Consider the following 141,333-nt stretch of genomic DNA (forward strand, 5'->3'; position numbering starts at 1 on the left):
CCCATTGGGAATAACCCTGGAGCTTCGTACGGAGACCACAGTGCTGCAGAGAGGGTGCTTCCAGATCCAGAGGCTCAGCTGCGGCGACAGAAGAGGCCCGTCCAGGGCAGTGCAGAGGCGAGTGCCCTGCTCCCCGAGACCTGCGGTCGCATGTGCATTCAGGCGGTTTTCTCAGATCCCCGGGGAGCAGGAGGCTTGGCCCTGGGGGAGCCCTGGGGCCCTGGCCTGCTTCCCTCCTCCTCCACGCAGTCTTAGCACTCTTGAGGACACTGCATCCCCGGGGCAGGTTTGAGCAGGTAGTGGGTGGAGCCGTGTCCCCAAATACGTCCACTTCCTCAGCCCCGAACTTGTGACCGTGACCTTATTGGCAAATGGGGTCTTTGCAGATGTAATCTAGTTAAGACGAGGTCATCCTGGAGTGGGTGGGCCCTGGATCCGATGACTGGTGTCTTTACCAGGAGAGAGCGATGTGGAGACACTCAGGTGCCCAGGGAGAAGCCTGTGTGAAGACACAGGCAGAGATTAGAGTGAGGTAGCCACAAGCCAAAGAAAGCAGAGGATTGCTGGCAGCCCCCAGAAGCTGGCAGAGGGACGGAGGGATTCTTCCCTAGAGTCTTCAGAGAGAGAGCACAGACCTGACGACACCTGGATCTTGGACTTCTGGCCTCTTGAACTGTGAGAAAATAAATTCCTGTTGTTTTAAGCCACCAAGATTGTGATACTTTGTGACAGCAGCCCCAGGACAAGAATACATGCTGGACCACTTAGTGCCGAAGAAGGAGGCTCTGGGTCCAAACTGAGTCACATCCCCACCCTGCCAGGGATGAGCTGTGTGACCTTGAGTGAGTTACTTAACCTCTCTGTGCCTTGGTCTCCCCCTAGGTTGTTGAAGGGTTGAGTTAGCGAGTCTCTAGTGTTAGACAGTGGACAGGTGCCCAGCATGATGTAAACCTCTAAGAGTATGAGTTACTTGTTTCAGAATTTGTTTCCTGTTCAGCTCACTGCTAGTACTGGCTCTCAGGGCATAGCCTTGTTCTGTGCCATTTTACGTGTACTCATTCTATACACCACAGACCGGGTGGCTTAAACAAGAGAACTTTGTGCTTTCACAGTTCTGGGGGCCACAAGTCCCAAATCAAGGAGCTGGCAGGGCCATGCTTCCTCTGCGGATTCTACGGGAGGGTCCTTCCCGCCTCTCCCAGCTTCTGTGGGTGCCGCACTCCACGGCCCTCCTTGGCTTGTAGACACAGCACTCCAATCTCTGCCCCGTGGTCACACGGCCTCCCTGTGTGTCCTCTGTGTCTTCATGTCTCTCTCCTTACGACCCCAGTCATTAGATAGAGACCAGCTCATCCACAATGACCACATTTTAACTTGATGACATCTGCAAAGACCCTGTTTCCAAAGAAGGTCACAGTCACGGATATTGGGGTCACAGTTACCAATAACGCTGATATTGGACTTCAGCATATCTTTTGGGGGGACACGATTCACCCCACCACACTGCCTTTTGTGAAAACTTCTAAAAATGGTGGGGACACTATTTTCACTCCAGACACTTGAAACAGCAGATTTTTAAAAATGGATTTCACAAACGAGCATTGGGCAACCACTGAAGTATGTGTTAGAGCAGGTGCTGGCTGCTCCTATGTGAGGTTTCATCAATAGTTGGGGAGAGTGCAGGAATTAACCCACCTGTGTGTGCACAGAAACTTCTTATAGTTTGACTTTATGGGATTTACTCATTCATTTGTTCATTCAATGAATATTTATTGCATTCCTTTGCATTCTAGTGTCTATGAAAGGTAAAACGGGATATGAGGCCCTGGTCCTCACCACCATCATCTCCTGGGAATTGCTGGTCAGCTTCAAGCAGTGGGGAGCCCTTTCTCCTGTGTCTCACTGCACAGTTCCTCTAAATCTGGTCCAGCTTTTTCCGGCTTCAACTTGTCCTGAGCTTCTTTCTCCTCTAAACGTCCCATTTTCCATTCCGAATCTAGCTGGTTTCCCACAACCTTCTCCCTGTACCCAGGAGGGAGACACACGTGATCTGAGCTTCTGTTTGTGTCTTGCTTGCAGCTCGATCTGGCGGAGCCTCCGTGCCTATGAATCCCTGCCGTGGGTGGACAGGACAGCCACTTTCAGCATTGTTCTTCAGACGTACTCACCACTGTGATTATACAAGCTACACATGCGCACGGTGACCCAGGTATTGGTGGAATTCAGAATCTTCGTGAAGGGAAACTTATAAGTTTTGCACAGCAAAGGAAACGATAAACAAAATGAAACGACAACCTACAGACTGGGAGAAAATATTTGCAAACGATGCGACCATCAAGGGCTTAATTTCCAAAATATACAAACAGCTCATACAACTCAATAATTAAAAAAAAAAAAAAAACCCAATCGAAAAATGGGCAGAAGACCTAAATAGACATTTCTCCAAAGGAGTCATACAGATGGCCAAGAGGCACATGAAAAGCTGCTCAGCATCACTAATTGTTAGAGAAATGCAAATCAAAACCACAATGAGGTATCACCTCACACCGGTCAGAAAGGCCATCATCAAAAAGTCTACAAGTAATAAATGCCAGAGAGGGCGTGGAGAAAAGGGAACCCTTGTGTACCATTGGTGGGAATGTAAATTGGTGTAGTCACTGTGGAAAACAGTACGGAGGTTCCTTAAAAAACTAAAAATAGAGTTACCATATGATCCAGCAATCCCACTCCTGGGCATATATCCACAGAAAACTCTAATTTGAAAAGATACATGCACCCCAGTGTTCATAGCAGCTCTATTTACAGTAGCCAAGACATGGAAGTAACCTAAATGTCCATTGACAGATGAATGGATAAAGAAGATGTGGTATATATATATATGTGTGTGTGTGTGTGTATATATATATATATACACACACACACACAATGATTTCATAAAAAAGAATGAAATAATGCCATAAAAAAGAATGAAATAATGCCATTTGCAGCAACATGGATGGACATAGAGATTGTCATACAAGTAAGTCAGAGAGAGACAAGTATCATATGATACCACTTATACATGGAATCTAAAATATGACACAAATGAACTTACCTATGAAACAGAAGCAGACAGACATAGAAAACAAAGTTATGGTTGCCAAAGGGGAAGGGTAGGAGGAGGGATAAATTAGGAGTTTGGGATTAGCAGACATAAACTACTACATAAAAAACAGATAAACACCAAGGACCTACTGTATAGCACAGGGAAATACATTCAATATCCTGAAAAAAAGAAAAAAAAAATCTTTGTGAAGGGAAGAATAGCCAACGTCATGTGAATAATGAAGTGTCAGCCATTTAAAAATCTCAAACAAGTGCCGTTTTACAAGAAAAATAATAAATGTAGTGTATTAGGGTTCTCCACAGAAGCATAACCAATCATCAGTAGGGTAACAGTGTGTGTGTGTGTGTCTGTGTATCTATATATCTATTGTATATTGAGAGAGAGGGAAATTTTTTTTTTTTTAATATTGACTTTTTTTAAAAAAAATTATTTTATTTATTTATTTATTTATTTATGGCTGTGTTGGGTCTTCGTTTCTGTGCGAGGGCTTTCTCCAGTTGCGGCAAGCGGGGGCCACTCTTCATCGCGGTGCGTGGGCTTCTCGCTATCGCGGCCTCTCTCGTTGCGGAGCACAGGCTCCAGACGCGCAGGCTCAGTAATTGTGGCTCACGGGCCCGGTTGCTCCGCGGCACGTGGGATCTTCCCAGACCAGGGCTCGAACCCGTGTCCCCTGCATTGGCAGGCAGATTCTCAACCACTGCACCACCAGGGAAGCCCTAGAGGGAAATATTTATTTTAAGGAATTATTTTACACAATTATGGGGGCTGGTAAATCCAAAATCTGTAGTTTGGGCGGGCAGACTGGGGACTCAGGGAAGAGTTGCAGTTTGAGCCCAAAGTCCGTTTTTGGCAGAATTCCTTCTTTGGGGGACATTGGTCTGTTTTGTCTTCAGCTGATTGGATGAGACCACCCCCTCCAATACATAGGGCAACCTGTTTTAGTCAAAGTCTACCGATTCTATATTAATCTCACCCAAAAAATTACCTTCACAGAAACATCTAAAATCATGTTTGACCAAAATCTGGGTACTACAGTCTAGCCAAGTTGACACATAAAATTAACCATCACATATGACTAATCTAGTTTTTAATTTAGTTTTATTTTTGAAAATGAGTTAAGTTTTTGTAAACTTCCCAGTTAAAATGAACAATGCGAGAATGAGAATAGAGAAGCCTCACCATTGAAGAGAATGACACGTGGGTTTCTCAGACCTTGGACGCGACGTCTGTGCAGGACGGATGCGCGGCCGTAACCGTGCATCATCAACAGACACTCCGGCTTCATTCCCACCTATGTACAAATGATCAGGCATATACGCCACACACGCCCTCTTCACTTACCTTTGCGTTTTCCGTTATTGCTTTTTTCCCTGATGAGGATGAAAATACAATGGAATGAATGATAGTTAGTGATAACATGGCAATTCATAAGCATCGCAATGGCCTAGAGTACCACAAGTGTCAATGGCAGGCCGGTGCACTGGACACATGTGTCACAAGCTGGCTGGATGCCTGACGGATGTGAATCAGGAAGTGCTGGGGGCTGCTGAATCATTCCTGGGCGCGGGAGCCATCCTGGGACTTGTAGAAGGTTGAGCAGTATCCCTGGCCCCGCACCCATGAGATGTCAGTAGCAACCCTCTTAGTTTTGACAACCGAAAGCATCTCCAGAAGTTGCCCAATGTCCTCCGGCTGGAGGGGACCCCAGAGCATCAGGCGTGGGCAGCAGGAGCCAGGCTGTGTAGGGGGTGGGAGCAGCCTGGGGGGTGGGTCACTGCAGGCTGAAGCTAAGAGGCCGCACAGACTGTGCACAGAGAGGACAATGACCTTGGTCGGGGGTAAGAGCCCAGGAGCTGCAGGGCTTGACGCTTTCATGCTGGGATCCTGTAAGCGGTTCCAGAGGTCTGGGGCAGTCCATTCTGGGTCCCGCCACGCCCTTCCCGTCTAGAGCCTTAAGGTGGCCTTGCTACAGGGCTCCTGTGGCCTTCACTGCCGGAAGAACTTGGTTCAGACCAGCTGAAATCGGCCACCCCTGAGGGCCCAGCACCAGGCAAGCTTCAGGTTCAGGGGATTCTAAATGCAACAGCTGCATGGTCCACACTTTCTTTCCCACTCAGGAGAGCATGTGAACACAGGATTGGAGAGGCACCTACAGTGTCCACGAGAGGACTTCGTGTGCTCACAAATGATCCACGTGCCCAGGTACTGCTGGGATCTTTACCCCGAGGAGCCTTCCCAGATTGGCTGCATGTGTCCTACAGAACCTCAGGGATGCTCAGGGCGTCCTAAAGGTGACATGAAGGAAAATGATTAGAACTGACAGGTTGAGATGCCTCCCACCCCGCCACTCATTAGCAGCCGGAATAAGAAAATGCAGCTTCCATTTCTAAAAATGGACTGAGCAGACTCCAGACAAGAGATACAGACCCCAAATGAACACGTGAAAAGATGCTCAACATCATTAGTCATTAGGGAAACGAACATTAACATCATAATGAGATACCTTACACACCTATTGGAATGGCTAACATTTTAAATGCTGACAATATCAGGTGTCAGCAAGGATGTGGAGACACTGGGACTCACACGCAGCGGGTGGGAACGTGAAATGTTACAGCCCCTTTGGAAGACAGTTTGGCAGTTTCTTCTGCAGTTAAACATATGCTTTCCTCAGTGAGCCCTCAGTGTCACGTCCAGGGGTTTACCCACGAGAGGAGAAAACATCTAGCAGCTTTATTACCCAAACTGGAAACAACCCACATGGCCATCAGCTGGCACTTGGATAAAGAAGTAGTGGCACATCCATACAATGGAACACTCCTCAGCAGTAAGCAGTTACCAAGACAGGAACGTGACGACCTCAGAAGCATTATGCTACATGAAAGAAGCCAGACACTAAAAGCTACGTACTGTATGCTTCTATTTATGTGACATTCTGGAAAAGGCAAAAATATAGGAACGTAAATCAGGAGTGCTGAGGGGGGGAGGTGATTGACAGGGAAGGGACAGGAGGGAACTTTCTGGGGTGATGGGAAAGCTCTATATCTTGACGGATAAGAGCTGTACACCTGAAAATGATGAACGCTTTTATTGAGATATAAATGATATATAACATCGTATTAGTTTCAGGTGTACAACATAATGATTTGATATAGGTATATATCACTAAATGAGTAAATTTTATCATATGTACATTTTACCTCGATAAATCCATCTTAAAGAGAAAAACATAAAGAATGCAAAACAAGCTCTCCTTCAAAAAGTGTGAAGACTCAAGTTCACAGGGTCCTGAAGTCTTTTGAAATCGTGCCGTTGAGGGGGGGCAGGTTTTGCCACCCCAAAATATGCCACTTTCTCGTGATTATTTTGGGCTAAATGCAATCAAACCCCCAGCAGATTCAGGAAAATTTCTATACCTCACCCTCTGCCTACTTACACTGCAGAGGGGGAATATACCAGGAAGAGAGCTCTCACCAGGGATGCCTTTTTACCTGAGAAACTTACCTGCATAATAGGGCAAACTTTGTTTTCCAAACATCTCCTCTGCCTTCCTGTGAAGGGCCCTCCTCCCCTTGGTGTCCCCAGACCCCACCCCTTTCCTTAGCTCAAGATGTTATACAAGTTTCAGTTACCTGGCTGCCTTTTGAGTCTTCATATCTTTCTGGGGCTCCCATGCGTAAGTTATTTTCTTTCTTTGTTTCTCCTGTGAATCTCTCTTATATGGATTTAATGATCAGACCAGCCAAAGAACCTAAAAGGGCAGAAGGGAAAACTTTCTTGCCCTGTACTATACTCCCCTGAGAAGCCTAGAGGAAGACAGAGTTTCAGAACAATCCCTCCTAAATCTTTTCGTTTCTGGGTTTTAGGTTTGGGGCATGAGCCCCCTGATCTGTTATAAACATAAGACATAGGAAGGTTTTCTGGGACTGTGCTGGCGTCCGTCACGCAAGGATAATTCCTCCGACTCTTTGCTGAACCTTCAGTACAGACACTTAATTTTTCCATAAACAAGGATGTTAGGAAAGGATATTTTTGGCAAGCATTGCTTCAGGAGACTTGTCCTCTTTGGATATTTCTATACACAGAAATGTGAGTGGTGAGATCACTCGTTTTGGCGAATATTTTTGAACCGAAGAGTCAAAACCATTGCTATGATGTTTATATACCTTGAAGGAAAACATTAGCTGGAAAACTGCATCTGTTGGGAGCCCATGTTCCCCTGAGAATGGGGAAAGCGAGATGGTGGTGATTGTGCTGGGTGGGGCTCTGCCTTCCTCCGCCCAGCCTTTGTCCCCTCGCTACTGTCTGCCCCAGGCTGGCCGCACACGGGAAGAGCTGCCCATCCCTTGGTTCCCCGGCATGGCTTACGAGCGGGCCGAGCAGCGGGCCCTGAAGGTGAGCCTGGGAGCCTCAGGCCTGTCCTCAGGTTGTGGGCCTGCCCCCCTGTACTGGCCCAGACCCCGCTCCTGCCACCTTTGGGATTTTTCCTTGGGAGGTGCAGCCGGGCTGTCCTCCTGGGTCAGGTCAGGAGATGCTGTCCTGGGGCTGGTCGTCCCCCTCTCTCTGAGGGCTTGAGCAAGTCGAGTCCGGGCAGAAGTGGCAGGTCTCAGCCCGGCCTCCAGACCTCAGCTGTGGCCTCTGGACCAGCTTTCTCCAGACGCCTGCACGTGGGGACCCGAGCCAGTGGCGCCTTTCCTGGATGCGGATGCAGTGATATGCGGCATCTGGCCATCGTTCCTTGCACACAGCTTCCGCCCACGTGGTCGTTCCTCGGTTCCTGTCCACACGGCCCCTCCACAGCCCACGGCCTCGCCCCGAAGGCCCCACGCTGGGGGAGGCCTGAGATGGAGGGTTTGCAGGGGAGACCTGGGCCTCTGAGAAGCTGATCTGCTGCTGCAGGCCCTTGAGAGCACACGGTCCTGGGCTACGCTCCACCTCGGGGTTGCATGAAGGTGGGCTCTCCAGGTTGTCAACCGGGTGTCCTACGGGTTCAGCCACTGCTACTTTTTAAAAAAATTTTAAAGACATTTGGGGAATTCCCTGGCGATCCAGCGGTTAGGACTCCGCGCTTTCATTGATGGGGGCTCGGGTTCAATCCCTGGTCAGGGAACTAAGGTCCCATGAGCCACGTGGCATGGCCAAAAATAAATAAATAAATTAAAAATAAATAAATAACTAAGAGATTTTTCTGGAATGGTTTTAAGCTCACAGCGATATTGAGAGATTCCCCATATACCCCCTTTCGCCACACAGGCCCAGCCTCCTCCATTACTGCCACCCTCCACCAGATGGTACATTTGTCACCACTGCTGAGCCTGTATTGCCACATCATTATCACCCGAAGTCCATGGTTTACGTTAGGGGCCCCTCAGTGTTGCGCGTTCCCTGGGTGAGGACACGTGTGTGATGACATGTATCCGCCCTAACAGTACCGTACTGAGTACCTTCACCACCCTGCAAATCTCTGTCCTCCACCTGTTCGTCCCTCTCTCCTCCCCAGCCCCTGGCAACTTCTGATCTTCTTACTGGCTCCAGAGTTTTGCCTTTTTCTTCCTTTTTAAAAGAGCACCTCAGATGGAAATCACTTGAAATTTACAGAAAATTGCAAGTATAGGAAGAATACGAAGAATGTCCATCTACCTTTGACCCCGTTTGCTTGAGCCTTTGCTCTCCCCCTTTACATACATACATAGACATGGAGCCAAATCGTGTGAGAGTAAGTTACATGCATCACGAGCCTTACTCCAGAATAATCAGAATATGCCCTCACGTAAACACCGGGTCAGATTCTCGGTGAGAGATCGCTGGGAAGCTCTTATCCCACTGGAAGATATGCCCTCTCCTTCTCCATTCTGCCTTTCTTCCGGAAACCTTGTCCTACCCCCACCTACCTTTCCTGGGGTCTGCTCGAGTTCCCTGTTCTGTGCCTCTGACGTCTTACTATCAGATGGCCCATCCTCAGCCTGTAGCCCTGCAGAACTGCCCTGTACAGTTGTGCAGTCTGTGTACTGCGTAAAGGCTCCAGGTGAAGGGGGCCACCTTCACTCTGCTCATGGGCTGGATGCCCATGGAGTTGCATCTGCCCTGAGCAGTGGCTTTTTAAAATCCACACAAAGGCATCATATAGGCCAGGAGAGGTAGGTAAACAGAAGTGTTCTAGAAGGTGGGAGTGATCCACAGTGTCCAATGCTGCTTGCAGAGTCAAGAAAGAGGACAACTGGAAAACAGTATGGAGGTTTCTCAAAAAAACTGAAAATAGAACTATCATATGACCCAGCAATTCCACTCCTGGGTATATATCCGAAAACAAACAAACAAACAAACCCAAAACACTAATTTGAAAAATACATGCACCTTGACGTTCATAGCATTATTTATAAGTGCCAAGATATGGAAGCAACCTAAATGTCCATTGACAGATGAGTGGATAAAGAAGATGGAATACTACTCAGCCATAAAAAAGGATGAAAATTTGCCATTTGCAGCAACATGGATAGACTTGGAGGGCATTATGGTAAGTGAAATAAGTCAGACAGAGAAAGACAAATACTTTATGTTATCACTTACATGTGGAATCTACAAATTCAACAAACTGGTGAATATAACAAAAAAGAAGCAGACTTACAGATGTAGAGAACAAACACGTGGTTACCAGTGGGGAGGAGGGGGAGGAGCAATATAGGGGGTGGGGAGTGGGAGGGACAAATTTGGAGTGTAAGACAGGCTCAAGGATGTAGTGTACAACATGGGGAATAGAGCCAATGTTTTGTAGTAACTCTAAGTGGAAAGTAACCTTTAAAAATTGTATATAAAATTTTTTTAATTAAAGAAAAAAGAAAGAGGCCGAGCGAAGATTGAGCTCTGCATTGAGCGACAGTGCCGTCACTGGTGACCTTGAGATTTGCTTGGGGGGGAGTGGTAGAGGTGACAGCCTGATTACAGGTGGTCCAAGAATGCAAGGCAAGGAATTAGGACAGCAAGAGTGTGTGTGTGTGTGTGTGTGTGTGTGTGTGTTGAGTGGGGCTGGGGAACAGAGAAAGCAGCATGGTGTCCAGACAGCATGTGAAGGTCAAGGGTTCTGTGGTTTTACATATGGGAAAGAGTCTAATTGCTGGGTGATTATTTTTAAATGAAACAATACACGAGAAAGCACTTAGGACCGTGCTTGGCACGTAGAAAGGTTCAATCAGTGTGAGCTGGGATTGCTGTAACCGCACTGGCAGAAAGGTTTGCGGCTTCCTCGTTGTATCGGGGAACTCGGAGCCCTGAGCATTCCTCCTTCAACACCCATCTCTGCTCCCTAACAGCGGGATGGACATCTCCCCCTCGCCCACAGCCATGGACATGGCTTTTAGCCTTGAAGAGAGAAATCTTTGTCCTTCCACGGCTGGGCTGGGACTAGGGAAGGCCAAAGTCCCAGAACCAGAGGCAGGTGAGTGTCTGACAGGCAGGCTGAGATGCCGAATGGGGGAGTGATGTCTAGTCCTGATTTAGGGACAGAACAGAGTCTCCTGGCAAGACTAGGAGAAGAGGCCATCCCCCATTGACTCGTGTGGGTTTCGGTCAAGAGTCCAAGTATTTTGAGAAAGTGCCCCCACAATCCTAGCTCATCAACTTCCTCCCCGCCTCCACCCCACCCTCGTCTCATCAGTTCCTGGGTGTACGGGGCGACCATAAACTCCAAACCCTCCCCGCCTCCACCCCACCCTCGTCTCATCAGTTCCTGGGTGTACGGGGCGACCATAAACTCCAAACACAAGGTGACATCATCTCATACTCATCGAGGTTGAAGATGTCCCTAATGACATTCTCCATCCTCCACATGCTTCCAGACGTGATGAACGCCCTGGGTACCAGGGTGCGCAATGCACGACTACGGGCATTAATTTTGTCTCTTTTTTTCACCGTGAAACATCTTTTACCATTTTAACTGTGCAGGCTTAAAAAATTTCTTTTTCATATAATAATTGTCTGAGCTCAGAAGAGCCAAGAGTGTTACTCATTGTCACCAGAACCCAGATGGTATTTTTATTCTGTGCTCAAATTGGCTTCTGCGTTTCTTTCCAGGCCCTGTAAGCGCCTTAAAATTTCCATTTATCGGGTCAAGCTGTTCTTTAATCAACCAGAAAGTGCAGGACACACGTATGACTTTGTCTCTTTCTAACTGAGACAAAGGAAGATTTTTTAAAAAGCATATATCAATGTATATCTATTTTAAGAAGAGGAAAGAAATGAGTTTGCTTCGAATACAGGCATCCCTGGGTATCCCCAGGGGATTCGTTCCAGGACTTTCCTTTGATACCCAAATCCGAGGATGCTCAAGTCCCCTACAGTCGGCCCTCGGAATCCGTGGGTTCCGCATCTGCAGAGGCAGAGGGCCAGCTGTGCTTCCATCATAGCTCACACTTAATAAAGAGTGGTTTGCAGGTGGCTGAGGAAGACGGAAGGTAAGCTGAGTCTGGCTGAACCTATGTAGAGCGCGTGTCTCGGCCTTCCCTGTGGGCAGGGCAGGGACAGGGTCCTGGGGAACATGGCAGCTTTGGACTCCTGGATTAGAAAGGCACAGTTGCACCCACGAGGATGGTTCGCAAATCAGTTCCTCTTGGTTCCCAAGAAAAAGTCGTAGGACTCCGGAGATGGACAGGGGCCTGGGGGTCTCTAGGTCCACCTGCTCACCTTTTAGGTGGGAGTCAAGCAGTCCAGCCCGGGGGCAGCATCAGAACCAGAACTCATACCTCTGACTCTAGGGCTCTCTAGGGCTCAAGGGTAGGAAAGGCTGCAGAGAGCCACTGCCTGTCTCCAGCCTGCTGGGAAAAGTCCTCTTCCATCCCGCGATGAAACATCAGTGTCAGGTTAAAGCTGGGCCTCTCATGGGAAGGTGAACTTGATGGAGGAGGCCACGGTGCTGGGGGTCCAGGACTGGGCCGACCTGGTCCTGCACTTGGCTTTCCCCTTCCCAGCTCTGGTTGTCTTTGCAGACACTGGTGGTGGTGCCACCTGGCCCCAAAGTCGTGGAGTGTGGGACGTTCTCCCTTACCCTGCAATCCGGCTGCCAACCATTTCCTTCCCAGCATTCGCAATGCATAGAACAGTAGCGTGATTCTGTTGCCCACCTTCGATTTCAGGTCTCCTGGGCCTGCACAGGTGAGCTGTGTTCCTATCCCTGTAAACTTGGAGTCCACCTAGGGGACTGGCTTTGCATTAAAAGCAAACAAGCAAACAAACAAACAAACAAACAGTCAAGATTCAGTCAAAGTGCAGCAGACCCAGGGCTCTGGCTGATCTGAGAGGCTTAAGAGGCCTCAAGAAACTGAAGATTAGTACTTATTTCAGGATAAATGGTCCAAAATGAGAGCTCCTGCACTTACCTAGGAAAATGACAGAGTCCCTAAAATTAGTCCATTTGTTTTTCCAGGAACGCCAAAAGCCTGGTTGTGCAACACAATCACCTTTTGAGGCATTGAAGCTCTGCTCATTAGAGCTTCCAGGAACCAAGCATCTGAAAGAGATATTAATGTCTCTCTGCTCTGGTGAAACACAGATGAGTAGGAGAAATAGTCTGAGGAAATACTGAAGTGTAGTTGCACTAAATTATTAGCAGTGTCTTAAATAGAGAATGGTGACTGGAGTCCTGGTTTGAGGGGTGTTATGGGCTGAATTGCGTCCCCTGAAAATTCATATGTTGAAAGTCTTTACCCCCAGTATCTCAGAATGTGACCTTATTGGAAATAAGGTATTTAAAGAGGTGATCAAGTTGAAATGAGGTCATCAGGGTGGGCCCTAATCCAATCTGACTGGTGTCCTTATAAGAAGAGGAGATAAGGACACAGACACGTACAGAGAGGGGTGACTGTGTGAGGACATGGGGAGATGATGAGCATCTACAAGCCGAGGAGAGAAGCCTCAGAGGAACCAACCCTGCTGGTACCTTGATCTGGGATTTCCAACCTCCAGAAGCACGAGAGAATAAACTCCTCCTGTTGAAGTCGTCCAGTCTGCAGTATTTTGCTGCGGCCACAGCTGACGGATGGGGTGGGGAGGACAGTCAGAAACAGTGTCTGACTTCAGTTAACACTCCCACCAATGCTGCAAGCTCCAAGCCCAGGGTCACCTGCACAAAGTAATTGCTGATAAACACATGGTCACTACTGATTAGTCGACAGCTGGGGCCATGGATGCAGAAACTCCATCAATGCAAAAAAAAAAAAAAAAAAAAAAAAAAGATAGGTTAAATCTTGCCACGCCTCACTCCATCTGCTCTAGCTTTTATCAACCTCCTTATACACCTAGGAAAACTATGCCAGCATCATCTGCAACTTTGATCCTCTTCACATGTTTACTATGGATGTAAAGGAGAGACCGGCAGCGACCATCACCTTTACATCTTTTCAACAGGGTAATAAGCATCTGTGAGAGATTGCTGGTACCCACCCCCACGTCTACCCTCCCTCCCCTTCCTTCTAAGTAATTTTATTTGAGGTGGCAATGTGCTTAGCTAAAGGACTGCCTTTTCCAGCCTCTTGGCCCTCATGTGATATTCTGCCAAAGAGATGTCCATAGAAATGTGGGAATTCTGGTAAGTCTCCTCCAAAGAGAATAGGCACTTCTCTCGCAACCCCCTGCTTCTTTCTTTCCACTCCCTGGAATGTGGATGCCACGGCTGGAGGCCCAGCAGCCATTTTGTTCCATGAGTTGACTCTGGCAAGGGAAGCCACGTGTGGCAGGACAGAAAAATAGAAGCAGCACAGGGGTCTGTTGACTTCATGAAGCTGCCGTATCTGCCCTGGAATGTTTGCTTTCAGACTTCTTTTACGGAAGAGTATTAAACCTTTGCACATTTAAGACACTGTTGTCAGGTCTTTGCTATATTCAACTGAACTGAATCCTAACATTTTCCATGGACCAAGATCAAATGAAGACTCCTGGGTACAAAGACATTAAAAAAGTACATGAGCATACATTTGGTGACTAGAAATTCCACCTTCTTTTCTGCTGCCCCGTGGGGCCTGAGAATCGTTGAGTTAAACGGGGCTGCTAGACTCAGGAAAATGGGGTGTCCTCCTGGTTCTCACATTTACCACTTTTTTTTCGGTCCACAATGGAAATGGAAGCCCCAGGAAACTGGTGCATCAGCAACTCTGAAGCCCCACTCGCCTCCCAGAGGAAGCCCTTTGGAACCTGGGCAGATGCGCCATGAAGCAGGGAGTACGCAGAGCTGCTGCTGGTGAAGCCGTGAAGAGCTTTTCCCTTTCCTTTGTTTTCTTTTCTTGGCTTTCACTCGATCTGAATCCATGTTAGCATTTCCATGTGTTTTCTCTGTAAAATGAGTGACTTTGAAAGTCGGTTGGAGCTTTGCAATTTGGAAAAATAAGTTGGGGGAAGGAAGGGTGAGACCTGGGTCAGACTAGTCCTGGGAGTGGCCCAGCTCCAGGGCCCTCAGTGCCCACTGCCTGTCCCCCAGGCAGGTGAAAGCTGGGGTGGTAGTTGGGGGTGTGGAAGAGACCCCAAAGGCATCCCAGAAGGTCAGCACAGGGGGCCAAGTTCCCTGTGGCCAAGGTGCAGGGGCTCACCCCGGGCAACAACGGGACTCTGGCCCAGCTATGAGTAGAGTGGCTACTAGGCCACAAATAAGGGCAGGGCCAGAGCCCAGTGGGCACTCAGTAACTGCTGCTGATTGATGGAAGGTATCTGTGGTTGAACTGGATGACTAATTTCAAAATAGCAACCAGACCAGGCGCAGCTGGGCTTTTCATAGTCGAAGATGCTCTCCTTCCCCGTGTCTAAGGGGTTAGATTTCTTCCAGATGCTGTGAGGGCCTCGAGGCTGACTTAATCCAGAGGCTGCTCTCATCTAGCCACGCCCCAGGGGCAAGGATTTAAAAGGCGAGGGCCTAGGAGGTAGTCCTTGGCCTCAGGCTTTCTTCCCAGGGTCCCTGCCCAGTTGAGGCTCAGCCCTGGGGGGCTGGCTCCATCTCCGGCTGTCCCATCCACCCCATAATAAGTTAGCTCCCACAGCATGTCCAAGCTGATCCAGGCGAGATGTTCTCTGGCTGTCTGGGGTTCCCAGGACTGGCCTAACCTGATAGGCAGGTGCTGTGCCTTCATGGGAGTGGCTCACCTTGAACCTGCCCCTCCAGGAGGGTGGCTTGAGGGGAACCACCCTCACCCAGCCCCATCCTTGCTCCTGGCTGCTGACCCTCCCTGCTTGGCCTTTGGCTTGAAGCTTATTTTAAAACGTAGAGTCCCACGAATGACCAGATGGCACGGTTTGCAGACTTTAAACATTTTTACAATTGTGCATAGCTGGTGACTGGCCTGCTGGGCCGCCTTTAGAAGGAGGATGGAACCTCCCTTGCCCCAGCAGCAGTGTCCAGCCTCATCTCGGCAGTGATCAGACTCGCCCGGGGAGCTTTCCGAAAGCCTGATGCTAGGCTGCACCCCAGACCCATCTTCACTGCGGGCTGCGGACCCGGCTGGGTGGTGGTACAGGGCACAGCCCGGGGCAGGTGGGCATTGGGGCAGCTTCCCTGCTGTCAGCTCACCAAGCCCTCCCCTCCAGGGCCCCGTCTGTGGACCGGGGTCTGCAGCCAGGAGATCTGGGCTGATCTGGGTCCTGCGTGCAAGCTTGGGCAAGTCCTGGTCCTCACCTCCACCTGGGGATGTCAGGAGTCCCCCTCTGCAGGTTTACTGTGAAGACCAAGTGTGAGATCAGCTGGGTGGCCATCTGGAGTGCAGCATAGATGCCGCTTCTGGGTGGAAAGCAGACGGCCCTGGAGAGTGAAGGTCCCAGCCCGCCTCCTACTCCTCCCCTGGTCTCAGTGTTTTCATAGATTCTCCAGGCTCCTTGCAGCACTTAATTTTTTCTTCTAAGGATTCTCCGTATTTTCTCTCTCCGGGTCACTGTTCATTTCACGTTAATTTCCCCACCTGCCACTCACCCACTGGAGATGCTGTAGCAGGTGTCTTCAGCTTTCTCCTTCCTCGGCCTTTTTTCCCCATGGGCATTTCACATTTCCTGAACTTTCAGGGCCTTCCCCCTAGTCTATCCTCCTGTTTAGGTGAAGTCGTTGGTTCTTTTCAATTACCCCTGTTTTTTCCACTCTTTCCTTCCAGGGTGTTCTATGGTCACCAGAACCTCTCTTCCCCCAATTCCAAACCTCTGGCTACTTTGACTTTGGTGTTCTCCCCGCACGGCTCTCTCTGTGGGGCTGAAACACCTTCTGCGTAGCCGTGCCCTGGTTGGGTCAGTTCAGTGAATGGTCCTCAGGACCCACTGCCCACTGTCCCTTCCTTTCTTCATAACCTGAGGGAACCTTTCAGGGCCCAGACAGACAAGCCAACACCACACGTGTGTGTGCATGTGTGTGCACGTGCATGCATGAATGCATGGGGGTGTGTCGGTAATTTGCACACAGTGAGCTGCTTCTCCCCTTTCGTCTGCCAGTGTTTTATTCCCAGTGGGCCAAGTATGGCACAGCTTTCGGTAAGATTCCCACCAATTTCCCAGCGAGAACGGAGGAAGTAATACGTCGATTTTGGTGGGATTCGATCCAGGTGAAGAAAGCACAGTAAGCGGTTTACATTACTCTGAAGGGAGAGGTTTTGCTCCAAGAATATTATAATGATAGTGTTTGGGTGTGGACAGCAACATACGTCATGATGTTTTGATCAAGGTTATGAAAACCGATTCTTGATTTATAGTTGCTAGCGCTCATGAATAGCCAAAGTCCGGGGCACGAGGCGACCGGAGCCTAACGATTGTGGTTTAGGTGAGACGGCCATGGCCCTGTGGAGGTCACCGTCCTCTCCCGAGCTTCCTGTGGGCCGCTGGGCTGGAGGTGGCAGCGAGTGGGCCGAATGGTCTCACCCCAGGGGCCCCAGGGTTCACGGTTAGGCCCCCCAGGAAGAGGGGACCTGCTGAAAATCCTTACACAGGGTTTGACCCAATGTACAGACCATCAGCGGCAGGAAGTGGGGTCTGCACATGCTCAGGCCATACAGCAAGCAAGGCAGTGCTGGCCATAAATTCCAAGAGACGATTGGAAGCCTTGGGGTGCTTCACAGGGAACTGGGGGGGGTCCTCATGGCTCCTGCCTAGGGAGACAGAGAAGGGGCCCCAAAGGCACCAGCCTAGAGCTGGTGGGACAAAGGTGCCCTTGCTGCTGCAAACAAACACAATTCTTCCGTGAGCAAGTAGAAATCAACAAGCGGGGGCTGCAGCGTCCTTCACAACAGCCAGAGGTGGAAACAACCCACGTGCCCATCAACAGACGACTCGGGAAACAAGGGTGCTCTATCCATACAGTGGAGTATTATTCAGCCATAAAAAAGGACAAAGAACCAATACCTGCAACAGCATGGCTGAAACTTGAAAACATTCTGTTATGTAAAAAAAGCCAGGCACAAGAGGCCACATTTTGTATTATCCTGTTTATATGAAATGTCCAGAATAGGTAAATCCACAGGCACAGAAATTAGATGAGTGGTTGCCTAGGGCTGGAGGGGGAGTGGGGCAGCTGGGAGGATTGGGGAGGCGACAGCTAATGGGTTTCTTCTTAGGGTGATGAACAGTATTCTAAAAAGGATTGTGGTGATGATTGCACAACCCTGTGCATATACTAAAAATGATTGAATTTTACACTCTAAACGGGTGAATTCTATGACATATGAATTATATCGCAATCAAGCTGTTACAAGAGAAAGGAAAAAAAGACACAAAAGTGGGTCAGCAGCTGTGGACTGTCCAGGTGTCACCAAGGCTGACCTGGAGCCCTCCTGCTTCTTGGATTTGCCACCACGGCCCTGTTCTATTTTAGAAAACAGTACGTTGACCTCACCTGTTAAATTCTCGTGCTGTCATCTGGTCTCCAGAGAGTCAGCCACGACGCCCGATTACAGCAGCTCTTCCTAGTGGAAGTGGTGGGAAAAGAGGCCCGACTCACCGGGAGCAGATCAAAGGTCTGTGAGCAGAGCTGCTGCCAGGGACTTGGGTATTGCACAACCGAATGAATAAATGAGTGACAGGCGTATAAGCAGATGCAACATTTCGGCATCAAGGTTGGTCAGGAACGCGAATCTACATGCCAACAAGTTTCGTCTTGAGCTGACATGAAGCTTTGTCACATCGCTGCAATTCTTGGCATGGGTCTCATTCTTTCCATCTGGAGCCACGTGGTCTGGATCTCAGAGGATGGAAACGGGCGTGATAGCTCGACAAGCTGGTGGGATTCTATTCTATTCTATTCTATTCTATTCTATTCTATTCTATTCTAAAGTCCTCCTCAAATGAGATACTACTCCTTTCACAGCGACATTTGGAGAGATGATGGCCAGTGGGATGAGATGACCTTGAACAGTGTGTCTCCAGAGTCCTGCCCCTATCCAAGGTGGAAAACCCAGGCTGCCTGCTGGCTAACCCATAGAGCCGTTTCTCAGTTCTGCACGGCTCCCTCCTACCCTCCCCTTCCTTCGCTTGGGTCTGGGCTTCCCCCTCCTGGAGGCTCTGAGCTGGCTGTGACGACTCGTTTTCCCTTGGGTTCGCCCGCCACGCCTCCTCTCATTCTCCAATATGGGAGCTGGGTGCAAGCTTCCTGCTGCTTTCTCTCTCTCCTGCTCTCTTGAGGACAAGGACGCAGAGGCCCGCGTCCCAATCCTCAGAACCCATGAATATATTTCCTTACATGGCAAAGGGGACTTGGCATGTGTGATTCAGTTAAGAATCTTCAGAGGGGAAGAGTATTCTGGATCATCCAGGTGGGTCCTACGTGTGATCACAAGGGCCTTAACAAGGGACAGCGGGAGGCAGGGGGGTCAGAGAAGACGTGACCGAGCAGAGATCAGGGAGGAGAGAACATGCTGTGCCGCTGGCACAGATGGAAGGAGGGGTCAAGCCAAAGACGCACGTGGACCCCAGGAGCTGGAAAAGGCAAGGACATGAAGTTTCTCCTCCAGTTCTGGAAGGAATGCAGCCCCACCAATACCTTGGTTTTAAACTTCTGACCTCCAGATCTTGAAGGTCATACATTTGTGCCGTTCTAAACACCGTTTGTGGTCGTTGTTCTAGCAGCCACAGGAAGCTGACACACGAGGTTTACTACTGGCCGAGGCAAGGAAACAGGCAAGCTGAACGAGAAAGGGAGTTGTCAGAGATCCTAAAAGTTACTGGTTGTGGTGGACGCAGACCTTCCCCAGTAGGAATGGTCCCAGGTCCGTTTCTCCACGGCTTCTTCTCTGACTCTCCTGTTAAAGCTCATCCAGGAGTTTCCCAATTCTTGCAGGGGAGTCACTCTTGCCCAACCCTGGCCAGATTGGAGCTTGGGCCAGGGGACCCAAACTTGACCCCTGTCCAGCTTGGATTGGGGTGGCCACACCATCTCTTCAGAGGGGATTCTCAGACTTGCCCTCACCTGTCCTGAGCATGACGCTCTGGGCCCCATCCTGAGACACTGGGTTCCCCCACGCCTTCCTGGGACATCACGGCTCTAGTCTCTGGGGACTCGCCTGGCCCTCTGGAATTTGTTACCTGTGTTTCTGGCTGGGAGTGTGCTCATTGACTGGTTAAGGAGGCCATTTCCTCAGCTAAGGCTCAGCTTTGCCATCTCTGTCCCAAGCTGATGTCTTGGCAAAGCCTCCCTCCCTGGCCCGTGGGTGACAGAGTGGAAGCCAAGCTTTCGGGTCCAGCTGCCTCAGAGCTCCCTCTAGCCCGTGCATCCCCCCAGCGGACTCCTGTCCCTGCTTGCTTCAGAGCTGACAATCTTAGTTCTTGTTTCCACCTGATGGAGGCTCTGAGTTCTCAGCTGATTTGAACACCCCAGTCTCATGAGCACTGGACACAGCCTCTGCTCTCCCTGGCTCAGAGGACTAGCCACATCTACCTTCTCAAATCCAGTTGGACACTCTTGTACCATTCGCCAGATATCGCTTTGACTACCTCCTAGACACCAGGGCTGGGGAGTCTGCCGTTATTCTGGCCTCCAGGGAGTTTACAGTCTTGGGGAGAAGACAGATGATTACCAAATGTGAAATGCTACATTTTTTTTTTTTTTTGGTCATGCCACTCAGCTTGCGGGATCTTAGTTCCCCGACCAGGGATGGAACACCGGCCCTCGGCAGTGAAAGCTGGAGTCCTAACCACTGGACTGCCAGGAATTCCCTGAAATTCTACAAATCTTGAATTCCGTTGTGATAAGGGGTATGATGAGAAAGTCCAGCTTGTTATAACTGGAGCTCCTCTGACCTCAGAGCCAGACAAAGCATCTGTAAGTGACATTTAGGCCAAGGGTTGAAACTTGTGAGGCAGCGAAGGGCAGTGTGTGTGTGGGTGTGTGAGGGGGGCAGGTGGTGGATTCCAAACATGTTTGAAAGGAACAACAGTCCTTTACTCACTCGCTTCTTCACTTGGGGACTTACTCTGGAGCACCTGGACCCCAGGCTGGAGGACAGAGGGTTTGGTGCCAGGAGCAGCCGTGTGCGGAGTGGACCACAGGGCAGTGGGCGTTGGAAGTGGCTACTCACATCCGGAGTGGAGGGAAGGTAGTAGTTTGGGTCAGACTGACGACAGGGGGAGCAGAGCCGGATGAGAAGAGGATTCAGGAAGTCAATTTTCCCTGGACCAGAGGCTGATGGGGAGTGGGGGATGAGGGCGGGGGGAGGGTCACGGTGACCCCGTCTCCGGCCTGAACAACCGGTGGGGTGTGGGATCCTTTAAGGAGGAAGCAGGTGCAGAGCAGAGACGAGCTGTGGGGCTTGGACCGGGGCTCCGCCGTGGACCCAGGTGCAGCCAGCAGAGCTGGGATGAGGGTGGGAAGAGGGGGATGCGGTGGACGGACGGCAGGAGGAAACGCCCAGATTCTTCAAGCTCCCACACAAACGAGAGTGCTACAGTTTGCAGAGGACACAACCAAGTACTGTCCCTCCAGCTGGAAGCTGTCGGCACCCCAGCCACTTTGCAGTGTCCCCTCCCCCAGAAAGGCCCAGCTGCCCCGTGGGAACAGCATCCATGACGTTCTCTGGCCTCAGGCCTGAGTCTGTCCTGCTCGTGGGACGGGGTGAAGGACGGGGAGGCGAGGTCCGGGAGTGGCCCCCAAGCAACAGGGATGGAAACTGGAGAAAAGCCTCGGCTCTCGCTTCCCTCACTGGGACAGTTCTGCCTGGTCACCCCGCGCAGCCCCAGAGGGACCAGCTCTCTCATTCAGGTCCCCGACCTCCCTCACCCGCTGTGCTTCCTACCACCACCCAAACCAACTATTTGCACGCACATCCTCATCTTGGGGTTTGTTATGAGGGAAGTGAAATTCAGGAACTAATGAAAGTTCTTACGTACTATGGTCAATTATGTTCATTTACTTGGAAAATTGATAAGGGTGTGTTATGTCCATTTAATTGAGAAACAAATAAGGGCACAATTATGTTTTAGAAAGAGAAAATATTATTCTAGGAGTAGTGCTCTGTGATACATTTCATTCCGTTGTAACGAGTCCAATTTATTCATCGTGATCTTTGGATAATAACAAAACATCTGGAGCTAGGTTTTTCTGACATTTAGAAACTTGCTTCTAAATTAATTTGTCCTACAAAATCGATGCATAGCTGCCAACTGCCATCCTACTCTGATTAAGCATGAGGGGAAGGAGGGGTTCAGCCCAGCAGGGTGTATTTGGGGCGAGGTGACCTTCCTAACCAGTCTGGAATCACACCAGGGAGGAACCATCGGGTCCGCTGGGCCTGAACCGGAAGTCAGCTCTGATCTTCCCGCCGCGAACACAGCTCTTCCCTCAATTACACCCAGCTGGTCTCTCCTGCACGGTGAGATCTGAAGCAGATAAAAACACGGCGGGAGCTTCGAATGTCAGGTGGCAGGTGCCGGCAAGCATCCTGTACTCTTGAACCCGCGGCTGGGAATCCATATGTGACGGGCCTCAGAGATTCTTTAATTGACAGCAGCGGTGAAGCAAGAAGGTAGATGCTTTGCTGTGACCCAAACCAGAGCCAAGGATGGGCAGAGACTCTAGTGCCAGTCAATCTTCCTTCTAACACTCCCGGCTGTAAGGCAATTGCAGCCAAAAGCAGAATGAAGTGTAGCAGCTGGATGTGCCCTAGTTCAATATATTTCTGCTGCTGTAGTTGTTCACTGGTGCAGCCTCGCCCAGCCGGCCCTGGCAGTGGCAGGTGGGTCCCTGCCAGCCCCTCACAGCCATCTGTGTTGCCTGAGGATGAGGCAGGAGCTCCCCCCACGAGGAGTCCCAGGTGGGCTGCGTGGGGTGGCAGTAGGGCCAGGGGACGACAGGCTCTAAAAAGCGATGTAATATTTCAGAGCATCTGTTTACCCTTTTGTTAGGGACGTACTCTCTTGATCCTGACAAGGACTTCGGGGCCAGGCATTAGTCTCATCCTCATTTTACCCACGAGGAAGCAGAGACTCAGAATAGTTAGCTGTAGCCAACCGGGTGGTAAACAATGAAGCTGGGCCCCGTCAGACCTTTGAGCCTTAAGGCCTGGCTCAGGCTCTTTTTGTGACAATGGCTCTTCTTGGGACAGTTGTGCGTGCACGGGAGGGTAGGTGCCCTGGCCGGCCCCGTAGTTCCACCCATGAGCTCTTGTCCTGTCCCTAAGAGCGAAGGGCATCAATTGTCAGATGGCTGACAAAGGCCACGTGTAGCTTTGGGACCCCACTGCCATTTGGTTAAAAGCTCAGACATATAAGACCCATTTAACTCATTCCTCTAGGCAGGTACTCCGGCCCATCGTTCGTATCCTGTTCCCCTGCCCTCCCCACCCAGCCTGCCTCAGCTTGGGGGGTGGTTCTTCTGGGCATCTGATTCCAGCCTCGGCTCACCTCAGATACCCCCTGTGCTGTGGCTTTGATCCCCAGAATAGGCTTTTCCAAGATCTGACAGTCCCTTGCATTGGAGGTGTCCATGAAGAAGGTGGACCTCCCAAATTCCATCATCACACGGATTCTGGGTACCTGCTGTGGTCTGAATGTTTGTGTCCCCGCCCCCCAAATTCATGTGTCAACATCTTAATGCCTGATGTGATGGTGTTAGGAGGTGGGGCCTTTGCGAGTTGATTAGGTCATGAGGGTGGAGCCCTCATGAATGGGATTGGTGCCCTTATAAAAGGGACCCTGGAGAGCTCCCTGCTCCTTCTACCATGTGAGGCCCCAGTAAGAAGCCAGCATCTACGAACCAGGAAGAGAGCCCTCACCAGACACCGAGTCTGCTGGTGCCTTGATCTTGGACTTTCAGCCTCCAGAACTGTGAGAAGTGAACGTCTGTTTTTTATTAGCTGCCCGGCCTCCGGTGTTTTGTTTTAGTAGCCTGAGCTGACTAAGACGGTACCTATTTATATTTGCAACCTGGGTCTCTTCTTGGTGGGAAGAAGAGGAAAGAAGCTGATTACACAAGTTGACGATCTATTGCATAAAATGGTGCTATTTTCTTATTTCCCTCTTTCTGACTCTATGGGGCTCCTCTTGGTTACGAGGCCTGGCATTTATGTAAACACATCTGAGCCCAGCCTTTCTCTGGCTCAGCCGCTGGCGTTCATTGCCCTCGTGAGCCATCGTCCCCGGCCCCGGCCCCACCTGGCGCCTCTGGTTCTGCTCAGTTCTGGTCTCTGTCTCGTCAGCCAGTGACCACGGGGCAGGAGGGCGCAGACCCCTCTCCTTTCCACATAGGGCAGTCTCCAGGCTTCCCTGGGCCCTCTGAGGTCTTGGCCGTGCCTGTTTCATGGCTTGTGGGTGCACAGGCCCCCCGGGGGGCTGGGTGGGCAGGGGCAGTGGGAGGGGGCTGTGGACGGAGGGAAGGAAATGTCCCGGAGGCAGAAATTCAGCCTTGACCCCTCAGTCCTCTAGGCCCTGGGACTGGCCAATCAGTCACATGCCAATGCACTTAGACCCTGTAGCTAAATCTCATGAGGGAGGTTAACACCTAAATGGTGTGTGTCTGCGTGTGTGTGTGAGTGTGTGGCATTGCTATGAATTTTCCCACCTTAAGACTTTCAAGATCCATGGATCCCAAGTGTCCTTGTTTTCACCACCCTTCCCCTCCCCAAACCTCGCCCGCCCCCCACTCCTACCTTGGTAAATTCCCCTTCCCTGCCCGTTTGTTTCAGGACAACCAAGCCCCCGTGGTCCCTGGAGTCCACTGACAAGTGCCGGTGTCTGTCAGGGTGCAGGATGAACCTTGGGTGCCTCGTAGGAGCACAGACCCGAACGGGTGGAAGGACGGAGAATTCAAATCTGCTTTGCTGGTGCTGAAAATGGGATTCAAATACAGACAATTCCTTTTATTACTGGAATCCCTGGCAGAGATGGTAGCACAAGTAAAATAACGATTTGTTTGAATGCAGACTTTCCCCCCGTGGTTCTGCATTTCTCCACGTGACCTGTGCTAAGATAGCCCCTATCTCTCCTGGAACACCCCCAAGGGAGGCACGCATGGGGGAGGTTGTCTGCTCAATGTGTGGCCATGGACACGCAGGGCTGAGTAAGCAGGTGGGCGACAGTCACCTCCAGCAGCTGTGAGTGAATGGATACAGGAACCATTGGTTTCCATGAGGATCAGAAGCTTTCCACAAGGGGGGGAGGGAAGATGATAATGGATAAAGAAGCCGAAAAACATCAAGTAGAATTGGAAGTGTTTGCTGTCTATGTAGAACTTGATTGTATTTAGGTAATGTTGCCCATCCCTGCCCTAGCTTCCCAGAGGGTTCAGAGGCGGCTCTGTTATCTCGGTCGCCAGACCTGTCAGGTGACTTTAGTAGGTGAACGGACTGTTTTATTCCTAAACGACCACGACGGTCTCCACGTCCACCTTTGCCTAAACGGCGCAGAGGCCGGCCTCCCAGCAGGGCTGGGAGCCGTAGGAGTTTCCTGCTGGCCTCCCTGAACCAAGGCTGGCCTCTGCTCAGCATTCGCCCCATCTGCCCTCCAGAGATGGGACGTGTGACTCAGGGAGAAACCTCTGCTTCCTCGATCCAGCCTCATTTTAGGACAAAGATCATCATCTGTGACTCGTCCTCTCTCTGTGCCCCAAAGTGCAACAGAAAAAGTCAGGCCATTTCAGCAGACTCTGGTGCAGGACAGGGCCAGGGGATCATGGCTTTTGAAATTTGTGTTTAAAACAATAAGGCAGGATTTAGAAACCGGTAACTGACTATTCCATGTTTCCTTGAAGCAGGGTGGAATCTTTGATGGCAGTATTTATTCAAAACCTGTCTCAGTGGGAAAAAAAAGTCTGGTTTAGGCTGTGCTGGGGGGAAGTGGGGGGAGGAATTTCGGGAAACCAAAATTGGGTTTCAGCGTCTCTAGTCCAAACATCTGGGGAGCCATTGGTTTCCACGTCTGTTGGGGAACCTGATGACCTCATTGTGCTGAATCCAGCGTGACCTTGCAGCAGGATGGGCTGTGCACTGGGAGAGAAATGCTCGCCCTTTCTTATCTATAAGGGAAGGTACCCACTGTGCATGTCAGAAGTTAGGAGGTGTAAGTAAAGCAATAGCAAGCTGTAAATTCTAGACCTTCAGAATTTTATTGCGGCCGAAAGGAATTTAAGATTCTGAGGTCATCACCTCGGCACTTTATTTTCTGAGTAATGTGCCCTGTCTTGGAGACGAAGTCGCCTTGCTCCAGCGTTAGGTCATCACCACCGTGCCCAGAGGGACTCCAGGTGTGAGCTCACTGGCTTGCTGCTGCGGATTTATGTGGCCCAGCTGCGGGCCACTGAGTGGAGGACCCTCCATCCCCGATGCTTTACTGCTCTTATTGATTCCAGCCGATACTCTCTGGCACATGAGACCCTGGGCTGTGAGGAGGTGAGGCCCAGGGGACGGAGCTGTACAAGCACACAGGGCGGTAGTGGCTGCTCCCGGCCTGTGGGAGCTCAGGAAAACCTCCCGATCGTTTTCTTCCCTCCACGGTAACAAGGGGGCTGGGGTCAGGTTGCTCTGGCAACCTGCTTGAGGGCATCCCACTGACCTCGTCTGTAACTGCCCGTTAGCTGCTTGTCCGATGCCAGGGACAGGTCAGTGGGAAGCCGTGGGAGTTCGTGCCGGAACCTCGGTGTTCACACCTGCAGCTGAGTTCATTGCTCCTGGGCAGACGCCCTTGATTGAAACTCCGTCACTTTTTTTTCTTTCCTTTTTTCCCCATAGCAAGCATCCTCTAAACCAGTTGCTTCTCAAATATTCACGCACACACGAGTCACCTGGAGGGCTTCTAAAACTGCAGATTCTGATGTAGCTGTTCTGGGTCAGCCTGGGTCAGCGTGACTAACAAGCCCCTTGTGATGCCACTGCCACTGGTCGGGGGACCACGCTTTGAGTAGCCCAGCCCAAAATGTCCTTGGACCTCAGGAAACTTCTAGACCTGCTCCTGATATGGTTGCCTCTATAGCATATCGGGTGCTGGGAGCCCACGGGTACTTTTCCACGATCCTGACAGGTCTGACAAGTCAGCATATACACACAACCCCCTTGGCCCGGCTCAAGACGTGAACGTGGGTGGACAGAGACTTCCTATTGGCGAGAAGAGAGGGAAAGATGGACTTACCCATCAGCTAGGAGGGCACGGATGGGAGACCCTGAGGTCAGGAGAAGAGAAAGCCTTGGGGGGCCTGAGACTCAGAAGGCAGAGGAGCTCTTGCACGGAGGGCGGCGGACAGCAGGGTCCATCTCGAAAAGGAAGAGGATGGACTGCGTAGGGCAGCCGAGTGGGGCCTGACGCCTGCAAAGAGACCTGGGGGGCCCTGTGAGTGGGCGGCCAGGGACTCACCTGTTGGCACACCAAGTGCAGCCTGGTGATGGATTCAGGCTGAACTCAAGGCTGGGCCCTCGGGAACCAGGCAGAGACGAGCCTGCTTCCTCAGAGCCCCGAGGACCCTCATTTGGAACTATCACCATGGGACCCAGGGCCTGGGACAGGCTGGTGGCACGCGGCAGGTTCTCAGTCAACGCATCTTGAACGAATGGAGTGGAAACGCGGCAGGACTGTGAAAAGAGCGGGTCCCATCAGCTCAGGAAGCTGGCTCAGACCACCTGGGGGGGCAAGCGGGTGGCTCATGACTCGTTTTCCTCCTGCTGGCGCTCTGTCCCCAAGCAGGGTCACCGTAGGACTGGCCGGGAGAAGATGTGCACTCAGGGTCTGCATCTCCGGAGGAGAAATCAGGGGCTTGATGCAGCCCCTGGGGGTTCTCAGCTGTGGGATCCCGGGGACCTGCCACGGCTTTGGGGGCTCGGACTGTACTGGGCTCTGAACAAGGCAGCGGCCCAGCTGGGCATCCCTCTCCGCATACTTGGGTCAGAGCTGCCACTTGGATGGTCCAGGATACTGTCCCTTCCGGAGCCTTTGTTGACTTGGGGGCTGGGTGTCCCCATCACAGAGGGGGGTGGTCTGCTCTGGTGGAAGTGCATGGGGCTGGGAGCAAGGCCAGTTCCTCCCCCTGGAGGAGGAACTCGTGTTGGGCCCCCGTCCCTTCGACCCTCCCTCCACTCTCTAGGTGCGTGGCCTGCACATCCCCGCTCATCATGGTCACCGAGGTCCCTGCAAAGCCCAGCTGACAGCAGTCCATGAAGCCTCATTCTAGGCTTTTGACTGTAAGTGCCCTTTGAACCCCCTCACGCCCGCGAAGGCCGGGCAGCTGCCTTGGCTTGGAGGAGTCCTGAGGACAGATGGCTCAGACAGGCCCTGCCTGGCGAGGACCGCCTTTCTGCTTTCCCAGGTCAACCCTAAGAGATCAAGGCAGTGCGTTGCCATCATAATGACTTATAAACTTCTCATTGTGATATATTATTTCAGCCTTGGAAAAAAGTTGCAAGAATAGGACAAGACATTCCTGTACTTTCAACTGATTCACCAGTTGGTAGAATTCTGCTCCATTCTCTCTAGTTTAATCTCTATGTATATATCTTTTCTTGTATATATATAGTATAATCTCTCTATATCTTTTCATATGTATTGTATAATGTCCGTCTATGCCTAGATATCTTTTCTTAGATATTTATAGTATAATCTGTCTCTATATATTTCCTTTTATATATACTGATACATACAGAATAGTCTGTTTATGTATATACTTTTCATATATATATAGTATAGCTTGTCTATCTTTTTATATATATATGCATATATGTGTATTGATATATATATTATAACCTCTGTGCTACAGTCTGAATGTTTTTTGTCCTCCCAAAATTCATCTGTTGAAATTCAATCACTAACGTGATAGTATTAGGAGGTGGGGCCTGTGGGAGGTGATGAGGTCATGAGGATGGAGCCCTCATGGATGGGATCAGTGCCCTCATAAAAGAGGCCCCACAGAGCTTCCTCGCCCTCCACCATGTGAGGACACAGTGAGAGGATGGCCCTTTACATACCAGAAAGTAGTTCCTCATCAGACACTGAATCTGCCGGTGTCTTGATCTGGACTTCCCAGCTTCCAGAACTGTGAGAAACAAATCTCTATGGTTTATAAGCCACGCACCCAGTCTATGATATTCTTCTGTAGCAACCTGAATGGACTAAGACACTCTGTCTATACATATATCTTTTCATACTTTTCATATATGTTATAATCTCTATGTATATGTCTTTTCATATATACATATAATATCTCTGTCTCTTATCTATGTTTTCATATGTGGGTGTGTGTAATACACCCTCTTACATCACCACAGTACATTTATTAAAATCAGGAGACTTAACAACACTACACCCTGGTCTCTAATCCATCATCCATATTCAAATATAATGCCCTTTTTATGTTAAAAAAAAATGTAGATCTGGTGAATAGCATGAATATCTGATACCGTTCAGTTACCACTGCTACCAGCAGTACATTAGAGCAAATTAAAATGATGGTGGATTGTTCCCGTGAGCAGGATGACGTGAAGTGGAACAGCTTTGTTGTGACCTCTTCCCGGGGAGGGGTCAAAGCTGCTGGTTGCTTGGCCCATTGTCATCGTCCTCACAAGTTCCTTCCCCAGGACGAATAAGGGAGGCTCTCTTTGCCTGTTTCTATTCCACTGAAAAGGTCTAGAGGGCTTGAAAAACTTTCAAATAACTACTTGTCCAGAGATGACCTCCTTTGGGGAACAGAGGGATACTTTTTGGGGGGGAGAAGTTGCCACTGATGATGAGTAAAAATAAAGAAGTCCGGCAAATGAGCTAAACTTTTTTGTAGTTTATGAAATACAAAATTACAAAACAGACATAGAGTCACAGATGTAGAAAACAAACTTATGGTTACCAAGGGGGAAGGGGGGAGGGATAAATTGGGAGATTGGGATTGACATACATACACTACTATATATAAAGTAGATAACTAATAAGGACTTACTGTATAGCACAGGGAACTCTACTCAATACTCTGCAATGACCTGTATGGGAAAAGAATCTAAAAAAGAGTGGATATATGTATATGTATAAGTGATTCACTTTGCTGTACAGCAGAAACTAACACAACATTGTAAATCAACTGTACTCCAATAAAAATTAATTTAAAAAATAAAATATATTTGCCCTGTGTGACTACTTTTTTTGGGGTCCAGAACCCTCTCCAGAATTGCACACTATATTTAGTTGTCATGATCATAATGATATTGAGGGAAAGTATTATTTTCTCTTTCTTTAGTGAAGTATAAAACTAGAGCCAGTGGCATAAACATTGCTTTTATTTAAAGACTTGGAATCCACAAACTCTTTCCATCAATTGGCAAACAAAATCCAAAAGACATCGACATGGGCAAACCTCACGTGACAGACATCGGGGAGCAGGGGTTACCAGAGCCTGGTTTCAGGTTTCAGTTTATGAAGCACCACCGTCCTGACCCCGACCTGTCCTGAGTCTGTTATTTAGACGGCAGTGTCTGTTTCTCTGCTCTTGAATCTGGTTTTAGTCACTGCTCTTGTGTTAAAAGGCAGATTTCTGACCACGCTGTTTGATCATGAATTTGATTACAAATTTTCCCCTAGCAGTGAAGGAATGAAAGTCTCCTAGCTAAATTAAAGCCGTGAGTCACCAGGTTTCGACTGGATCAGCCCGTCTTCCCATAACTGAATAATAATTCTTTGTCCAGAGTGATGTCGGTCACCCCAACCTCAAAGCCCTTTTGTGGGGTGGCATTATCTCCGAGGGCCTGTGTGGTGCACATAAAGGACAAGGGTGGCGATGGTGGCTGCACTCTTCAGGCCCCGAGCCAGGGCGGGATCTAGACCAGAGCCTCTGACCAACCTCGTGCTGGGACCTCCTGCATCCCAGCCTCCAGCAGGTGAGACTGTGAAGGACCATCCACAACATGAAGATATGTTTTTAGCCTGCCTTTTATCTAAAAAAAAAAAAATCTTTTTAACGTTTATTAAATGTTTTCCCTAACAGCAAAATGTCCAGGATGCTTTATGGGTGAAGAGAAGATACTCAGAAGGAAACTAAACCTGGCTTGGGTCACACGTTGGATTTTCATGTGGGGCGTTGAGGTGGTCTCATCTTCCCAAATGTGTTTTGATGGTCGTAATAAAACAAACATTTCTACGACACCTGTCCTCCTTTGCAGGTGAGGAGGATGGAGCTCACAGTGTGCAGGAAGTTCGTCCAAGCTGACCCAGCCTGTGAGGGGCAGAGCCAGGCTGTTTCAGAGGCTAAAATTTTCAGAGGTCACCAGTTCAGAGGTCGATGCCTCAGAGGTTATTACCTTTGAGGTCACCACTTTTGAGGTTCCTAGCTCAGAGGTCACCAGCTCAGAGATCAACATCCCAGAGGTCACCAGCTCGGAGGTGACCACTGTACGACCTGGTTCCGGAGTCTGCGGGCATGCTGCATCAGCCAGGAGCCAGTCTCCCGGCAGGTGCTCTCGGGCAGCGGGGAGCAGGGCACAGCCTTCTGCACCGGGTCAGCACCGCCTCCACCCGGATCTTCCAGGCGTGTCCTACTTGGGTCCCTTTGATGACGAACAGCTGACAGGTTCCAGAACAACACTCCCTTCCGCCTACTTTTCTGTCAAAAGCACCCGATTCCCTGTTGAAGCAGGAAAGGGGGGTGGAATCAGTTGATCTGAGTTGGAATCCTCATTTTCTGTCTGGAAACGAGTACATGAACACGTTTCCTCTCCACGAGGTCCTGCACACAAAAGCAGCAATATCGTTGCCAGGATCTTAAGAACACGATCAAATACACAGAAGAGACCTGGCCAGGCTTTTGCAAGCTCTGTCTATGCACCTTGTCAGGGATCGGGGACAAGGGCTTCCTGGGAGCCGGCTTTTTTATCCTAAACATTTTATTATGAAAATTTTCAGGCATACAGAAAAGTTGGAACAAACTGTGATGGTGAACACCCTCAATTCTACAGTTAACATTGGCTACACTCACCTTCTCACATCTCTACCATCTATTCACCCCCAAGCCTGTGCTGTCTTGTTTTTGACACAAAGTGATTTGCAGACGTCCAGACCTTTCACCCTAAATACTTCACTATGGGTAACGTTAGAGTCCAACATTTGTTTACTGCTTTTTTGTTTTGTTTTGTTAAAGTATTTTACTTATTTTTTAAGTATCTATATTTGTTTTTTTTAAATTTTTTGGAGTAGAGTTGATTTACAATGTTGTGTTAGTTTCAGGTGTACAGCAAAGTGAATCAGTTATACATATACATATAGCCACTCTTTTCTTTTTGAGATTCTTTTCCCATAGAGGTCATTACAGAGTACTGAGTAGAGTTCCCTGTGCTATACAGTGGGTTCTTATTAGTTATCTATTTTATATATAGTAGTGTGTATTTTTTTTGAAATAAAATTTAGATAAATTGATATGTACAAACGTTACATGTACATCCACTGAATTTTGATGAAGGTATAAACCTCCATCAAGGTACAGAACGTCATCAAGGTATAGAACATTACCAGAACTCCAGAAAGTTCCCTAACACTCCTTCCCAAGTGGTCCCCATGCTCACCCTTCAGAAGCAACCACTGTTCTGACATTTTCCACCAGAGCTTTGTTTAGCCTGGTCTAGAGCTTCACATAAATGGAATCACACGGTGTGTGCTCAGTTGTTTCTGGCCCCTTCCATTCAGCATCAGGTTTGTTTGTGATGCTTCCATGTTGTTTGCGATACTTCAAAAGTTCACTTCTGGGGACTTCCCTGGCAGTCCAGTGGTTAAGACTTCGCCTTCCAACACAGGGGTTGCAGGTTGAATCCCTGGTCAAGGAGCTAAGATCCCACGTGCCTCACGGCCAAAAAAACAAAACATAATACAGAAGCAATATTGTAACAAATTCAATAAAGACTTTAAAAATGGTCCACATCAAAAAAAAATTTTTTTTTAAATTTCATTTCTTTTTATTACTGAGTAGTGTCCCGTTATACAAATACACTATCCATCTTCTTGTTTATGGACCTTTGGGTTGGCTATTTTGGCTATTATGAATTCAGCTGCTAGGAACATGCAAGAACACATCTCTGTGTGGATATCTTGGTTTTTCATGTATCTCAGGTAAATGTCTAGTGTGAAATTGCTGGGTCTAGGGTAAGGGTGTTTAGTTTTATAGGAAACTTCTAGACTTTTTCCTAAGTGGTCTCACCATTTGGGGCTTCTACCAACCAGGCTTGCGAGGCCCGGTCGCTCCACAGCCTTGTCAGCATTTTGTGTTGTGTTTTTAAACGTTTAGCCACTCTGGAGGGCAACTTCAGTGACCTTTCAAAGCCCCCAACGTCATATTCTATTTTGTTTCCATCCATCTTTGAAGGCCTGTTCAATTTTATCCAGATCATTAGATCCGGAGCCGGTTCTCCAAAACTGTGTAGAGCCTAAAATTTGTCTTTTCTGCCTCCGAGACCCCCGGCTGGCCCTGCTCTGCTGCTGGGCACAGGGAATTGGGCTTGTCACCTCTCCCACAGTGCCCAGGAAAGGGGCAGGGCCCAGGGGGTCACATCGCCACATGAATGAGTTTGTCATCGGCTTACCTCTCTCAGGAGGAGAGCAGCCAGTGCTTTGGGCAGATCTTTGTTAATTCTCCGTTTGACACAGAAGGAAACTGAGGCCCAGGTGGCAGAGCTGCTGGGCAGCCCCACAAAGGCTCCAGCTTAGCTGATTTCAGATCCCAGCTTCTCCCGCAGGACCGTGCGGCCTCTACCAGCTATTCTTGTACGTCCTCTGGCCTTGAAGCCCCCTGGGTTGGGGTCTTTACAGAGAACTCCACCTCCCACTATCACTCGGCCCTCAACACCCCTCCAGGCAGAGTGGTAACATCCTGCAGAAGATGTCGGAGAGGTGCCCAGGGCTACTCTTGACCTTGGTGAGCGAAGTCCAGGCAGAAGGCCCCCATGGCTGGTGTGTGGGTTGGTGACTTGGGTTCAGGGGAAGAACACTTTCTGTGTTGACTTTGGCCCCAGATGGCCCCGGGGCCCTTGTTGCATTCTCTGTGGCTCTGGCGTGAATGCGATGGTGCTATGGGGACAGAGTCTGGGAACATCTCAGCCCACAGGGCCCACCCAGGCAGCAGTGCAGGCCGTGATGCCCGGCAGGCATGGTCCCTTTCCCAGGCCCAGGGTGGAGCTCTCCTTCCCGAAAGCCAGAGTGGCCCCAGAGGATGTCTTTGGTCTCTGGATGTTCTTAGGTGACCCAAGTTCAGATTGTCCTTCTGTTGCTGTTCTCTCTCCCCAAAGCTCCCTCCTACTCGGTGACAAACCCACTTCTCCTTTCAGGGACTTTCCTGTGGATCAGTGCTGCTGCCCCGGGCAAGGGCTCAGCGCATCCGAGCAGCACGGGGCCTGCCTGCAATGCTCCAGCTCGGAGGACCTTACGTGGCCTGCAGTCTGCTTGAATGCTCCCAGTGTCGGGGAGCTCATTCCCATTCCAGGCAGCCATGTGCCCAGCTCTAACCAGGAGAAATCTCTGCCTGAACTGAGCCGAAACCCACCTGGGGATAACCTCCAGCCATTGTCCCTTGTCTTAATATTTGGCTTTCTACCAAACAAATACGTGCTGCTTCTCCATGACAGATGTCCAAACGTTTGACATTAGCCATCATGCCTGCCTTCGGTCTTTACTGGGGGAACTATTTCCACATGTGGGCACCACACCTGTTCTGCCCACACCTGGCCCCCTCCCTAGCGAGTCCATATTCCATCCGTCTTTTCTTCTCCTGCAGAGATGTCAGTTAATTAGTGGTGGGCCCTATGCATCCAGGAAGATCTGGATTCCAGCTGGTGTTGGCTAGAGGGGAGACAGGCCGGGACTGGGGGTCCAGGGTGAAGTGGACCCGGCCTGGCCGTGCGCTTGCCCCGCACCACGTGGGTGGAATGATTGGCGGGGGGCAAGCGTTGTGAGCCTGGGCCGGCAGGAGGATGCCTGAGAGCTCGGAATTGGGGGAGGACGCCCAAGAAAGGGTAGAGTGAGACTTTAGTGCCTGCCTCACAGCCCTGCCCTGGGCATCCCAGAGCCATCCTGGAACAGGATGGAACAACCCAGAATGCAGCTGGGGCAGGACGTCTCCCTGCTTGGGACCTTCTGTCTGGGGAACGCAGGGAGCAGGGCTGAGGGGGCTGACACCGCGTGGAAGGGGCCTCTTTCCACACCACCGCCTCTCCTTAGCCTCTGGGGTTTCGGATCACTGGACTGTGGGTGGGTCTCACTGGGGTTCCTCCCCACCGGCAGAGATAGGGCCCAAGGGCAAAGTCACAGGTGTCCCTGCTGGAGCTCCAAGCGCGTGAGTGCAAGTCCAAGGCCAGGGCTGGACTCACTAACCCAGGGCAGTAGGGGCGGCAACGCGGGGAACAGAGCGAGCGTGAAGGAAGGTGGCCCTCACCCCGACGCCGCAGCTGTCTCGCTGGGACTTTTCTCCCTCCTCCCTCCCTCCTTCCCTCCCTTCCACTCTTCCTTCTGTCCTTCCATTCTTCTAAAAAAGGGTATTTCCAAGAGGATAAATCGGATGATCAAAAGACCATTTTATTTCTATTTTACAAAAATTGGGAAAAGGAGAATTCGAAATTATTGTGCATTGCTGGGTTTCAGCTCTGCAGGGCCCAGGTGGGTGTGGCAGGGCCCCTCAGTAGACAGATGGATGTGAGGGTCCTTCATGGTTGTCGGTCCGGTTTAAACTCCTTTGCCTGTGCACGGCCAGGCCTATCCCGGTGGGTCCTGCACCCCCTACCTGGCCACTCTGCCTCTCTCGGGCGCTTAGTGACACAATGCCGTTCTTCTCCTGGTTCGTAGGCCAGGGGAGAGGAGATACCTCAGCCTGGAAGCAGAGTCAGAGCTTGATTTCGGAATCCTTCCCTCCATCCTCTGCTCCCATCACTGCGTGACCAACGGTTTCTGTGTCTAATTTTCTCAGAATAGTTTGTGAAACCTTGAGGGCAAACCACTTAAAAATTCTGCACCAGTTCTGTGTCCAGAGGCATCATCTATTGTGAGCAAAGGTATCTCAGCAGGAAAATCATTCCCTTCCTCGTGGTTTGCCTCTGAGCAAGCATGAAACAGGCATCTACGTGGACATATATACACTACCAAATGTAAAACCAATAGCTAGTGGGAAGCAGCCGCACAGCACAGGGAGGTCAGCTCGATGCTTTGTGACCACCTAGAGGGGTGGGATAGGGAGGGTGGGAGGGAAATGCAAGAGGGAGGAGATATGGGGATATATGTATATGTATAGCTGATTCACTTTGTTATACAGCAGAAACTAACACACCAGCAAGCAAAGACGAGGGGTGGGACCTGCCTGAGTCCTGTGGGAGCCTTTAATCCCTTTCATTTGTAATAGCGTCCTGGGCTGCTGCAACAACTTAGCACAAAGTTTGTGGCTTAAAACAACAGAAATGCATTGTCTTGCAGCGTGGAGGCCAAAAGCCGGAAATCAAGGTGTCAGCAGGGCTGCGCTCCCTCTGCAGGCTCGCGGCGAGAATTCACCTGCCTCTTCCAGTTCCTGCGTTGCTGCCGTCCTTGGTGTTCCTGGGCCTGGAGATGTATCACTCCAATCTCTGTCTCCTTTGGGTGTCCTCTTCTGTCTCTTAGAAGGACAGGCTCATTGGATTCAGGGCCCACCCTGATCCAGCATGACCTCGTTCTCTGTCTTTACCTTAATTCCATCTGCAAAGACCCTATTTCCAGAAGAGTCACATTCTGAGGTTCTGAGTGGACACGAATTTTTTTGGGGGGGACACTGGTCTACCCACTGCATCTACCACCCTTGCTTGTCACCTTTCCCTTCTCAGGTGCCCCCCACTTGCTCTTTTCCCTTCCAACACTGTTGAGATCCAAGAGACGGTTGCCCCCCAAACATTGCACGTATCATTTCTCCCTAATTTGTTCAGCAGACTCCCTGGGTGTCGTGCTGGAAACGCTGCGTTGTCTGTTTCCTTCTGGGATGGAAAACTGCTCTCCGTGGCCCCACCAGTCAGCGAGACATTCCAGGCCAGTCTTTCCGTTTGGGCTTTCTCATCTGTCTGTCTCTTATTTATACAAGCCCCAAACCACCGAACGCTGTGGGGCAAACACTCATTCATTTACTCTGCAAATGCTGGGCGCAGAATTCCAGGTCCTCCCTCCCCCAGAAAAGCCTCAGCAAAGCACCGCCACACTGGTGGACTTTCTTCGCATACTTTGAGGTTTTCAGAAAGGGTATGTTTTTCTTAACATCACTTCCAGTGTATCTCTTAACAACAACAACAAGAAAACCTCCCAACTTTCGGAAAATAGAAAAGAAGTTACTCATCTGGAAGGAAGTTCCAGAAGTTCCATTCCAGTTCCAGTTTGGTAATGGGTTCCAGTTTAAGAACCCATTACCAAACCCTCAGGGTGATTGTGCTGGCCTGGCTGTCCAGCCCTTAGGAAGGCATCATCCAGCCTCAGGGCTGAGTGCCCAGCAGAGGTTTCTGCGTTATGCTGTGCGTCTCTTCCAGGTTCAAATACCGGCCAAGATTTTCCAGAGGGTCTTCTTTGTCCTGTGGTGCAATACTCAGAGTCTTTTCTTGGTCAGTGATTTGTGAAGTGGTCTGATTTAAAGGGAGCCTCCCCCCATGAGAATTTTAAACACGTAATAATATTAAATTTAGATATATTTCTAAGACCACACGCACGATTGGGCATCAGTTTCTCATCTGGGAAGGTCCTCCTCTCACTCTTGGACTCTCTTCTCCAGGAAATAAGTGAAGAAAGCTGCCAAAAGTGATCTTTCCCCAATTTGTAATCTCCGTGGGAAAGGGGACCCTACCAGCCCGAGCCCGATCACCAGAATGCAGCATTTTCCTGAAGGTCTGAACACCGGAGTGGTCTGGATTACTCTGGGGGGCAAGGCTGTGGCTCTGTTAGAGTCTGTTGACCTGAAAATAAGGTGCCCTCAAGGCGGAGGGTGGGGGAAGCTGGCCATGGGGACCTCTGTTCCTTGTGCTTGTCTTGGTGACCCGCTAATGTGCATGTGGGCTAACCCAAGGCCATTCACTTAATAAGAACTTATTGAGCACCTACTGTATGCCAGGCACTGGGCTGGGTACCAGGAGGAGGTTGTCTTAGCCATGATCCCTCCCGTTGGTCTGCCCACCGTCCATCAGGAGAGGAGACCTTTATTCACATGGGTATAAGGGACAAAGGGGCCAAAAACTTCAGAAGGAAGAGAGATGGGAGAGGGGGAGGGCAGGAGGTTACAAGGAGGAATTAGTATTTGAGCTGGTGCTGATTGGACCAATATTTGTTCCCTTGTTGGTCCAACCCTGACCTGATGGCCCTGGTGTCCTTCCCGAGCATCAGCCCCTCAGGCCGGGCCCCAGTTGTGGTGCCTGACCTTGACTTCCAGCCCCAGGCTGGCTTGGACCCTGGACCCAGTTCCTGCTGCTCAGCTCAGCCTCTGTTTGTGCCTTGGTCCTGTGGTCTGTTCAGGGTCCCTCCCCATCCCAAGATGGCCCTGGGCATTGCCCTTTGGGGATCAGGAGTTTGTGGCCCAGGGCCAGCCCTGCCACCACTGGTGGACCTCCCTGAGGCCGGCCAGCTGACCCCTGCCCTGGCTCCCTGTCTGTGGCATCCGTGTGCCCACGATCCATGCTGTCCTGGCTGCCACAGTGTCACCTGCTTGCCCTAACCCTGACCGACTACTGACGCGGCCGGGCTGAGCACCCACACCTGCACCGCTAGTGGGGACAGCTTCCCCAGCACAGCCAGCTCCCAGAGGGTCCACCTCCAGGCCAGGCCCTCACTGCCTGCCTGTCTGTCCCCAGACCACCAGTGGCAAGGAGTCCATGTGTCCAGTGGGTCTCACGCATGCATGGACGTGACTGCAGCTGACGTTGCACTGCCCTTTCCTGCCCAAGGTCATCTCAAGGTCACTCTTGGTCTCCACCTTCACGAGGGGCTGGCAGGCACAAGAGCCTTGATGAAACATTAGTCACACGCTAGGATCTCTAGCTCGTAGGGCCACCCGTGAGGAGGTGCATTGTCCCCGTGCCTTCCAAGGCTGCTCCGAAAGCAGTGGAGAGGGAGGGATGGAGCCGGATACGTGGGGTCCGAAAGCCCAGGGCAAGCTCTTCCTCCTCTTCCTCCCTGGCGGCCAATGGGTCCCTCTCGCTCCGTATCATGCTCCCCAGAGCTGAGTGCCTGTTCACCCCCAGCTGAAGCCACCCCCTCGGGAAGGGAGCCTTGCCCTGCGGCTGTAAGCGTGGAGATGGTGCTCTTGGGTGTGACCCTGGTGGGGTGGATGGGGTGAGGTGCTGGAGCCCCAGCTGCCTCTGCAGGTTCACCAGCGCCAGCGTCTCCTTGTCACAGTGCTCTAGATTCGGCATTCCAGGGCTTAACAGCCCTCATTATCTGACCCACATACCTCCTGCTGAAACTGACGTCGACCTCCTGTGACTTGGCCCTGAGTGACACCGAGGCCCTGTCATCGCATACCCCGTGGAGGTCGGCACCTTGCTCCCAGGTGGAGGTGACACCGGGATGCTTTCCCTGGCACTCTGCCTCAATACCCACTTCAAGAGAGGCACGGCCCTCGGATGCCACGCTGTCCTGGGCTGTGGCCTGAAAGATGGCATGATGTGACGGGCTGGGGCCGCATCTGGCCCTTCTGAGCCCCGGGGCCCTCCCCTCCACCAGTTCCTTGGAGGAACCGAGCTCCCGACCCCAGAGCCTCTGCAGGTAGTGCCTCAACCTCCAGTTCTCAGCTTTCTCCAGGGGCCCCGTTGTCAGGATATAATTAGTTGTGAAATTATATTTAATGTCAGACTTCTCCATTGTATTTTGTGTGATTTCTAGGGCCACCGTAACAAAGCACCACAAACTGAGGGGCTTAAAGCAACAGAAATTTGTTCTCTCACGGCCCAGGAGGCAGAAGTCCAGAATCTAGGAGTCGGCAGGGCTGTGTCCCCTTCTGCGGTGGCCGGCGGTCCCCAGTGTCCCTTGACCTGCAGCTGTCCCCAACCTCGGTCTCCATCATCACACGGCCTCTGTGAGTCTGTATCCAAATTTCCCTCCTGAGAAGACACCGAGCATATTGGATTTAGGGTCCACCCTAAGCCAGGATAACCTCATCATAACTAAACTACAACTGCAAAGACCTCTTTTCCCACGTACTGGGGGTAGGGCTTGAACATATCTTTTTTGGGAACACGATTTAACCCACAGCAGACTTCAAGGCTTTCTGGGTCCGGGTCAGCCCTGTCCACTGCTGAGTCCCCAGGTGGCCCTGGAAGGCACCACGGGGATGTGTGTGGAATGAATGGACGGACAGACAGAGAGCTGATTGCAAACAGCTTGCGGATGAAAAGGACAGACATCCCAGAGGAGTCTGATTTGTGCAGGCAAGCTCTCTCTCTCTTCCTCTCCTTTCTTGTATGTTTGATTCTTCTCAAATGTGAATTCTCAGTGTCAAAGCCTCCCCTCCTCCTTTCTCACTTCCTGTTTCCTGCCCCTCCTTGGAGCTGTTTCAGAATCAGACTGTCAGGACTGGACATGCCCACGGAAGCAAGAGCAGCAATGGCGCTTTCTCCTGGGCTCTGGCTCCGCACTTGTCCCCAGCAGCTTCCTGTGTCACCTTGGAAACGGCTGGCTCTTGGTTGTGATGTGGACCCGCCTTGCTCCCTCGGAGGCCAGGCAACCCCTTCTCGTGTCCTCTTGTTTCCACTTGTCTGCAGGCAAAATCCCACCCAGGGCGCCTCGCGAGACCCCTCAGGCTGTGGTCTTGGGGGCTTTCTCTTCCCCCGAGAGGCTCTGAGCTCATCTCTGACCTCATCTCAGAAAACCAGCAAGACCCACAGTGCTGGGTGGCTACCGTCATCAACATTGTTGCTAGCTTCTTGATGCACTTAGTCAGCTAGGACCACAGACTGCATGACTTAAACAACAGACATTTACTTTCTCACAGTTCTGGAGGCCGGAAGTCCACCATCAGGGTCCAGCAGGGTAGGCGTCTGGTGAGGGCTCTTCTTAGCTTGGAGACTGCTCCCTTCTCGCTGTGTCCTCGCGTGGCAGAAAGAGAGAGAGGGAGAGGGCTCTGGGGTCTCCTCTGATAACGGCACTAACCCTATCAGATCAGGGCCCCATCCTTTCGACCTCATTTAACCTTAATTATATACTTCCTTCCTTCAGATAGAGCCACAGTGGGCTTCAACCTGTGAATTCTGAGGAGAAAAACATTCAGTACACAACATGCACGCCAGTTTTTTCAGGACGAATCTCCCTTTTCCTTGTGAAGCACAAAGAGAAATGCTGTTGTGTACTGCTGGCTGAGGCCGTGACAGGCAGAGAGGCAGAGGGGGCTAGGTCCGGGCTGGGGCCCTGGATGCCCTGATGCTGGGTGCTGGGTGTTCTGACGCAGCTCTGCTAAGGCCCCAGTGCTGAACCCCAGGACTGTCCATCAGGATAAAGGCCTCAGGACGAAAACAGCACTCTCTGGAAACCACTCACTGTAGGCAGTACAAGAAACAGACGATGTGAGAGAATTTCCAAGTGAAAGTGAGGGAAGGTTTGCAAAGAAGCCAGGCAGGGCCAGTGCCGAGTGCGGACAACAAAGTGTGGGCCGCTGGTGAGTCGTCCCTGCAGGGGAGTCACCCAGATGTGGCTGAGACAATACAGCCCAAGCCCGTGCACGGCTCCCTTGCACCAGAGGATGGAAAAGGTGCTTTCCTAGTGGGATGAAGGCGTTATAGACCCATTTGATCACGGCTGGCAGAGCAAGACTGTGGGCTGGGCTGTCAGCGGGAAATGCCCAGGGATGAGACTTATCAGTCACCTCTGGAGACATTTCCCGAAGCTGCAGAAAGCCCCCATGCCTGGAAGGCACAGAACCTGACTGTGTTACTTTAGGTTGATGCCTACACTTCCTGAAAGAATGAGCGTACCTGTCGCTCACAGACCCCACGTGTATCAAATGTCTCTCATTGTTCACCCCAAATAAACTCTGCTGGAAGAGGGGTGGGGCTCGTGGGGGTGAACAAGAGGGGAGGTGGGCAGAGGGCAGGGGGTGGAGGGAAGAGTGCCAGCTGGGGGTTCAAAGGAAAGGTGGGTGAGGCTCCGCCTCTGGCGTGTGAGTGTCCTGGGGGGACTGGGGCTCCCTAAAACAACTGAACATTATTTTCTCACAGTCCTGGAGGCCAGAAGTCTGAAACCAAGGTGTCAGCTGCGTGGTTCCTTCTGGAGGCTCAGACGGAGACTCCTTCCCTGTCTCCTCCTGTTTCTGGTGCGGCCGCCAACGCTTGGCGTCCCTCAGCTTGTGGACACATCACTCCAGTCTCTGTCTTGGTTACATCTGCAAAGACTCTATTTCCAAATAAAGTCAGATTCACAGGGACCGGGGTTTAAGACTTGGACGTATCTTTTGACATACGATTCAGCCCATTACACGTGGTCACCTTGTCCAAGGGCATCTCACTTCCGTTTCCTCATTGGCAAACCACACTGGGTCTGGACTGGACAAGAAGTTGTCCACCTTGCTGCCCCTTGAACGCCACCCCCCACACCAGGTGCCTTAAAGAAAAGAGGGTCCTGCCCCTCCCCCAGAGGTCCTAAGCTCTTTCCTCAGCTAGGGTGGGGACTGGTATTTCTTAATGAGATTCCCAGTAGTCGACAAACTCATCCTGGTTTTCACGGGACTTCCCTGGGGTTCGCAGTGAAAGTCCCACATCCTGAGAAGTACCTCAACCCCGGCAAACCAGGACGGTGGGTTACTCCATCCCTAGGGCGGGCGGGGGTGAAAGCCACCGGAATTGACCCCTCTGAGGAGGGGCAGTGAGGCAGCCGCCGGGGACGTCACCCCACCTGCCACTTGCTTGCTCCTTCCCTCTGCCTCAGTGGTGGCTTTGCCCAAAGCAGAAGGTGTAGCACACCTGCCTCCAGGTGCTGCAGTTGAAGCTGGATGTCCATTTAGAGGCAGCCGGCGGGACCAGAACGTGCTCTGGGCACAGGTGACCTTGTCCCTGGGCGGCCCCTCTCCCTACACCTCCTCACCTCCTAGAGTTTCGGGCGCCTCTTCTGTGTGTCTGTCACTGTGTGTGTGTCTGTGTGTCTGTGTATGTCTGTGTGCGTGTGCCCCGTTGGGAGGAATTTAGCTGCAAGGGAGGGGCTGATCCACACAGGACTGCGTCCTCAGAGGTTTAGAGAGATTTGGTGGGGGTGCTCAAGCTTTTGTGTGCCCCTGAGGGATCTGAGCCCCTGGGGACCCACCCCGAACAGCCTGAGAAGTTTGGGGCGAGGCTAGGAGGCGCCTGCACTTCCCTTAAGCCCGTCTGCAGGATTCGGATGTGGGTGGTCCTCACTCCCCCCCGGGAAACGTGGCTTTAGGTAATCGGTGTGACAGAGGGCAGCCTGGACTGGGTCAGAAGCTGGGCCAGATTGCTTAGGGTGTCTTCCAAATACAACATTTTTACAACTTCATCATGGCCGTCCATCATGGCTAGTGTCCCTGGAAATAACCCCTTAGAGACGGGGGTGCCTCCCCAACTCCAGCATGGCCTCACCAACTGGCAACGAGCAGAGCAGTCTCCAGACTCCACGCTGTCCCCGTCCAGAGCCCCCCAGTTCCCCTGTGCCCCACGGCAGTTCTCACCTCCATCCCCACACCTCTGCCACCCAAGCCTCTTCTTGCATCCTCCCCTGCCCCCGCCCCCCGCCGGGCCAGGTAAGGCAGGCCCCGCACGGCCCCTCCCACCCGCCCCTCTTGGATGGCGGTCGCCAGGGCTGCCCATGGAGCAGGATTCTGGGCAGCAGGCTGTGAGCAAGGCTGCCTGTGCCATCCCTGGCCCAGACAACACCTGGAGCCCCGCAATGGCCCTGCACGCCTGTCCCCTGGGACACAATGCCACGTCCCAGGATGGCGCTGGGCACGTATACATCCTGGCCTGCAGGGTAACAACAGATGTGATTTTGTAGAGGGGTCTGTTGACCCACTGTTCATAGGGCCACAGAACTCAGAACCAGCGATGAGAAATGCCCTTGGGAGGCCACCTAGTTCAATCTCGTCCTCTTCCAGAGGAGGAAGTGGGCAGAGCTTGGCCCAGACTCTGTCACCAACGGCAGAGAGCATAGGTCGGGTCCGCGGAGACACCGGTTCCAGGGTCGGGGAGCTCAACCTCATCCTGCGTGTTTGTGCGTGTGTGTGAGCGTGCAGAGGTGTGTGTCTGTACACATGTGAGCATCTGATTGTGCAAGCCTGCAAGTGTTGTGAGTCTGTCTACACACACGTGTGAGTTCACGGACACATGCACGTGTGCGTGTGAGTGTGGATGTGTGTGAGCGATTGTGCATAGGTGAGTGAGTGTGTGAGTGTGCACATATGACTGCAGCCTTGTGTGAGTGTGTGAATGTGCCTGTATGTGTGTATACATATAAGTGTGAGTGTGAATGTGTCTGCACACATCAGTGTGAGTTTGTGAGTGTGAATGAGTGTGTGTGTATCTTTAGGTCTAGCCCGGCACCCTGCCGGCTTCCCCCAGTTCCCCAGTTCTTGGACACGGTGTAAGCAAGATGCTGGATTTTCTGTCCCAAAAGAGGGACCCGGGGGCTCTTTGCTGGATGGACCCGTGGCCAGACGCACCCAGACATGACGTCCTGAAGGGACATCCTTCTCCCCGCTGGTTAGAGTGGACGGTTATTTCTCCTCAAAGCATGTGCATGGAAAAGTCAAATGTGGAAAATCCCTGTGGCCGTCATGCAGAAAAAATACGCTGCAGGGAAACACCTCGCTGTGGATGAACTGGAAACAACCCGCACGCTTACCCTTTCTATGCCCGTAGGATATGAACGGGAGGGTGAGAGAGGACAGAGCTAGGAATAGGCTGCCAATTTCGAGGGTTTATTTTTTAAAATCATATGAGTTTCGATATAAAGAGAAAGCATGATGTGACAACATTTTATGGACACTTTCCAAATAGCAGGAAGCGCCCAGCTGGTAAAATGTCTTGACTTCGCTCCCCTCTCTTGGAGCTGTGGCCAGACAGGGAGTGGAGTGGAGTGTGAAGAACGTGGGCTTCGGGACTGAATGTCACTCATTGGCTGTGTGGCCCCTCAGACCCTCCGTTTCTTTATCTGCACAACGGGGATAAGGGACTTACTTCGTAGGGTGTTTCTGAAGATGAGAAAAAAATGGTGCGTGCACAGGGCCAATTTTGAGTTTTAAAATATAACATTATCTTTGATTCCACCTTCATATTTTATAGAAGTGCTCATATGTTATAGTAGCAAAAGCTCTAAGAGATGATAGCATACTGTCATACAGATTCATCTCACATTTTAAATGTTCATATTTCCCTTAATTATAATACTTTTCCGATTTATTCTGTTAGAGCTAGTTAAATTTTATTTTTTTGAATATTATACTATAGCTTTAACATGTTTTCTTTTCTTATTGACACTTTTTTTTTTTTTTTTAACCTCCTATACAGCAGCAGAGTTTATGAGTCAATCCTGTAGTACTGTTTTTCTATAAAGGGTACTGTCTCCCAGGAGACTTGCACTAAGCCCCTTAGCTGCGTGATTATTTCCAGCTCCCTTTTTTTTGTCTTCTTGTCCTGGCATCTGTGATCTAGTCATTAACAAGGCAAATGCAGCAGTTAATCATCTCAGAAATTAATCTCCCGAGAATAAAAGACGTACTGATGTCCTTTGGGAGTTAGGCTGGAAGGGCCCTTCTGGCAGAACTGTTTTGTATTTTGAACACAAGGGAATTATCCCTCTGAAACATGTAGCCAAGATGGAGCTTTGTTACCCTACTTGAAAGTTTTCTCAGTAGAACTAATGAGACCTTCATCTAATGTCAATAATTGTGCCTAGTCTAATGTTAAAAATTGTACCAAACAATGAAAGACAACCCAACAGAGGAATAAGGACGTGTCATCAACTAGGAAGTATTTGATACGAAATTTAAAAATCCAGTTCACACAACACACGATGGTTGTGGAAATAAAACATAAATCAGCTATCATTCTGTCATCCCTCACCGTGTTTTCGTCCTCTGGTCCTTTCTGGGTTGGGCCCAATTTTATAGAATGGTAGAGTTGTTGTCTTTTTGGGGACAGAGCTGCAAGAGGTGCTGTTTTGATTTCACGTGGTGAGGAGCCGTTTCCATGCCGCTAAACGTCTTCATGGGGAGCACGTCTGGGTGATACTACATCCAGATGCTCTATAACAACTTACTCTCCCCTCCTCCCCCGAAGGCTCACTTCCACGCTTTGCCGGTTTAAATTCCGGCAAGTAATGAACCTCTCTGAGACTGCAGCTTCATGGCCCTCAGACCAAGCCTCGGGAAGGGATCACTGGGTCATAGGAACATTTTTATGGCTTTGATCTGTTCTGTCCAATTGTGTGAAGGATGCTTTTCTGAATCTGATGTACCACTTTGATTTGCTGCTGTTTTCTCCTGCCAGTTTGGGACGATAAGGTAAGAGAATACTTTGGACTTGATGGAGGGAGTCAGATTCGGGTCTGAAATGTGTTTTCTGCGTAACAACGAGATGGGACCCAGAGATGCAGCCTGGCAGTTGGGTACTCACCTTTCCTGAAAGATGCCATCTGCCTGGAGGGAGAATGGGCTGTGACACGCAGGTGCCCCGAGGGACACTGCTGCGGCAGTGGCGGGTGTTTACGAGCAGGCATAAGGGAACGCTCCTGGCGAGTGCACCCTCTGAAGCCACTGCCACTGTCGGCGGCGCAGGGAAGGGAAAGGCCCTTTCTCTGGGTCCAGGTGGCCCAGGCCCCTTTGTGCTGCCGCTCGGGACAGGCCAGAGCCACTGCCACCGCCCGACCATGTTCAGGACCCTTGTGCGGGCGCTGCTGGTTCTGGTCACCGCCGTGGGCCCGAGCCAGGCCAGTGGCTTCACAGGTGAGGGGTCCGGGCTCTGTGCGGGGATGCCGGAGGGGCGATGGGCTGGGAGTGGGTCCCTTGAAGACGGCAACCCTGCCGAGAGCTGGGCAGGCAAAGATGCACCTGCTTTGAGAGGCAGTGTCTGTCCCTTCTTGGCCATACTTTTTCATAACCACAAAAGAGGTGGTGGGAATGCTTCTGAATCACCTGGGGCTTGGTGGGGTTCAAATGTGGATTCTGAGTCAGTAGATCTGGGAGGGGCCCGGAACTCTGCATTTCTGCCGGTGGTACAGATGTTACAGGCCCGCTGGCCACGCTGAGAGTAACACATTCTTGGAGAGTCAGAATCGAACCCTCTGGAACCATGGCCCATTAGTCTTCAACTTACAGATAAGGAGAGGGAGACCCAGAGTGGCCAGGGCCACACAGCCGGCAGAGGGCAAAGACTTCCACCAGGGCTACCCCTGCCTTTGACCCTGGCTCAGACCTCCTTTGCCCGCCAGAGAGGGGGGATCACTAAGTGGGGCTTCCCACTCACCTTGGGCTCTGCCAGCCCCGTTTCCTCAGCAAGTGAGGATGCGAGTGGCCCATGGGGGACCTGAGGGACCAAGCACATGTCCAAGGCCTTTGAGAGACACATGTCAGCTGCTAAAAACACGTTGGATTTCTGAAGCCCCAGATTTCAGAGAATTGAGATTGCAAACCTTTACATCATCTTCCTCTAGAAATCCATCTTATTCTGTTGGGAATTCAAACAGAGCCACTCTGTTTCTACCATCGGCTTCAGTTTTGTACTAATTTAAACATTTTTCACCCATGGGCAGGATTCTGTGATTTTTTTTTTTTTAATGAATTGTGATTAAAAAAAAAAACAACTTGATATTTCCTTTGGAATGAGTACTATGCAAACCATACAGTTCAGTGGCAGAACGAACGAATGGGAATGTCTGGAAGCCAGAGGAGGTCTTAGGAGGCATTTCATGTGCGGGAGGACCCCGCAGGAGCGCTAGGTGGTCCGTCAGGGCTGCACATCTGTTTGCTCCCAGGTACCACATGCTCCGGTACAGGCGTGATTTCATTTAATTCTCCTACAACCTCAGGCACAGCTATGATTTTACAAATGACAAGGCTGGGGCACCGAGAGGGCATGAAACATGCTCAGAATCACACGGCTGGTATTAGTGAAGCTGGTGTGAATGCAGTTCTGACCCCAGAACCCACCAGAGCATTAAGATTTTCTACCTCTGGGATTAGAACCCAGGACCCCTGCCTCCTGTGCTCTTGAAAGGATTTGTTGAACAGCAGGGTCTCCTAAGAGGTTTCTACTGCGAGCTCTGCCAAGAAGCCAGGCCTGGGGAGGATTTGGTGGCCTCTCATAGAATGTGAAAAACAGAACATGGAGATCCAAGTGCAGTTTCGCTTGGAAGAAGGAGCGTGTGCGCGTGTGTGCACACGTGTGCATGTTCTCGCGAACACATGTACGGCGCCATCGCTCAACTAGTGAGCGCGTTTCACTGTGGCGTCTTCTCCAGCCCCTCATCCCAGTCACCTCTAAGCTCTGGCCTCGGAAGCCGCCTTCTCCTGCCCTACCCGGCCCAGCCAAGGGCCTCTTGTTCCCTCCCAAAGCTTCCTGGGACCCACCCTTTGGTGAATACAGGCCGGGTCTACTCCCAGAGGCCCTGCCACCCCAGGGGAGGCCACTACGTGGCTTGGGAGTGGGCTCGCTCTGGGGCGGTGGGCTTCAGCACCCGATTCTGCCCAGAGTAAGGCTGCAGGCTCTCCCAGCAGCCTGGGCGTGAGGGCTGGCTTGGCCCCATTTCTTCCTGGGGGTCACCAGCCCCCAAGTCTCGCTTTCTGCATGCTTGTGAGGGACCCTGAGGCCAAAGGTGGAAATCTTCAGGAGTGCTGTCCTGGGGGTGGGGATGAAGATGATTTCTCCTGCGCCCTCTGAGTTTCGCCCCAGAAATCCACCTTCTCACTGAAGGGTTTACACTACAACATGCACCCCCTACCCAGCGGCTGTAGAGTCTTGTAAAGCTTAGAGCTCAGAGCTTGAGTATCGGAAAACGTGAATTACATTCAAAGCATTCATTCATCCTTCACTGACAGCTCAGGAACGCAGCAAGTCACGCTGGCCGCAGATGTGGGAGGCACCCCACGGCCCTCCTGTCAGTTCCCTGGGGCTGCCTCGGCAAAGTCCCACAGGCTGGGGGGCTTAGTGGTAGAGATTTATTTCTTCACAGTCTGGAGGCCAGAGGTTCAAGGTCAAGGTGTTGGCAGGGTTGGTTCCTCCTGAGGCTGGGAGGGAGAATCTGTCCCAGACACACCTCTCCCCAGCTTCTGGTGGTTTGGGCTGCTGCCGATTTTAGCGACCCCTGGCTTGTAGATGCATCACCTTGATCTCTGCCTTCGTCTCCTATTGCATTTCCCTGTGTGCATTCCTGTCTCTGTGTCCAAATTTTCCCTCTTATAAGGGATGCCAGTCATACTGGATCAGGGGCCACCCTACACCAATATCACCTCATCTTAACCAATTATGTCTGCAAAAACCCTTTTTCCAAGTACAGTCACATTCTGCGGTACTGGGGTTTAGAACTTCAACATATGAATTTGGGGTGGGACATATTTCAGCCCTCAAACGGTCCCTGCTCTGTGAGGCAATAGAGGCTCCCCGGGCAGATGGGATACCCCAGGACCCCGTGGCAGGTGGTCCACGACATAGGGGTCTGAGGCTGATGAAGGTAGTAGGTGATATGGGGTCTCAAGAACCAAGTGATAAAGCTGATAAAGACCACGGACACCTGTGCCCAGGAACCAGGCTCCAGGTGAGAGACACCTAGGGCCTGAAAAGGCCAGCTGGATGTCCCACCTTGGGCCCTGTGCCCTCATCTCCCGCTGACCACAGCAACGGTCGGACTGAACTTTACCATCTATGAACTTCTCACGTGTATTTGACTTGTGTGTTTATCTTTCATCTCATTCCAAAAAAGGGTGTCACTGCCAGCGTGCCCAGCGCTTAGTGGGCCTTCACTATGTATTCACTGAGGGAACCGCTGTGTATTCACGTCGCACGTGACAGCCCTTACTGTGGAGATACGAGGTGTGCGCAGGGCTCTCCAGCCCGCAGAGTCAGAGAACACGCAGCAGAGCCCAGGACACGAGCCCCAGAAGCTTGGTTTCTCTGTGTCCCCTGCAGCGTACCGTCAGATCCCTGGGTGCGGGGAGCAGGGGTCGGGCTGGGGTGGCATCTCCTGCTCTGTGGAGGAGGATTTCTCAGCAAGCAGGTGTCATGCTGCATCCCTTGAGTCTCTGCTACTGTATCGCCTTCTCGGATACGGGCCGGTGGGTAGATGCCAAGGGGTCCGCCGTGTGTGGGCGTCTTGTTTCACCTGCTCTTGCAGAAGCAGAGGACTTGCAGAGAACCCCTCAGATTGGTTTGATTCTGGCATTTTCCCCTCTCGTTTCTCCATCCTCCTCCCTCCCTCGTAGAAAAAGGCCTCTCCCTGCTGAGCTACCAGCTGTGCAACTACAGCGTGAGCCAGAACTTCCAGAGCGTGGAGGCAGTACACACGTCCCGCCTGACCTACGTTCCCTGCGGCTGGTGGGTCCCCTGGCGGCGCTGCCCCAAGACCGTCTCCCGGACCCAGTACGTGGTGGTGGAGGTTCCTAAGTGGAGGAACGTGACCGACTGCTGTGAGGGCTACGAGCAGCTGGGCCTCTACTGCGTCCCGCGTGAGTCCTGCCCGGTCTCGGGATAGTCACTCTTCACGGCCCCTGAGCTGACTAGATCCTTCTGGAACACTGGTTCTCAGCCTCAAGTGTGCAGCAGGGTCATCCAGGGGGCCAGTCTAAGCACCGGTCACTGGCCTCACCCCAGATTTCAGGTCCAGCGGGGCAGGGGTGAAGCACAAGTTCCCAGGTGACGGTGGTGCTACCGGCCCAAGCCCTGCCCTGGAACCTCTGTTTTGGGCGGTGGCTCTCAGACCCGGCTGCACACCGAAGTCCCCGGGGCAGCTTTAAAAACGATGACGCCTGGGTCCCCCTTCAGGCACTCTGATGGATTCAGTCCGGGGCATAGCTTGGGCCCGGGGATATTTCTTAAAGCTCCCCTAGCAATTCTAACAGGCAGCTGAGTTTGAGAACCGGCACCGTGATCTCTTCTGTATTGGCAGCCAGCCTTTTCATTCTGAAGGCTGTGAAACCCTAGTCTGAACCCCAACCTGTGAAAGAGATGGAAAGGATCCCCTAGGGGCCCCCCTAACTGTCCAGAGGTCCCCAAGGCCTCTTACTCCCACCGTGTGGTTCAAAAGACGCTTGGGGCGGCGACCAGCACTGCTGAGGCTGTCCCAGGCTGCGCCTGAGGCCGGGCGGACGGGGCTGTGTGGGGTTCAGGGCTCAGCCTCTCGACACGGAGGGAACTTTCCAGAAGGCCTCTTCCGGGGGCAAGGGTGCAGGCATGTGCATGTGTGAATGCGTGGGGGGGTTGGTGATCGTTTGAATCAGTTTCAGAGCTGAGATGAGTTTCTGAACAGGCAGGAGGCCCGCCTACACCCACCCCGTGGTGGAGGGGAAGTGGGAGGGGTGGCAATAGGGCGCCCTGAGACATGAGGCTGCCGCCTCCGAAATGCAGAAAGCACCAGCTCGCGGGGTGTGGGAGTGGCTCCCGTGACCCGTCCATCCCCGGGGTCCCGGGCAGCAGGACAGCCGCAGGCTAGGGCGTGGACGCCGCACACCAGGGGTGCCAGCCCCCCAGCCCCAGGGGCTGTCAGATGTAGAGTCTTGGGTCCCTCAGACCCTGCAGACGGGCTGGGCCTGCAGTTATCCTGAGCGCATCCTCGCTCAGCCTCCAAAGCCCGCGGAGGACGGGATGGCTGACATGTGCACTCATCCAGCCCAGAGGGCCAGGCCCAGAGATGACCGGACAGCTCAGGGATGAGCAGGTCACAGGAATACACCTCTTCTGGGAGTGTTAAAACGACACCACGGCCACCAATGCCGCCACCACCAATAAAAACCAGGAAGGGCCAGCTGGCCTCAGGTCCGCGGCTGGGTGCCTGTTGTGTATTCCCGCTGGTGCCCTGAAGGGACACTTGCAGGGGCGTGCTGGGTCTGAGGAGCCCCTTCCCATGGTGACCACGGCTCCCTGTCTGCCGCCCCCGTCTCCAAGGGCCCCATGCACAGCGGGAGCTGCCCCTGCCCTGGGAGCACGCTCTTCTGGGGCTATGGGGGTCCCGGGTCGGGGAGGCCTCAGGCGGGGCGCACGGCACTTGGTTTGGAGCATCAGATCCTGATAGAAGGAGGGGGCCGCCCTAGCCCACCCGCCTTCCCCCGCAGAGGCCACTTTCTCCCCACCTGCTGTCGGTCTGTCGTGGGGCTGGTGAGGTAACAGGTCCGGAGGGCCGGAGGGGCCCCCAGGAGAGGCTGAGCCCCCCAGCCCCGCCCAGCCCGAGCGGTCACCTTTCTGTGCGGCCTGCTGCCCTCCCCCCAGGAGAGAAGGCGGGAGGCACCTGCCTTCTGGGAAGCAGGGAAGCAGGGAAGCAAACTCGTCTTGCTTCCCAGGGAACCAGCCTCCCGTGGCACTCAGCCCCACTTTTAAAGTGTTAGCGCCTTTAAATAGGAGCTCGCCAGGCAGGAGAGGCCCAGAACATTCTAGCTAGAGTCTCGTGGGCAGATCTGCTCTGTGGAAGCGCAGGTCATGGGGCGGCCGGTGCTGGGCGGGGGGACGGGGTGGGAGGCGCTGGGGGCGAGGGGAGGAAGACTCACCCTGAAGGCCCCCAGGCCCGGCAGAGGGGGCTGAATTGGGGTGGGGTGGGGTGGGGTCCACAGTCCCCCCCGGGCCTTGGAAGGGTCACTCTGGAAGCAGCATGGAGGGGACACAGGCAGGAGCCCAGAAGGAAGGAGAGGAGAGAGGAAAAGGGGCCTGTAAAGGCCAGCAGGAGATTACTGGTCGCTACCAGAGGGGAGCAGACGGGGACACAGACCTGGGGAGGCGGGTGACTTGACCAGGATGGCACAGACCTGGACCCCCGTCGGATTCAGTTGGTGACGTTTGAGGAAGGGGCTCCGGCGCGCGTGGGAGGTGACAGGGAGGAGGAATATCGAGGCACAGAGCCCACCGGACACCTGCTCGGGGAGGTCCCGGCTTGCTGCCTGGGCCCCGCTTGGCACTGCAGCTGCTGCAGGACTGCCCTGTGACCGCCGGGGAGGGCATGCGGGGCTGCAGCGCTTGTTCCTGCGGCTTGGGAGGCCCCCAGTGAGCCTCTGTCTCCCCCCACCTCCGAGCTCAGGGACACCACGTGGGCAGCTGGAAAGTGCCTGGTCGGAAGTATTTACACCACGGGCACGGGAAGCTCAGCTTTCTCCACACCTTCCTGGCTCCTCGGATCAAAGCTGGTTCAGAGGTGCCTCATGACGGCCTGGCTCTTTGGACCCAGAAGTGAGAGGTCCCTGTAAGTGATGCGCTGAGACCCACTGGTCGATTGGCACAGAGGAGCCTGGGGCCACAGCCTGGATGTGGCAGCCTGGGCACCTGGGGAGGCGAGGCAGGCAGAAGGCACTCACCTCCGGGTCGCCCGGGGGTGGGATTTCTTACGTCTCAGCGACCTCAGCTCAGGGGTCTCATCCCCGGCAGCAGTGAAACCTCAGCTTTCCTTTCTTCTCTCTCCTCCCACTCAACAGTCAAGAACCCAAAAAAGGGAAGAGCATTACGAGAACACGTGATTTTTTTTTTTTTCAGCCTCGATGACTTTTTCAATTTTTTTAAGTCCCACATTTGGAAGGCCATGATAAGTCATACATGATTTTCTTTAAGTGTATTTTTAAAATACAAAAAAGAATACACAAGCAACGTAGAAAATTTGGAAACAAAGAAAAGGGAAATTGCCCATAAGTCTGCCCTCCCCCCGCCCCCCCGCCAACAACCCCCCTCCCGCAACAATAACCACCGTTAACAGTTTCTTCCAGTTTCATTCAGGGCAGACCTTTTACAGAAGGGTGGTCACCCTGTGGGAGATGTTTTGTAGCACACTTGTACCCCTTGGCAATTTATCTGGAACATCTTCCGAGTCAATAAATCGTGTTCTCCAGCGTGATTTAATGCCCACAAGGCACTACTTCACGGGGCTGGATCAGCACTGAGCAATCTCCTACCACTTAACATCTAGTGGTTTCCAATTTGTGGTTCTTATAAATAACGCTGCGATGAGTATCATATGGTGCAAACACTGCGGCACAAAAGTTGGAATATTTAGTCCGGACGGATTCCGCAGCGCAGAACCAAGCACCTCAGTGGACGCCCACCACCTGCAGCGACGCCCCGGTTCCCGCACGGCCCGTCTCCTCCGCACGCTTACCTGCGCGGCAAGCCCAGGACCCCGCTGCGCCCGGAGCCTACCCCAAGCTTCCCTTCTCCCAGGCCGATGGCCAGGGCCCCTTTGAGGAAAGAGAATTCCGAGGAAGGATTATTATCTGATTATTCCAGAGCGGATCCGATTCCCCAGCCCTAGAGAGTGCTCAGGGCTGTGGCTCAGACAGAAATCTCCGCCTTATCTCATTGAACCGTGACTCACCTGGGGTTGCCAGGCGCTGGGCAGTCCTGGGTCATTGTTTGTGTCGAGTTAGGGAAGGAGAAGAGGATTTTTGACTTTCTACCAAGTTGGAACTGTTTACTGTTCTCTCTGGCTCTCCGTAAGCTGGCCAGCCCTGGGGGATGGAGGGGGAACTCCCAGCAGCCTCCCTATTAACACGAACTTTAACTCGAAAGCACTTCTGTTGTGATCAGGCCACTGTTTTTGGAAGCCCGTTTTTCCTGGTGGCTATTTTCCTTTCATTTAGATAAACCTCTTGGTTTAGAATAGTTTTCGATTTCCAGACAAAGATTTGCAAAGGCAGTAGAGAGAGTCCCCCTTCACCCATCTCCCAGGGTCCCTAATGTTAGCTCTTACATTACCAGGGAGCATTTTCCCCAATAAGGACCAACGTGGGTGCATTACTGTTCAATTCTACTCCACACTTTATTTGGATTTCCCTTTTTTTCGCCTAATGTCATGTTTCAGTCCCAGGAGCCCATGATACATTTAGTCTCAGGTTTCTTAAGCACTGAGGTGGTTGGTTTTTAATGGGAGAGAAAGCAAAGTACTCCCAAATCCTTGGCTGGTGGCCCTCCAGGGGTCTCCGCATTTCCATCCCAGCACAGCCTCTCTCGGGCTGCACCACGTGCCTGCTCTTCATGCCCCCAAAGCTGTCCCTGCATGGCCGCCTCTCCAGGGCGTCAGACATCGGAATAGCCACCGGGACAGCTAGGAAGTGAGGAGGGGGCCAAGGACAGCATGGAGAGGAGAACGCTCTTGACAGTGACCGCCGAGCCCGGGCTCAGCTTCCGCGAGGAGAGAGCTGACGGGGACCCTGCGTGCATTTCAGCAGCTTTGCCTTTTCTCTTCTCCTCCTTGGCCGATGCAGCTGCCTTGGTGATGTGTTCCCAGCAGGAGGGGCCACCACCTTCTTTCTGGCTGTGGAGCATTCTGCAGAGACTCTGGGGAGCCCCAGAGGACCACCCTTAGGACCCCGGCCCCTCGGCTCTTCCTTTCCACCTGGCGACCCCACGCATCCTCCCAAGGGGCTGGCCCTCCCCAGCTCTGAGGGTGTGTTTCCAGAGCATGGCTGTCACGCCTTCTCTGACTTTGGTGGAGTCTGAGGAGCCCAGAGTGGCACTTCTAAATGTCACGTAGGACACAGAGCTTTACATGGATCTGGGCAGGAGGCAGATGGGTTTGAGTGACACCCAGTCAGGCCTGGAGCCCTCATCCCCGGGTGGGTGGCCGGAGCTCACACAATCCCTTCCTCGGACGTTGATGTTGGGGTCTTGCCTTCCTTGTGCTCCCTCCCTGCTGCCCTCAGCCCCCGGACGCTCACGGCTGCCCAGCTTCCTGCATCCCATGCTGCCCTGAGCTCCATCCACCGCCGGGCGTGCACAGACCCGCAGGCTCTCGCGGGGTCAGCCCTGCCGCCCTGATGCCCAGCCACCGAGTGAGTGTCCGGCAGCATCAGCTGGCACCCTGGCCACCTCCCTGCAGAGAGCAGCACACCCGCTTCCCCCGGGTTCCCGTTCTTCTCTCCCTCCTCTGTGCTTTCCCCTCCCCTGAATATCAGCACCCTGGCTCCCGGCTAGTCCCCCTAGGAGCCCCCGGATTCTCAGGTAGTTCCTGCCTTTCTCAGATCTCTGAAAGCTCTTTGCTTTAGAAGCCCACGCCTTCGCCAGCCCTCACCACATCTGGCTGCACATCCCCTGTCGTCTTTGCCTCCTGCAGGCTCCTGTCTGCACGTCTGCATCGTCTGCCCGGAGCTGCGTCCCACCGAGCACGTTGTGAGGGCTGGCCCTGGAGGTGTGAAGCCCACAGCCCCACTGACTGACCTCAGCGGACCTCCCGGGAGTTGACCAGGGGAGGGGACAGGGCCTCGCTGCCCCCCATCTCCATGTGCACCTCCAGAAAGCGTGGCAAGCTTCACATCTGCACGGCCAAACCCTGGCTCCACCCGAGGCCGTTCTTCCTGCAGCTTCTCCTGGAAGTGGTGCCAAGTGGATGCCCAGGCCTGAAGCCTTGGAACCATCTTGAAGCTTCTCTTTCTTTTGCACCCTGTCCTGTCTGTCAGCACATCCCGCGGGCATTGCCAGCTACAGACACTCAGGATCTGAGGCTTCCCGCTGTTTCCACCCATCACCCTGGTCCAGCCTCCGCCAGCTCTCGCCTGGACCATCACAACAGGCTCTCGACAGGCGGCTGTCTACCCCAGCTGCCAGAGCGCAGCAGGGATGAGCAAGTCAGGCTGCCCTCAGGGCAGCTGTGGACGCAGGACAGGGAAGGCAAGGAGCAGAGGAAGGGGGCGATTTCACGGCCTTGGCCATGGGGTCGGAAGGTGGTTCGTAAAACCCCAGGTACCTGGGGCTTTGCATATGGGGTGCGGCAGTTCCAGCCCCCAAGGGCCACCTGAGGGTCCTAGGAGATGGGGACACAGAGCTTGGCAGTGTGAGAGTCTGGGCAGGGCACCACAGTGTCCCCTTCACCACAGACCTGCCCCAAACCCCCAGGGCACCCACCTCAACACCGCGGGGGTCTTTCCGTGGCGCAGCCCACCTGCTCACCCACTACGCCCTCACCATCCCTGGGGGGCCTCCTTCTCACCTTTGGGGGGCCCAGCACATTCCCACTTCCCGGGCCTCAAGCTACAGGCTGTCCCCCCAGTGCCCCGGCCCCTGCAGAGACCCCTGTTCAGGGTGGCCTTCCCTGCCTACCTGCCCCTGGGCCCTGCCTTCTTCCCTGCAGCTCTCGTGCATCTGAGCTTTTGCAGGCCTATTGGCATATTGGTCTCTGTTCACCGGAATCTAAGTGTCCTGAGGCAGGGACTTTGCCTCTGGCCCACTGCTGGGTCCCAGGCACCTTGCTTTGTGTCTGGCACATAGTAGGTGCTCAGTAAATATTGAATGAGTGAGTGAGTGAGCTGTCAGGACACAGAGCAGCAAGGGGGCCTCTACGGGGGTGGTAGAGAGCCCTGTACATGGACTCCTGAGGCCTAGAGGAACAGGTCACCTGGGCCCCCAGCTTCCTGGGAGAAGCTGCCCTCCTCCCAGGAAAGACGGTCAGGCTACGTTAGAGTCAGAGCAAACGGCCTCGATGGCGGCTCTGCAGGACAGGACGAGGCCCTGCCCAGGCCTGGAGGTGGCCCTTGAGTGGGCTGCTCTGCGCGCCTCGGAACCGCAGACAGAGTCCAGTGTCAGGCGGCATCCAGACACAGCGCCACGCAGGCCATCAGGGATTCTACAGCCAATACCACTAATCGCTGCTCACTTGTCCCCCAGCCCTGAATCGGTCTGAGGAGTTCGCATCCAGACCCGGGATCTGCCCGGTGGTGAGGCCAGAAGCGTCTACCTCGCCGTGCACCCTGGATGCAGACTGTCCTGGTCTTCAGAAGTGCTGCCCTTCATCGGGGGTCCCCCGCTGCTCGGCCCCCGCTCCCCGAGGTAGGGCTGAGGCCTGATCTGGGAGAAGGTGCGGGGAGGAGTGGGTTTCTGGTAGCAGCAGCCCGGGTTTTATGGGGAGCCTGTAGCCTGTGCACGGGCCCATTTCACTCATCAAAATCTGGCCACTGAGGCCTCGGGGGAGAAGTGTGCTCCCAGCTGCCCTGACGAGGTTAGGCGTTCCTGGAAGAGAAGGGGCCCCAGTTTCCCAAGTTTGCCTGGGGAGGCCCTCAGAGCTCCCGGTGAGCTTGCTGGGAGCTGAGCTGTGTCAGAGCCGGGAGGTTGAGGGCTGTCTGCTTGTGCAGCCCCACGGGGACCCGAAATCCTTCCCAGGCCCCCGTCTGGCAAGTCAGTGCAGGCCCCCAGGAGAAGGGGTGGTCAAGGTTCAGAGCCAGGGAAACATATATAAATTGTATATATATATAATGTGCAATATACAATATATTATAAAACATGATATATTAGTATAATATATATCTTATTAGCATAGTATAAAGTAATAGTATACATAATGTAAATATTATGTTACATATAATATATAAAGATACTATTATACTGTATACATTACAGTATATATGTTATAAGTAATATACATCATGTTATCTAGTATACCTTGTGTACAATAATACATTCTACAGTATAAATAGGATCATATATAATATAAGAGAAGCGGGGGCAGGGGGTCGGGAGCGTGCCACCCCATTCCCCAGGGGCCTCCTGTGGCCCCAGCCTGTCTTGGGCCTGTGGCTCATCCCTGTGCCCTCGGGCAGCTCCAGAGAGGAAGCTGGCGAGTTTCTGGTACAATGTGACCGTCCTGGTGAAGATGGACTTCACGGAGCTCCAGCAGGTCGACCCTAGGCTCCTGGATCACATGAGGCTCCTGCACTCCATGGTAGGTGGCGGGGTGTCAGGAGGGGTTCCACAAGAGACCCCAACTGACTGGCTCTGAACCAAATGTGGATTCTTACTTAAAAACAGCTTGAAAGAGATATGCTTTTTGTGCAATAAAATGCACTCTCGGAAGGGTGCAGTTTGGTGTGTTTTGAGGTACATGGCGTGCAAGCCCTACCCCATCACGACGTGAAGCAGGCAACTCTTCTTCTTTTCAGGGTCTGTTGCTTAAGGCCCGGGTGCAGCCTTCCCAGGCCCCAGAGCTGTGCCCTTGAGCACCTCCCTCACGGATCCCTGAGTTCTGGTTCCCGCTTTAGGGAAGTCCCAGGAGTTCTGGAAGGTGCTGAGATGGGGACCTCTAGACTGGGCTCCTCCGCCTCGGCACTGTCGATGTTTGGGGCTGGATGGCTCTGTCATGGGACTGCCTGTCCCCACAGGATTTCGCAGCAGGCCTGGCTCTACACAAAAGAGGCCAGAAATGTGCCCAGCTGTGACAACCAAAACTGTCTCTAGATGTGGCCACAGGCCCCCCGAGGGGCAATGCCCGCACCCCACCCCCAGGGGGGAGCCCCAGCCTAGACACAGCTCACGCTTGCTGACGCCTCAGCAGCGCCTTCCAACCAGCAGGACGTCTTCACGCACTGGGAGTCGCCCCACCCCACCCAGGTCCTGGGAGCCCAGCTGGGGGCAGGCACTGCTCACCACCACCTGATGGTGCCTGCCCAGGGTGGTGGTCTGACCTCAGGACCCGCTTCCCAGGTGAGTGACCTGCAGTCACCCCACGCTGGGAAGGGCCCTGCATTTGTATAATGCTCGGCTGTTGCCTCTTGAAATGCTTAATAATTTTTGAACAAGGGGCTGCACATTTTCCCTCCGCACTGGACCTCTCACACTGTGTGGCTGGTCCTTCCTGACCGTCAGGTCCTGTAGATGCAGCCCCTGGGTCATGATATCAGATCCAGAGTTGGCCGGGGTGAGCCCAAAACAGATGGCACCCACCCTCACCTTGCTCTGGCTGGGCTGTCCAGTAAAACGGCTTGAGAGGTACTCCCAAATGTCACCTTGACCCAGAAGCCTTGTTAACTGCCCCAGCTAGAAGAGATTTTTGTCTTTTCTTAGCTTGTTGGGGGGTTGGGGATGCCCAGTTGGCCAGTAAGAAAATGGCTCTGGAGCCAGACTGCATGGATTCAAATCCCAACACTGTCACTCATCAGCTGTGTGACCTTGCGCAAGTTACTTAACCTCTCTGTGCCTTAGATACCTACTGCGTTAAACAGGAATAATCATAATCCTACCTGAGACAGTGGCTGTGAGGTTTAGACAGTACATTAAAAAGCTTAAAACCATGCTGATCCATGTAGGTTCTGAGCTGCTGTGATTGTTGGTTTTTGAACGTTATTGTTCCCTGTCACCCTTTGCCTCTTCATGTGTGTAGGTTTTGTTCCTCCCCTCAGGAGAGCCTGTCCACATGGGCTCCCGACTGCAGCAGCTGGGCGCCCTAACTGAGGGGTTTGCACGAGGCCAGTGTTGACTTCCTGACCTGCCTCCCCCTGTGAAGGGTTTCAAGTCTGCTGAGGAGGGCACGGGCTCCAGAGCCCCCAAAACACCTTTCCGGTTCCCAGGGGAGACTTGTGGGTTTGTTGGCAAAGCCTGCTTTGGTGATGCCCTTCGGCCTGGTAGTCACGCTGTTTGCCTGGCTTCCCAAGGCAAATATCAATGCTATCTTGAGATTTCGGGATATTAGACTGGAACAAAAAGAATTCATATGAAATGAGAAAAGGGATCATCAAACTTCAGAAAATATCAGATGTGGTTTGACGTCCAGTTCCCTAATTCCAGACCTGATTCTCTGTTGTCAGCTGCAAGGGCAGGGACCAGTGGGGGGACCGTGGTTGACCGGTGTCTCTTCCTGGGGCTGCGGTAGCAGACCACACGGCAGAGGTCCGCTCCAGGCCTCTCCTTAGCTTTTCCCTATGCCCTCACATTGTTTCCTCTGCCAGTGTCTGTCTGTGTCCAAACGTCTTCTTTGTGGAAGGACACCAGTCATCTTGGACCAAGGCCACCCTAATGAGCTCATCTTAACTAACTACATCTGCAATGGCCCTATCTCCAAATAAGGTCACATTCTGAGGTTCTGGGGGATTAGGACTCCAACGTGGGGATTTTTTTTGGTGGGGGGAGACGCAATTCAACCCCAAAGTATTTATAATCTGGTTTGCGGGACGTTTATTGGAATGGCAACAGAAATAAAAATACTGGAGAGAGTTTTTTGCTGCACAGGAGAATGGTGTGTGTGTGTGTGTGTGGTGTGTGTGTGTGTGGTGTGTGTGTGTGTGCAGTTAATTTTAACGTCCCTAGGCCTCCGTCTCCCTGTCTGTCCGATGGGCGTGTCCTTCCACCGCCTGATGCTCTGACTCTGGTTTCACAGGTCACCAGTGCCCTGCAGCCACTGGACGCCACTGTCCACCACTTGCACTCTGCCGGGGGGGACACCTCGATCACGGTGTCCCAGCTGCTGCTGGGTCTGCCACAGCCGGAGCCTGTGGCCCGCATCTCCGCGGTGCTGGACGGTGTGGTGAAACGCGTCTATGAAGTGATTGGCATCCGGGTGCAAGGTGCGGCTTCCCTTTGTGGTCCCCTTGGGGGCGGGGGCCGCGGGAATGGGAGAATCATCCAGCGGGTGAGGGGCGGTCAGACCCACCTTTAGCTCATCCCAGCCCGGAGTTTAAACTCCAAGTTCCGAAGCCGAGATTTTGAGAACTCGTTCTATGCTAGCAACCCCTTTCCCTTCCCTCCTCCCGGCCTCCTTTTAAGCCTCTCACGCTCAGCTGCTCCTTCCATCCAGGTGGGGCTGGAGAGCAAGTCCCAGAACAGCACACAAATAACCCATTTCCTCAGTTCTTGGGTTCCCAAATTTCCCTCTGGCCTCTTTCCCACCCTCGCTAAGGACATCCTTATATCTCGAAGGCTCTTAAAGCAGAGTTTGCACAAATCTGAGTTTGGTACAGCAGATAGATGTGTTTCTGGAAGAAATTACCTGGCTTTTTTTTTTTTTTTTCTGTCCATGTCAGGGTTCGGCAAACTTTCTGAAAAAGGCCAGATAGTAAATATTTTGGGCTGTGGGCCACATGACCTGTTTCAAAAGCTCAGCTTTGCCAAGTGGCATGAAAGTAACCGTGGACAGTCTGTGAGCAGACAGCTGGGCTCCAATAGCACTTTCCTTCCCGCTACAGAAGGCAGCTGAAGTTTGCTGCACCCTTAGGAGGATGGCCACTCTTGTGAGGCAGCTCCTTGTATGACGCTGAAGGTCACATGTAAAGATGCCAGGGTCTGGAGCCCAGGAAAAGCTCTAAGGATGGCATTTAATTCCCTTCAACTCTACAAATGTTCCTGAAAACCAAACCAAGCAGCGCCCATAAGCCAAGTGCTTGTCTCGTCTGTTCTGACAGGTTTCCGTCTGGAGACCCTAGGAACTCCCCAGCAGGTGAACAAGCAGGGGTTATCTCACAAGGCAGCGAGAGAGAAGGCATGGCAGGGACCGCGGGCATGTCCGCAGGAGGGTGTCAGAGAGAATCCGTTATGGGGTGCAGCTCTGATTGGGTGGCTTAGGAGAGGGAGGGGTAAGGAAGTGGGGCTTGTTCTAGGTTGGATGCTGTCAGAAAGCAGAGGCAGTTCTGTGATTGGGTATTTCAATCAATCTCATCCACAGGGAGGGGTAGCCAGCATGAAGATGAGCTAGGATTAGTAAAGAATGAATAGCCCCTCATTGCGGCGAAGAGAGGGGTTGGTACTTAGTGGGTGACGGCAGCCTTTTTTTTCCATCTGGCTTAGATAAAATGGTGATATGGCCTTGCCTTGTCTTGCTCTGTCCTGGTGGTGGAGAAGCCTGGCTGCCTGTTCTGGGCAGGTGCTCCCGCCAGATAGGAGAGGGCCAGGCCCCTTCTGCAGGTCAGGGGCTGCTCTGCCCTATTTCTCCATCCATACACTGCCGTCCACAGGATAGATGCTTGGGGAAGATGTCTGGACCTCATGATTTCAGACTCAACACAGCCCCAAAGTGACCTGCTCGGGCCACAGCGCCCACCCAAGCACATGGAGCTGTGCCTTGAGCCTTGGGCCAGCTGCGCCGGTGAAGAGGGCTGTGGCCGATGGGGCTTCTAAGGCAGGGTATCAAGAGGCCCCAGGGGACCGCGGCCCAAGCCACTTCCTCAGCTCGTGTGATACACGTTTGGAGGTTAATGGGAAGGACCGATGGCCCTGATGAGCATTCTCACCCGTCCTCCTTTCCCACAGACGTAGATGAATGTTCCTATGACGAACTCAACGCCTGCCCTGGGAGGGGACAGTGTCTAAACATGGAGGGCTCGTACCAGTGCCTCGGTCACCCGGAGTCGCCCACCTCGTCCCCCCAGAAGCTGGATGGCACCTGTGAAGGTGAGCCACCGGGCTCTCCAGGTGGGGAAGGAAAGCCTTAAGGAAGCCTCAGTTGAGATGCAGACACACCTTATCCCCTTTGGCTGCTAGAATTCTCTCTTCTTTCTGGAACCTGATTTACGGCTTTAACAACATTGTTACAGGAGTGCAAGGATAAGTCGCCCCCAGTCTCAGCACCCTGGCAAATTGTTTTCATTTTCTCCTGTTTCCTTCCAGTTTTTTTTTTTTTTAACCTTGTTTAAATCCTGCCACATATGCAATTTTGTATTTTGCTTTCTTCACTTCCCATTATGTCATGTAAATGTTTCCAGGAAGCAACCTTGTCTTCATAATTACGATTTTCAACGCTTGCGTAACAGTGGTATGCTATAGCAGTGATACAATGCTCTTAGCTATTTCCCTCTTGGGGGACTTTTATGTCACCTCCAACATTCCTCTCTGAAAACTGCAACTTTCACTAGCATTGTGAAGTGGTTGGGGAGGATATTGTTATAACTGAGTTTGAGTAAATTAGTGATTTAATCCTCATGTTCTTTTCCCTTTAAGGGGAGAGGGGTGATCGAGTGGTAGCTATTCCTAAGGTCTCTGGATTTTTAAAAATGCACCTACCAGCCCCACCTCTGCAACCAGACTCCCCTCTCCTGTGCCTTGCGGGCTTTGTCCGATTAGAACTGTGCATCTCCTCTGCGCACGATGTGCCCACAAAGCTTTGCGCAGAATCCTAGCAGACCATCCTAGATCTCCTGCGCTGTGGCCTCAGGGGGGGGCATCCTGACCCCCAATGTGAACAGAAGTTTGGAATACAGTTATTGACAATACTCTGCTCAGTTATCTGAGAAGACATCAGACTCTGTTCACAGGGAGGAACGTTGCCAAACTGCCACGCCGACAGCTGAACATAAACAGGGAAAGCGCACCACCCCGACCTCATTTCCAACAGGGCAGAAAAGACAAAGCCAGTGTCTCCCGATCAGAAATTTAGAGTGAATTCCAATCGCATATGGCTAAGGGAAACAGCACATGTTTTAAATTTAGAAGCTAATATAATAAATGAGCTATCTGCTGGAACGGGTTAGAGGTACAGACCCGTGGAAAATACAGCGCAAATTTCAGATGCTTTTCTTGTGAAATTAGTCACCCAGTTAATGACACACAGGGCAGCTGGATTCTTGCACAAAAAACCCATAAGAAATATTGCCCGGTTTGCACTTCATGTTCCAGGAACACGTTCTGCTTTTAGGATGGAGTGGAATTGTATTCAAGGGTCATCCTCACTCCCTCCGACATGGTCCCCTACCCAGCTGGAGCCTGATAGCTATTCAGCTCCATAAAGAACCGTCTTCTGAGGTGGCTGCTTGGTGAGGGCAGGGCTGCCGCCGGAGAGTCCACTAGGCTGCCACGGATTGCTGCTCAAGTTCACAAACCTGATCTATAATCAGGTTTTCAACAACTGAATGCTCAGCATCTTGGCTCAAATGCCCAGTGTTTCTACCTTTACAAGGTTCAGGTGTCCAGCTGACAGACCCAGGGGTTAAAGAGGAGCAGAGACTGACATGGGAGATCACGGGAAAGGCCACTGCCCCAGCAGCACCCTTCCTGCCCCACCAGACACAGGTCAGGGCTGTCTGGAAGGAACAAAGACCCAGACCCGTGGACACAGAGAATCTGATGTGCTTCACTCAGATCACTGTCGACTCCTGAATTCAGGTTCACAACTGTAGCCCGGGGAGGGCCACAGGGCAGTGGTACCCTGGGATCACGCACAGTCAAGAATTGGGTTTATCTTCTGGGGCCACATTTTCAGAGGGAGGGACGTTGCAAAGCCAAAAGGCAGTGACAGAAAGTGTCCTGGCCAATGAACTGAAATCCAAGTCAGAGGGAAGAAGGAAGGGTCAGGAAAGAAGGATTATTTCCAGTTTAAAGTATCTCAAGGTCTGTCCTCCAGAAGAGCGCTTAGCCTTAGTATGTCAGAAGTTGGCTGATTTTGCAGCAACACAAAGAACTTTCCAACAAGTTGTACTGTCTCACCAACAGCTGCCTTGAAAACTACTTAAAGAAGCGTGGCTAGGTGGATTCATTTCCTGGGCCTGTGTAACAAAACAGCACAAACTTGGGGGTTTAAAACAACAGAAGTTTATTCTCTCACAGTTCTGGAGGGCGGAAGCCCACCATCGTTATCACTGGGTTCAAGTCCAGGTGTCGGCAGCGCCAGGTTCCCTGCGGAGGCTCTAGCGGAGACCCCTTCTTTGCCTCGCCCTTCTTCTGAGGGCTGCACGAACCCCTTGGCTTGTGGCCACATCGCTCCCATCTTCAAGGCCAACATCTTCAATCCTCTCTCTTCTCCCTCTTCACGTGGCCTTCTCTTCTGTGTATGTGTGTGTCCCCTCTCCTGACTCTCTCTTGTGATCGCATTTAGGGCCCACCTGGATAATCCAGGACAATCCAGATCCTTAACTTCATCACTCCTGCAAAGACCCTTTTTCCAAATAAGGTCATATTTACAGGTTCCAGGGATTAGGAGCTGCTATCTTTGGAGGTCATTACCCAGTCTATTGCCGGTGGTGGGATAGTTTAGGAGTACAGCATGGGAACTTTGTCATTAGTTATTGGATGGCTTTGCCATTTACTCTCTACTTGACCTTTCTAGGCCTCAGTTTCGTCCTCTGTAAAATGGGATCATAGTACAATAGAACCTATTACCTGGTATTGTTAGAAGGGCTGTGTGGAATGACATGCCCGCTGCCACAGCACTCAGCCAACGGCAGCTCTAAGTGTGTCACTGATAGCCTGGCTGGCAGTGTGATGCATGTAGTGGGAGGGGGTGCCCATAGCGTCGTGGGTGTCCCCACAGCCCCGTGTCCCCACTGCTGCTACGACACTGGCCACACTGGCTTGGACGTCCCGTGTGTGTGTCTGGCATTGCTGTGGACCTTAATCCATCTTTGCTTCCATCACTGTGCTGGATACATAGTAGGTGCTCAATAAATGTCAAACCATATGAAATTGCCACTGTGGTTGGTCAAACACGGTTGAATCCGGACAATTGTAAACGTCTCAAGGTAATAGATTGGAGAAAGAGCTACACAAATGTTTGGCTGTAGCATTCTCTGCAGGGAGGATTTATTTCTATGGATGAGAGGGCCACATGCCCACAGTGCCTTAGCTGCAGGAACCATGGGCGGATGGCAGCTTCTGCAGATGCTTCTGAGGGTGTCATAGCCATCGAAACAACCCTGTTGGTGGCTCCTTAGCCCAGTGATCTAGGGACCCTCTGGCATCTTAATTTAAACAGTGAATATGTCTGCAGCCAGCCTGATACCCTCTCAGACTTCCTAAACGCCAGTCCCGGGGTTCTTTCCAACACCTAGGGGACCCTTTCTATTTTAATTCCCCTCAGCCCGGAGGCACTCGCCATAGCACGTGCTTGTAAAGGGCCACACACAGGCCCATGATACGGATTCGTCTGCCGTTCCACATCGAGCGATGCCTGAATGGCAACCAGGACGTGGGGTTGCAGCCCCGTTGCGAGCTGGAGGCTGCTGCCCAGGCCTCAGGCCTCGTTCTCAGCCCCACTGTCCTACTTGCCAGGCAACGTGTGGTCACCTGCGGGACTGAAAGAATGTTGGGTGTTGTGTGTTTTGCGTGAATCAGAACATTCAGTGCTTTTAGCAGATTTTTAGAAAAGTTTTAGCTTTTCCTTACTTTCTCAGTGACACGTTCCTGGGGACAGGCCGAAAAGTGATGTGGTTATTAGACCCCCAGAAGGTGATCGTCTTGATTTCATGGTCCCAGTGGCCGGGAGGTGGGGATGAGACCCACAGTCTCAGGGCCTGAGCTGCTGGCCAGTCCTCAGGTGAAACAAAGGACAGTGTCGTAAAGAATGAAAACCACTTGTGAGACAAAGGCACAGAAAAATACAGGACAATTCAGTGAAAAGGACAGACATGTCTTCTTCAAAGTACACGCTACCTCTGCATGCAAGGAGAGTTTTCAGGAAGCTGCAAGAATTTAGATGGAGGGAGGGTTGGGCTCACCTGTCTCTCCAGCATCCACCAGTTTATACCCGTGCTTTGCCGGGACCTGCAGGGGCTCACGGTAGGGGAGCACAGCCACAGAGCACTGTCATTTCTAAAGGGCAGCTCGGGAAGGACCCAGCAGGGCTGAGTTGCTGGATGAGGGTGGGTCACCAATCTTGATCCTGAGCCTCTTGGCAGCCAAGGCAAAAAGGGAAATGGGTTGAATTGTGCCAATTTTAATTTTTACTGAAAGGAAGCGTACACATTTGTCAGAAAGACAATTTTTTCCTAATATTAGAAAGCATATATCCCATGAATCCTTACAGGAAGGGCTTTGGAAACTTCACATATATTTTAATTCTTTTTTCTTTACTATGGTTTTGCAAAAGATTTTTTTAAAATCTCCTTATTGCTTGTTTCTTATAGAATCAAATTCTGCTGTAAAAATGATGGTGTCTAGACTGAGGGCCACCCTACGCTTTGTATAATTCATATTGGCCAGGTGCCTGCTGTGAAGCCAGAATTTTTCTCCCCAAAAAAGAGATTTAATTCCATCTGAGCATTAAAATACATATTGGTTGTTATAGTTGAGTATTACTCCCTAAAGCATGAATGTCGATATGAAAACACAGGACACCTCAGCCTGACTCCGGAGTCCTGCTTCCCCATGGGCCATTGTTTTGGTGATGAATTAGCCAAGCAGAAGACCTCGGGCAAATGATCAAGTACTTGTGGCTCAGAAGAGCAGGCCCTTTGGATCTGTGTTGAGATAGTATTTATAGAAGTAGCCCAGAAACATCACACCATGCGTTAATCTGCTCAGGCTGCCATAAAACACACCACAGACTGGGGGCTTAAACAACAGGCAGTTACTCTCTCACAGTCCAGAGGCTGGAAGTCCAAGAGCAAGGTGTTGGCAGGCTGGTGCCTTCAGAGGCCTCTTGGCATGCAGACGGCCGTCTCCTCCCCATGTCCTCACGTGGTCATCCCTCTGCCTGGCTGTGTCCTCATCTCCTCTTCTTATAAGGACACGAGTCAGGTTGGATTAGGGCCACCCTGATGACCTCACTTTAACTTAACAAGCTCTCTAATGACTTTGATTAGGGCCCCACCCTGATGACCTCACTTTAACTTAACAAGCTCTCTAATGACTTTGTCTCCAAATACAGCCACATTTTGAGGCATTGGGGGTTGGACCCCACACACGAGTTTTAGGGGAACACAGTTCAGCCCATCACACACCATAATGACCACAGCTACAAAAACAGCTTGGTTGTTTTCATGGCTTGGCTACTGTAAATAATGCTGTAATGAACATGGGGTGCAGGTATCTCTTTGAGTTAGTGATTTTGTTTCCTTCATATAAATAACTAGGAAAGGAATTGCTGGATCATATGGTAGTTTTATTTTTCATTTCTTGAGGAACCTCCATACTGTTCTCCATAGTGGCTGCACCAATTTACTTTCCCACCAGCCGTGCAAGGGTTCCCTTTTCTCCACACCCTCTCCAGCATTTCTTACCTCTTGTCTTTTTGATAATAGCCATTCTAGCAGGTGTGAGATGATATCTCGTTGTGGTTTTGATTTGCATTTCCCAGATGGTTAGTGATGTTGAGCATCTTTTCACGTGCCTGTTGGCCATCTGTATGTCTTCTCTGGAAAAATGTCTATTCAGATCCATTGTCCATTTTAAAATGGGATTATGATTATTGTTATTATTTTTGCTAATGAGTTGTATGATTTTCATATATTTTGGATATTAACCCCTTATCAGATATATGATATGCAGATTTTTCTCCCGGTTTGTAGGTTGCCTTTTCACTTTGTGGATGGTTTCAAGCTGGACAGAAGCTTTTCACTTCGAGGTCGGCCCACTTGTTGACTTTTGCCTCTGTTGCTTCTCTCTGACGTTTTCTGCGTCTTCCTCATTCTGTCCTTTTGTAGACTGCCCTCCCATCAGAGACCTCGTGATCCTCAACGTCACCAGCAGCAGCTTTCAAGTGTCTTGGAGTTTACATTCCACCCAGAACTGCACTTTCCAGGTGCAGGTTTACCAGGGTGAGGAGATGCTCAGGAAGGCCAGCACCCGGGGAACGAGCCTGGAGGTGGCTGGGCTGGAGGCCGGAGTGCTGTATGGGGTGAGGACCAGCTACCAGGCGTGCTGGGCCAACGTCACCACCACGGTCACTGTCAGGACCGGTAAGGCCACATGTCTGAAATCCACATTACCTGTGAGTCTGTCTCTCTAGCCTAGTCTGCTGGCCCCGGTGATTCCAATCATGTGCTTCCTACGAGCAGGGCAGGGGCCGTCACTGACGTGGCCCCAGCTCTCCTGGGAGGCAGTGAGCGTGCTCTGTGTCCTGGAGCGGTGCCGCGGTGCTCCCCTCGCTCCCCTGCGTCTCATCCTGACTGGGGGCTCTTCTGACACCTGCGGTGATGAGGGCAAGATCCCATCTTGCTGTGGTTTGAAGGATGCATAATGCAGTCAGATAGAGTGAAGCCCAAAGTATAGTAAAGCAGAAGAGGGTAGCGATTTGTGTGCATCGAAGGACCTTTTGCCACACTTAATTCCACACGGCTGAGTCTGTATAACTACCCCAAACCCAAGAGCTGAGCATCTGTAAGATCTTCACGAAGTATGCCTCATTTCCCACGCCGTGCACTTGCAAAACTAACACGATGCCCACTGCATCGGAGCCCTGAAGAAATCTGTGCCCCAAACAAACACAGCGTAGGCATGAATTGGGGATTCCAGTGTCCAGGAGGCAGCTGGCGTGACCCACATGACTCTGCCAGGTGGCCGACACTGGCCCTGCCCCATGATGCCACCTCCCCTCTGCCTGGTCGTGGTGCTACCCTGGTGGTGTAGACCTCTGTCAGGTTCGGCCCGGGGAGTTCCCTCCTAGGCTGGCCTCTGGCAGCGGGACGTGGAAGTGTGCATAGGGACAGTGTGGCCCTGAGACATTCTGGTCTGGGGACCAGAGCAGCGGGGGAGACCCAGCCTGGGGGTTCAGAGCAGGCAGAGGGCAGAAATCACTGTATGAAAGATGCTATGGTGGGGGGTGGGGGAAGGGTTGGGGGGAGGGATAGATTGGGAGTCTGGGATTGACATAAACACACTACTATATTTAAGATAGATAACCAACAAGGACCTACTGTACAGCATAGGGAACTCTGCTCAATACTCTGTAATAACCTAAATGGGAAAAGAATCTGAAAAAGAATAGATATATGTATACGTACAACTGATTCACTTTGCTGTACACCTGCAACTAACACAACATTGTTAATCAACTATACTCCAATATAAAATAAAAATTAAAAAAAAGGACCCTCTGGGGGGTTTGTCTCACGGGTAGGGATAACGCCAGTGACAGTGATGGCGGCAGTGAATGAGTGAGGGATGGGAGGGGCAGGGCTACACCCTTTATGCACTGAGTGGGGGCTGACCCATGCTAAATTGCAAACACACCAAACGGGCCCCCAGAGGGCCCCCAGAACCCCAGCCATGCAAAAACTCGAGCCCTTGACTTTGCACAAGCCTCTAATTTCCAAACTGGCGCCATCTCACCTTCTTGTTTTATTTTCAAGTTGCTCCACGGAGAAAATGGGGGGAACACTCTTTTCCCTTTGAGGAAACTGGGACCGTGAGGGGCCCCATCCCCACAGGCCACTTCCACCCTCTGTCCCCTCCCAACTTATCTCAGATGTGAAAATTGGTGGGACCAACGTCCCAGCGCAAATTCATCTCAGCTGGGACATGCAGTAGGAACATGCAGCTCTGCCCTAACCCCATGGACTCTGTGCCCTCAGGAAAAAATACCTACATTCCAATGCAGAGTAGATAATATGGAAGATTCCATAAGACTCCTGATTACCAGCTTATTCCTTCCCCAGCTGGATTCTCATTCCTTCTCTGTATTGTAAAAATGCCTTATGTTTGCAGAGCCCTATTTGTTTTTTTTAAGAAGTTCGATTCACTTTAAAGGTCTTAGCTAATTAATTTGACATTAATAAATGCTTGCTATGTTGGAGGCCATAGAGATTATGGTAGCAGTGGAGACCCAGGGCCTCACGGTAAGTCCGGATTCCCAAAGCACTGGTGGATACTGACCTCCCGAGAGGCTCTATGATGTGGGCAGGACCAGGGCCTGGGAATCCCGGGCCCTAAGGGATACTCGTTCCTCTTGCTAAGGTGGGAAAATGTTCAGAGGGGCTCCCGTCTAGAAATGTACGCTATACAATGTTGGTGTCATTTCTGGGGCTGTGTGCGTGTAGCGGTGATAAATTCTGCCCCACCGGCCCGAAGCTCGCCGGCTGGTGGAGAACCAGGGTGGGACAAACTGCGAGTGCCTTTAGATCATTAGAATTTAGATCATTGCTGCAGGGTCTGCTGTGGATGTGGGTATCATTCTTGGTAACGAAAGAGACATGCTCCCATGTCCCATCTTGAATCTTTTCCAGCTTCACTTAGGTCCAAAGAAAAGGACACTTCCCTTACAGGTTGACCAACCCTATCATTTTGTCCGGGACAGAGTAGGCTCTTGAGAGGTGGGACTTTTGGTGGGAAAATTGGAAAGTCCCAGAGAAATCAGGATGAACTTGTCACCTGAGTGTCAGGGGCCTGGCTGGGGCGTGTGCTTGTGATTGAGGCCAAGGAAAGCAGCGGCCACACTGGGTGAGGAATTGCTGGAGGGGCCTTCGTACCCTACATGGCTGGTTGAACCCCAGTTCCCGCTGGGGTGAGCCATGTGGCATTTGTACCTTGTTCCCCTGCTTTGGCTCTAAAAGCGTGTGTTTATGTCTGAGTTTCCTTCACTCCAGCGCAGAGGCATATATTCCTCATGCTGATTTCCCCCAATTTGGCTACTAAAACCTAAGACTCATGCCTCAATCTGTTTTCTAAAAAATTCCCCTCCAAAGAGTAGGGGAGACTGGAAAACACTGACAGAAAAGCATGTGATTCGTGCTCACCGGATTTCAGCTAATTTGTGTTGCCGTCTGTCTCAGAGGCCCGGGTGTTCGAAGTCAAAGTCAGGATCCTAAACCGCAACGTGACAGAGAGGCTGCTGGACCGTGGGAGCCCCGAGTTCCAGAACTTCTCCCAGCAGCTGCTGCACGAGGTAAAGCCCGGCAGAGGAGCTTTCAGAGAGAGTTGGAGCCAGAAACCCGCCCTGCGCGGGTGTGAGACAAGTGCCCCTCACCAGGGCTAGGGAGGGGCCAGACTCAAATCCCACCGTCACTGCTCAAAATGCCCCCTTTTATGCATGACTTAAAATAGGTTTGGGGCCAAACCAACTTTGATTCAAATGGGCTGGACCACTTGATGGCTCGGCTGGGTTTTCTGTAGAACCTTCTGTTTGGGGGACCTGGGGCCTCTGTCCTCCTTCTCTGGGGCCTCTTCATTGAGTAAGCATTTACCAGTGATCAAAGCATCCATTCTTCCCTGGGGCTGAAGGCAGGCACCAGCATGAGGCTTGGGAGAACCAGGCCAGTAGCAGCTATCATCTATCCCGGGATGCTGAGTTGGAGAAAAAAGCGACTTGCCAAACTGTCAGTAACTGGGAAAGGTCTAGGATTTGGCCCTTCCTGCAAGCTAGTAAGTTAGCCTGTTGCATGGATGCTGGCAGAGGACACGAGATGCCTGGGTCAGAGACAAAGGACTCCCTCACTCACAGCACAGCAGGCGGCACGAGCGGCACGTTGGTGCCAGGTCCCCTGCTGGCCCCCAAGTGCCACGGGGGTGATGCAGAGGGAACCCGGTGGGTGACGCACGTGCAGTGTATCTGCATCACAGCTGAGGACCCCCATGCAAACCCGCCTAAACCTTGCTCCAGAAAGAGACGTTATCTTTACCACATCAGACGGTGAACAGATCTGCTCTGTGCTCTGGACGGGGCCATCCTCTCTCTCTCCCAAGGCTGTTCATCATACAAACGTCTTGGAAAGGTATTCTGGAATAAGAGGGCATCCTACTTGCAGGATGTGTGGACATGGGAGGGACCGAAGGAGGGCTGCCTCTCGATGTTCACTTGCAGAGAGGGGTTGGATTTTGAACTTTTCTGGAGAATTCTCCCTTGTTTCTAGCAGTAATTCGCCTGTGGGTGCAGGAATGGTGTAGGAGGAATGTGGGCGAGGCTTGGGTCTCCTTGCTCAGGCACAGGTGGCCCTGATCACCTGGCTGTGCCTATGTTTCCTGGGGATACAGCCCAGTGGGAGGGGGGGGCAGCTCCGAAGAGCCACGGGATTGTTCCTCTCGGTCCCTCAGCCAATCCATCAGTCAATCCAACCGTCTCTCTCACACACACATTATCTTCGCACCGGTTTCCAGGGCACCCAGAGTGGGCCGTGCATCTAGGGCTGCAGGACGGAGAGCCGCCTGTCATGGTCTCTGAGTCCTTACCAAGACCGACCAGGCCCGGCCCACTGTCCCAGGGCTGCAGTGAGCGGGGGGGTAACTCCGCTGTCCCCAGAGGAGGGGGGCTGGGCGCCTCCTCTAGGTCATGAAGAGGACACGTGGATTCTGTGCACCATCCATGTGTCACACCCGGGGCCCCGCTGACTGGTTTTGAAGACTTTGATGGAAAAGTCTGCTACATCTGAGCATCTGTTGCCTCTTCCGGGCCAGGTTGCAACCTCCTTTCCGCCGGCGCTTTCTGACTTGTACCGAAGAGGGAAGCTGAGGATGCAGGTCGTGTCTCTCCGGGCCGGAAGCGTGGTGGTGAGGCTCAGACTGACGGTGCAGGACCCCGAGTTCCCGGTGGGCGTGTCCACGCTGTCCCCCATGCTCCCGCCTCTGTGGGCGAACACCGTGTTCCAGGTGGACCAGTGGGAGACGCTTGTGCAAGGTGGGTCCTCGTCCCCGTGCCCAGGGTGTGCCGCCCCGATGCCCTCCAAAGCCCAGGCTGCGTTAGTTCTGATCAACATTCACTTTGTTCCAAAAGATAAAGCAAATGAAATTTGAGTCCTTATTCTGCGTTCTTCCATGGGAACTGGGGCCTAGGGCTGCCGCCCCGAAACTGTGAGCCCACCTGTGTCCCACACCTCCTATTCCTGATGGGAGAAGCACCCCTCGGAGCTCAGGGACGCTTATTCCCTTGGATGGTGTTTCTCAGCTGCCACCAGAACCCAGGGTGGAACCAGGCTGGAGGGTCCACGAGGGGCACGAGGACGGGAGCTTACTGTGTCTGCATCGGGGCCCAGCACAGCCTGGCTGCCGTGCGCCTTAACATGGAGATCTATTTCATTAGCCCAAAGGCTTGTAATTTTACTTGGTGATACAGGAAGTCACAGATTAGGGAAGAGGGGGGAGAGATGGAGAGACAGAGAGAGGTGGGGAGAGGGGGTTGGGGGCAGGGGGACAGTGAGAGAGAGAGAGAGAGATGGGGAGAAAGGGGGAGACAGAGTCAGATAAGACAGAGTCAGAGATAAGACAGAGACAGAGTCAGAGATAAAACAGACAGAGACATCAAGAGACAGAGAGAGGGAGAGATGCAGGGGATGCAGAGGGGGCAGTGAGAGACAGAGAGAGACAGACATAGAGAGACAAAGACAGAAAGCTGTCACGTCAGGAAGGTTTTGCTGTCAAAGCAGGGATGAAGTTCCCTCGTGCGGTGAGGGCACCGCAGTCTCTACATCAAAGAGCCTGTCTGGGGCTCAGTCTATGCAATGCGCGACCCCCCAGCGGAGCAGGTCCCAGAGTGAGCGCTGTCAACTCCTTTGAGCTCCGTTACCTGCCAGCTTGCTGTCCCAAGCTCCCCCAAGCCACGAATGCAGGGAAGGGGCCGCGGGAGTGTCACACCTGAAGTCACACCTGGGAAACGCCTGCCTGCTGAGCCTGGGGTCCCACTGTCATTCACCCCCTCGGGGATGGAGATGACGGCGGCCCTCTGCACCTGGTGGGCCTGCCTGCCTGGGTTCAGGGGATAAGTGCTGGGCAGACGCCGGGCAGCCTGTGGGTGGCTCCTCGGTCTGCACTCCCAGAGCCCACCTGAGACAGATCTGAGCCGTCTTCTGGAGATCCAGCCCTAACCTCGAGATGCTTCCCAGCCTCATCCCCTGGCCCCAGGGCTTAGGTTATTCCAGAGCTTTGTCAAGTGATGCTGTGGGTTGAATGGTGGCCCCCAAAGATAGGTACACACCTGACTTCAGACGTGACCGTATTTGGAGGAAGGGTCTTTGCAGATCAAATTAAGGATCTGAAATCATCCTGGATCAGGGTGGGCCCAAAGTCCAATGACAGTGCCCTTAGAAGAGACAGAAAAGGAGGTGACCCAGGGACCGTGGAGGAGACCACGTGAAGATGCAGGCAGAGGCGGGAGTGATGCAGTCACAGGCCGAGGAACCCAAAGGGCCACCAGAAGCCGGAAGAGGCAGGAAGGACCCTCCCCGAAAGCCCCAGAGGGCGCCCAGCCCTGCCAACACCTTGATTTTGGACTTTGGCGTCTAGAACTGTGAGAGAATGAATTCTGTTTTAAGCCAGCTTGAAAGCTTGTGACAGTTTGTGATGGCCGCCTCAGCAAACTCATGCAAAGGAAGAAGAGGTGCCCTGCATTGCTAATATCCCAGGGTTCATCATTCTGAAGCCTCCCCCCCCCACGAAGTTCTGGAAGTATCCTTGGAAGTTGGGAGCCCCCAGCAGGCCCTCACCTTGCAGCATCCCTGAAAACAGTAGGCTGTTTGCCTAACATTTCGGAGCTGAGGGCCGTAGTGGGAGGGTCTCCCAGGGCCATGAGGGGCCTCGGCTGTTACTGGCGGACGAGGCGGCTCTGCCCTGCACAGAGTTCCCTGATCCAGAGCCCGAGGGGCAGCCCCCGGGCCGCAGCCCTCACCCGGGGAGGCCCGAACCCAAGTCCCCCGCCTTCCCCACCGGCCCAGAGCCCCCAGCCCCGCAGTCACAGCCGGGGAACTGGAGAAGCACATTCATTGTTATTCTGCAAAAATTCAACAAACCGCAGCACAGAAAGCTCCTGTCCTCAGCGACGCCCACAGAAATGGTGGTGTTGGCACTGCTGAGCTTTCCCGGGTTATCTGGGAGCTCTCGCGTCCGTGAATCGACGTGTCCCAGCAGCGTGGCGGTCATGTTGTCACGACCTCATCTTCTCCCCGAGGCCCATACCACCCCGCCCGGCTCACTGGGTGGCCACGTGTCCTGGTCTTCCTCCAGGGGGCCGTGCCCCGTGCGGGGAGGCCCAGAGCTCAACAGCAGCCTGGTCTCCGGCCCTGCTCACACTGCCCAGCGGGCGGGGGCCTCACGGGCCAGGCTGGAATCCCAGCTCTGACACTCCCTCGCTGTGGGTCCCTGTACAAGGCATGTCGCCTCCTGGGCCTCAGTGTGCTCAGCTGAGAGACAGGAAGATTGACCCATTCCCCCTGGAGGGTAAATGAAGGGATTCTGCAGCTGTGGGGTTAGCGGGGTGCCCGGCGCACGTCTGACAGCACCGCCGACATTTCGGTTTAACTCTTCTCTAGGATGCCCTTTCGTATCTCGGGGGAGTTCTCAGGCCCGGAAAGTCCTGCAGTGTCCCCGAGCCCTCACCTTCCGTCCCTCCTGCCTTCCCTTCGCTCCCCTTGGATCTCCCACCCTCGCCCCTCCCCTTCCTTAAAATCTGCTCAGGAAGGGCCGTCCTGCTCATTTGCTCCAAGTGCAGACAACCCACTGGGCCTCCACGTGCATCTACGTGGCCCCTTCGTGCCTTCATGCTCTGTGCAGACGCCAGCCAAACGAGGCCTGATGGCGGCACTGTTCTGTGTGAGGGGTTCCCCTGGGATCACCACAGTACTGGGGGGCCGCGCCCTCTCTTGTGATCTCAGGACTGGCCTAGCCATGCTCCCCGAAGCTTCCAGTCGGCCACGCACCCCTGACAGCATCCTAGACGCAGTGGACCTTCCTGTCGCCTCTGTGGGCGGTGGGATATGGTGCATGAGCAGGGAGCCTGGCCCCAGGACTGTCACCGTCCGCCTGGCCTGCTGGGCTGGGCTTGCTTTCCCCAGACTCGGTGGCACTGCCTTTGGTCCAGCCTCTGTTCCTGCCACCGTTAGAACCCAGTTCTCTGTGACCACCTTCCTCCTTGAGTGAGAATCTGGCTCTGGCCCCCAGCAAGGGCTGAGGGCTCTGGCCAGGCTTCACTTCTGAAGGCCACCTGGGCCCCAAAGACAGTTTGGGGCCTCCCGCGGAGCCTGCCCTTTCAGGGATGGGGCGGCTTATCCTTGGGCCTCCCTGCCTCATTCCTGGGGGTTTACTTGTGCCAGGAGTCCTGGCTCTGTCACAGCTGCCCCCTGCTCCGGGAAGTGGGCTACATCCTCATCCCAGCTTCAGGGCCGGCAGGAGCAGAGGGCAGGTCCTGCACCAGGAGCTGGTCCACATCCTCGTCTGGCGGCCCAGGAGGCGCAAAGGCCGCCTGGCAGCTCTCACAGCTCGCACACCCGCCTCCCGCTCTGAACCCAAGAACTGCCAGGCCCCGGGCTTTTGTACACGACAAAGCAGAGTTGTCTGAATCTTACTCAGACTTAACCCCTGAGCCACATGCTGGCGGAGCGAAGCGGGTGGGGAGTCACCTCCCCAAGATAACTTCCAGTGCTCTGCGCTTTGAGCTCAGGTCTCCACGGGGGCTTCCGCTCTCCTCGTGGCCCTGCTGCCCGGCCAGCCTGGCTCCAGCCCTGGCCTTAACGCCCCAGCACTTTCGAGCCACCTGGAGGTCAGGCTGCGCTCCAGGGGGATCTGGGTCGGGGTGTAACTGCTGCATCAGCTGATGAGTCTGCTGGGCTCGGTGGGGGCTGCTTCTGTGAAGATCACATGAAGCAAAACTGAAAACCACAAGACGGGCCTCTGAGCACCCAGTGGCAGAGTTTTCTCTGCACGAAACTGGACTCATGCCTTATCTTGACTTGAAGCCCAGCCAAGTCCGGGCTTCGCTGGCGCCCTGAGCCTGGCTCGGGGACCCCGCCTGCAGCTCTCGGGAAGCCTGGTAGCCACTCCCCAAGGGTAACCTCACCCCGTCGAGGCACCCAGCCTCCCCCAGCTGGCAGACGCAACTCTGTTAACAACCACCTGCTCTCCTGGGCGGGGATGGAACGGGCAGTGACCCGTAGAGCCAGACCTGGGCTGAAGGATGGATTTCTAGAGCCGTGGGAAGACTGCCCCCCGACCCCCGGCTCCTCCCAGCCTGAAATACAGCTTGAGTATCGATTCCTTAAGGGTTTATTTTTATTTATTTATTTTTTATTGGAGTAGAGTTGATGTACAATGTTATGTTAGTTTCAGGTGTACAACAAAGTGAATCAGTTGTACATATACGTATATCCACTCTTTTATTAGATTCTTTTCCCATACAGGTCATTGCAGAGAATTGAGCAGAGTTCCCTGTGCTGTACAGTAGGTCCTCATTAGTTATCTATTTTATATATAGTAGTGTGTATATATCAATCCCAATCTCCCAATTTATCCTTCCCCTCTTTCCCCCAGTAACCATAAGATTGTTTTCTACATCTGTGACTCTATTTCTGTTTTGTAAATAAGTTCAAGTTCAGAGGCCGAGAAAGGACGGTGGTAGGGGAGGGTTTGGGGGGATTTATAGGGCTGGGGGGCTCACTGAGCCTTCCTTGCCCAGGTCAGAAGGGTCAGGGCTTCCCAGGGGCACGGGGCTCTGGGGTCTCTCACAGTCATTTCCCAGACTCGGGGAGGAGGTATTTACAGCCGTCCTATCTGTGTCTTGGAAAGTTCATGTTATACTAACTGGATACCTCCTGGCTCATTTACTTTTCTGTTTCTTTCTTGAGACGCTAAATATGAGGGGATGTTGGCACATCAGAGGGAAGAGAAAGCACCTTATGAACAAAGAATAAACAAGAGGGGAATATATTCACACCTGTGGGTGCTAATACCTCCACAGGAATCCCAACGTTCCCTAACCTCTGCCTGCCCCCAGATCAGCCAGCGGTGGAGGTGGGCAAGGGCGGGCTTTCGGTTCGTCGCCTTGGCCCAAATAGGAGCTTCAGGGAGGGCTCTGCACAGGGAACCCCACCGCCAGCCCCGGGTGCTGGATGCCAAGGGCTTCACTGACGCCCTGCTCCATCCCTCTGGTCGTTCGCTGCAAAGACGGTCAGCAAGAAGTTGCCACCATCGCGCTCTGCTTGAGCAGCCTCTGGCTGTTCTCTCACCCGCTCCTGTCCTGTCTCTTTCCCGCCCACAGACTGGGACGAGTGCGCAGATAGCCTGGAGCACGACTGCTCGCCGGCAGCCCAGTGCATCAACCTCGAGGGCTCGTACACCTGCCGGTGCCGGACGGCCAGGGACGCCCACCCCTCCAGACCGGGCCGGGCCTGCGACGGTGCGCCCCACCCCCAAGCCCCCAGCTCTGGGCTGAGCCCCCTCCCTGAGGACCTGGGGTGGACCAGCGTTGGCTTCCCTCAGGCAGGGTGGGCACAGTGCCCGGGACCCACCATACTGTTAGGGGCCCATGAGAATGATTTAATTGCTTTTAAAATCAAAAGAAAAACATAATCTAATAACAGTAAATATCAATTACGAATCTAGTCTTTATACCAATGCCGTTTGAAAGTATGATTTTAAATTATTTTTATGAATGAAAGGGTCAGAGAAAGTCATGATGAAACCCCTGGGGGCAGGGGTCCCTCCCTGGGTGGGCAGGAGCCCAAGATGGTGTAGGAGCCCCGGTGAGCGTGGAGAAGGCCTTGATGTGGGGCCTCTGAGCCCCATTCTTGGCATGTCTCTGCCCTAATATTTTTGGGGGCCAGGTCTGATCAGCTTGTTGGGGCTACCTGGCGTGCTGAGTTCAGAAGCAGGAGGAGGTCATATACAGACTTAAAATGCTGTGATCAACTAGCAATGTCTGCTCTGGACACAGGGTGGGCAGCAGAGGTGCTCAGCTACCTGTTTGCCATCCCTGCAAAGGCTTTCTGGCTGGAAGAAGCAGCAGAGAATGGTTCCCTGGGAGAAAGCCTCTAGTCCTTAACTACTGTGTGTATTGTCCCGCTTCCTAAGACCCACACAGCTTCTCTTCTCCCATCCTTTTTCTTATACCTCTGTCGCCCAGCAAGCTGATAAGAGTGACCAGAGCCTAGCCCTACACTGAGCACACATTTGGAGGAAATTATCCCAATTTCCCAAAGGCCCGTGGATCCATGATCCATCTGAGGCCTGCAAGAACCAAGCCTTGCGTTTATGTCCTGGTTCTGCAGCCTCCCAGGTGGACCCCCTAATCTCGGGGTCACGGCATCCTCACTGATCAAATGGAGAGACTCCATGGCCTTCCGAGAGAGCTCTTGGGAGACCACGAACATGGGCCGTGTCAAACATTCTTAACCACCCGTGGGGATAGCCTGTGCCCCCTCTTAAGGTCACCTGGGGGTGGGGGAGCTCTTGACCAGAGTAGACCAGATGCCCCGTCTGAGAGACGATGTGTCTCGGCAGGTGATGCGGTGAGCCCCACGGGTGGTGCGCCATCTCCGGTGACAGGCGAAACAGCCCCAGGTCCCAGCACAGAAACAACAGCCCTCGGCCTGGAGACCCCCGCCTTGTCCCCCTTGTCCCCTGGATACCCGTGGGGCACCACTGCAGCAGGCCAGGCCTGGACCCCAGGGCTCCCACCCAGGAGAGGGGTCAGCGGCATGCTCGGTCATGGCAGGAACAGCACTGGGCAAGCCGTGGAGGAGGAGGCCAGCGTGGCCCCAGGCCTGGGGACCAGCTGGTGGACGGCCAGCAGGGTGGCTGGCACCACCTTCTCCTCCCGGGCTCCTGGGCCAACCCACAGCTCCCCTCCTGGGGCCATGGACAGCCTACCAGACTCCCCTGGATGGTTGCCCCTGAACTCCACCACGGAGCCGCACTTCCGGCCCGCTCCTACCCAGGGCCCCATGGACCACGTTGAGTGGCACGCCAGCCTCCCGACGAGGGACACACCACCAGTATCTCTGGACCCCGTATGGCCACAAAACTCAGACCCTGGACCCTCCGGCTCCCCAGACCTGACCTCGGCCACCACGCCTGCATCTCTGAAGACCCCAGCCTGCGGTGAGTGGCAGGAAGGGTGCGTCTCAGGGGCCACGTGGAGCTGCTGGTGTGTGAGCTCCCTTGGGCAAAGGCTCACGCAGTCGTCCAGTCCCGGGCAGTCCAGCAGCACTGGGTAGGGCAAACCCAGCGCAGTGCAGCTCTGTCCCCTGGCAGTCGGCTTCCGGTCTCGTAAGGGTGAGGACTTGGTCTCCCCACTTTCTCTCCAGCCCGGGCCTCCCCCTTCCTAAGCCTCCCGGTTGCCAACAGCTGGAGCAGGAAGCTGGGCATGTGTTGCATTAAGTGCACTGAGCACGGGGCACATCCCCCCAGCAGGGTTGGGCCCCCAACCTTTCTGTACCTCCCCGGAAGTTCTGCGCCCCCCCCCCCCCAGCCTGCTGCAGCTCCCCCAGCAGCTCTGTACCCTCCCAGCCGTACTGACCCCCGGCAGTTCCACATTACCCATTACTTGTAGAGGCTTGAGCCATCACCAAGACCCCTGGGTGATACCCCAGGAGACAGGCAGCCACTCTGTGCAGGGAACGGGTCTGGCCCTGCGACTCCCACGGAGGGAGGTGGCCTTGGCATCCCTGTGTGAGCTCACTGAGCTAGCCTGGCCCTGGATTGCATCCAACTGTTAAATGCAGCTCCGTGGATGCATTTCCTCTGCTGCACAGTGCTAGATCCAAAACTAAGCTCTTAAGCCCACGTAAATCACCCAAGTCCCCCATAGCAATGGTCTGTAGCCAGCAAAGCCCACCATGCTGATTCCTTGGGAAGTCTGCCCAGGGGTTGAGGGGGGCAGCCGCTCTGAAGGAGCCGCCCAGAACCTGCTCAAGAAAACTTTGTTGCCAGAGGTCCCGGGACCTCAGGGGTGGACACAGAGCAAACCTAAGGGGCAGGGGTGCCGTCCCTGGGAGCCCAGGGCTCAGGGGCTGTCCAGGGACTCTGCATCCACATGTGCAGCTGGCAGCTGGGGGACTTGACTCCCCTGGGATGGCCTCCCCTGAGGACTCTCATGTCCCCGAGGAGGGGGTTTGGTTCTCCTTCCTGTCTCCTGGGAACGTTGGACTGATTTTAATCAGGGCATTTATATTCCACTTCTCAGCTCCCATGCCCATCAGAAAGGTCATCGTCTCCAATGTGACCAGCACGGGCTTTCACGTGGCATGGCTGGCGGATCTCACCCTGCGCCCCACTTTCCAGCTCACCCTGATTTCACAGCGGACCCCCACTGTGCACCTGGAGACCCGGAACGCAAGCCTGACACTGTCTGGCCTAGAGCCTGGCGTTTTGTACCTGGTGGAGATCGTGGCCAAAGCATGTGGAAAAGAAAGTGCCAGAGCCCGTCTGAAAGTGAGGACAGGTAACAGGCTTCAGAAACACTTTTGCCATTGGTTCTTAAAGGGAGGAGAAAAGGCATGAAAAAGATTTTTGGTGGGTTAAGGTTTAAAATAGCCGCATGAACTTGTGGATGTTGGGATTCCATTTTCCTCTCAGTGTAGGAATGTCTGGCTCACTTCATACTCAGCTGGTGTCAAAGGCCACACAGGACGGGGCTTATTTCAGGGACAGGTGGTGGACAAAGAGGCTGCTTTGCAAAGCGCTCCAGACTCTGCAGAGGTTGCAGACGCTCGCTCATCTGTGTCCTCATGGGTACGTGGCAGGGAAATGGGTGCAGTGCTAGTCTATCCATTTCCTATGACCATCCTCACTCCTAACAGACCTGGACTTGGCTTTCAGGAAGGATGATGATGGACATATCTGTGAGTGCCCCCGTCCCCGCCCACTGAGCCTGGGGCCGCAGAGTAAAAGGGAGGGGAGTAGAACTGAGCAAGTCAAACGTAGCCTCTGATAAGGTGGAGCTGATCCTTGTCAATAGTTATATATTCAGATAAAATTCCTCTTTTCTCCTCATTAGCATTTTTCATCCACATATCTTCTTGGATGTCCAGCTTACCTGAACAGCCAAGGGCAGACCTGATATTGCAGATTAGTCCTCAAATCTTGGGCAACTGTCTAAGAGTTGATAACAGTGGTCTTTGAGATGGGGTGCACATCCCTTGGGAGATGCCTAAGATGACCCATTGGGGGATGCCTAAGTCATAAACGTTTAGAACTTCTTTTTATATGCTTGAAAATACGAATTAGCTGTGAACTGGGAAATTAGAGAGGAGATGTGGGTGATGAAGGCAAGTGCAAGTTCATGGCAAGCTGGAGAAGTGGAGGTCGCTGCTGGCCGGACGGTCGGGCAGGGCAGCCCCAGAGGAGAGCTGGTGCTGGGCTTTCGTGTACATCTGCCATCTGAAGGTCTCACCCGTGCTTGGAGGGAGGAGTGGCCTGCACTTCCGTGTGACCCCCGCCTGAGATGGGTCCACCTCTGCTCTCACCCGTGCACCTTCCTGCTCCTGATGGCTTTTAGGTCGGGTCACACTATCCAGTTGTTGTGAGTCTGGACCTGTGGCCCTCAGGCACAGTGACAGCCATGATCCTGAAGATACAGGGTTTGGGGTTCATCCAGGAACGCATAGTGGGACAGCTCTGTGGTCTGTCACACGTCTGGGCAACACGCTCCTGGGGGAGGGACACTCAGACCCAACAGGACAACGTAGCCTTCCTCCTTCACTGCCCAGAATACCCCGCACGTAGCAGGGGCTTCACAGATACCTGGTGAATCACTGAACAAGAACTGAGACGGCTGCTACTCGGGACCCAGCATGCAGCGGGGCGATGTTCCTGGACCACGTACTCCTAGAAGCCCTACTCGGAGGGAGAAGATTCAGATGGAGCAGACCAGTGCGAAGCAGGGAGAGGCAGGGCTGTGGGGATGGCGGAGCGAGAGCTGGCTGCCGCAGGACCTCTGGGCGCTCTGTCCTGAGCTGCGGGATCCAAGCAGACGCACGGCAAGGCGACACTATCTATATCCTGGTTTGCCTGCACAGCTGGCGTACAGCTGAGCCTCGGCATCATTACCGGATCGTGCCTCCTTTCACTCTCAGAGTTCTCCCGGGTTGCTGGTGAATTACGTGGCCACTTCGTGCACAGGTAACGGGGAGGAGTGGCCCGCGCGTGTGTGACCCCGGCCTGAGATGGGTCCACCTCTGCTCTCACCGGTGCACCTTCCTGCTCCTGATGGCTTTCAGGTCAGGTCACACTCTCCAGTTGTTGCCACACTCTCTCCAGGCAGGCAGGAGAGAGACGCAGGGGTTGAGCTGGTTCCGCGGCCTCCGGAAGGGTCTCCCTCTGCGCCCAGCCTCTGTCCCGTCGTCCTCCGGAGCTGGGGGCTGTGTCTGTGCGTACCAGGCGCTGTTCCTTCTTTACAGAGTGCAAATCAGCCTCAGTTTGATGTTCTTCCTGGCCAACGTGAAAATACTATTATTAAGATAGAGATGGTAATCTGCTACCTGATACGATTGCAAACGTGTTTATTCTCCATTCTGCAGCGGCCCAGAAGCTCAGTGGAAAAGTCAGAATAGCAAACGTCAATTATTCAGAATCCTTCCGCAACGCAAGCAGCAAGGAGTACCAGGCCTTCCTAGAGCTATTCTTTAGGATGGTAAGTTGGTGGAATCGGTCCTTATTTTCTCTTGGGATGTGAAGGAGGGAGGTGGTAGCATCCTGGCGGCAGCCAAATGGGACCCAGACCTGAAGGTGCTATAGACTTCTCGTTTCCGAAGGAAGCTGGGACTTCCAGCTCTGGTGTGGTGCCTTTGTGTCCTGGATCTGCCATTAGACAGACACATCAGCAGGTGGGAGACACAACCTTTTCCTCTGCTGCATCCTTACTTCACATCGTTTCCTGTTCAGTGAAACTTCTTTATTGATGTGGGACCCCGTAGAGCAGAAAGCCTCCCCCGGCCTTAAAAAGAAAAAAATTTAAAAATTGAGATCTATTTCACATACCGTAAAACTCACGCTTTTAAAGTGCACGATTCAGTGGTTTAGACTGTATTTGCAGAATTGTGCAACCATCACCACCAGCTAATTCCAGAAAGTTTTCATCCTCTCAGAAAGAAACCCATTAGCTCATCATCTGTCCTTCCCTCTGCCCCTGGAACCAGATATGTGTTTTCTGTCTCTATGGATTTGCCTGTTCTGGGTATTTCATAGAAATGGAATCATACAATATGTGACTTTTGTGTCTGGCTTATTTCACTGAGTATAATGTCTTCAAGGTTCATCCATGCTGTACCAACATCAGAACTTCATTCCTTTTTATGGCTGGATAGTATTCCACTGTATGGACAGACCACATTCTCTTTATCCATGATCCATTGATGCACATTTGGGTTACTTCCACTTTTTTGGCTATTGTGAATAATGCCACTATGATCCGACCTTAAAAAAATTCTTTTTCCTACTCTTCCTTGCAGTGCCCTCCGCCAACCCACTGGCATTCTTTGGGATGGTATATTGTTACAATTTAGTTAGAAGAGCAATCTCAATATTCTTTTTGCTGGTGGTTAGATTACCCTTTGATGAACAGAGAATGCATTTGTCATGATCTTGTTTGCATAGAGGACGTCTCATACATTTTAGCTTTTCCTTGTCCTGGGGGTTTAAGACACAGACTAGCGAGAGCTCGGCAGCGCCACCTGTTGGTGGAGTCATAACACGGTGGCGCCTTAGCCTTAGCAACGCTGGCGGCCGCGCTGTTTGGTGATTCCGTTCAATCCCATCAGCGTTCCTGATAAAACAGTCATGCTGCCTCCAGGAACTGCCCCACTGGGACTCCTCTGGATCTGGAATCCTGCTTGATTTATTCTGAGGATCTGGGATCCCGCTTGATTTATTCTGGGGGTCGGGGATCCTGCTTGATTTATTCTGGGGATCGGGGATCCTGCTTTACTTATTCTGAGGTCCCCAGCTTCTGGCCCAGTGTGTGGATTCAAGAGCTGTTGATGGTTTGATTCATATGTGTATCAAATCCTCCTTAGGTTAAATGATAGTTACACGTCACATTAAACAACAATATCAAATCTTCCTTAGGTTAAATGATAGTTACACGTCACATTAAACAACAGTCACTGAAATCAGTTCACATAGCTCTGGTGGTCACATGAGGCAGCTTCAGTGGTACCCTAAGTTCCTTGATTAATCTCTCCTTTTTAAAACTTTTCATCTTTTGCCTATTTAGGGGGACAGTTTTTGTCTGTCTAGAGTTTCAGGATAGCAAATAATTATGCAACCTAACACCTACATAGGACAGTAGGACACATTTTGGGAGGTTGTGGGTTAATGTGTCACTTTGTTCTTTGTCAGTTCCTAGCAACTGACAGGAACAGTTCGCTGAACAGTTCGCTCAGTTCGCTTTGAGACTGGCTTGAAATGCAGATACAAGTGATATTAATCCAGGACTCTGGCAGATCCCTCTCTGGAAATCCCAGAGAGAAAGAGAGACAGAGAGAGAGAAGACCAACTCTTCCAATGATAAAGGTGGCAGCCATGTGACTGCAGGAGGCTCTGGGGTCTCCTGGGCATCTGCACCCTCTGATGGGTGACAACAGACTTGTTCACACTGGCTTTCCCGAGGCTGGGAATCCACGAGCCTGTGCCTTGAACCTCATGCAGTTCAGATGCAGACCAGGTTTTCTCTGTGAGGGCAAACCGTGGAGGTGGGCTCTTCCATAGCACATTTGCATTATATGCACAACTTAAAGCTCATTACAAGATTGGGTACCTTTCTGGGCATTTTGGCCATGATGGGCTAGAATGGAATAATATGGTGTGTGATGTAGGATTCTGTCCAAATTGATGGAATAACGAACAAGGCTTTTAGAGGCAGGAACTATCTGTCTCAGTAGGGTGCTCACGGGGAAGCAGTTTTCGGAAAGGCAGCAGGAAGAAAGGAAGGGGAAGTGTTCTGCAGTATGCGGGTCACAAGGACTGTCCTGGAAAAAATGGAGTCGGGGAGGTGGTGTCCCTCCCTAGGACCACTTGCTCAGCCCTGCCCTCCAGGGCTCTGAGCTAAGAGCAGCGGATCCTAAATGCCGCTGTGAGCCCCCTACCAAGTTACAAGCCCCGTAGCGGGGGGGCTTTGGCACTTAGCGCCATGTTGACCGGCTGGCTCTGGTTGGGGGACAGGGCTCCGTGCCTCAGACCCCACCGGCATTCGTGCTGGGCCTGGGGACTCAGGCAGAACTGACCTGTGGCCTTGACATCTTTCCCAAGGCCAGCGCTGCTGCTGGCTGCAATCCCCAGAGGAGCCACCTTAGGACGAGGACCCCATTTTCCTCTCTCGGCACGTGGTTCTTCTCACCAGACCTGTTTCTCTAAAGGTGCGGAATTCCTTGCCAGCCTCCATGCTTCAGCACCTGGACACAGGTGGGGTGCGTGTGGAAGTGACCCGCATCTCCAGCGGCAGCGTCGTGGTGGAGTTCAACTTGCTGGTCATCGCAGACGTGGATGTCCGGGAGGTGTCTGCCACGTTCCTGGCCGCCTTTCAGAATGCCCCTCTGCTGGAGGTGGTCGGAGGTGACCCCTTCATAGCGGGTAGGCGGAGGCCGGACCCCGATGGCGGCTCACTCTGCAAAGGAGAGGCAGTGAAATCCTAGCCACTGGCTTTGTTTCTGAAAGACGCGCCTCCTCTTGGGGGCTTCCCTGCATTAGATGAGAATGCGAAACAGATAGGACCCTCATCTCTCTTATTGCTCCTATGTTTTTTTTTTTTAAAAAAAAAGGTTTAAGGGTTGAAAAGTCTTCGGGTGAACCTGCAAAGATTCCCGGGGACGCTGCATCCTTTCTGCAGGCTGCGTCCTGCCCCTCCCGCCTTTGCTGCTCTTCCATGGGCTGAGGGCAGACAGGTCCCTCTCTGCTGTCAGACTTCCTCCCAAGCACAGTTTCCAAGGAGATCCTAGGAAAAATAATTGAAAAGAAAAGCAGGGAGAAAAAGCAATTTAGAGTCTCTTCTCATATTGTATTAGTCAGCTGGAGTTGTAACAAAATACCACGGATGGAAACAACAGGCATTTATTTTCTCACAGTTCTAGAGGCTGGGAGTCCAAGATCAAGGTGCCGGCTGATTTTGGTGAGGGCCCGCTCCTGACGTGTAGGCGGCCGCCCTCCTGCCGTGTCCTCACATGGCCTTTCCTCTGTGTGTGTAGAGGGGGAGCACTCTGCTGTCTCTTTTTATAAGGACATCAGTCCTGTCGGATCAGGGCCCCTCCCTAACGACCTCAGTTAACCTTAATTATCTCCTAAAGGGCCCACCTGCAAATGCAGTCACACTGGGGGTCAAGGCCTCAACACACAGATTTTGAGGACACACAGTTCAGACCCTAGCACATAGCATGCCTGAGAATAAACGATAAAAAGCTTATAATTACGTGTATGGGTAAAGTCAAAGACAATATAGATGAATATTTTTCTGATCTTTGGAATGAGAAGGGTTAAGCCTGCAGAGGGAAAGCCTGGACTATTTGACTCTATAAAAAGTTAAAACTCTCATGTCAAACAAAACAGTCACCATTGTAAAGCAAGCAGTGAACCAAAAAGTAATTTCAACAATCTGATGAAGAATTATATCCTAAATAAAGAGCGATCACACACATTGGTAATAAAATACTAGGAACCCAATAGCCACAGGCACAAAAGACCCAAATAGACCATATGTGAAAGATGACTCCCACGCGACTAACAAAGATGGAAGAATCAAAGGCATTCCCATTAAAATGAGTTACTCTTTTTGCCTATCTACAAGGAATTTTTTTTTTTTTAAAGATAATCCTGATAGCGAAGCAGCCCCTGCACACAGCGCTGGGAGAATAGGATTTGCTCACACTTCCTGGTATTTGTCAAGAGCTTTAAAAATGTTTCATCCACTTTGTTTTTTTTGGTTTTTTGGTTTTTGTTACTTTGCTTTTTTGTTTTTGTTTTTTTAATTTTTAGTGGAGTACAGTTGATGTACAATGTTGCGTTAGTTTCTGCTGTACAGCAAAGTGAATCAGTTATACATATATACCTATCCACTCTTTTTTAGATTCTTTTCCCATATAGGTCATTACAGAGTATTGAATAGAGTTCCCTGTGCTATACAGCAGGTCCTTATTAATTACCTATTTTATATCTAGTAGTGTGTATATGTCAATCCCAATCTCCCAATGTATCCCTTCCTCACCCCCTGGGGAACCATAAGTTTGTTTTTTACATCTGTGATTCTATTTCTGTTGTGTAAATAAGTTCACTTGTACCAATTTTTTAGATTCCACCGATAAGCTATATCATATGATATTTGTCTTTCTTCCTTAATGTTTTATCCTGCTTATTGCATGTAGCACATGATCATAGCACTTATAGGACTCCATCCTAAGGAAACAGAACTCATGTGGACTATAGTTTACATGCAAAGACATTCTTCTCAGTGTTACTTTAAAAGCAGAAGATTGGAAATAACCCACAGTCCCGTAATAGGGAAGGTAGTAAGTCAATTTTGGTAATCCATGCCATGGGCTGTCAGGCAATTATTAAAAATGAGGTTTGCTGAGATAGAAAATATTCCTGACCCAAGGAAATGGGATGGAAGCAGGACTCACATTTGTGTATAAAACGTGATCTTAGCTGCATTGCAGTCTGCCTTTCAAAAGGCTGGAAAGGAATACACCAACATGCAAACACTTACACCTGGGAGGTGGCCTCACGGGGGGATTTTATGTTCTTTGCTAAGCTGTCCTGGTTTTTATCCATTTTCTGCAGTAAAGCCGCATTATGGTTCATAAGGTAATTGAGCTTAGAGATGAAAGCAAGTGTGTGCCGGGGTCCCTCTGCCTGATACCAGGGTCCAGGTGGGGCCCGTTGGTCTCCTGGTCTCCAGGGAGCTGAGGGGATGCTGAGCTGCCTGCACCCTCTCCCCCTCCCATCCGCCCCCATCATCCTCCTTCCAGAACAGCCCCTGCAGACTTCCTGCCACCTGCCTCCCACCCCCATCCCCAGCAGAAAATCGGGGTACCGCCCTGTCTCCCGAACCCTCCAGAACTGGCCATCTTTGTTATCATTTGATACTTTTAACCTTGGTTCCCGAGATGCAGGCTGCCTGTAAACAGTGGGCAGAGCCGCGATGCTCAAGCCTCCTGTGAGGGTTTCCTGTCTTGTTTCCTAAACGCCGCAGATTACGATGAGTGTGACAGCGGGGAGGACGACTGCGCCCCGGGCTCCTCCTGCCGCAACAGCCTGGGGTCCTTCACCTGCAGCTGCGAGGGAGGCACCCCCGACCTCCCCGTGGAATATTCTGGAAGACCCTGCGAAGGTAATAGTCTCAGGATCCCTTGTCCGGAATATGCTCAGATAGTCTGTTCTTTGAAGGACATTCATCCCCAAAGTGCGTCTTTTCTAAACGAGATTGGCATGTTTTTATGTCTTGGGCAAGTTTCCGTGTGTGTGCACACGTGCAAGCATGCACACGTGCACACATTCATGTGTGTATACATGTGTGCAGCGTGCGCAATGCATATGCACACAATGCATGTGTGTACACACGCGCACAATGCGTATGTGTACACGTGCATGTGTGCGCACGTGTGCAATGCATATGTGCACAATGCATGTGTGTACACACGTGTGTACCGCACATGTGTGCATGTGTGTGTGTGTGTGTGTGTACACGTGTGCACGTGCCTGTGCCGCCCCATCCTTCCACATCCCTCCAGCCTTCTGGGCGGTGCCTCATCTCCGAGTGCTTCTTCTGATGCCCTTGATGAGAAAATACACACATCAACTCAGGTGCGTCCTCTCAGATGCTAAAAGATGATCTTGCTAAACATACAGCCTGTGTGACAAATGACACATGACATGGAAGCGTTTCTACTCAGCCCCACTGTCCACGCAGCACTTTTCCCATTAAATGGGGCCTTCGTGGATTCACTGTTGACCCTGAGATGGCCCCTGCCATCCAGGGATCTGCAGTCAAGTAGAGGAGACAGATGTTTATAGGAGTGAACACAGTGTCTCAAGGAATATGGAATATGCTCTACTTGAGGCAGAAGCAGGAGGCCCTGAGGAGACTAAGTTGTTTCAGTCCCGTGAGTGTGGTCAGGGAAGGCTTCCTGGAAGAGGTGTCTTCGAGCTAGTCTTAAAGGATGGCTCAGACGGCACCAGCAGAGGGGGCTGCGGTGGGGCAGGGTGTGGTGGGTGGGTGCAACAGTAAGAACAGAGCTGTTGAAGGCGGGCATGGTCCAGGCACGCAGCGTGGGCTGGCTGCAGCGTGGTGCCTACAGGAGATGGGTGGGAGAGAGGGGTAGCACCCCGCCCAGCGAGGCCGGGTGAGGCCAGTTGAGAAGGCTGTGAACGCCACGAGCAGGGGTTTGGACTGCATCCTGGGGTCGGGGAGCCAGGTGAGCAGCACCTTGAGATGAGAGGGCAGGTGCCGGGGTGGCAGGCGGCAGAGCCGGGCCGTAGAGGAGGCTCCGGGAGGGCTGAGGCGTGTCCTGGGTCTGCCCTCCGAGGACGGTGGATGCTCTTACAGAGCCTCGTGTTCTTCTAGAGGTCAAAACCCAGCCTGCTTTAGGGAAGCAGGAAGCTGGAGTAGGAGCAAGGGACGCAAGGATCCAGAGAGTAAACTTCATTAACCCAGTTTAGAGATAAGACTCAGGGGCCCCCAGGGGTGATGGCGGATCCCAAGCCCATGGGTTCAGCACACGCCCAGTGTCAGCCTGGGAGAGTCTGGGAGGGCAGGGGACCCCTCTGTCCCCCGGCCACGGGGGCCACGGTGAACCAGGGCAGGCCCAGCTGCCTGGGCTGGCAGGAACATGCAACACGCATGTGTGTGGCTCTGCTGGCACGTGCGACCCTGGTGTGCGCTGCTGCAGGGTGCAGGGTGGTCCACCTGCTGTCTGCCCCCTGCCCCGCCCCCGCCCTGTGCCACCTCGCTGGCCAGGCTCACATGGCTGTCCCGAAGCACAGACCCACGCTATGCCTTTGTCTCCTCGTGCCTTGCAGGCGACTCTCCTGGCAACACATCCCAGACCCCCGGCCCAGAGCAGCCCCCTACCCCAGCAGGACCTGGGGCTGCCTCTGTGCAGGGTGCCCGCCCAGCCCCCCAGGGCCTGTCCCCGCGGCTGAACCTGACCGGGGCCGTCAGGGTGCTCTGTGAGATCGAGAAGGTGGCCATCGCCATCCAGAAGCGCTTCCTGCAGCAGGAGTCCATCCCTGAATCCTCCCTGTACCTGGGACACCCGTCCTGCAATGTCAGCGACCACAACAGCACACACGTGATCCTGGTGACCGCGTGGGGCGAGTGCGGAACCGTCGTGCAGAGTGTGAGGCCGGGCTCAGACCCACCATGGGGCGCGGGGAGGGGGCTCTGGGAGTCTGGATCTCGATCCAGGGAGGGTCCGCGTGTGGCCTGGGGGGCCGGAAAGACCCTGCACCCCGAGGCCTCCAACTCTAAGTGCAGGAGGACCCAGCCAAGGGTTAGAATAGGACCGAGCTCTCACCGGGGACCAGGCTGCACCCTGGTGCAGGGATTCTGGTGGAAAGTCAGGGTTTACAACAGCCTCCCAGTGATTCTGATGCACAGGCGGGATGGAGAGCCAGTGGGGGAGGAGAAAGGGCAGGAAAGCCGGGAGCCTGTGTGTGAATGTGTGTGCCTGTGTACACGTGTGCACGCGTATGAAAACATGTTCGTGTGCATGTGCGTAGGTGAGTGTGCGTGTGTGCATGTGCGTAGGCGAGCGTGTGTGTGCGCATGCGTGCACGTGTATAAGAATGTGTCCGTGTGCATGTGTGTTGGCGAGCATGTGTGTGCATGTGGGAGTGTGTTTGTGAAGAACGTGTGAACGGTTGTGTATGCCCGTGCATTGGTGGGGATGCGGGGTGGCTGGAGAGCCGTGGCCCATCCAAAATCTCCTTACTTGAGGGCCTTTCCTCTATGGCGCAATGTGGGGAGTGGGCTTGTCCTGGCCGGGAGGCATTCGCATCTCATGTGCAGAGAGGGGCTCCCATGCCTCCCCGAGTGCTGGGGTGGCTCTGGGCTGGGGGTCCTGGGCCCATGTCAGCACCTCTGGTTTGCAGCGTCCATCACGTGGTGGGCTGATGGCTCCAGGTCCTGCGTCTTCAAATGCTGCCTCTAGGCCGCAGTGACGCTCCTGCACCCCTCACCCCCCATCCTTCCCGCTCCCCACGCTTGGCCACTGCTTTCAAGGCCACGCCAGGCCGACGGGCAGCACCTTCCATGGGTCCAGCCAGCGCCGGGCACGGGGGGAGCGGAAACAGCATTGGGTGGTGTTGTCCCTGGAGAGACGTGAGGTCCTGGCACGGGAGGTGCCATCACCCGGTAGAGCAGGGTGGGACTGGGCTTCCTGGGCCCGGGGTGGGGAGGGGCCTTCTGGAAGGAGGCTGAAGTGGTCCCAAGGGGTGTATGGGGGGGTGGACCACGACCCCAGGGGGCAAGTGCAGATAGCCGGATGAGGGAGGCCAGAAATGGGGGAGGATTTACAAGGTGGAGGGTGTCTGAGTAGCTCTGGCCAGTGGGATGGCTGGGCCCTGGGTGGGACGGCGGCCCGAAGGGGAAGGGCCTCCTGTGGGAGGGGGGCTGGGGGACGGTCTCAGCAGGGGCCCGGCCATGGCACTGGGGGAAGGTGGTCCTCAGGGATGCTGAGCTGCTGGGCTGGGCGGGGGTGGGGCTGAGGGTCTTCAGCTTTGCTTCCTAGCACAGGGGTGAAGAGGGAACCGGGCTTTGAGGACCCCAAGGACCTGCTGGCTGGGTGTCTAGCCCCCTCATCACCCCCAGGCCAGGGGTTGTCATCCACGTTTAACCAGTGGGACCTGGAGGCTCACCAAGGTCTATGGGGGCGGTGGTCAAGGTCAAGGTCTCCTGGCCTCCGAGGACCAGCCCTGCGGCCTCTGCGACTCTGCCTCTCCAGGGGCCTCAATGGCACGGGGTGGGCAAGGGACCCACACCCTCAGAGGCTCTGGTTGGAGCCCTGGGTGAGCTCCCTCGTGGAGCAGGTGAGCCCAGGCTCTGGATGGGCTAGGCTTGCTGATGACCCCAGGTCAAGGGCACAGGGAGGCGACATCGCGGGCTGAAGGGCTCAGAGTTGGCGTGGGCTTCAGTAGGAAGGGCCCTGGGGAGGGGAGGCAGGGGAGACACAGTGGGAGACTTCTCGCAGAAGAGACCCGGGGAGGGCAGGCAGGGGACACAGGGCACAGGGACAACGGCAGCTCCAAGGTACCAGCCTGCCTGGAGGCCAGACCCGGGGCGAGGGCTGCCCAGGCAGCTGGAGGACCACGCGCACCTGTGGGCCCGGCTGGCCGCCCTCAGGCGTGATTCCACCTGCCGCTTGACGGGGGTGGGGTGGTCCTCAGACCCACACACAGGGCCGCTGGGTTGACGGGCCAGCTGGGACGTTTCCAGTGACCACATCCTTCATCAGTCCCCCTCCAAGCCCTCCAGCCAGCACAACTGAAAAATAACCAGGGTTTGGCTTCTCTTTCTTAAAGATTCCTAAGACTCTCACCTGGAGGTGGGTGCACGGAGATGGGGCGAGCAGCCATGGTGGGAGGTGCGGAGTGCGGGGGGCCGCAGCTTGTGGGCGACTTCAGTTCTGAGCCAGAGTCTGCACACACGCTGGCAGGGGGCGGGCGCGGGTGTGGGCAGAGCTGCCGCTGTGGTTCTCAGGTCCACGTTGGTGCAGGACCTGCAGACCTCAAGTGACAGATGCTAGAAAATAAGACACTCCTGCCCGCAGTGCTCAGGTGCGATGGGCTGGCCAGGCTGCCCTCGGGGGAGCCAGCACCTCCTACACGGAGGCACAGACACAAGGCTGCAGGCGTCGGCTCTCCCACTTGCTTGTTTTTCCGTGGTAGACGAACACCTGGTTTAGCAATTAAATTCAGTAAAATTCAGGGTTCTTTCAGAGCAGAGGGAAATTCATCTCTTATGAGTCATCCAGGCCCTGGAAACCACAGGAGCTCTTCTGTGTTTTGAAATTTGTCAAAAACTAAGACTCCCCCTGGAGACTTAGTTATACAAATACAACAGATTAGGTACGGTTAGCAGGTTCTTCCTCTTTTTTGGGGGGAAGGGGGTTAAATTTTACTGACCTCCTTGTTTTTAAAAAAAGTTAAATTTAAGGTCTCACCTCTCAGTTTGATATACCATATTCAGATGGTTTAGAGTATGACTAGGAAGAGAGAAGTTAGCCCGTGCCCCAGAGATTCACGAAGTACAGAATCATCTTCATAAATACGTGTAAAATTCTTGTGAAGAAAGCAGGGGACTGTCCAGGTTTTCTGAGGCATTTTTCAAAGTGAGTCAAGGCACATAATGTCCACCACCGTGAGGACACATGTTCTAAACTTGGTGCCTCTAATACAGCCCAATTCGAGGTGTGGCTTCATGGCTATTGTAAAATTAAATGTGCTGAATGAGGGTCTGCTTCTGAGCTGAAGCAACCACAGGACCTGTAAACATCATGCAGATAATTAAAAATATGAGATACAAACACAAGAACTTTATTTTAAAAAGCAAACAAAGAAGATAACGTCAATTCAAATGTGTTTAAATGTTTCCATTTTGGATCGTTCAATTAAGAACCTATCCACCTTTGTTCCCAGAAGCTAATGCATCAGGAATCTCTACCAAGGAAAATGAATTCTAAAAATTATTATGACTTTCAATCATTCTAATTTCAGCATCTGTATAAAAACTTAGAGAGACTAATAATATCCAAGAGCTAAAGATTCTTTTTAAAAAAGTTTTTATTCCAGTTTTATTGAGATGTAATTGACATACAGACTGTATAAGTTTCAGATGTACAGCATGATGATTCAACTTACATACATCATGAAATGATTATTACAGTTTAAATGAACATCTGTCGTCTCATATAGATACAAAATTAAAGAAATAGAAAAAACTTTTTTCCTTGGCGTGAGAACTCTGAGGGTTTACCCTCTTCACCACTTTCATATATAAAGTGCAGCAGTGCTAATTATATTTATCATGTTGTACATGACATCCCTAGTACTTCTTAGTTGCAGACTTTAACCAATTTATTTTAACTCGATTTCTTTGGTGAGGGCTTGCTCTCTAATTTTCAGAAGTGTACTTGGGGATTATTTGGGGAAGAATCTAATCTATTGTTTGGGGTATCATCTGATCTGGTCTGCCTCTGGTTCTCTTTTAATGAAGAAAGCGGATACAGGAAATAGGCTAAACCAGATGTCACGACGTTATGTTCTCTTTTGCAATTTATACTGGGAAAAAGTTGTCAAGGTTTTCATATTTGGGTGGATAAGCTTTAAACAACCCCTGCACCCAGAACTGTGGTCCGTAGCCATGTCGGGGGCCTGCTGTAGCCCGGGAGCTCACTCGTTTCCCGTCTGTGTTCAGAACATGACGAATACGGTGGTGAGGACCACGCTGAGGAATGACCTGTCCCCAGAGGGCATCATCCATCACCTGAAGATCCTGAGCCCCATCCACTGTGCCTTCCAGAATGACCTCCTGACGTCATCGGGCTACACCCCGGAGTGGGGGTGAGTGCAGAGGTCTCTCCCCAATTCCCTGCAGCTCACGTTCCTCCCAGCACCATCACTTGGGGGTTTCTTTAGGGTTTTAATCACTTGAGGACCCTTCTGAGAGACTGAACATACAAAAGGCAGTGGCCAAGACTTGATTAATAACTGCCAGCTTCCCTAGATTTGTCCCCATTTCCAGTTTAGAACCAACCAGGGAAAGCCAGATCTGTTCCCCTAGCCAGTCACATAGGACGCCCCCATCAGGGCACGCCTGTCTCCCTGTTTCCCCTGTGAAGCTCACCCCTCCTCTGCCTGCCTTTGAGTCTCTACCAAACTCTAGTGACCGGGGCTGACCCCAGCTCTAGCCAGCTCAAAAAGAAATAGCCTTTCTTTTCTTGTTCTCATTTGGGTGGTCTTCTTTTAATTCCATCTTTCTTTGGAGTTGTATTTTGGGGAGAAATGGGAACAGGAGGGTCACAGAAGCAGAGCCCCCCCCCCTGCAAACGCTCCCTCTTGCAGGGTCTACACCGTCATCGAGGACCTCCATGGCGCTGGAAGTTTTGTCACTGAAATGCAGTTATTTATTGGAGACTCTCCTATTCCTCAAAATTATACCGTGTCTGCCAGTGATGATGTCAAGATTGAAGTAGGGCTCTATAAACAGAAAAGCAACCTCAAGGTGGTCCTGACCGAGTGCTGGGCAACGCCATCCAGCAATGCCAGGGACCCGGTCATGTTCGGCTTCATTAACAACAGGTAGGGGCTCAGGGGGCACTGGGCACCCACCCCCTCTGTGTAGCCTTCTTTGGGCCCTCTGAATTTCCAGACATGCATGGATGCAGACCCGGGTTTTAGGTGGTGCCCTCAGGAGACCCTCCTCTTGGGAACTGGAGACCTAGCCATCCTTGCCTTCTTGGAGCCTAGTGGGGAATGCCCCATGTGCACTCAGGTGCACGGTAAGGAAACTCACCTGGGGACAAGGACAGGAGGGCCAGTTTAGAACTAATGAGTCACTTTCTCTCTTCCCAGCTGCCCTATCCCCAGTACACACACGAATGTGATTGAGAACGGGAACTCCAACAAGGCCCAGTTTAAGCTGAAAATCTTTTCCTTCATCAACAACTCCATAGTCTATCTGCACTGCAAACTCCGCATCTGCCTGGAATCCCCTGGAACGACGTGCAAAATAGTAGGTGTTTTGCTGTTCTAAACCTCTGGACTCATCCTCTTCGTTATGAGGAGGGTTGCTCTGTGATCAGAAGCCCAGGGCCTGGGCATTTCTGGGGCCAGATTTCAGGGAGGAGGTGCTGGGCCCTGCAGACTTGGCCCTTAAAAGACACGAAATGAGGTTTCAATGGTGGGCAGTCCTGGGTGGAGAACCAGTGTCGCTGGGCGGCTAACTTGAGTCCTTCCTTAGACCATACCATTCCACTGGCCATCACATCAGACCTTGCTTGTCATGGTGCTGTAATGCTTCTCCTCCAGGTGACTGAATGCATATTTCGGTGTAAAAATGTTATTTTAATTTGAAATTATTTTTAGCAAGTCGATGGCACACTGCTGAATCCTAGCCACTAGGTTATTCAATCAGGTTTTTGTTCTTTCCCGTTCAGCATTTATGCTGGGATTATGAATAACTTTACATTCTCATTTCCTCAGGACTTTGAATTTGAAATGTGCTTTGCACTTCTGGGTTGGAGAGTTATTCTTCATCCACAGACAAGTATGTGAAGTGACTGTCATGTGTCACCTGTGGCTGGGGAAGGCACGGAGGGCTCTGCTGGCCTTTGGTTCAGCAACTGCATATTTCTCTCTCCTTTGGGGACACGTTTGTTCCTGTGCTCCTTACGAAACTTGGGCGGTTTTCCTGGGTGATCAGAGCCAAACATCAGTCAGAATGCACAGCAGAAGAAATCCAGTGAGCCCTGATTTTGCTGTCACTTTTTCTCAGACAGTAGGTCTTCTGGAACAACAGTAGGAAAGGAACACAGACTCCTGGTGCCTGCCCGCTGAGGGGCTCCAAGCCTGTATCAGCCCCTTAGAAACCCTAGGGTGTTAATGACCACGACAGCTTTGACAAGGAGCTTCTGGTTCTCAAATTCTCTACACTATGAGCTTCACGTATTTCTTTCCAAGCTCCTCTAGGATGGGTGTTGTATTGGTTTCCTGGGGCTGCTGTAACAAAGTACCGCAGGCTGGGCAGCTTAAATAACATAAATCTGTCCTCGCACAGTCTGGAGGCTGGGAGTCCGAGATCAAGGTGTCGTCGGCTGGGCCGTTCCTCGTGAGGCTGGGGGAGAATCTGTTCCAGGTCCGGCTCCCTGACTGATCGATGCCACCTTCTCCCTGTGTCTTCACATGTCTTCCCTCTGTGCATATCTGTGTCTGTGTTCAAATGTCCTCTTTTTGCAAGAACACAGTCATATTGGATTAGAACCCACCCTAATGACCTCATCTTAACTTGATCATCTGCAAAGACCCTATTTCCAAATAAGGTCACGTCCACAAGTACTGAGGTTAGGACTGCAACATCTTTCGGGGGACACATTGCACCCCATGGCAGGTATATGGTAGACAGATTCTATCATGTCATTGAAACTTTTCATCAGGCAAAGGTGTTAAAAGGAGCAGGTGTCTGCCGCAGGCCGTGGAGAACAAAGGGTGACTCTGAGGCGATGCCCCCGGGGGCCAAGGGGCCAGAGCTAGAAACTGGAGACAGCACAGGGGGCTACATCTTGCTTCCTCCAACCCTCCTGCTGCCCAGCCCTCCCCCATCCAGCTGGGCACCCCACCTGCACAGCCCCGAGGCCCAGGTGGTCCAGCCTCCCCCTTCCTCCTTCTCCCCTGACTGAACTCATCCATTGTGACTTGACGTTTCCAGCAGGAAGGAACACGTACGAATCAGAGTATCAACCCTGATAGTGGGTACATTTCTCATAAACATTGTTCAACTAATTTGTACTTCTTCTCCTTTTAAAATTACAGAACTGCGATGACTTTCGGTCGCTGAGAAATGGTGAGCCCTCTGCAACGCACCAGATGTCCTGGGGACCCCTGATTCGGTCCGAAGGTGAGTTGGTGACTTGGTTTAGACAACTAGACTCGGGTATTGATTCAGAAACTGCCAGCTGTCCCCAAATATCTGTTCTCTTCTCCTTCCATGGTAATAGAAACCCCAGTTTTTAGGGGACAGGGGGCTGCCAGGGATAAAAACTATAATTCCCAACCGACCTCACAGCAAGAGTGGCCATATGAGTGAGCTCTGGCTAATGAGATGCAAAAGAGAGTGTCAAGTGACAACTTTTTAAGGGTGCCTGCCTTATAAACATCTGGTACCCACCCAGCTGCCTGACATTCAGGGGAGGCGGCTGAAGCTAGCCGCCATCTGGGGCCATGAGCACCATGGGGGCAGGAGCCAGGTGCCCCAGGACACCACGGAGCAAAGCTGCAGGGCCAGGCCTGGGCTCTGACCTCCAATTTTTATGCCAGAAAGAAATAAGCTTCCATTTTCTTTGTCCCTGCTATTTCGGGTTTTTCTCTTCCTTACAGCTAAACCTAATCCTAGTTGACTTTCCTTTTTTATTGTTTTTCTTCCTAGTTTGGATGGCCCTCCTTGCCTCTCTATTTTCCCATACAGGAACTTCTGGGTTTTGGATGCAGGGTGTAAACCGGGATGGGTGTGCCAACCAGGGCTTGGGAAGGGAGGTCTTCTTGGCCAGTGATATTCAACTGCTGGTTCTCATCCAAAGGATTTTGGAAATTAAAAAAACATCACAGGTCCCAGGCCATGCCCCAGGCCAACCACCTCAACGTCTCTGGAGCTGGATTCCAGGCCCTGGTGTTTGCGCTGGTCCTCGGGCCATCGCTGGCCTGGGTCCTGGGACAATATGCTTTTCCTACCCTCTTCATTGTCTTAAATGGCTGAGAACTGGTTGATCTAATATGAAAGAGAATGTATGTGAATTGCATTCTTATTTATAGAAACAGAACTTCTATTTATTCGTAGATATTACAGATAATGTCAAAACCAGAGTGGAAAAAAACACTGGGTTTGGAGTCAGGAGGCTTTTGTTTAAATATCTGCTCTCACACTTCTGAGCTGTGTGGTCTTAGGAACATTCCTGAGTCTTCTGAGTCCCATCCATCCATCCATCATTCCTCCATCCATCCACTCATCTACCCACTTATTCATTATCTCCTCTAACTACTGTATGTCAGGCACTGTGCTTTTTCTCTCCATCATAGGAGTTATTACAACAGTCCTACATACCTGGCCAATAAGATTACAGTAAATAAAAATCCTCTGTGAGGCTAAAATTTGTGATGCTGGAGCTAGGTTGCCTGGAGACAAAACTTGGGTCTGACTTTGGGCATGCTGCATTTGCCTCACTTCCCTCATCTGTAAAATGGGGACGACAATGATGATGACGGTAATTCCTAGTTCATACTGTGCCTTGTCCATAGAAGTTACTGGTAAGTGTTATTTGTTGTCCTTCCTAACTGGTAGTGCACTTTACTAACACAACCATTGCAGAGAACACCAAACACAGTAAGGGTATAGACGGTCAAGCTCAATAACAAGGATTATAATTACTCACTTTGTTCATCATTCTTTCTCATTGTATTATTAGCTTTTTTGCTTCATAACTGTGTCATACAAATATACAGAAACATCACTTAGAAACATGGAATCTCCCAGCTGGTAGGCAGGTGATTACATTTTAATAGTGTGTAGTAACAGAAATACTGCTGGAGACACAGAGTGAAAAGAGGCTGGCAGACAAGTACCTCCAGGATTTTATCCCTGCCCCTCCCACTGGGCACCTGCACCCCGGCCCCTCCCACTGGGCATCCATGACCTGTCCCCTGCTATCACATCACTTCTACTGTGGGTAAGAATGAGAACACTGAGAGATCTCAGGGAACATGTCCAAGCTCACACAGCTGTCACCTGGACAAGCTGGGCCTCTCCCAGAAGTTCCAGGCTTTTCCTAACCCACCCACCCTTGGTCTCCAGGGGCTGCACTGGCTTCCTTTCCAGGGGTCAGTCCACCCCAGCCTTCACACCACGGGTGTTAGTTTTCTGGGGCTAGTGACACAGGAAACTGAGAACCACAAAATGGGTGGCTTAAAATAACAGAAAGTACTCTCTCACAGTCTGGAGACCCAAGTCCAAGATCATGGGGTGGGCAGGGCTGGTTCCTTCCAAAGTCCCTGAGGGAGAATCCGTTCTAGGCCTCTCTGGTGATTCTGCTCTGGCATCCTTGGCTTGTGGCTGCATCCCTCCAGCCTCTGCCTCTGTATCACATGGCTTCTCCTGAAGGTCTCTGTCTTCTTACAAGGACACCAGTCATTGAATTAGGGGCCTCTTCTGCTTCAGTATAACTTAACTAAAGATGTCTGCAATGACCCTATTTCCAAATAAGGTCACATTCTCCGGCACTGGGGGTTAGGACTCAACATACCTGTTTCGGAGGGATACACTTCAACACATAACACTGTGTGTTGGCAATTTTAAGGCAGCATCCAGCTGGTAATCGTTGCTGAATCTGTGCTACCAACAAATCATATATCGGCACTGTAATTTTTGCACTTAATTTTTGGAAATCATCCATGGCCATTTGCTTTTTAGAGAACATTATTTCTCACTCACTAGAGTTTTTTGTGTGAAGAGGTAGAGAATGTTTGAGATTAATGTCCGTGGGATCCTGAAATGTCCCAGTGGGAAGGGTCTGGAACAATTATTGAGGCAGCTCAGAAGTGAGGAGCCTGGGTGTCCCCAGAGAACAGCTGAGCTGGACCTCAGACCTCTGGAAGGACCTGGACCCTCTGGAAGGGGCCTGGGTTATATGTACCCTGCTCCTGGGTTATTTGCGTGCCTGGAGGTCCTCCATCACTTTCCCTCACCGAGATGTGTCCCCTTCACAAGAGCAGCGATAGGTTAGTGTCTTTGCAAAAAGATTGATCATGTGCATCACCACCGTGATATCACAACAGCCCTGTGCGTGGTGCCGGCTGCTCTTGCTATCCTGGGGGAGGACCAGTGTCTTTTATTTAAGCATCTCGTCCATCGTGGACTGACAGGTGGATACTATGTTTAAGGAAATACCCCCACGGATGGCTCGGGTCACGTTGCGACACAGGCTCCCTCTCTATTTGTAAACATCTCTCCTGGACCAGTAACCGTTCCTGGACCATGGTAACCAGTGGACGGCACCGGCCTGTGGACCCCACTCGGAGCAGCTCTGAGTCAGTGGCCAGTTAAGAGTGCTCAGCTGCAGGGAACAGAAACCCAGCTGGAGAGGCAGCGACCGAACAGGTTCAGTCGTCTCTGTAGCTGCCAGTCTGGGGCTGGGGCTGGGCTCCACGGGACCAACAAGGGGGCCTCTTCTGCCTTTCTGCTCCAGCATCCTCAGGGCAGACAGCCCCCCCTTGTGCTCACTTGTTGGTCCCCTACATGAGGCACAGGAGGAGGGGGAAGGGTCCACTGTAGCACCCACTGGAGGATGGATTTAAGATCCAGCCATGAAGGAGTTGTCAGGAAGCTGGTGCCCCAGAGTCTGGAGGCCTCAGTTTCCTTGGGAGGTTGCAGCTGCTCCAGCAACTGTCCCCAGTTTCCCTATCCCAGTGTGGTCCTCCCTCTGGAGGAGGGGGTTGCCCGGTTCCAGCTGGCCCACCATCCAGGCAGTTGGGTGGGAGCCTCTTCTAGGCCATTGTTGGATCACTTTGGTGTCTGCACTCGTCTGAGCCATGACTGGGAGACCCGGAGCAGCGGCCACTTCCGGAAACAGTCCCAGAAATGGAAAATGGGATCTCGAGTGTCCCTTATCATCCAGGAATGCTTTCCTACCCAGACCTTTCTGATAAGCTCCTGTGGTAAAATTGAGATAAAATTCACCTAATATAAAGTTAACTGTTTTTTGTTTTTGTTTTTGTTTTAAAGAAATTCACGTTCTTTTATTTATTTATTTATCTATTCATGGCTGTGTTGGGTCTTCGTTTCTGTGCGAGGGCTTTCTCTAGTTGCGGCAAGTGGGGGCCACTCTTCATCGCGGTGCGCGGGCCTCTCACTGTCGCGGCCTCTCTTGTTGCGGAGCACAGGCTCCAGACGCGCAGGCTCAGTAGTTGTGGCGCACGGGCCCAGTTGCTCCGTGGCATGTGGGATCTTCCCAGACCAGGGCTCGAACCTGTGTCCCCTGCATTGGCAGGCAGATTCTCAACCACTGCGCCACCAGGGAAGCCCAGGTTAACTGTTTTAAAATAAAAAATTGGGTGGAATTTAGCATATTCACCACCCTTCTCTAGTTTCGAAACATTTTCATCACCCAAAGCACCTCCGAGCCCACAGGACGGAGTGACTCCCCAGCACTTCCCCTGCCCCTGAAACTACCTAGGTTGGCTTCCTGTCTCTGGTTTCCCTAGAGACAGGGTCACACGACAACGTGTGGTCATTGGAGACTGTTGCCTGTCACTCAGCACAATGGATGTTTTCAAGCCTCATCCATGTCGTAACCTGCGGCCGAATCTCATTCCTTTCATGGCCGAATATTATTCCACTGGGTGGATGGACCACGTGTTGTTTATTCATTCATCCTCTGATGGATTTGGGGGCTGTTTCCCCCTTTTGGCTGTTCTGGATATGCTGCTATGAGGCCGCGTGTATGCGTATTTATTGAGTCCCTGTTTTCAGCAATTTGGGGTCCAGGCTCTCCTGTGCTTTCTTGCCCCCGAGTCCGGGGAAGGCCGGCTTCCCGGTGCTGTGCGGTGTGTGGGCACAGTGTGTCTCTGTGCGGGGCACGCTGAGCGCTCTGCCCCGACCTGGAGGGCCTGTGGCTCCCACGCGGCCTCCTCCCCTTGGCCAGTGATTATCCAGAACGTGGGCAGGCAGACCCGTCCTGGCTGCTGTGCTCTCCTGGGCTTGGGACGGGTACACGGGCACGCTGGACGTCTGACGCGTGAGACCTTGCTCTGTCGCAGGTTCGTCCCGTCCTGAGCCCTCCGTCCAGGGGCCATGCGGGGGGCCCCCGCTGGGGCCAGGCCGAGCTGCTTTGGGCAGACCTGCCACCTGTGCCTGTTTCATCCCTGCAGGAGAACCTCCAGCTGCAAAGCCGGGCCTGGGAGCCGGTTACCTGGTCCTCATCCTGGTGGCCGCCTTTGCCTTGGTGGCGGGTTCAGCTGCCCTTCTCATCATGCGCTACCAGAGAATGACGGGAAAATACAACTTCAAAACCCAGTCCAACAACTTCAGCTACCAGGTGTTCCACGAATAAGGCGCCCGGTTGCCCGCAGGTGGGTGAGGGGCAAGGCCCGTCTCGTCTGATGCACCAGTCCTGCCTTTGCCACCGAGGGTGCCTGCACAGCGCGTCCCGCGGGGTTTGGCAAAGGGTGGATTTGTGGGTTTCGGCGTCTCGTGCCTGTGATACTGTGATTTATAATCAGAAACATATATTTGGCCTCCATTCACTGCTTCTGGCACAGAGGTCCTGAAACCCTTGGAATTTCCTAAGTGCTGAGGGCGGTAAAGGTGTTTTTGTTATGTTAGTGAGGTGACCTTTGGCCTGTGCCTTAGGATGGGGGCCGGTTGCTGGGAGAGACTGCCGCGTGATTAGAGGGCTAGATGTGCTCTGCTGAGGCTCCAGATAGGGGACGAACAGCGGTAACTTCAGTTCAACTTTCCTCTAATAATAAAGATAACAGCTGCCTTGGCGGGGTGCCTTCCAGTCTGGTTGGGGGCCCGCAAGGTTTGGTCACGAAGACCCTTCCACTTCCCCATCCTATTCCATCCTGCCCCCTGTCACGTGGACATGCCCCGCAGTGGCCGGCCCAGGTCCCTGTTTCCTGCCTGGGTCAGCAGCGTCCCCAGCTGGGCCACCTTCCCCACGTTTAGCTCTTCATTCTCTCGAGATAACGGACCTTTGATACAGCTCCTCAAAGTCTGGCAGTTCCTGGCCTCATCCCTTAAATGAGGAAAGGGGGCTCAGAGAGCTCAAGTGAATCACCCCCATCACACAGCAGAGGCGGGGTTACAGCGCACTTCCCCACAAGGCAACGTCCCTTTCTGGGTGACTTCAGCGTCGTCAGAGAAAACGTCACCTCCTCCAGGAGCTGGTCCTGCAGACACTGGAAACGTGATGTCCTCACCCTGTCTCAGCCCCCTTTGCTCCGAGGACCCAAGAGCTCACGTGATTCCAGGGCCTCGGAGCCCTTACAGCCTGGATGGGAAGGGTTGGACCAGGGCCAATCACCTCCCCGCATAGAATCGCAAGGGAATTTCAGCAACTTTTACTTAATATTTAGAAAATGAATTCCAACAAGGAGGCCAACACTTGTCCTGGGGAATTTCTAAGGAAATCTTGTGTGTTGGTGCCTCAGCCGTGCTGGACGGCCCCCTCCTCGAAATTAAAACACTAGAGGGAAAATTGGCCCCTTTTCTTTTCTTATTCTCCTGGGACTTCTGTCTTCCAAAGTAAAAAACATCTATAACTGGTTCTCAAGTTCCTGAAAAAATCTGCTTTTTGAAAATCTCAAACAAATAAACATCCCCAGGGTTGGCAGTTGGTACAGCCCCACTCGGTGATGAGCCCCGTGTCCGGGTGGGTGGTTCACAGATAGTGCAAAGGCACAAAGCCCCGAGGGTGTGGCCATCAGGCTCAGGTGTGTGTACCTGTCTCACCTGACTGCTGACCTGCGGGAGCTGCACTCACTGGAGACCGGGGTTCCTGTGCCTCCTGGGATTCGCTGCCCTTTTATTTGGGCTCAATCTCTCACTATTCGGCAAGCACAGATGTCGTGTCCTGGGGGTTGGTGGTAACCTCCGTGACCCACTCTGGGCTTTCCAGCATCAACCCCACCTTTCCTGCTGCAGACTGACGCAGGTGATCTCCTTCCCCGCACAGGTAGCCGTGAATCAAGCTCCAGTCTTCACTCAAGCGCTGATGGCAGCCTGCTCTGTCCCGCATCCAGAGCCTGGATGAGCTCCAGAAGTGGTGAAAACACAGCCTCTGCCTGCCCCCAGGAGGCCCGTCCTCTGCCTGGGTCCCAGACAAGGCAGCACCAGGTGGGCGAGCGGAGCTGGTGGAGAAGCAGGCCAGGAGCTGGATGCCCAGAGCCTCAGACACAGGGATCTTCGAACCAAGCTCGAATGCAGCTCTGCCGTCACGCAATCGCCTCCACCACACAGAGCTCCCAGGCCCCTTACCACCCTAAGTGGTCCAGGCGGCCCTTCCTGGCTTTGCTCACCATTGACATCTAACACCTAACACCCACCCACCCACCCAGCCACCCATCCATCCATCCATTTGACCCTCTGTCAAATACATAACATTTCACATTTTCAAAGCTATTTGACAGTGCAGTTGAAGTTCTTTTAAAAATAGGTGAGTCATTGAAATTGGGTCATTTGTAGAGACGTGGATGGACCTAGAGACTGTCATACAGAGTAAGTCAGAAAGAGAAAAACAAATATTGTAAATTAACACATATATGTGGAATCTAGAAAAATGGTACAGATGAACCGGTTTGCAAGGCAGAAATAGAGACACAGATGTAGAGAATAAACATATGGACATCGAGGGGGAAAGCGGGGATCGGCGGGTGGTGGTGGGATGAATTGGGAGATTGGGATTGACATGTATACACTAATATGTATAAAATAGATAACTAATAAGGACCTGTTGTATAAAAAAATACAATTAAATAAAAAAATAAAAATAGGTGAGTCATAAAAATACCGCCAATGTGATTTTTAGTAGACATATATACTCTTTAACTTTTGTCCTGCATTACTAGGATACTGTTTTTATTTACACAGCAGTGACTCAAAAGGCACTCTATTAATACAAAAATTTTTATAGCAAGTAGAAATAACATTATATATATCCTTATTTTATATTGTTCCAAGCAGTTTCACAGATAATAAAATCAATAATTTTACCAAGGGTGAGGCACTATTTACCCACTGCATAATGGGAAACCGGAGAAGGAATGGGTGAGTTATTTACATAAGTTTACAAAATGAGTTCATGAGGAAATAGGTCTAGAATCTAAGTATTTTAGTCTAGAATTTTCTTCGCTACACCATGCTGATAATGCTTTTCACTTTATTTAAAGCAAATGGAATTGTATTTGATACCTAACACCTGAGAGGATAGTGTTTTTCCGTGATGAACTTAGACAGAATTATATATAACAGGGTTTTAGTTTTGTTTTTTTTTTTCATTTCTCAAGCTTTTATTTTATTAAAAAGAATTTTTTTAATAGATCTTTGTTGGAGTATAATTGCTTCACAATACTGTGTTAGTTTCTGTTGCACAACAAAGTGAATCAGCCATATGCATACACATGTCCCCATATCCCCTCCCTCTTGCGTCTCCTTCCCACCCTCCCTATCCCACCCCTCTAGGTGGTCACAAAGCACAGAGCTGATCTCCCTGTGCTATGTGGCTGCTTCCCACTAGCTATCTGTTTTACATTTGGTAGTGTATATATGTCCATGCCACTCTCTCACTTCGTCCCAGCTTACCCTTCCCCCTCCCCGTGTCCTCAAGTCCATTCTCTACATCTGCGTCTTTATTTCTGTCCTGCCCCTAGGTTCTTCATAACCTTTTTTTTTTTTTAGATTCCATATATATGTGTTAGCATACGGTATTTGTTTTTCTCTTTCTGACTTACTTCACTCTGTATGACAGACTCTAGGTTCATCCACCTCACTACAAATAACTCAGTTTCGTTTCTTTTTATGGCTGAGAAATATTCCATTGTATACATGTGCCACATCTTCTTTATCCATTCATCTATTGATGGACATTTAGGTTGGTTCCATGTCCTGGCTATTGTAAATAGTGCTGCAATGAACATTGTGGTACATGTCTCTTTTTGAATTATGGTTTTCTCAGGGTATATGCCCAGTAGTGGGATTGTTAGGTCATACGGTAGTTCTATGTCTAGTTTTTTAAGGACCCTCCATACTGTTTTCCATAGTGGTTGTATCAATTTACATTCCCACCAACAGTGCAGGAGGGTTCCCTTTTCACCACACTCTTTCCAGCATTTACTGTTTCTAGATTTTTTGATAATGGCCATTCTGGCCAGTATGAGGTGATACCTCATTGTAGTTTGGATTTGCATTTCTCTAATAATTTGTGATGTTGAGCATCTTTTCACGTGCCTCTTGGCCATCTGTATGTCTTCCTTGGTGAAATGTCTATTTAGGTCTTCTGCCCATTTTTTAACTGGATTGGTTGTTTTATTGATATTGAGCTGCATAAGCTGTTTGCATATTTTGGAGATTAATCCTTTGTCCGTTGTTTTATTTACAAATATTTTCTCCCATTCTGAGGGTTGTCTTTTTGTCTTCTTTATGGTTTCCTTTGCTGTGCAAAAGCTTTTAAGTTTAATTAAGTCCCATTTGTTTATTTTTGTTTTTATTTCTGTTACTCTAGGAGGTGGGTCAAAAAAGATCTTGCTGTGGTTTATGTCTAAGAGTGTTTTTCCTATGTTTTCCTCTGAGAGTTTTATAGTGTCTGGTCTTACATTTAAGTCTTTAATCCATTTGGAGTTTATTTTTGTGTATGGTGTTAGGTAGTGTTCTAATTTCATTCTTTTACATGTAGCTGTCCAGTTTTCCTAGCACCACTTATTGAAGAGGCTGTCTTTTCTCCATTGTATGTTCTTGCCTCCTTTGTCATAAATTAGGTGCCCATGTGTGTGTGAGTGCATCTCTGGGCTTTCTATCCTGTACCATTGATCTATATTTCTGTTTTTGTGCCAGTACCATACTGTCTTGATTACTGTAGCTTTGTGGTATAGTTTGAAGTTGGGGAGCCTGATTCCTCCAACTCTGTTTTCCTTTCTCAAGATTGCTTTGGCTATTCGGGGTCTTTTGTGTTTCCATACAAATTGTGAAATTTTTTGTTCTAGTTCTGTGAAAAATGCCATTGGTAGTTTGATAGGGATTGCATTGAATCAGTAGATTGCTTTGGGTAGTATAGTGATTTTCACAATATTGATTCTTGCAATCCAAGAACATGGTATATTTCTCCATCTATTTTTGTCATCTTTGATTTCTTTCATCAGTGTTTCATAGTTTTCTTAGTACAGGTCTTTCACCTCCTTAGGCAGGTTTATTCCTAGGTATATTATTCTTTTTGTTGCAATGGTAAATGGGAGTGTTTCCTTAATTTCTCTTTCTGATTTTTTGTTGTTGGTGTATAGAAATGTCACAGATTTCTGTGCATTAATTTTGTATCCTGCAACCTTACCAAATTCATTAATTAGTTCTAGTAGTTTTCTGGTGGCATCTTTAGGATTTTCTACGTATAATATCATGTCATTGGCAAACAGTGACAGTTTTAATTCTTCTTTTCCAATTTGTATTCTTTTTATTTCTTTTTCTTCTCTGATTGCTGTGGCTAGAACTTCCAAAACTATGTTGAATAAGAGTGGCAAGAGGGGACATCCTTGTCTTGTTCCTGATCTTAGTGGAAATGCTTTCAGTTTTTCACCATTGAGTATGATGCTTGTTGTGGGTTTGTCATATATGGCCTTTATTATGTTGAGGTAGGTTCCCTCTATGCTCACTTTCTAGAGAGTTTTTATCATAAATGGGTGTTGAATTTTGTCAAAAGCTTTTTCTGCATCTATTGAGACGATCATATGGCTTTTATTCCTTAATTTGTTAATGTGGTGTATCATGTTGATTGATTTGCATATATTGAAGAACCCTTGAATCCCTGGGATAAACCCCACTTGATCATGGTGTATGATCCTTTTAATGTGCTGTTGGATTCTGTTTGCTAGTATTTTGTTCAGGATTTTTGCATCTATGTTCATCAGTGATATTGGTCTATAATTTTCTTTTTTTGTGATATCTTTTTCTGGTTTAGGTATCAGGGTGATTTTGGCTTCATAGAATGAATTTGGGAGTATATCTCCCTCTGCAATATTTTGGAAGAGTTTGAGAAGGATCGGTGTTAGCTCTTCTCTAAATGTTTGATGGAATTCGCCTGTGAAGCCATCTGGTCCTGGACTTTTGTCTGTTGGAAGATTTTTAATTACAGTTTCAGTTTCATTACTTGTGATAGGTCTGTTTATATTTTCTAATTCTTCCTGGTTCAGTCTTGGAAAATTGTACCTTTCCAAGAATTTGTCCATTTCTTCGTGGTTGTCCATTTTATTGGCATATAGTTGTTTGTAGTAGTCTCTTATAATCCTTTGTATTTCTGCAGGGTCAGTTGTGATTTCTCCTTTTTCATTTCTAATTTTATTGATTTGTGTCCTCTCCCTTTTTTTCTTGATGAGTCTGGCTAAGGGTTTATCAATTTTGTTTATCTTCTCAAAGAGCCAGCTTTTAGTTTTGTTGATCCTTGCTACTGTTTTCTTCATTTCTATTTCATTTATTTCTGCTCTGATCTTTATGATTTCTTTCCTTCTACTGACTTTGGGTTTTCTTTATTCTTCTTTCTCTAGTTGTTTTAAGTGTAGAGTTAGATTGTTTATTTGAGATTTTTCTTGTTTCTTGAGGTGAGATTAAATTGCTATAAACGTCCCTCTTAGAACTGCTTTTGCTGCATCCCATAGATTTTGGGTCGTCATGTTTTTGTTGTCATTTGTTTCTATGTATTTTTTAAATTTCTCCTTTGATTTCTTCAGTGATCTCTTGGTTATTTAGTAGCACACTGTTTATCCTCCATGTATTTGTGTTTTACAGTTTTGTTCCTGAAACTGATTTCCAATCTCATAACATTGTGGTCAGAAAGGATGCTTGATATGATTTCAATTTTCTTAAATTTTCCAAGGCTTGATTTGTGACCCAAGATGTGATCTATCCTGGAGAATGTTCCATGTGCACTTGAGAAGAAAGTGTATTCTGCCACTTTTGAGTGGAATGCTCTATAAATATCAGTTAAATCTTTCTGGTCTACTGTATCATTTAAAGCTTGTGTTTCCTTTTTTATTTTCTGTTTGGATGATCTGTCCATTGGTGTAAGTGGGGTGTTAAAGTCCCCTACTATTATTGTGTTACTGTCAATTTCTCCTTTCATGGTTGTTAGCATTTACCTTATGTATTGAGGTGCTCCTATGTTCGGTGCATAAACATTTATAATTGTTATATCTCTTCTTGGCTTGATCCTTTGATCATTATGTAGTGTCCCTCCTTATCTCTTGTAACAGTCTTTATTTTAAAGTCTATTTTATCTGATATGAGTATTGCTACTCCAGCTTTCTTTTGATTTCCATCTGCATGGAATATATTTTTCCATCCCCTCACTTTCAGTCTGTATGTGTCCCTAGGTCTGAAGTGGGTGTCTTGTAGACAGCATATATATGGGTCTTGTTTTGTATCCATCCAGCCTGTCTGTGTCTTTCGGTTGGGGTATTTAATCCATTTACATTCAAGGTAGTTATTGATAGGTATGTTCCTATTACCATTTTCTTAATTGTTTTCAGTTTGTTTTTGTGGGTCTTTTTCTTCTCTTGTGTTTCCTGCCAAGAGAAGTTTCTTTAGCATTTGTTGTAAAGCTGGTTTGGTGGTGCTGAATTCTCTTAGCTTTTGCTTGTCTGAAAAGCTTTTGACTTCTCCATCAACTCTGAATGAGATCCTTGCTGGGTAGAGTAATCTTGGTTGTAGGTTTTTCTCCTTCATCTCTTTAAGTATACCCTGCCACTCCCTTCTGGCCTGCAGAGTTTCTGTGGACAAATCAGCTGATAACCTTATGGGGATTCCTTTGTATGTTATTTTTTGGTTTTCCCTTGCTGCTTTTAATATTTTCTCTTTGAATTTAATTTTTGTTAGTTTGATTAACATGTGTCTTGGTGTGTTTTTCCTAGGGTTTATCCTGTATGGGACTCTCTGTGCTTTCTGGACTTCGGTGACTATTTCCTTTTCCATGTTAGGGAAGTTTTCGACTATAAATTCTTCAAATATTTTCTCAGACCCTTTCTTTTTCCCTTCTTCTTCTGGGACCCCTATAATTCGAATGTTGGTGCGTTTAGTGTTGTCGCAGAGGTCTCTGAGATTGCCTTCAATTCTTTTCATTCTTTTTTCTTTATTCTGCTCCTCAGCAGTTATTTCCACCATTTTGTCTTCCACCTCACTTATTTGTTCTTCTGCCTCCGTTATTCTGTTATTGATGCCTTCTAGTGTATTTTTCATTTCAGTTATTGTGTTGTTCCTCTCTGTTTGTTCTTTAGTTCTTCTAGATCTTTGTTAAACATTTCTTGTATATTCTCAGTCCATGCCTCCATTCTATTTCTGAGATTCTGGATCATCTTTACTATCATTCCTCTGAATTCTTTTTGAGGTAGATTGCCTATTTCCTCTTCATTTATTTGGTCTTGTAGGTTTTTACCTTGCTCCTTCATCTGCGACATATTTTTTTGCAGTCTCATTTTTTTTTTTTTATGAGTGGGATTGTGTTCCTGTCTTACTGGTTGTTTGGCCTGAGGCTTCCAACACTGGAGTTTGTAGGCTATTGGGTAGAGCTGGGTCTTGGTGCTGAGATGAGGAGCCCCACGAGAACTCACTCTGATGAATATTCCCTGGGGTCTGAGGTTCTCTGTTAGTCCAGTGGTTCAGACTCGGAGCTCCCACCACAGGAGCTTTGGCCCGACCCCTGGCTCGTGAACCAAGCTCCCACAAGCCACGTGGGGTGGCCAAAAAAAAAAAAAAAACAATAACAAAGTAAAAATAAAATTAGACTAGGAAACTAACAGATATGTTAGAAAGAATATGAAAATAAAAATATAGATGAATCAACAACCAGAAGGTACATCAGTACCACAATAGTAAAAAAGAGAAGATGTGAAAAGAAAAAAAAGGGGGGGAAAGGCCTTGGCTCTGGAGGGCGGGGCCTAAGCGAGGGTGAGGTTTGGGTGGTGGGTGGGGCCAATGCTCAGGACCCACAGGGCTGGGAATGGTGCTGGGGGCTGGGGGTGTGGGGCTTAGGCTCAAGGAACAGACGGGGCCCAGGTGTGCCCCCCACCCCTAGTCTCAGTGGCCGGGGACCTCACCTGGGAGCCCAGCAGGCTTCCTGGGCTCGAGTGGGCGGGGCAAACGCCCTCCTCTCCTCTCCTGCTCCTCCGGTCTGGGAGGGCCCCTCCCACCTGCCTCTCCTGATCTCCCTGGCCTCCGTCCTATGCTGCCAGGACCAGTGCGGCTGGTGGGGGGGGGGCTTGGAGGATGGGGGACCAGCCTGGGATCTCAGGAGGCTCCCGTGCCTGAGTGGGCGGGGCAATCTCCCTCCGTTCCTGTCCTGCTCCTCCTGGATGGTCCCTCCCACCTGCCTCTCCTGATCTCCCCAGCCTCAGGGGCGCCGAACCTGTCTGGCTTCCACTTCTCCTCCCCCCTCTGTCCCCCCACATCCTACCAGTTCACTTGGGGGTTCCTCCCGTCTCCTTGGGCATCAGGGTCCCCCACCAGCAGCCGGCAGGCACCCTAGTTGTGGGGAGACGCCAACTCCGCATCTTTCCTCACTCCTTCTTGACTCGGCCTCCACCTGGTCTTAGTTTTTAATTGATGAGATTAATTTTGTCAAATGTAATTAACTGCCATTAACACAGAACATTTGGGAAATGTGACTATTTTGATTTATTGGATAGTCTCATAGTCAGTACAGAATTACAATATGTAATACCGTGGATACCAATTCTGAACAAGTGGAATAAATTGCTGTGACACTGAAAAGTGACCGTGCTGACTGCTCTGTCTGGCTCCATCCACATCACATGCTCACCCAGCATCCAAGAGGGCGGATGCTGTGCTGTGCATTTCAGGGAGACCAAGAGCCCATCTCTGGCTCTTCCTGAGCTGCGTCCACTTGTTCTGACATCAGCTTGGTACCTCTAACTTACCTTTCTTGAGGAAGAGACAATAAGTATTCAGTAAACCCAGGCTTGAGCCCCATCACCGTGTGGCTCTTTGGATCTCAGGTAAAGTAGTTGATGTGCATTTAAAAACTCCATCTACAGTGTTCATGTAACCTCAGTAACTACTGTGTCCATTCGTTTGTGTTTTCTGTAATTATGAAAATTTGGTCTCCACCCCCCCCACCCCCTTTTCCCTCCACTGCCCCAGTCACTTATTCAACAAATATTTCCTGAGCACACACCATGCACCAGGCCCTGGGCTCAGTGCTACGGATGACTGTGAGAGAGGCAGGCTTGGTTCTGCCCTCACAGAGCACGTGGTCTTGTGGGGGAGAGAGCTACTCAGATCAACAGGTGATGGGGGTTATGTGCTGAGAGGGACAAGTGCATGTGTGCTGTGAGGTACCCTGACCTGGTCCACCCCTCCACTCATCTAAGCATCCACCATTCTCCTCTCTACCCATCCACCCATCTGCGCATCCATCCAACTACTCATCTGTCTATCCATCCATCCACTCATCCATCCATCATCCATCCATCCATCCACTCATCTGTCCTTCCATCCATCCATCCATCCATCCATCCACCCAACCATCCATCATCCATCCATCTACCCATCCACCCACCCATCCATCTATCCATCCATCCACTCATCTGTCCTTCCATCCATCCATCCATCCATCCATCCACCCAACCATCCATCATCCATCCATCTACCCATCCACCCACCCATCCATCTATCCATCCATCCACTCATCTGTCTTTCCATCCATCCATCCATCCATCCATCCATCCATCCATCCATCCATCCACCCATCCATCCATCTGTCCTTCCTTCCATCCATCCATCCAACCAAGGAATGTTGTTGAGTTCCAGTTCTTAGGCTGACATTAGGAAGACAAAAAGAATGAGGTAGGGTGCTTGCCCTGGGGAACTCAAAATCCAGCTAAAGAAAAGCCCCTGTGAATACTACACGCAGTAAAGTCAGGGAGGCCAAGAAGGGAGGGAGGGAGACAGACTTCTACGGGAGGGCTCTGGGATGCTGCTGTGTCAGGGTTGCTGTGTAGGATTAGACTCAGTCTGCATCTTGCTTGTAGTTTAATGCCTCTGATCCCAGACTCTTTCTGCTGGCATGGCTCCGGAGTTAGATTGAAAGCATGTTGAAACAGAAGAAGGAAGGGAGGGATCCAGGGTGGCCCTGGACGTCTGTAGAGGTTGTTCACTGCTCTCCAATGCAGAGGTCACCTCCAGGGCTGTGCAAGGCACAACCTGTGAGGCCAGACTTGGGAGCCTTGGAGACCCTTCAGAAGACCCCTTCACGGACTGAGTGGGCTCTCCCGCCAGTGAGGGGCGGGGATTGTGTGCGCGCTGTGCCCTTACCTTGCAGATATTAATTACGCTCCTTCTCACTTTAAAATGGAGGAAATGGGGACGCAACTTTCCCAAAGTCAAAGAGCTAATAAGTGGAGGAGCTGGAATTGAAACCAGGCCTGCCTGTTTGTAAAGCCCTGTGATCTGCTCTGTGGCGGAGGGTCTGACAGAAACGGAGGGTCGATGGAGACCCACCGGCGCCCGCCTCGCACTCTCCGGCCCAGGCTGCACTACCGCGGGGGTACCACGAGATGGCGCCGCAGACCAGGGCGGGAGTCCTGTTGTTTCCACAGCAACCAGAGCGCTGCTTCTCCGGTTTGTTCTTTTTCGCCCAATTTGAGCCTCTTGCCTGCAAACGAAGGGAATCCGAAATCATTCCACAGAGCTTCCCAGCGCACGTGTATGCTGGCGTAAGGCTCAGATAACCACGCTGGTGGTAACGAGAAAAAGTAATCAACAGTCATTCTAAGAAATAAATGAAAGAAATGAAAACTTTTATTCCAGCCAACCTGAGGATTATAACCCAGGAGACAGCCTTTCAGGAGCTCTAGGGACTGTTCCGAGGAGGTGGCAGGGGGGTCAGCATATGTGTGATTTGGGGGAAGGGGTACGTGCAACCAAGCACACATGTCGGGTAGAAGACTGCTGCTGGTCACCAGGAACAGACAACTCAGTTAATGGTTTGGGTGCTTTTCTAAGTATGGAAAGAGGCAAGAATCCAGGATCATACAAAATTTTTCCTGAAATATCTATCTGAAGGCCGGTTCTGCCAGTTTTCCCAGGGCACAGAGGGCCTCATCCTGATCTCCGCCCTGAATTCCTTGTAGGTCAGTGACTGCAGTGGCTGAGGGCTTGATTCTTGTAGAACTGGAGGGTGGGCAACGTTCTTTATTTTATAATCCCCTCCCTTTCGGTCTTAATTTCAGCCAAAGTTTGGGAGGCATTTCAGGACCAATTTACCCTACAGCGCTAGGAACGCTCATTCCCAGGTCAGGCGAGGACTTCGTTGATAGGCCCCTCAACGTGCTCTCCCTGAACTAGGCCCTGTTAACAGGGGCCGAAAGCCTCTGGACCACCTGTCTTACTGGTCTGTTTTGGTCCAGGAAATAGTCCCCCTTGTTGCTTCTCCCCACATCTAGAGCTACACTATTAACAATCATTGATCTTATAGGACTATATATTTGGTCAATCATTTTAGGTCACCTTGTCATCATTAATTTTATCTGAGGCTCAGTCACACATTTGGTGATACAAGAAACAATAATCTTGTGAAATAGACAGAATACAAGTAATACAGCTAGTAACATTAATAAGGTCATGAGTAAGTATTTAAGCTCGGAACTTCCAAGAAGTGCGGCCCAGTATCTCCCCAGGTCGTCTGAGCAGTCTATTCTAATCGCTATCTTTAAGGGAAATGATATATTGGCATTTTACATAAAGGTCACCGAAGATGTCTGCGTGTACAAAGTGAGTGGTGGGTCATCGTGACCCCTTACAGGATTAAGAAAGGAACACTGTCTTCTAAGGAGTTACGTGGCTGGTGTCAGGAGAAGAAAAATTGGTCTTTATGGTTGAGCAGGTATTTCTGCTCTGCAGAGGTCTGGTTAACACACCATGCACATTGGAGGGAAGGGAGGCAACAGGCCAAACAGCAGAGAAAGAGGTTTATATTTAAAGTTTTCTTGTCTTGCTTTAAAAGGGGATTTTTTATTTCATCACTGGTCTTTCAGGGTGGACAGACCCGGTGCCTTCAGAGCAGGGGCACTAGAGGTGCCGGTCTGGGCAACTGTAGGGGCCGAGCCCGCGTGGACTCTGCTTTCCTGCCTGGACTTCCCGAGGGAGGGGACGCCTTCTCTCTCACCCATCTTTGTCTCTGGGAGGAAAAGGGCAGCCACAGCAGAAAACAGTGTCTCTGTGCCGTGGAACCGAGGGTGAGTGAGTGAGCTTCCCTGGACCAGGGCTGGGGTGTGGTGGGGAACGCAGGCTCTGGGGCCGCCAGCAAAGCTGGGTATCCAGCCAGCGTGAGGAGGGAAGCATTTGTGTCACCAGTGGAAGTGCTTCTGGCCTGGACATTGCGCCCTTGTGGGCAGGGAAAGGTCATTCCGTCATCAGGGACTGTGGGTTCTTGCTTGTCGAGATCCTGGACACGAAAGCGATTCTGGTGGAAAGAAATGGATAGTAAGGACTTGGCTTGGGGTTCCTCAGACCAGGGAATAGAGTTTGCACCTCACAACGTAGCAGGGACTGTGGGAGTCAGGGTGCTGTTGAGGCTGAAGGCACCTGCTCTGCCTTGCAGGGCCTGTCACCTGATCTCTCTGAGCCTCAGTTTTCTCACCTGTGAAATGGGGATGGTACTAGCATTAATCAGGGAGTTTGGGGCTACAAGTAATAGAAGCATCGCCTCTAAGGGGCTTTAATGATAACGATAATTTACGACCTCTTGCAAGTGCGAAGTCCAGGGCAGAGTGGACTCCAGGTGCTGTTCTCTCCTGCAGCAATCAAGGACCAGGCTTTGTTACTCCTTTCGCTCTTCTTCCACGGCTCCAGCTTCAACCAGAAGTTCCCTCTTAGTTCCCAAATACCTGTAAGCAGTAACCAGCACGAAATTCTCATTTCTGTCCAGCAAAAGAAAGACAGTGGCTCCTCAACTATTGACCAAAGGGGCTGGGATTATCTCTTGATTGAAACATCCTGTGTCCTATCCCAACCCTGAGCCAATTGCTCCGGCCAGAAGGACATCCTGTGCTGACTGCTGAGGCCTGGGCCTCGGAGCCATTTCCATGGGAGGTGGAGGGGTGACATCATGCTGGTCGGTTTCAGCCAGTCCGAGGCCACAGGAAATCAACACACACATTCCTGATTCACGCAGCCCAGGCCTGGCGCCAGTGAAGAGGAGAGGACTGGAGATGGTTGAGATCAGTTTGTGTGGACGTCTGCCTCTCTCCCTTGGGTTCCATGGGCTCCATCTCCCAGGATGTTTTCTGGGAGCCGAGAAAGAATAACCCAGCCTTGTCAAATCGTTCTTCCAGAATGTTCTTTGTGGGCGAGCAATGGCTTCTGATTGGATAGTTCCCACTTAGACTCCCTCCCCAGGAGGAAGGCAGGGGCCCTGACAGTGGTGAGGGGTGTGCGCCCAGGGGCCCTGGGGGAGCCTGGGTGGGCCTGAGTGAGTTATCTTCTGAGTCTGCCTGTGGCAGCTGAGGGAGATGCCGAGAAACCACTTACCCTCTAGAGTCAGGGCCCTGGTATTCAACCTCTGAGTGTGTCTGGCGGTGACAATGCTTCCAGAACACTCACCACGAGCCCTGAGGTCTTGGGAGGCAAGCGTCAGACCGTAGGAAGAAAGCAGAGGCCCTGAGACATTCTAAGTTCCCCTGGTTAAGCAGTAAGTGCAGGAGCTGGACGTCAGCCCAGGGCTGTCCTCGGCCATGGCCATTACTCCACTTCCCAAAGTGTGGACCACGTGGAGAAGAGGGTTTGTGTTCAAACAAATGTGAGAACGGCTGGCTCAGCAAGTCCACACGGATGTTTTTACGATGGGACGTCTCCGCTGCTTGACCGCATGGTAGACTGGGCCTCCAACCCAGGCCTGGCCAAGCTGTAACCTTGACCTTCACCGTCCTGGACGAAGTCCCAGCGGGATGGCTTCCAGTGGCCCGCTCAGAGAGAGACCTGGGATTGTTGTCGGGGGCCTCCACCCCTGGAACTTCATCCAAGGCGGCAACCCCTCCCCCATGCCCACCCTGGGGAGGAGGGTCCTGGAGCCGGGCAGGCGTGGGCTAAGCTTCACCCAGCCCCACACAGACCAAGTGAGTAGTGGGCGTGTTCCTGGTTTCCGAGGTGAGGAACTTGATGCTAAGACACAATAGGGGGCTGATCAAAGTCACTTGACTAGTGCCCTCGGATAACGACAGCTGGCTTTCATTGGAGATGCACTTCGTCTCAGGTGTGTGTCGGGGTTCATGGCTCCCGACAGCAGCGCTGTGCAGGAACTGTTACCGTCCCCGTCTCACAGGTGGCACAGAAGCCGGTGGAAGCTGAGTAACCTGGGAGGCTGTGACAGCTGCCAGCCTTGCTGACTGGGGTTCAGGGCTGAGACTGTACCCCTGACACCATTTCCAGTGCTAACACTGACGTGCCGGGCACTGAGCCATGTGCTTCACATAGATCGTACGGTTTCATCTACCCTCTGAGGCAGGAACCCTGCTCCTCATTCTTCAGGTGGAGAAACTGAGCCCGGAGAGAGGAAGGACCTCGCACGAGGCCCATGGGTGGTGGTGATGTCAGGCTTCCGAGCGGCCGACCATCACGGGCGGCTTCAGTGTAGGAACCCGGCTTGAGAGCAACACCGAGGCTGTTGACAGGACAGGCACCACACTGCTCTGACTGTCCTAGAACCCGGGACAAGAGGCCCAACACCCTCCCTTGGGATCCACGCTGGGGACTAGGGCTGGGCCGGATCTGCTGGGACCTCAAGTCTTAGTGGCAGCAAAAGGAGGTGATGTCATTTTCCCCCCCTTCACAGCTATCCACCCATCCTCCTGTTATGAGAATATTAGAAGGTCCCTTTCTCCCATAAAGGGCAGGAACCATCTTAACCTTGCTCTGATGTAGGCTCCAGTGGGGGACATTTCTGGGGAGAAGGGTGTGCCGGGGTCCCCAAGACCACCTGTAAGTTTGATGACCCTCTAGAAAGACTCACAGGACACAGAGGTTACAGTTTATCCTAGTGAAAGGATGCAGATGAGAATCAACAAGGGGGAGGAGGGCGGGGAGGAGACCAGGAGACACCAGGCTGAGCTCGCCCTGTCTCTCCCAGTGGAGTCTTGCGGACGCTGCTAATTCTCTAGCAACGGCGTGTGACAACCTGTGTGGGGCACTGCCAACCAGGGAGGCTCGTGGGCCTTGGCGTCCAGGGTTTTACTGGAGGTCAGTTGCGTAGGTGTGAGGCACCCACGTGGGCGACTTGAACTACTCAGAACGCAGCCTCCTCCCCCCCGCCAGGTCAAACTTATGCGCTCAGGGGCTTCCCTGGTGGCGCCGTGGTTAAGAATCTGCCTGCCAATTCAGGGGACACGGGTTCGAGCCCTGGTCCGGGAAGATCCCACATGCCGCGGAGCAACTAAGCTACTGGGAGGCGGGCCCCTCCCTGCTTCCAGCTCTGATTTCCTTACAGAGCAGGGAAATCACTGCAGGACCCAGGCAGCTCTGGGCTGAGGGGGCGGGGCCTTGGGTCAGAGGCGCCTGACCCCGGCCACGTGTAACAACCAGCACCGACCAGTGAAGGCAACGAGAGCGTGCAGGGGAAGACGTTCTCACCGTCGTTTGGGGCTGCATCGTACTTTACACATCTCACAAAGCGTTTACAAATACGCTTTTGAGCGTAGCAGAAATTGCCGTCAGCTCAGCAAAATAAACATGCGGGTAACCATGGGGACTTGCATGTTTCAGCGCAGCGTAAAAACCACCTCAGGCGGACCCAGGATTTAATATGTTTATCCTGGGGTTTGATTCCGGGTGGAATCGATCAGATTGAAACTTTCACAGTATTTCTCATCTTTCTGCAGGGTGTCTGTCCCGTTTCACAACCTCTGAAGCCCCAGGCTGGTCCCCCGAGGCCACACCCGGCTCTCCGGGCGCCAGCTTTGCCCACCTGGGGCCAGGGTCCTGCCTGCAGCACAGCGAGGCTTCCTTCCCTGTGGCCCGAACCGATGATCTGTTTGCGCTTCTGTTTCACAAAGTTGTTGCCGGGAAGCCCGAGTATTGCAAAGTTGACCAGCTCACTCCAGTATTCTCTCCATGGATTTTGTGATTAAAGAAAAAAGAGAGAATGAGAGAAAGAACAACAACAAAACCCCAAGGAACCAAGAGGGAGAGAAAACTATAATTAGCATGCAGAATTTTCAATGGTAAATGACCCCCAGATCATCGACAACATGCAACTCCACAAATTGTGGAGCTCTGATTACACCAGTCTGTAAAAGTTCTAACTAGCTCTCAGCTCATCACATTCACGCCAGTTGAGGTAAGAGAGAGGACACCCCTGCAGGGTGACTCTGAGTTTGGACGCCGTGTCTGTATTAAGATGCAAGGGTGTGTCCTCTGCACCCTGTAATGAGAGACAGATGCGGGAGAGCCTTAAACAGCGGTGGGGCAGAGAAGCCAGGGGACAGGGAACAGGACAGAGGCCGGGGAGGGAGGAGAGAGGGGCCAGGGCGCAGCCAGCGGCTGGTCCAAGGGTTCAGGGCCGGGCACGCACGCACTGTTGGCGTGAGCTTACCTGGGGCTGGCAGCCTTAGAAGAAATGTTTTGTGAAAACTATCTCAGCATCTTTAGAAAATGCAGACAGCAAGGCCCACAGTCTCCTTCCTGTGGCTCTGCCCTCTCCTTCCAATGCAGTCTAGAAAGTTCTGTGGCCTCAAATGAGCAAGAGGCTGGGCGTCAGGAGGGCACAGCCACGGAGGCCAAGCTGAGGGAGGGCCAGCCTGCTGGGTGCTCGCCATCAGCGACCCTTGGGGGCCCCTGGGGCCCAAGGGGGCACTGGCAGCCCCTCCCGCCGTGAAGCCCTCTCACAGGCACTGGGGAGAGTGTGAACTTGAACCAGAGCGCAGGGCAGGGAGCCTGGCTGGGCTGGAGGCGAGGGCGGGCAGCCCTCGGTGGAGGGAGCCTTTCCTGGGGGGTGGCGGCATGCAGGCAGCACCGGAGCGGCGCTCCCCGCGGAGGGGTCTGGCCAGGCTTCACCTGTAAACGGGCTGGGACGCGCTGTGACGCGGGAGCGCTCTGCGAGCGCGTGGATCTGGGAAGGGTCTTCCCGAACTTTCACCGGCACTGGAACCAGCCCCTCCCCGGGGCGGGGATTGTATTACGGGTTCCTGGGTCCCCATCCGCAGGGTTTCTGGTTCAATAAGTGGGAGGAGGCCACATCTGTACCCTGGTTTCTCAGAAGCTTCGGCGCTTCCCTGCAAGGTGCTCCAAGCACAGCTGGAATCTGCAGATTTCCGAGCCCCGGGCGGATCCTCATTGCTCCAGGGGGCTTGGGTGAGGCGGCGCTGGATGCTGCCGAGGCCTGGAACCCATCCCCTCCCCAAGGCCCTGAGCCTCAGACAGACTTTATAGGGCCCTGTAGGGTCAGCCGTGGAACCGCTGATCAAGTGAGTCCCGGCTGAGCCCCTACTATGCAGAAGCGAAGACAGACGTTTGGGGCGGGAAAGACCGCCGAGACCCAGGCCCGCCCCCGAGGTCTTCTCACTGAGCAAGAAGAGCCAGAACTCAGGTCAGAAGCAGAGAACTGCCGGGGTGGGGCTGGGGACAGAGAGGGCGGGTGGCCCTGCGGGCGGGGCGGGGGGGGCCCGATATCCCGGCCCCCGGCCCCGCCTGCCCGAGTCTGACCTGAGGTCCTGTGAGCCTCTGGACCTTCTCTCTCCCTGGGCCCCCATGTGCCCGCAGGGCCCCGTGAGAACTGGGCAGGAGGGCCCTCCCCGGGCTGCCCTGTGATTAGGGTCCAGGGCAGCGCGGCTGCCTTCCTCACGGCCGAGGGCTGGCATGGGTCTCTTCTCTTCCTGGCAGCCAGCATCTCGCCCTCGGCAGGGCTGAAGAAATGGGAGGCCAAGGGGGTCCCTGTGGCTCCGGGTGACACGGACACTGAGCCTGGGGTCCCTGAGCACACCTCAGACCCTGTCCAAGCGTCAGACGGTCCCGAAGCCCTGGCGGCACTGCCCATCCCTCGGCTGCCAGCATCTGACCTCAGCACAGGGACTGTCCCGATGCCTTGCCAAGCGGAACCTCGTCTTCTCCCAAGGAGCAAGCGTCCCCAGAGGGAAGCGGTCCTGGGGGCTGAGGGGGCAGAGGCAGCCCAGGCCCCAGCCCCCCACGCTCAGGGTCGAGGGTCTTGCCTCCCCTCCCCCATCCGTCGCGATGCTTCTCAGCCTGGAGAGGGAGGGGCAGCAGATGGAGACCCCCGAGCAGGCGGGAGGGGGAGCCTCGCGCCCCAGAGCCCTGCCCCCCACCTCCCTACTTTGCCCTAAGTTGGCCCTGCAGCAGCAGGTCCATTCTGTGGATTTTTCCAGACTCAGAGGCCTGTATCTTTTTTTTTTTAAATTGAAGCGTAGTCGATTTACAATGGTGTGCCAGTCTGCCGTACAGCCAAGTAGCTCCGTTATACACATATATCCATTCTTTTGTCAATACTCTTTTCCATTAGGGTTTATCCCAGGAGACTGGATATAGTTCCCTGTGCTCTACAGTAGGACCTCGTTGCTTATCCATCCTCTATCTAATAGTTTGCATCTACCAACCCCAAACTCCCACTCCATCCCTCCCTCTCCCCCACTTCCCCCTTGGCCTGTATCTTTGAACCCGGAGGGGCTCTGACTTGGCCGGGACTAGAGTCGGTTGAGGCGTGGTGTAGGGGGAACCCCAGAAACGTGAGACAGTCGTCCTGGTGTCTGATCTTTATCCCTCGTTCTCTCAGCAGGTGCTCTGGTGACCATGACGACCTGCTCACTCACGTCCCAGCCTTACACCTGCCCTGCCTCCCCCAGCTGCTCTCAGGTGAGGCCACACACAGGGCTGGAGGTGGGCACCTCCACGTGAGCACTGAGCGCCCAAGATGTGGGCTCGGAGGCTGCAGGGAAGGCCTGATGCCCGCCACCCCACCCCTGCTCCACCCAGCTGTGGCCGAGAAAAGGAGCGTTTTCTGCCCTGTTGATCTGTTTGAAGGACGGGTTGCCCGAAGATGGGCTTTCTCCCAAATCATTAAAGGACTAAGGCAAACAAACACTTCACTGGCCTTGCTGGCCTGGGGCCAAGCGGCCGTCAGAATTAGGCAGATTCTGCAGTCACATCTGCTGGGAAACAATGAACAGCCGGAGGACTGGCTTTCAACTGCTGCTGTTTCTGGAAAAAGAGAAACAGTTTGCCCAGAGGGGCTGGCTTCATAAAGACTGGCCCCTTCCTGCCTCCGGTTTCTGCAGCGGTGAAGATAATCAAGGACCACAGGCCCTCGGAACTTCACCCGGCACTAAGCCCTCTGCATTCGTGAACTTCGTTAATCCTCATAACAACCCAACCAGATCAAGACTGCTGTCCTTAGTCCTCTTTCAGAAGCTAAGTCCCACCCAAGGCCCTGGTGGGTCAGCCCAGACCCCCCACCTGTTGCCCCACCAGGCCGTTCACAGAGGTCACGGAACAGGAGCTAGAAATACGGAAGGTTGTGCGCTAGTCTCCTGTGGCTGTAACAAATCAGCACAAACTTAGCAGTTTAAAACTACACAAATCGATCATCTTACATGTCTGGGCATTGAAAGTCTGACACGAGTCTCACTGGGCTCAAATCAAGGTGTCGGCAGGGCTGGTCCCTCCTGCAGGCTCCAGGGGGGACCCCGTCTCCTGCCTATTCCAGCTGGAGGGGCGCCGTCGGTTCTTGGCTCGGCGTGGCTCTTACTCTGTCTGCGAGGGCAGAAGGGCAGGTCACGTCTTCCTCACGTCGCATCGCTCTGAGCCCCTCTGCTACCTTCCTCTGCCACGTTTAAGGATGCTGGTGATTACTCTGGGCCCACCCCGATAATCCAGAATAATCTCCTTATTTTAAGGCCAGCTGATTACCGACTTCATTTCCATCTGCTACCTTTAATCCCTTTTGCCCTGTAAGATAATACATTTACGGGTTCCAGGATCAGGACCTGGAGAGGCTTCAGAGGGAGGGTGGCACATTCAGATCTGTGCCCTCCATGGCCACCTTCCACTCCATTGCTTGGACTGGCTGTCCCTCCAAGGTCCAGTCTCTACCTGCAGGGGGTGCTGGGCTGGCTTATACTGGCTTTTGAGAACTGAGTGTTAAACAGTTGTTATTAATAATGTAGATAAACGTGCAATGAAATACATTAAAACAGAGGTAACAAATGCTCAAAACTCATCGCTTCCTAATTCTATTACTGTATGTTACTATCATCTCTGCTTTTTCAGTTATTTGCCTCTATTGCATCTGAGGGGCGGAAATCCTAGCCAACACCTCCACTACACAATTCTTCCCAACTTTGCGTGGCAGCAGCTTGAAATCAGCTGTTTACACCACGGGATTCAGCAAATGCTACAAATCAGAGCTTGAGATATTTTTGTTGATGGTTTAGTCTTTAGAAAGTGGTGGAGAAAATATCAGTAATGCAGACTGACCTAAAAGTGTGTGGTGTTTGTAACTGTTACGTCGTGCATAGCACAAAAAATTGTCCCATCAGGATTGAAATGCAACTATAGGTTGGCTACAAATGCAAGAGTTTGGCAAAGATCAACCAAAGCATTTCGTGTGAATCAATTGGCCATGGGGACTTCACAATAAAAAGTACTGTCTGTTTTACTATTATCCGTAAACTGCATACTGTACTTCCTTTATCTCAATAAAATGGAGAATAAACTGATACACGTATGTGTGCTCATGCCTCTCTTTGCAGGCAGCTGGTTATTCATCACTTATCAGCACATCACCACCTACCCCTCCCTCCCCGAGCCCCACCTGCCAGCCCCTGTGCTCTGTGCCCTTGCCCTCTGAACTGCTTAGATTTTCCAGAATCCTCCCTGCTGTACACATGCTGTTTGCACAGGGTGGCATGACCCCTGCCCACTCCACCCGCCCCATCGCCCGGCTGATCCTGCTGGCCCTTCAGGCACCATGCAGGAGCCACCTTGCCCAGGAGGCTGTCCTGGCCCTGGGCTGGGTGGAGTGCCCATCCTGTGGGTTCATATCATCCGCCCCAATCCCCCACCCAGAACCGGGCTCGCTTCTCTGTCTCTGCCACTGGCCCTGGCTCTGCAGAGCCCAGCACCATCCCTATGTAGTAGGTGCTCCACAGACATCCATGGAAGGAGCTGGGGTTGTTCTTGATGTGGTAAGGCCTTTGAGTTTCTCCCGGGACACAGGAGGAAGCCCTGATGTAGACACAGTTGTGGAGGGAGCCGGTCCCTAGGGGGTGGGGTCTCCTGGGCACACTGGGGGAATGAGAGAACGGAGCCCCACCTCGTCCGTCCCCTTGTGTCTGGAGGGAGCCTCACCTTCTGCTTCCATGCCTGCCACCCCCGACAAAGGGCTTCTTTATGCGAATCCACAGGGGTTGGGGATCCCGGGGCTTAGGGCAGATTAGTGGCCTCCCCAGGGGATCCTGGGAGCTGAGATCCTGGGCCAGGTGTGCTCAGGAGCAAAGGGAGGCAGTTAATGGGGAGACAGCTCCTGGGAGCCCCCAGCGCAGACGGGGAGGCCATCTGTCCGGGTGGGCCCTTTCCCCTCCCCACCTCCCCTCCCCTCCCCTCCCCACCTCCCCTCCCCTCCTTCCCCTCCCCTCCCCTTCCCAACCCGGGCAGCTGGTGGGAAGCGCTGATGAAAGCAGCAGGGCCTCACCTGCTTCACGAGGTTGTGTAGTTCCTGGTGGGCGGGGTGATGGGTGGAGGTGAAGGAGGGACCAGATGGGATCCCAGGAGAGACGCCAAGTCGTCAGGTGGCGGTGACTCGGCTGCAGTGGCTGGCACCCTGCCATGCCAGGCGCTGGGCCGGGCCCCTTCCTTGTACACAAGCCCGTGTGGGCGACCCTCATGATCACTCATGTTACAGATGGGAGCCTGAGGTTTGTCTCTGGTGAATGTCAGCACCAGGACAGCCTCGTAGACCCAGCCTCTGAGACCACTGCAAAATACTTCCTGACCATGGTGCCGTTTGCAAGTTACTGGCCTGGCTTGAGGCTGCAGAGCTCCCAAGGGATGCCTATGACCTCCTCTGTCCTTGTTGTTCACTGGGGGCTCCTCCACTGTCCCTGCCCGACCCCCAGGCGGAGGCACCCAACTGGAAAGGGCGGGGCGGGGGGCAGGACCACTGGGTCCCTGAGGACCCACTTCCCAGCTGTGGGCCTCCCTGCCGTCTGTCCATCCTCCCATCAGGACAGACCCATGAAATGCCAGCCCAGCAGTGAGGCAGGTGGTAATTTAGGTAACTGACGAGGAGCAGGTCCCTCGGCTTCTTCCTGGACCTGGGAAGCGGCGGGAAAGCCGTTCTCCTTAGGCCAGGAAACCTTGCTGAGCCGGGGGAGTCAGGAAGGAGAGATGGGGAGAAACACAGATGGGGAGAAACACAGATGGGGAGACAGCAGAGGGACAGGCCTGCAGCCTCAGCACCAGCGCTCTGCGTGGCTGCAGGATTCTCCCAGACGCCCTCACGTGGCTCCGGGGTGTCACCAGATTCCTGTGGCCACAAGAGCTACTTTCTCTTACAATCCAAAGAAATTCAGGGCGGTGAGTAGGGGCAAGAGGTATTCTTGGAGCAGCTCTGGCTGGGAACAGCGCCAGATTTTTCCATGACTGCAAATGTAATTCGAATTGCTTCCCATCAGAGACGTGATGGGCTTGAGGTAGCACCAACTCACGGGCAGAGGTTACCCGGGTTGTTCGTTCATTCAGCAGGGTACCTCTCACACACGCCGACACACACAGGCACACACGCCGCCCCCAGTGGCCATGACGGGTGAACTGCCACCCTGCTCACAAGCCTGCTCCGATTTGCATAAATGCTACCAAACATAAGCCCTTTGAGTTTTCAAAATACTCGCGGTTATAATCTCCTCACTCCAACGGTCTCTGGAGGAAGCCTCTATTATTCCCATTTGTTTTTCATATGAAAAAATAAAGACTCAGGACACCCCTGAGAGGAGGGGACAGGGTAGGAAGAAGAGATGGAGGGAGGGGCAGGGAGGGGCTCAGAGAGGAGGGGGAGGGGAGGGGAGGAAGGGAGAGGAGGGAGGGGAGGGAGGGGAGGAGGGGAGGGGAGGGAGGGGAGCAGGGGAGGGGAGGGAGGGGAGGGAGAGAGTGGGGAGGCTGCCCTGCCGGTGGGACAGAGGAGCAGCTGGGATTCTGCAAGCCGCCTTGAGCTGAGGGGGCGGGTTCAGGTGGCTGGGTTAGATTGAGCTGAGGGGGCGGGTTCAGGTGGCTGGGTTAGATCGAGGGTCGAGGCAGGGGGATTGCTTCTTAGGGAGTCTGGCCTTGAAAGACAAAGGAAAAACCAGCTGCTAGAGATGTTCCTAGTTTAAAGGAAGGTTTTGTTTCAGGCTGTGGGACAAGGAGCAGGTTTGCCGGCCGGAAGGGGGGAGAGGGGAGGGGCGCTGAGGGGGTAACAGGGGCAACTCCTGGGCAGTGGCCAGAACAAGGGGGCACTGCCAGCTTCTGAACTGAGAAGGGGGGCGGGGAGGGGGGAGGGCGGAAGGGGCGGCGGAGAGAGACGTGTGGCTTCAGGGAAGTGTGGCCGGAAGCTGGGCTTGCAGCCCGAGCCCCCGGCCCCCTGCCCAGCGCAGCAGAGGTGAGGCCACGGCTCAGAGCGGGGCTGGGCAGCATGGTGGGCAGTTAGTGATGGAGGGCGATGACCTTCTGTCATTTGAAATATTTTTCGTTTGAGATATCTGTAGATGCACTTGCAGTTATGAGAAGTAACTCAGAAAGATCTCACCCGTGCCCACCCATTTCCCCTAAGGCTAGCATCTGGTACTCTCCGCCAGCCCCCTTCTCGCCCCACCCTCCTGTCCGTGGCGTCTAAGCCATCTTTAACCCAACAGGAAACCCAGCCACCATCTGCAGACTCGCCCAGGAGGACACCTAATGGCCGGCCCTGGTGTTTGTTGTGGGCCTCTGGGTACAAGGACGGAGCTAGCGACCAGCCAGGCTGGTCAGGTTACAGAGACTCGCAGAACTGGTGGAACAGCCAAAGAATAAAGTTTAGAAAGGGCAGTTTCCAGGCGGCCCCAGGGGTCCAGGCCACTGCCCCCGGGAGGAATTGTGCCCACCCCTCCATCACCCTGGTCAGGGTTCCAGGCTTGAGAGTTCCACTGGCCAGCTTGTGTCCAAGCCCCACCCTGGCCCGGGGCCAGCGCTCTTTGATGGATGGCCCTTTATTCCTGCCCACAGCGGTCAGTGGTCAAGGGCATCCCTCCAAAGTCAAGGAGCTGTGACCAGAGGAAGGGGAAAGAAACTGACTGGTTTGACTCCCCAGACCTTGGTTTAGTGTGGGCAGAATTACAGGTGAAACCAGAGGCCACAGGTCACAACACTGATGAGAACCTTGGGAGAAGAGGTGGTGGACATATGTGTTTTCGAGAATGTCCTGGATGGACACCATCTGGTGTTGGGTACACAAGCAGGAAACATGTACAAATTGTGAACAAAAAGAACTGTAGCTCTCTGAGGTCGTGCTTAAAACTAAACCTACTTTTAGTCTGTGTCTTGCTGTCGTAAAACTGAGTCACTATGAGCAAGAAGCTTCCTTGTGAAATGCTATTTAAACTACAATGGTTTATTTTATCTCACTCTTAACTGGGAGACTATGATGTTTGTTTTACTTATTCGTGCTGAGAAATTATATTTACTCATATTTTGTTCATTATCAAAAATTGGATTGACTCACTAACCTTATCATATTTAACCTACAGACCATCCTGTTTTAATAACCCAAGCAGCAATACGAAAAAGTGGTTTTAGATGTTCTCAGAATAAGGAAACACTGTCTTTCTTCTTAGCTAAAAAAAAATTAAAAACGCAGTGAAAATGTAAATGGTGATTAGAGCTCATATACTTTCGAAATGCACCGCCAGACTTCTGGCTTAAAAAAGGTGGCCTGAGGGACTTCCCCGGTGCCGCAGTGGTTAAGAATCCGCCTGCCAATGCAGGGGACACAGGTTCGAGCCCTGGTCCGGGAAGATCCCACATGCCACAGAGCAACTAAGCCCGTGCACCACAACTACTGAGCCTGTGCTCTAGAGCCTGTGCGCTGCAACTACTGAGCCCACGCGCCACAACTACTGAGTCCGCGCGCTGCAACTACTGAAGCCAGCATGCCTAGACCCCGTGCTCTGGAGCAAGAGAAGCCACCACAATGAGAAGGCCGCGCACGGCAACCAAGAGTAGCCCCACTCGCCGCATCTAGAGAGAGACCGCGCACAGCAACGAAGACCCAAAGCAGCCAAAAATAAATAGATAAATAAATTTACAAAAAAAAAAAAAAAGGTGGCCCAAGTCAGCAACCCCCCACGCCCTGCCTTGCTGTCCAGGGAGAGCCACAAAGGACAAGAGAAGAGAGGGCAAAAGTACAAACTCCATCTCTAAGGAGACGAGGCTGCACACGAGGCCTCAGGCCATGACAGGTGGAAGGGATGTTGAAAGCAATGGTGCAGGAGAAACAAGAGAGGCTCCAGTAGCTGCAAGTCTTCGAAAAGGCTGGGGGAGCCCACGTGGCAGAGGCAAGGCCCCTCGCAGGGGCAGGGAAAGGAGGTCCACGTGATGGCGGGGGAGCTTCCCCAAACCCGCTTGGGTTCCGAGAAGCAGAGCGAGTGGGGCTGAGTGAGGAATTACCCGGCAACCCACACTGTGAGGAATGTCTGTCCCTGTGTGTAGGTTACGTAGAAAGCATAACCTACACAAATACGAGAGAACTAGGAGCGAACGCATGTCGGGTCATTAAATATAAACGGAATAAACTTAACCATTAAGAACCCAATTCTGTGCCTTATCCAGGAGACTATCCTAAACCCAGAGGATGGGTGTGAAGGGAAAGGTAGGTTACGCCAGGCCAGGCTGAGTTTAGGTAGAAAAGCATTAGGTAAGACCAAGAAGGGCTCTAGAATAATAAAGAATGCAATTCACAACCAACATGTCCCAGGCAAGAAAACATATGACAGGTTTCAACGTGTACAGAGTAAGAATTACAGGAGATACGGTGACATATATACAGGATTTCACTGCTAACACTCTTAAGAAAATACATGTTGTGGTTTAGTTTTTACCTTTTTTTTTTGTATTTTCCCCAACATTTTACTATGGAAAAGTTCCAAATATTCAGAAAAGTTGAAAGAATTATACAATGAACGCTCATATACCCACCCCTTAGATCAGGGGTCAGCCACCGACCGTCTGGGGGCCCAACCTCACCACTGCCTGTTTTTGTGGGACCTGCAAGCTAAGAATAGCTTTATGTTCTTAAAAGCCTGAAAAGCGATCAAAAGAAGAAAAATATCAATTATCCTGTGACACATGAAAATTATGTGAAATTCAAATTTCAGCATCTCAATAAAATTGTATGGGAACACAAGCTCATGCGTTCATTTACGTATAGTCTATGGCGGGTTTCTTGCACCAATGAACGAGTTGAGTGGATGGATCAGATACTGTATGGCCCATAAAGTCTAAAATATTTACTATCTGGCCCTTTACAGAAAAGTTTACCGACCCTTGCCCTAGATTCTAAAATTAACATTTTTCTATAATTGCTTTATCACACATCTGTCCATCCCTCTATCCATCTATTAATCCAGACTGTTTTGGGATCATTTTAAAGTGGTAGATATCAGTACATTTCACTCGTTAAGTGCTTCAGCATGCATATCATTAATTAGAGTTCATTATTAGTTTATGGGTTTTTTAAGATAAAATTTATAAACAGCAAAATGTATCAAATTTAAGCCTAATCCAAACCTCTATCAAAATAAAGTTCCAGTCTTGTGGTTGCCAATGGGGAGGGGGGTGGGGAAGGGATGGGCTGGGAGTTTGGGGTTAATAGATGTAAACTATTACGTATAGGATGGATAAACGGCCAGGTCCTACTGTACAGCACGGGGAACTCTGTTCAATATCCTGTGATAAACCATAATGGAAAAGAATATGGCAAAGAATGTACATAGATGTAAAACTGAATCACTTTGCTCTACAGTAGAAAATAACACAACATTGTAAATCAACTATACTTGAATAAAATAAAATTTTAAAAAAATCCCTACATCTAAAAAAATAAATAGAGAACGTTTCCTCATGGTCTTTCCCAGGCCCATCCCCCCAGCTGAGGCAACCCAGTTCTGATTTTTTCCACTATAGATAGTTTTGCCAGTTCTAGACCATTATGTAAACAGAACCGCATGGTGTGTGCTCTTGTGTGTAAGGGTTCTTTCCTCCTACATCATATTCTGAGAGCCACTCTGTTGTATGTACTAGTGATGCAGACCTTTGTCCTGAAGAGCGTTATTCCATTGTATGAAGGTACCACCATTTGTTTGTGCATGGGCCTGATGATGGGCTCGCAAGCTGATTCCAGCATTAGGACAAACCCACTGTTTCTTACATAATCCTTTTGATGCCTTTGCTTCTTATGGGTAAATATCTAAGAGTGGGAGTTTGGCTCATGGGGTGGATGTACATTTAATTTTATAAGACACTGTTGGGCATCTTCCCAAAGTGGTTATACTGATTCACCTCCCAATGTATGAGAGCTCCAGTGGTCCCACATCTTTACCGACAATTGGTGTTGCCATCCTTTTAAATTTTAGCCGTTCTGGTGGGCGTGCAGTGATCTCTTGTGATTTATTTGGATTTTCCCAATGACTCATGCTAATGACTAATGACATTTTTTCATGTGCATTTTAGACCTTCATGTATCTTCCTATATCAACTAAAAAAATAAGATGGAATTTTTTGCCAGGTAAATTTTTGTGTATCAACATTTATTTGTTTAGTCCGTAAGACTAAGGATTCAGTAGGGTGGATATTTTTTAATCCTGATACAATCAGTTACAAATAAACAGCTTTTTAAACACTTAACTTTACTGAGGTATAATTTACACAGTCAACAGTACACCTGATAAACGTGATTCAAGGTAAGGTTTGAGGTTCATTTTTTTCCCTCAGATGGACATCCTGTTGCCCCATCATCACTTGCTGGAAAGACTATCCCATCCCCCATTGAATTTCCTTGGCATCTTTGTTGAAAATTAATCGACTGAATATGTGAGGGTACATTATAGGCTCTGCATTCTGCTCCGTGAGTCTATGCCTGTCCTCATATCAACACAACTACAGTGTCCTGGTCACAGTGGCTTTTTAGTGAGTCTTACAATCAAGTAGTCTAAGTCCTCTGCTTTTATTCATTTAAAAAAATTTTTTTTGGGCTGTTCTAGGTGCTTTGCATTTCCTTATGACATAATCAGCTTGCCAATTTCTTCAAAAAAGACTGCTAGGAATTTTTGAAAGAGTTTATACAGAATTAATATTATTTCTTCCTAAAATGTTTAGTAGATTTCACTAATGAAGCCATCTGGGATTAGAGTTTTCTTTAAGGAAAGTTTTTTCACTACAAATTCAAGTTCTTTAATAGATATGAGACTATTCCGGTTATTTATTTACTTTGATAATTTGTATTTTTCAAGAAATCTGTTAAAGTAACTTATCAGTTGTGTTGGCATTAAGTTGTTCATAACATTCCTATATTATTGTTTTAGTGTTTGTAGTATTTATACTGATGTTCTCTTTATAATTCCTCATATTGGTGATTTATGTCTTTTCTCCTTTTTTATTTCTGATTTTTCTGGCTAGAGATTTATCAATTATACTGATGTCTTCAAAAAACTTACTTTTGCTCTCATTGAATTTTCTATTCTTTTTCTATTTGTGTTTCATTGATTTCCACCTATTATTTCCTTTCTTCTTAATTTGGGTTTAATTCACTGTTGTCTTTCTAGTGTCTTGACTTGCAAACTTAGATCAATTATTTGAGGACTTTATTCTTTTCTTATAAAAGCCTTGAAAGCTATAAACTTCCTTTTAGGCACTAATTAGGCTGCATCCTACAAATTTTGATATGCTATAATTTTATTTTCCTTCTATTTAAAATATTTTCTAATTTTCTCTGTGAGGTTTTCTTTGGCCCATGGGCTGTTTAGGAATGCATTATTAATTTCCAAATGTCTAGGAGCGTTTCTTTTTTTATTAGGAGAGTTTCTACATAGTTTTCTGTTATCGATTTCTAGTTTAATTCTTTTATGGTCAAAGAATGGACATTACCTAATTTGAACCACTACATTTATTATGACTTATGGCCTGGCACATGGTCTCTCTGGGCGAATGTTCCATGTGTACTTGAAAAGAATGCATATTGCAGTTGTTGGGTGGAGTGTCTGAAACTGTAAATTAGGGAAGTGCATTGTTACTGTGTTCTGGAGCAAAGGTGATATTGTTGCGAATTTTCTCTCTACTTGTTCTATCAATTATTGAGAGAGAAACATTTAAATGTCCAACTATAATTGTTGGTTTGTCTGTGTTTCCTGTTAGGTCTGTCAGCTTTTCCTTTATGTATTTTTGAAGCTCTGTAATGAGGTATGTACACATTTAGAATTGTTATATCCTCATGATGAACTTATTCCATTATCGTTCTGAAATTTACCCTTCATGTCTGGTGATAGTCTTTGTTCTGAAGTCTAGTTTGTTCATATGAATATGGCTAGTTCAGCTAATCTCATGTATAGCATATGCATGGTATATCTTTTTCTATTCCTTTACATTTAATCTATCTACGTTGTTATATTTAAAACGGGTTTCTTGTAGAAACGTATATTCAGGTTCTGCTTTTTGGTTCACTTTGACAATATCTGCCTTTTTAAGTGGGAATGTTTTGCCCACTTATAGCTGAGATAATTTAGGATATGGTTGGGTTTAAATCTATCATCTTTTTCCTTTTTCTTTTTTCTTTTTCCTACCTTATTTGGTCAGCTGAGCATTGGGTATTTTTTAAAAATTGTGGTAAATTATACATAACATTTTAAACTGAGTACTATTTAGAATTCCATTTGCTCTCCACTACTGGCTTTTTAGTTGTGCCCCCCTGTTTGTTCACGCTACTGTTTTTAGTGTTACACTCTCTTGTATCTCTAATCTGTCACTGTCTAACCTTCAGATAACATTACACCACTTTGCCCAGAGAGTGAGAACCTACAACTGTGTGTTTTCCTTTCCATGTCCCTTCCTCTGTAATAATACGGTTTTCATACCTTTAACTTGTATACATATTAGGAATCCCACAATAAGCGGTCATCATTTTTTAAAGCAGATCTTTTAAAATCACAATTTAAAGAAGAAAATACATTTCAAATAAAAATATCATTCGTGCCAAATGTCAAAATAACACAAGTGCATTGTTTCTTTTCTTGCTTCCAGAATGTACAGTTTGTGCTGTGATTGCAGTGTTTTTACACTGTTATTATTTATTTGTCCTTCTCCCACCTTAGGCAATAAAGTCCTTGAGAGCCGAAACAGTATCTATTCATCTGGTAACCTTATCACAGTGCCTGAGGCTCGGAGGACTTCAACAAATGTTCTACCACTCGCTAATTTCCCAGCTGACTTGCTGGATGAAGAAACGACAGGACGGCTGACATACAGATACTGAACAGAGATGGAGCACACTTTAGCAAGCAGACAGGTGTGCACACCACCTTCTAACTACTTATACAGATACCTTCTCCCCTCTATCCTCACTCTCACCATCAGCCTCCTATTCAAAATTTGACAGGCGGGAAGAGGAAAACATGGATTTCCGAAGCTCGCTTCAAAAAGACGTGACCTCCCAAACTCCCAGTCTAGGAGTTTGTGATTGACACGTACACACTGCTATATTTAAACTAGATAACCAGCAAGGACCTACTGTATACCACAGGGAACGCGGCTCAATATTCTGCAATAACCTAAGTGGGAAAATAATTTGAAAAAGAATAGATACATGGGTATGTATAACTGGAAAAAAAAAATAAAACGACAAAGAAAGTGTTTCCTCCACTTTTACTGTTTGGAAGAGATTATGGGGAGTCAGCACTCTTTCTTCCTTAAATATTTTGTAGAATTCACCAATAAAACAATTTGGGCTCGGTTAAAAAAAGAACAAAAAACAAAAACGACAAAAAACAAAGAGACATGACCTTAACAGGTCTCAGGTCAGGGCTCAGGGTGGAATCAGGCTTTGGCTACCTTCCAGGACCCCCTTGGATACGTCATTGTGTCTAGAGGCCTCAGATGTGTTTGTGTTGTGAGCAAAGGTGCCTGTGGGTGCGTATGGGAAGGGAGAGTGGGTCACTTTGCGATGGGCTCTAGTCGGCCTGGGAAGTGGCCTGGAGGAAATGCCTGCTGCTCAAGTCTCTGTGGTCCTGAATGCTCCCAACTTCATGGGGGAAACTGAGGCCCAGATCAGCTTTATCAATGCAGAGAGTTCTCTGCAGCTGAGCTAGAGCAGAGGCTGCTCAGCAGTGTGGATTGTCTAGTGGTCTGGGATGTGGCATCACGCCTGCAGATTTGAGGTTGTATCCTGAGCGCTTGCCGAAGCGGCTGGTTGACCCAGGAACGGACAAAGCTGGCTCACAGGGAGTTCTTCCAAAGATGAGGGTGTGGAAATATTTCTCTGCTCACATTTTGAATTTCGAACAATCAGAGCATTATGGATTTTACCCTGTTTGCTGACCTTTCTGTAATTTTCTAATTCTTAAAATGTTGGGAGAATTATACAAATGTTAACAATGTGCTTAAAAAAATTTCCACATAAATAAATAAAACCCCTGAAATAATATTTCCCCCTTCCAGCTAGTTTTAACCTTCTAGGAAAAAAACTTATCTCCAAGAGGGATTTTTAATGCATACCTAAAATTTTTTATAAAGCTAAAGAATTCTCTTTCAAATGTGAAATTAAGTTCAACAAGCTTCCTAAAACAAAACAAAACAGAAAAAACAGGCTTCCTGTTTCGTATTTTATTTAGCACAAATGTACGAAGCACTCATGGATGGGGTGATGATATTACTGTGGGATCAGGCGGTCGTGTTTCAGGCCCAAAGACAGGCAGGGGCCAACGCCCCCCAGCTGATCACCGACTCTCCCTGGATTGATTCTGTCTTCCGGTGCACTGACGGTTCAGCCGTCAGTTTCCCCACTCGCTGCATCACAGCCTGGAAAGGCCTTTGAGAATAATGTACTGTGAGGGATTGCAAACTGCTTTCAGCCCAGGAGCCCACTGTCCAGCGATTCTGGTGGAAGAGGAGCCGCCTGGCTGCAGAGCGGGGAGGAGACTTGCGGCTCTGCCCCCTGCCCACCAGCCCTGTCACCCGGCCCCAGCCTTGGGCAGTGACTGTTTGAAAAGCGCTGACCTAGTCCAATTCCTTCACTTCTCCATGGGGAAGTTATGGCCCAGAGAGGCTCAGTGACTTGTCCAAGGCTGCACAGCCCCCTGTGGCAGAGCTGGTCTGGATGTGGGGTCTGGTGACTCCTGCGCCACTCTTGCCTTGTTCTCAGAGCTTTCCGCCTGCTCCGAGAAAGTGAGCCAGGTGTTGTTCTAGAAGTTCCATCAACTCTTCCAAAGTGAGAAGGTACCATTTAGTAAATTACTACTCGCTAGTACTTAATGACATCCTAGCACCTGGGAAAATTGATTTCATCTCATAACACTCTCTAAGTGTGTGTGAGAGAGAGAGAGAGAGAGAGAGAGAGAGAGAAGGAGAGAGTGTTTGTTTGGGGAAATAATGTAGAGCGCAAAGGTTTATTTGTACATCTAAAATGTAGAACATTCCTCTCTCAATGGCCTGAATTAACAGCCAGTTCTGATTCTATTTTGGGCCATTATTAGCTGTAATTTCCTTAAAATGCCATTTCAAAAGCCATGATCATAAAAGGCTGTATTACTCAGGGCTCTCTCTGAGCTGCGACCACCTCACACTAGCCTAAGCAAAACAGGGCGCTTCCTGGCTCCCGTAAGTGGCAAGTCCAGGTGCACGCAGGCCCGGGAGGGCTCTAAAGATGTCCTCTCTCAAGGCCAGGATGGGGCGAAGGCTGGCAGAGCCCGGGCTCATCATCAGGGCACACACAGACAGCTTTCCCACTGGCTCCAGGGGCAGAGGCCCAGGAGGGACTCTGATTGGCTGGGCTGAGTCACATGAGCACGTTCCAACCAATCACCGTGGCCGAGAGGTAGGGGCTCTGATTGCTCAGAGCTGGACCACACGCTTGCAAGAAGTAGATGGAGGGACTCCTTTCAGGACAGGGGCTGGTAACCTGAAGGGAGGCAGGAAGGGTGCTGGACGCACAAAGTCTGCCAGAGTTAGAGCCTGGTTTTCAGCCCCTGGTTTGTCTCTGAAATTACCTTAAGAGGCCCACAAATCGCACCGTTCACTTTCTGGAGCAAGTCTGGGTACCCATACACATGTGTGTAAATATACATTGTGTTTCTGGTAGGAACCTTGTTGCCTGCTGTCTTTGCTGCCGGTGCTTTAATCCTATTTCACTTTCAGTCTGGTTGCAGGTAGAGCCCACTTGTTCTGGCCACACACTCTCAACCTTGTTTTGGAGAATTCAGGGAGATGTAGCAAAACCTCCAAGGAGGGAGCTTTAGCTCTGGAATGTCTTTGCAACTTATACGTTTCCCCCTGCTCCCCTTGGCTACCTGAATTCCCTGACACACCAACCAGGAAGGCCTTCTGCAGGAGAAGCTACATGGGTATTCCTGCTCTTCCCGGTGTTGATGAAATTTCAATCAACTAACAAGTTAAGAAGAAAGAAAAGGGAATTTTATTCGAGCCAGACTGATGATTATAAGTACAATCTCTGAGGACTGTTCTGTCTCTTAGAAGTCAAGGCACAGTCATAAACATTTTCGAGTCAAAGGATCGTCCATCAAAATGACATATTGATATTTTACATCAAGTTTACCAAGGATACATAGCCCAGGTAAACTCGTACCAAGAAAAAAGCAGGTCACCATGACCCCCTATGGCGTTGAGAAAGAGCTCTATTCTTTCAAGAAGTTACATTGCTGGTGTCAGAAGAAAGGAAAAAAAGTGGATCTTTACAGTTGAGCAGACCTTCCTTGAGGAGGTCGGTCAATGTGTAATGCACAGGAATCCTACAACTTAGGGAGGGAGGGAGGACGCCCAAACAAACACAGAGAGAGAATTGTATGTTTAATTTTTCTCGTCCTGCTTTAAAATATAAATGTTATTTCATCACTGGCAATGTTCTTTAAAAGTCTCTGTTTTTCTCAAAGCTGTCAAGCCCTTGCGTGCACCCCTTCATCCTGGGCCGTCTGCGTGCTGCAGAGACCTTGTGATCACCTCCCCATCACAACTTCTCAGAGCTTCTTAGCTCCTTGTGCCTTCTCTTAGCTGCCATTTAGATATTTTAATCTGATGTGTTTATATAAGCAATGACCTCAGTGGCAGTTTTTTTTTTTTTAACATCTTTATTAGAGTATAATTGCTTTACGATGGTGTGTTAGCTTCTGCTTTATAACAAAGTGAATCAGTTATACATATACATATGTTCCCATATCTCTTCCCTCTTGCGTCTCCCTCCCTCCCACCCTCCCTATCCCACCCCTCTAGGTGGTCACAAAGCACCGAGCTGATCTCCCTGTGCTGTGCGTAAAGTAGCTGGCTAGTGAGAAGCAGCCGCATAGCTCAGTGGCAGTTGTGAAGTTGGCTTTGTAAAGCAGGGGTGAGCTGCTGTAGATCCTCAAAGCCAGGGACCCTACCCTGTGTCGTTTGGTGACTCCGCCCAGAGCCTGCTTCCCTGCACACTATGGTTGTCTAACTCCTGCGAATTGAACTCCGATACACACCTGACACACTCCCACTTCTTTCTGGAAGCCATCCTGCAGCTCCACCTCACAGCAAGTACTTTCTTCTTTGGGCTTTTACAAAACATTGATGCTTGAGCAAAGGCGGGTTAAAGATTTGTTATGTTTTGGATGCATGGGGGCACGTGTGCATGTGTTTTCATATCTGTCACGTGTTTGGAGAGCGTTAACTGTCAGTGAGCTTGTAAAACTCCAGGCTGGGGACCAAGCATCCCCCAGCTCGGTATCCTCACGGTGCCTGCCTTGGAAGACAACTTACATCAGAGCCGGTGCTTGAGAAGTGCTTTTAAATGAACTCAAGACCTATTTCAGCATTTACTAATGCGTCTTTTCCTTCCCGTGTTCTGTTTGCCCGCTCTGCACGTCCCCATGACAGATCAGAGCCCACATTCCCCGTCCATCAGGCTGTTCTCGTGCCCTCTCAGCCCCCAGAGCGGCACAGACACAGAGGGGCAACGATGGAACTGCTTTCGTGATTCTTTCTAGAACCTTGATGTGGCGCTGGCTTTAAGGTCCAACATCTGAACGTACAAAACCCAAGGGCAGTGAGGTATCCATGCTCTGGAAGAGCTCAGGGTTACTGGTGCCTTTCCTCCCAGGGACACTATGCTCCCCCAAAGTAGAGAAAGATGACCAGGTAGCTGGGGAGACTCTCCAAAGTCTCCCCCGGAACTCACGGTGAAGCAGGAGAAATACCTCAGTGATGTTCCTTATCTGTAAGATAGAGAGCCCGGGCCAGAGGCTCCCCACGTTCCTTCCAGCTAAAAAGCCTGACTCTCACGAGCACAGTCTATGGGTGCAGGATCTGGGAAGATAACTCCTAAAAGCCGTCCCTTAGGTGACGCCCTTCACCCAAATCCAATTCGGCTTCTTAGAAACATGGATCTCCTCCAGCAAAACAGCCTTGGTTTCCTTTTAGAAAACAGGCCATTTTTTTAAGAGGTTAAAATGTTCTTGGAAACATTTTCACATGATTGCACTGGATGCTTCCTGTCAGCATTAAAGCTAAAACTACACCCACTGTTTTTTTTTCCTCCAGTTGCAATTTTGACATCCTTTATATTGACACACTATGGCATTTGATGGTTAGATCTTCTATTTGGATTAAACACTTTGGAAGTGGTTTTTTTTGTTTGTTTGTTTTCTTCTTAAGTTATGCGACATGGTTAGAGTGAGCAAAAACCTTACCTTATTAAAATGTCCAGGTGCCATTAGACACTGATCACCACACAGGATGAACCCCCTGATTTGAGAGGCAGATGGTCTGATGGACAGAGCCTGGACCTGCCCTGAGCTGACCATGTACCTGGACCTTTAGCTTTTAAAGAGCCATGTTGTAGAGGACAGGCGTCTTCAAATTCACCAAATGCTGCCAATTCGCCCTGCAAAGTGGTTGTACCATTTTATACCCCCATGAAAATGTGCTAGAAATCCTGTTTCTCCACGTGCTTAGGGACACTTGTT

At 51.4% G+C, this 141,333-nt stretch overlaps 1 protein-coding gene across 1 annotated transcript; it reads left to right on the plus strand.

Moving 5' to 3' along the window:
- Positions 1–46,318: 46,318 nt before the first annotated feature.
- Positions 46,319–106,145, plus strand: UMODL1 (uromodulin like 1). Its single transcript, XM_068545785.1, has 23 exons — positions 46,319–46,394; positions 49,866–50,108; positions 57,229–57,390; positions 58,158–58,279; positions 60,707–60,893; positions 62,572–62,712; positions 68,673–68,927; positions 71,739–71,851; positions 73,357–73,576; positions 78,920–79,057; positions 80,161–80,404; positions 80,546–80,760; positions 81,845–82,102; positions 84,180–84,292; positions 87,015–87,228; positions 89,840–89,977; positions 91,666–91,985; positions 96,062–96,207; positions 96,709–96,945; positions 97,219–97,378; positions 99,175–99,259; positions 104,278–104,478; positions 106,086–106,145. The coding sequence occupies exons 1-22, from the start codon at positions 46,319–46,321 to the stop codon at positions 104,457–104,459; spliced, it is 3,969 nt and encodes a 1,322-aa protein (XP_068401886.1). The 3' UTR covers positions 104,460–104,478; positions 106,086–106,145.
- The last annotated feature ends 35,188 nt before the right edge of the window (positions 106,146–141,333 follow it).

This window comes from Eschrichtius robustus, chromosome 6 (genome assembly GCF_028021215.1).
Source record: "Eschrichtius robustus isolate mEscRob2 chromosome 6, mEscRob2.pri, whole genome shotgun sequence".
NCBI classification, from domain to species: Eukaryota; Metazoa; Chordata; class Mammalia; order Artiodactyla; family Eschrichtiidae; genus Eschrichtius; species Eschrichtius robustus.

Excerpts from the sequence above, each read along its gene's own strand:
- UMODL1 (XM_068545785.1), top strand. The coding sequence starts at position 46,319 with ATGTTCAGGACCCTTGTGCGGGCGCTGCTGGTTCTGGTCACCGCCGTG. Across the intron at positions 57,391-58,157 it reads CTCGGCCCCCGCTCCCCGAG|CTCCAGAGAGGAAGCTGGCG; the intron begins GTAGGGCTGAGG and ends GCCCTCGGGCAG. Across the intron at positions 73,577-78,919 it reads GTGGGAGACGCTTGTGCAAG|ACTGGGACGAGTGCGCAGAT; the intron begins GTGGGTCCTCGT and ends TCCCGCCCACAG.